Source organism: Amphiprion ocellaris, chromosome 16, assembly GCF_022539595.1.
Source record: "Amphiprion ocellaris isolate individual 3 ecotype Okinawa chromosome 16, ASM2253959v1, whole genome shotgun sequence".
In the NCBI taxonomy this organism is placed as follows: Eukaryota; Metazoa; Chordata; class Actinopteri; family Pomacentridae; genus Amphiprion; species Amphiprion ocellaris.
In genome coordinates, this window is record NC_072781.1 from 25,955,587 (window position 1) to 26,099,765 (window position 144,179).

Sequence of the window (144,179 nt, forward strand, 5' to 3'; positions counted from 1 at the left end):
TGACCAACGAGCAGGACAGGTTCAAACAGTCTATATAGCGGTGCCAATATATGGTGTGTAGCAGCGACCAGCTAGTCTGACAATTAGCCGCTAAAACCGCAAATTATCACTAAATACTCGATGAAAACCACCAGGCTAATTTAAAAGCCGACTATTTCCAATATGTGTATACATTCTCGCTGGACTGACCTGTTCTTGCAGCTTAACGGGACCGAAAAAAGCTCAGAGCTTTAATACCTGCGGAGACAGAGGAGTGAATGTAAGACGACGTGACAACAAACCTACAAATACACACTCTATACCAGTTCTATAGTCAATAAACACACACACACAGCAGCTGAAATGTTTGTTACTCACCGAAATATCAACCACAGCCGTAAAGTTCCAAACAAGCGGCACACCTCCGGGAAATCACAGCGACACCTTCAAAATAAAATGTGACCGCTGATGAACGGAACTAGATCACAGTGTAAGTTTTATTACCCTTACAGCTAAAACGAGCGAAAATTGACTATATTTGTAAATTACATCATTCTTGTTTTTTTTTTTTAATTCTACACATTTCCTTTGCTTTTACTATGAATAAATGTCAATGGTTTGTTGTACAAACAAAAAATTCAACAAAGAAATTAGTCAATAATATGCCTTACAGCAACATTTCAAGCACTGTTTACTCGGAGCAGAAGTTGTAGTACTAGTGAGCTTCCTGATTCCACTCAGACAGCACTGTTTTTTCTCCAACTAAATAGGATTATGTTTTATTATGAAATCAAATTTGGTTCATTCACTTTATATTTTAGGATACTTGATAAATACCGTGCTGACCTAATTCAATTTACCTAATGTACAGTTCATTGTAGTTCCCAGTTCTCCCATGGAGCTAAATTTTAGAGTCTGTGCCAATATTCACAATTGTCAAATGACACTAAACTTTGTGTTAACTTAACACAAAAATGTTTTTTGCCAGCTTGTCATTTTTAAATAATTTATTAAACACTGGTGAAAGCTAGATAGACTCAGGTGAGGTCCTGTGATACAGCTGATTTGTGTCAGGTGTTCTCTTTATGTTACTGCACTGGACCAAATTAAAAGTTGTGTGTACAAGTTTGTTCCAATCCGACTGTTAAGTTGCTGAGTGTTTTGGGATTCACAGTGAAAGGTAATCATTATGCAAGCAACCACGCTTAACTGGCATAACCCAGGAAACATGTTGGAAAGTGTCATTAACATTTCTATTTTCTTTTCATTTTCTGCCATTGTGGGAGCAAGTGCCTCCTTGAAAGGTGAGATATCTGAAAGAAAGTTACTGGAAAAGAGATAGTTGGGTGTGTAAACTATTTGAAATGGCTGCCTTGAACTGGTGCCAGACATACACAACCGTCTATGGCCCGAGCTCTGGAACAAGTCAGGCAAGTATGTGCACATAGCAATGCTGTGGGAATTGCTTTGGGTTAAGGCTGTGTCCTCTCTTGATGCCTGTTCTGTCAACATGCTGCTTCCAGACTTGCAGCAACTTGCGCTACTTTTTTTTTTTCCCCACATGGAAACATCGCTGCTGTTCAGTGAGCTGACCATGGTGCTGAAATACAAATCATAGCTGATTTTGGATTTCACTCTAAACTCACAGTGATACTGTTTGACATTAACTCAGATGGTTAACAACACACTATGTGGAGACCTAGAGGGGTCCAGAAAATGTCTCATAGTCTAATGTTAGTTCAAAATACTATTAGGTGTATATAAAGCTGCTCATTTATCATTTTGCACAACTGTGTTCATATTTTTTTTTCATATGTGTAAATATCTGTATATGTTTTTTGATTTTTTTTATTACAATTATAATTTTTCTTTATTTTTTCTTTTTTGTCTTCTTCCTTCTAGTTCTTTTATTATTCTCTTTCCTTATTCCTTGAGTGACACCAACAGCCAAAACCAAATTCCTTGTATGTTGTGTACTGGCCATTAAAGCTGATTCAGATTCTAATTTCTGACACAAGCAGTGGCTGGTGATCTTCGGTAGCAAAGAAATCAGTTTTTACCAAATCTGGATCGGTGGCTAAAAATATACCATTCAAGCAATTTTGTTTCTAAATTTAGACCACTTCAGTACATGATCTTGTCCTGTGCACTTTGAGTGATCTACGCTTCCCATCTGCGGCTGAACCTGCTGTATGTGAATGACAATGACGTTTGGGAATCCCTCTCCAGACCTCACAGCCTGTAATTAAAATGTTGCACACTGACATACTGTAAATGTCACCCCATAACCATACATGTGTATGACTGTGTGGTAGACCTCAGGCTCCCTTCAGATTGTTTTTCTGCATGAGGAGCTAGTGTGTGTGTCTGTGTGTGTGTGTATGCACTGCTGGAACGTTGGATAAGGAGAAAGGACAGAGGGAAGAAATGGAGGGAGAATGACAGAGGGGAAGAGAGAGAGGGGGAAGAAGGAAGGAGGGAGAAAAAGGGGGATGCACGTCATTCAAACACGCAATCATTGGTGGGAGGGAGGAGGAGAGTCCACACACTCTTACTGTAAAGGGTTTCACACAGTACTAGAAAATGATTCTTTAGACTTGCAATCATTCTTTCTCATAATAGGATTTTTGGGTTTAATCTGCTACATGAGCCAAATAGTCCTACATTTCCTATTCTGATCTGTTTTGAAAGCATTCTCATTCATTTGTTGTTGTCTCATCACTTTATCTTCTCAATTTACATTTTTTGTTGATTGCATAATATACACCTTTTGCTCTGTTACTCCTTGATACACATAAATAATGACTATTTGAGTTTTAAAACTCCAGACTATTGCTTGTTTTACTTCAGAGCCAGTCTAGTTACATTAAATCAGCAGTAGAAGTTGGATCCATAGTTTTAACTCTTTCAGCACATCATACTTCACATTAAGAAACCACACTCTTCTTCCTCCCTACAATTATTCTTAATTTCTGAATAGATAATAATGTAAATGACAATTGAAACTTACAAGTATTCATGTAAATAACGTCATGCATTAATGGGTAACTTTGTAACTTAAATCTGGATTGACTTTTTTCAATTGAAGTGATAATTGATGGCTATTTTTGTTGCTATTTAAAAGCCCCTAATACATTTAGACTAATTAATTTGTCCTTTAACACAGCTCATTTCGGGGGCAAAGCCCTGAAATTGCACCTTCACCGAGTACAGTAAAATGGATCTGATTATTTGGTAGATTTGACCTGACAAAAAACATCCCTTCATTTGTAACCTAAAGTTATAATTTTCATGTTTTACCCTTTAAAATTCTCATTCTGTCCACCCATCTATTACTTTTCCAAATAAGGTATCTTACAATATACCTCTGATACAAGCTAACACTGCCCACATTTGGAAGAATCCTGGCAATTAAACCATTCAAACGCATTAATAGAGTGTAATTATTATTATTATTATTATTATTATTATTATTATTATTATTATTATTATTATTATTATTATTATTAATAATAATAATAATAATAATAATAATAATAATAATAATAATAATAATAATAATAATTTCTCCATGTCTACATTTCATCTCTCCAAATTGGCGTTAGCAAAAAATTGTTTGTTTTGCTTTGTTTTGTTTTGTTTTGTTTGGTTTGGTTTAAACGAATCATAGCTAACTACAGGTTTCACGTTTGGAAGCGATTCCATGAGTTATTTTGGTCCCACAGTGCAAACCCCACAACGAACCCTTAAAGTACCCTTTATTCTCTATGTGTGCTATGGGCTGCCGAGAGCGCGCATCTTAACGGTGAGTGGAGCCCCCCATTCTCAAATGAGGGCTGCGCGCTCCCGCCGCAACAGAAGTGAACGCGCTTGAGGGGCTGCGGTCCCATTGACGGTCCTGTCTCCCTGACAGCAGCATCAGCATCAGCATCAGCGGCGGCGCTGGAAAACAAGAAGTCGCCGCCTCGCCCCGCAGCCAAACAGCCAGCCCACCAGACCGAGCCGAGACCCGAGCCGCCTTCAGGGACCCCCCCGCCCTCCCCCCTCTCTGCCCGGCCCTAAGGAAGGAAACGAGATCCCCCTCCCGTATGCCATCATCCCGACCGACCGCCGGTGATATGGGCTCCCCGTAAAAAGAGGTGGTGGAGGGGAGAGGCGGGCGGGCGGGCGGTGGGAGGGGGGTGGGGGGAGAAGACAGCGGAGCAGCAAGCGGGAGAAGGAGAGGCTGAAAACGGCAACCGGGAACCGAAGCACTACAGTCACAGTCACCGCTACAACTACCACAGCTAGCACCGACACTGCTGCTGCCGCCGCCGCCGCCGCCGCCGCCGCCGCCGCCCTGGGTGCCCCCCGCCACCGCCATGGGAACTCTGCATCAGTCGCTCCAACCTCCGTTTTGTCCGTGGGCCATGTCGTGATCCGTGGGCTCCGCCAGCGGGTTTTCTATCGGTGATCCCGACCGAGGCGAGGAGGACGAGGAGGAAGAGGAAGGGGAGGGAGGGAGGAAGGGAAGGTGGTGGTGGGGAAGATGTTCGCCTCGGTGGGCCCTCGGGGCGGCCCGCGCCCACCAGTCGCCCCGGCCATCCCGGAGCCGGACCTCAGCCATCTGACGGAGGATGAGAGGAAGATCATCATGGCTGTGCTGGCTCGGCAACGGGAGGAGGAGGCAAAGGAAGAGGCCATGTTAAAGTAAGGGAGGGAAAAGAGAAACATAGTGTGTGCGTGCGTGCGTGCGTGTGCGTGTGCGTGTGTGTGTGTGTGAGAAAGAGACTGGGCCTGGGCTATTTCCATTCTGAAAAAGTCCGTCCACCTCTGCTCTCTCTTATGGATGAAATGTTTCAGCATCTGGACCTCTGCTCTTCTCCACTGTATCTGACCATGCATGCATCCTGCAGGTCCCTCTACACACAACTCACTCACTCACTCACTCACTCACTCACTCACTCACTCACTCACTCACTCACTCACTCACTCACTCACTCACTCACTCAGTCCAAATAAGCTCCAGGTCTGTGCCACAGCAGACATGCACAGGCCAGTGTGGGCTTTAGGTTCACATCCAGTTCACAGATTCTCACTACTCCAATCAGAGGCCCAAAGAGTGTGCAGGATCAGGACTAACTTTCTCAGGGGGGAGGAAGGAGGGGATGGTTGGAGGATGAAGGGGTGTGTCACCATTCCCCATCATCATCATCATCATCAGCATCACACTCCACTCATGAAAAATACCAACTAATTCTCATCTGCACTAATATTATCACTATCACCCACACCAGCGCTTGAGTCCGGTGGAGAGTATTTGTGCTGTAGCTGAAATATATCATTGAGAGATGCAGTGGGAAATTGCAAAAGGCTCAGTGAAGCCTGGTATTGAGAATAGTAAAAGTAAAACCCTCCCTGTTGGATTTTATCTGTGCAGCATCCATCTCAACAGCTGCTGTTCTCAGCTCTGGGGTGCGGTTGAGCTTTTCCCAGCCTTATGCACTGTATGTAGGCCAGTGCTCTTGCAACAGACATCAGGCTGTTATAGAAACAGTAGGCCTGTAGCAGGGGAGGAAAAGGTGCCTGTGTAATCTTATTTTGAATCAAGAGTGACTTATATTCACTGTGTGCATCCACCTCCTCCTCCTCAATATCACCACCACATATGCATGGAGAAAAGTCTTATTTGTCGCTGCCATCAGTACAGAAATGAACCCACATCCACCTCCTTCTCCTCCAGGACCAGTAAAGGCATCAAGCTGAAACTATGCCTTTCTCATGTTTTCTGCATGGTCTGCATGGAAGCTGCATGCATAGTTGTGCAGATAGATAGATAGAACGACCCACCTAAGCGAGGCGCTCCTCAAGCTTTACGTCCCTGTTCTATTTTAAGCCCTCCGTGCGGACTGATGGCCCAGCACTGGAACGGAAGATCGATTCATTGCATCTAAAGAAGGAAATGTTCAATATATAGCTCTGGCTCTAAGTGGCTATGCATCATTTTCAGTAATGTATTAAAGAGCCGTGGATTCAGTCATGTCATAGTGTAACGGCTGCAAATAAGGCAAGCTATCAGCACATACATGTCATAACCTATACTGGCTTCAGCACCGTTTCATCTCACCACTGTTTGGAAGGAGATTGCCATAGAAAAGCTGTGTATGTTTGTGTGTGTATGAGTGTGTGTCCTTACAATTGGGTCTGCACTGAAAAGCTGCACTGGTTGACTAATACATGCATGGTGAGTGTACTAGGATAGGGTAGTGTGGGTTGTAATGCAGAGAGGCACTCCACTTCTGAGCTGTTTAAGGTACACACATCAGTTTTCTTGATATTAAAGCATATAGGATCACAGTATGTATGCCAGCCTTATTGTGGGTATAAAAACAGTGCTCCAGTGGTAAAAAAAAGAAAAAAGTACACATTTAAACACTTGCTACAGTCTTGTATACCTTCTTTTAATGCCCAAAACCCACATACAAAAAAGAAAAGCTAAAGCATGGGAACATAGCACAGCTATATACACATAATCAATTAGTAGTATTCAATTACTGCATTATAAACATAAATATTCACCTTAGCTACAAATAGTATAACTGTGCATTTTATCTTAGGTTTAGCAGGTAGACTAACCCTCCTCACTGAAGCAATGGAGGGATAAGTGTAGCCTTACTCTCTGGTAATAATGAACAGTGTGCATCCCTAAAACTAAACCCTTATTTCCATATCTCGGAAAGTTTGCATATGTTTCTACCCTCACATTCAATACAGAATACACACACATACACTGTATGTAAACCATAAAGCTCAAGAATGTTTTGCACTGTAAGTGTGTGTCGTGTGCTTTGCTGTTTCTTCTGTACTAGGATGCAAGATGAGCTATAATTCAGCTGCGCCATTTATGTCCTGTACAGTCTTTATAAAATGTGCCAGCTCTGCTGACATAGCCATGATGCACTGTATTTATATTGTTATCTGAATGAGCAGATACAGAGGACCAATCCAACACCAGTTCTGTGATTTTTTCCTGCAATTATATTGCCTTTTTTTTTTAATCTAGAACCAATGTTTATATAACATAAGGCCTTAACACAAAAAACTGCTTGTTGTGGAAGGATTAAGTGATAATCAACCGATCAATATTATCACTCTATCATTGGTGTCAGTGCTAAACCTTAGATCAGTTTGTACATATTTGTCAAGGATGATGCAACATTTACATCGCAAGAAACTATTTGGTAAACCACGCTGACAGATATTCATTGGTGTCCTTTCATTTTTAGACAGTATTAAAGTCTATTAGCTGACCAAACACTATGATTTTAAACCAGTACTATGCAGACTTTTCAAATCAATCTGCACCTCAACTTGTTGAAATAATTTTCATACCATACAGAGGTGGACAAAAATTGTATGTGTTATAGGAAATGTTGTAGGAAAACACATCCAGAAATGTAAACACTGGTAGCACTGGTGCGATAAAATGTGACGTATCATTAATTTAGCAGCTTAAGACTTGCAAACATACTTGTAGGTTAATCTTCAATTTAGAAGGAATGCTGTATCCGTTACCAAAGGAACCTACAGGTGTCAAATTTACCTCGATCACAATTGTATAATCACCTTCCAGCCAGAACAAGAGATATCCCCATTCCTGTTGTGCCAAAAGTGTCTTTTAATACACAAGCTGGGTGCCCACAGTATTGATGATAAAAAGACATGTCTTGTTTTCAGCAGTGTGGGTGTTGGCGGGGAATTCTCTCTTGAGTTCCCTATGTGATCAGACTGATCAGGGTCCACTGTTCATGTTTATGGATGAGATGGTTTTGAATCATGCTCTAAATGTATCAGGGGACATGCTGAAAACATGTCATTGTTGTCTAAGGCCTATCATGGATGCATCTGAGATGCTGCAATGTGAGATGAATGAATGAGGATTGTTTTAAGTTTGCAGGGCTCCAGACTAACTTTTTTTCCTAGGAGCACAGTGGCACCTAACTTAAAATTTTAGGAGCGCAAGCAGAAAAGTTAGGGGCGCACACCAAAATCGACTTGCAAAGTAAATATTCACATTTCCTCTCATTTTCATTGTATTACAGATAAATACTTGAACAATAAAGGCAGAAACTATAATGTTTTCTATTCACATTTTATTGTGCAGCAGTTTACACAACATAACAAGAAAAGCACTCAGAGAGCGCAGTACTCCACCAAGGCTGTTCAGTTGATGTAGCATTTCCAACGGATGAAATCTTTAATAAAAAATGACCTTACGCTGAGCACAGGCATGTGTTATGCATGTGCATGTTATGTATGGATACTGAATTGCATGTAAATTACTCTTATAAAGGTCTGTTGATCAGTTCATGAATTTTGGCAAGCCTTCGTTTTGCTAGTGTCAAAATAACCGTTCCCTCCAGGCTTTTATTTTGAAGGCGTATTTTTAATAGTACGGGCTTTTACTTTGTAACCATTCCAGCGGTACAGGAAGTGTTTATCTAAGAAGCGGTTTCTTGACGTGACGAAGACGCTGCCGAAAAGTCCGAAAATTCACATATAGATGAAAGAAAATGGTTCCATGCTGTTGCTGTCTAGCAAAGGATGTGTCTAAACTTAGAAGCTCCTAGCTGGAATGGAGACAAGCGCTTACGGTGTTCCTGAAGAAGGACAGAAAGGTGAATTTGTGTTCAAAATAAGGCTGACGGCTTTGTGAAACATCAGGAGCTTCACCACCATTCACCCCCCGCTGTCACACACATTGGCCCACCTTCTTCTTCTTTGGTGTTTGTCGCCTTTCTTCTTCTTCTGGAGTTCATGTCGGTTGGCAAACCAGCTCATTTGCGTGTTGCTGTCAACTACTGGGCTAAAGTGTGGAGCAGAAGTTTGTCAGCAACAACAACAAAAATTCAATAACAATTTTAAAAAATCGGCAAATTTACTGGTCGCACATTCGGGACTAGATGAAAAATTCACTCGCACTGTCTCAAATTTTAGTCGCAAAATGCAATCATTTAGTCGCAGTCTGGAGCCCTGGTTTGGTTTGCATTTCTAGCATTTGTGGCTTGAAGTCTCTTCCAAACACTCTTCTGTTACCACTCATGAAGAGTGAGAACATTATCTGAACCACTTTGAGTAAATATCATTTAAACGCAAGGTTTAACCCAGATAAGAATACAATGATTTGCAATCAGTTTAAGCTAGCAGTTTGTATGTAAGCCCAGTGTAAGATCAAACCAGGTTGGAGCTAATGCTTATATTTAGTTGTTCAACTTATATAAACACCAAAGAAGAAAAGTGAAGACATGTCTGTCAGAGTTTGTAAAAATTACAACAGCAGGACGAAGGTCTACAGGATCCTGAAGTGCATCCAAATTCTACCTAGTTATCTTTTGAGACCAACTGAATTATCTAAGCTTGATATTGTTGGTTGTATACTAAGTGATTGAAAGTACAAGGAAGCTATTAGAAACCAAACCAAAGTAACTGTAAAGTGTTGCACTAACTATTTTTCTAACGTTGTGTGTTTCAGAGAAGAGAAGCCCATCCAAGCAAGAACGGTGAACCTGGTTGGGCAGAAGAAGCCTCCACAGCAAAACGACGTCCGGTGAGTGGCAACAATTGTTGTCCAACTGCCAGCTCTATACCACCCACTTGATATGGAACGTAAAACTGGCACAAAGAGTTAAAAATGCAAACTAATAGTTGCCTTTGTGTCACATTAGCGTCATTTCAGTCGCACAAAACAACCTTCCATCAAGAGTCTGTTCGTATGCCTCATATTCATGCATTTGTAGTGAAATCCAGTTTACACCTCGGATGAGTCAACAGTATAAAAGATAAACCAGCGCCGTGGTGACTATTTTTTCCAAGTGTGACTCAAGCAATTATTATGCAATTTGGATGATACTCTAAGTGGAAAGGAATTGCACAAGCACCTTATTTAGACTTTTAAATTTATATTTAGGAAATATGCCTCAGTTGATGTCATTGAAACTGTATTTTAGCAAGCCACACTTACCTCCTGAGTTACTTTATTTCCTGTTAAACACACACAGCCTAGTAGCTGTCTGTCTGCCAGACAGCTACTGCATAGCTTCCGCTGTAAAGATGGACGTGACAGTCTGATAAGTCCAGTCCATTGCCGGTTGAGTCATTAGACTAGCTGATGTTGTCGTCCTCCATAGTTGCTGGCTTAAGACTGGATTCAGATGCTTCTCACGGTTTGCTTGGTTCTCCTGCCAAACTGCTTGTCTGGAGGACTGACTTCTGTCGTGTTTTTGTGTGTGAGACATGTTTCACTTTAAGTTCTTCTCACGTGCATCTGGAATTTCACATGGAAAACAGATGAACAATGCAGTATGATTTACTGCAAGGTGTCCATGTGTCTGGGTGTCATTTAGTCCTTAAAAATTACAATTAGGCTGAAATCCACAATTCTAAAGTCTGAAAATTGCAACAGAAATGGCAAATGATGTTTATGTTTAGTTGGTTTTTGTTTGAAAATCAAAGATGTTTCTATAATTGAAGATTTCTAGTTTCAGTATGATGTAATTGCAGTAATTCTTAAACAATGATTACTTTGTGAGCACAGAAGAAACAGCTTCCATGAAAGAAACTACAAGTGTGGCAGCAGGCAGAGTGCTTTGGTGTCATCTGAATCTGTAACACTCACCAACGCTTACCAACAAAGTTTGATTATTTTTTTCTGAATACTGCCATATGTACTGTTGAAAGGCTCTCTGGTAAAGCTGTATTTTCCATATATTTTCCATTTAAATTTCACTGAATAGATGGAGTTGAAAGAATTGATGGGTGGATTTATGCTTCTGTGATGATACCCAAAAATTGGGAGCTACTTCAATGTAACATGTGTATAAAAGAATCTGGAGTGTAACACCATTAGTGCATACTGATCTATGTGTTGCTTGAACTGATGAAGTAGTTTTAACTGTGGCTGGCATTCTGCAGTGGTGGTGGCTTACTAGCTAGCTAGCTAAAGCTTGCATGCTATCCATAGTCAGTTCCAGTTCTAAACTAGCTGCCTGCTAGTTAGATTACTAGTTGCAAAAGGAACAATGACGTTTACTCAAGAGATCTAGCTGTTGTACTATTGTCTCTAGTTTCATAAGCGATGTACTCTTACAGAGCTGGGTTGAATCATAAAAGGTGATGATGCCAAAAAGCCTTAATACCTTCTTCTGTTGTGCACAAAGTGATCCTTTACCTCAAAGATCCACATGGTGAAGCCATACAACTGACCAATAGCAAGAGTTCAACAAAGTTTAAGTGGAAACAAAAGCTTTGTGTACAATTTGTGGCAAGTTTTGCTGCTTAAATGCTGTTGTGACTGAGACTTTGTTCTTCCTTACTAACGCTTTCTGATTCCATATATGAACGACAGCAAACTGAAGCACTATCAGCAGAGATAGCGTACAAAGACGCTTGAGCCATAGAGGATCTTCAGCTAGCTAAGCTAAATGTTTCCATTGCACACCTCCAAAAATGCTCGCTATCTTTTCCCCACTTTGCACCAGATTAAAATAATAGGCTTTTTCAGCCAAATAGTGTTGAAAAGCTGTAGGGATTATGTTGGATACCAAGGGTTGTGAAAGTAAGACTTCATTGCACTTGAATAGGCATGAGTTCAATCACCAGTTACTGTACGAAATCTTTACTAGAGAGGTTAACAGTGATTCCCAAGCAGCATTGTGCAAAGAAATTTCTTATTACAGGGGTTAGAATGTGCTTTCTTGTCAGAGATCAGGACACTGAGGAATTGTGAACATACCTAAGCAATCTTGGGTGCTTTCAGGTAATTTGACAGAAGAAAACTCAGAAATAAAGTTGAAGCATCTCTTTGAAGTGACCACTAAAGCCAGCATTAAGTTCATGGAGACTTTATGTGATGACTGACAAAGAGGCTATTGCTCAAGTTAACTTTCAAATGTAAATATACCCTGGGAAATTTGCATTGGGCTTCAGTGGTGCCAACCTCTCTCTACTATATTCCACTAAACCTGTGAACTGAATGCTTCTCTTCATTTGCAAGCTTTCCAACTAGCATCATACTGAGAGTGCAGGTGGTTGGAGGTTAGCTTTCTCTGAAAAAACACTTCCCATCTCGTCTCCAATTAGTGGGGATTGGGTGCTTGATGGGTTGGTCAGGAGCAATCCTTTATAATGGAACCGCTCAGTGATCATCTTTCCTTCAGCACTGTGTGTGTGTGTGTGTGTGTGTGTGTGTGTGTGTGTGTGTGTGTGTGTGTGTATAAAGGCTGCTTATTTGATCAGTGGTTGTTAATACAGACTTCAATTGCCAACGTTCCTTGAAACAGACTCTGTCATTTTTGCTCTTTGATGTTATATGAGGACCTCCATCTCTGCTGGCCTATTTGCGCATTGAAACGCAAGTTTCCATGCATTTCTGTTCACTTCGACTCCTGCAGCCAGTAATGTCTTTTTTTGCCACACAATGATCAAAGGATAAAGCTTCTTTATGTTCCATTTGTGAGCACTATATATGTGTATTGGAGTGTGTGTTTGTGTGCGTGTGTGCATGTGTATGTGTGTGTACTGTTGGATCAGTGAGTGAGGTAGGATTACAGAGTAAGTCAGCTGGAGCACATCTGCTTCTCTGAGGAATCCCACAATATGGCCCCCATTTATAACATTATACAATCTGTGCTTTTCCGGTCAGTATTCCCCACATTATTCCTTTGAACACCAGACACTACAGTTAGTGTTCTTTCTGCCAGGGCCATTGAGCTGGGACAGAGATTATATCATGTCTATAAAGTGGTTGTAATATCAACCACAGCAAATCTGGAAAACTGTTGGGCTCCTTGCAATATCACAAATGTGTAATTTGTGATATTGAGCTGTTTTAATAAAATGGAAAAATAACTGCTACTAAGGCATTTTAGGGCAGGAAGGGATTTTTTTCATGAAAAAAAATCTTGTAAACAGAAAACAGAGCGGAGATTTTAAGGGTTCAATCAATGACCAGAGAGAGACTTAACAGTATCCAGCTGAAGTTTGGTCATTCAGGGAATCCCTTGATGGCATACATCCGCTGCTCATTGTGTATTTCTCGAGACATAGCGTTTATTCACAGAATTATTGTAACACCTGTAGGAAATAAAGTGGGCAGGAAAATCTGGCTGCTGATGGTCAGCTTTTGCCAACCGTTTGTCAGGTTGATCGGCTTCTGGTGAGCTGGTGATTGAGCTGCTGGCAATCAGAAAGCACTGTGGAGAGGCTGTGGCTTGTTTTAAACTTGACCCTTGTGTACTTTTTGCATTGGTCTCTTGGGGTTTTTAAACTTTTAATAAGACCAGGAGTTGTCAAAGTTTCTTAATCTGTAGGGGAACATGTAATCCTTCAGCTGTAGCTAATCGCTGTATGCAAGGCCTCCAAATGATTATATCACCGTGTCACAATGCGTGCTATTAATGACCTTGAGTGATTTTAAATATGCGTTTTTCCTGTTATTATATTGAAATTCATGCAGTATCCGAAGATTATTAGTTACAGTCATGAATTAAAGTTTTCATGACAATAAAGCAATATTTTACATATTGGTGTTTGCACTGAGTTTAATTTATTCCCATGATGTTGTTAGGTTTATGCATTTTTGGACAAGCTCCTGAAATAATTACATGTCATTTGAACAGCATATTGATGTGGTAGCATACTCTCCATAACACACTGTATCAGTGGTAGAGCCTTTCCAAGTTAAATATAGCAAATACTGATTAAACCAGTTAATTAATGCCTTTTTTGTGCTGTTCCAAACTGGTCATGTCTGTTCTCTGACATCTCTATGCCTGTTCCTTCCTAAACGTTTGTGTAAATGCAACATGGATGCAGTGCAGTGTCAGGATGTTTACGCCTCACATCAACAAATGTGATTGGCCAGGTGTCCCCTGATAGCAGGGTACCATGGCGATGGTCCAGCAGCCCCGTAGTAACCTCGGTGAGCCCTGGGATTGGCGAGGAGTCACTTCCTCGCTTCCTTCAGGGATTGGCTGTTATCCTGGTCGTCCCATGAGTCTCTGCTACAGTGGGGATCTGGAAGGGACTTGGCGCACTCACATTTCTGTATGTTTGAGAGGGTTCCGTCTTTACTGGCCACAACACACATTGAGCATCACGTAATTTTTGTTGTTTATGACTGGATTTTCTTATGAAGTAGTAAACAGAAAAGAATGGCAATTCTGTGATTTGATGGTGTAACCCAAATGTAGACTTACAAACATGAAACTTTATGTTACCCCATATCAACTCATGGACTCCTTTTTAGATATAATTTAGATCTTATTTTTGTGTAATTGGACTGCCTGAAGCATGGCTAAAAGTCCAGAAACATAAGGAAACACTTGCTCTTACAGCATTTAAACAACACCTCAGATTAGCAGGACTTGTTTGGTAGAAGAAAAATTGAACCATTAAATTATTTCTGACTCTCTCCACAGTAACTTGTCTATTTCTGCTTACTCCACACTTTGCCTGTTTAGACGTGGGTTTGTGGAGAGAGTGTTCATCATGAGTTTAATTTCTTCTAAATATTCTCACATGGATATTTTTTGGATGATCTTTTCATACTTTTAAAGGAGACTGAGCTTCAGCTGAAGGGATCCCATCAGCTCCTTAATGCAAAGAAAAAAAGTCTGAAAGAATGAACTCTTTGGATCTTTTGGAAGTTGAAGACATAAGCAACTTATTTGCTGATGTCTTTCTCATTTCTTAGAGCAGATAGCAGCTACCACCTACACTTAAAAACTCACTCCCATACACAGTCCTGTATAATCAACTACTGCAGACTGCAAAAAAAGCTGCGATTGTGAGCGCCACCTCTTGGTAATAAGGAAGCAGAGGTTGTATCGAGAAATGTGCTGAGGAAGCAACTAGAAACATCAAGGTGCAAATAAAAAGAAAGCTTAAGAGCGTATTAAGGATTCCAAATACACTGGCACGTACTTTTAAATCTGTGGTGTTAGTGTTTTTGACCACCACCTTTTTGCAGCAAAGGTATTGGACTCTTCTAAATCCATTGCAGTAATGTCAACAGATGCTCATTGAAATGCAGTCGCTTGAATATTTAAAGTTAGTACCTTGTGTTGGTGCATTTAAAACCATCGAAGAAGAAGAGGGTGCCAATATTGGAAAATGAAGTGCACAAAGTGATAAAAACAGAACATTTGTGTTAGTTTTGCTGAGCTGTTTTTATACAGGCGACTGGAAACAATTCTGATTTTACAAAGTGATCTCAGTCAGCTCAAATAATTGCAATCAGGTAATTTTGTAATAATTATGAGGAGCCTAAATATTTTAAGTAGGGCTTTACTGTTGTAGTGTTGCCACCTCCCCAGATCTCTGAGCTTTATTGTGTGTAATGTTATCATAAGCAATGGAAAACATGACCATAGACACCTACACAATTTGCTGAATGCAGCCTGGTGACTGGTGCACAGTGCTAGATTCTCACATACATCTTTTGTTTGGAACCCATCTATAGAGTGATCCAAGACAAAGGTGACCTTGTTTTCCACCCCAATGAGCAGCTTATGGACAGCCACAGTATTGGACAAACATACCAGTTGGGAGCAATGATTAAAAACATTGAACCGGTTCTTGGCATGTCTTCATTCCAAATCACACGAATAAAAAGTGTACATAATAAATCAGTGAACACAGCTGAAGGGAGTGTCACCGATCGTAAAAACTGTGCACAGACCATACAAGTGCTCCCCTTTATTGCTTGTGTTTGAAAATTTACGTGCAGCTTTTCGAGCTGCATGAATCGCTGCTGCAAACATGGCAAGCTAATACAAAATTTTCAGTATTTTTTTCCCCCAGCAAATTAGAGCCCTTAAATGGGATATCAGCATATCTAATGGAATGGTTTTGTGTTTTTTTTTTTGAAAGAGTGGAAGGAGTTGCAGGGATGTGCATTGCAAATGAACCTAGTCTCTAAATGTTGTGGTGTACTGCTGCAGTACAGGCTATATACTTGTCCCTATACAAATAAACTTTAAAAATCCCCCTTCAGACTTAGCTCTCTACATGTGTGGGTACATGGTAATTAATGTGTGAATATGCACTACGTGTGCGAACTGGATTGTTTGTGTGGAGGAGCATTTGGGTACGTGTGTGTGTACATGCCGTGTATATGTGTGTTTGTGCTGCCTGGCTGTGTATGGCATTGCCAGGCCATATGGAGCGCTGTCTGGGGAGCACACTACCCACTTAGCTCTGCTGTTGGCTCTGGTGCTCTCTCCATCTGTCCCTCCTCTCTCTCTCTGTGTCTCTCTCTATCTCACTCATCCCTCCCTCCATCCCACCCTCTCTCTCTTTTTCTCTTTATCTTTTGTTCTGTCTTTTTTCTTATTTCACTGCCTCCTTCACTCCTCTACACTCTGCGCTTTATCTCATATTAAACGGAATCCAAGAATAGTCATCCATGCCTATTTGTCTAATTATAAGCGTGTGTGTTTGTATATTAGCGAGCTCACTTAACTGATAGGGTTGTGTGTAAGAGACAAGTGCCTTCTCATCGCTCTTCTTTTCACACTTTTTATATATTTTTTTGCCATCTTTCCACTGCTACTGTGCTTTTGAACATCCCCTCAGCTGATGATGATGAGCTGCAGACCTCGATGAGCAGCCCTGAGCCACAGTACAGAACGCCCTCCTAACAGGTCCCAGACTGCTGCTGGCCCACTTGTCCAAAGGCCAGATTGGGTGTCTGCAGCCAATAATCGATTCAATGACCGGCAGGGGTTCTGTTGTTGTTAGCTCATTGATTTCCATTGGTAGCACAGTACATGTTTTGAGCCACTATGTTACTCCACCCTAAACCTCTCCCCACAGACCAGGTGACGTGCTGGGAGGCCACAAGTCCTGGAAGACTGCTGGAAGTCGTTGATTGTATAAAGCTGAAGTCATCTTAATTATAATTCAGGGATCGTTATTATTATTTGTAGTTGGACTTCATTTGAAGCAGTATTTAGCTGAATTGATGAACTATAAGGGAAATAGAGGTGCTGAGCATGTAAAGTATGAACTAGTGACAGAGAACCTCATGCTGTGGATCAAATATGAAGAAAACTATAAATTCTCCCCTAAGTAACAAAAAAATCACAAAAAAATCCAAAGATATGTCTGAAGCAGTTAGTTTGAAGAGCTCATTGTCAGCATCAGCCTTGCTCCAAAGAGACCACAACTGAAGGATTGTCAGTCGTACGTGTTAAAGAATATCACCCAATGCGTTGTCAGATTTCTAAAATTCACATAACGTACTGAGCTCAAAAATCCAGTTTTGGTTGGGGTCAGTCTATGTACTTTGTCCCTGAACGCAGTACCAAACTGTGAATATACAACACCGTCGCACATTCCTGTAAAATTAACTTCATTCTTAATTTTGTTAGGAAAGAAATGAAATTTAGTTTGGAAGCAAATGTATTTTCTCAGTGAAGGGTAAGACTGATGTAGTAGGAAAGGCTTCCAGTTTGAGAGAGCCATGATATCCTTGTCAGCAGGATGGAGGGGAGCAGTACAATAAATGGTAAGGTTATGTCAATTAGAAAAATATCTGTCATATGTCACAACAATTGTGCCATTATGTAACAATTGTAATTTGGGAGAAAGTGTTTCTCGTAAAATGTGTTTGAGAACGCGGTTTAGTTGTATAAGTACCTAATTTTGGAGAGACGCAAGTGGAATATGTCATATTGTTACTGTAGGTGTAAAAATATAAATGAGTTACACATGAATAATAACTAATCGTGTGCAGACCATCGTTGTTGTGGGAACCAAAATTCAAATACACCTACTAAATTCCATTTGTCTGTTTCTTTCTCTATGAAGGTGTGTTCAAAGGGAATTTTTGCATTGTGCTGCACCAGTTTAGAAATTAAAAAGCCAATGTAAGACACCAAGTACCGATGTATAACGAGCTAAAAATGTGTACACTGACGTGTTCATATGTTTTAGCTAAGTAGCCATAATGTGTGTAGATTCTGAAATCAGTCATCAATTTTCTCTTGTCTGTGTGTGCGCTAAGTCAAAATATGTTCGACGTATCTGTGCTGATTGAAATTCTATAAAGACAGCTTCAATTCTTTGCATGAATAAGACGAAATGAATATTACAACACTCCAGAAATGAGACGGCTTTATTTGATTAGCCCGGGGTGCCACTCCTTTCAGATATTCAGAGGAGAAAGGCTATTTAAATGCAGTGGAAATTTGTGTGTTAAAGCATGGGAGAACTGGATACTGGAATCAAAAGTGGTGCCTACTCGCTTGGCGCATGAGCAAGAAAACTTTTTAGCTATGCTTATCTGTGTTTCCCTGCTGCTGGTTCCAACATGCCCATACAGACTTTACATTGTGATCAAATAAATTAAATAAATAAAAGTATGGGGAGGTTTTACAAATGTAAACATCATAACAGAGAAGGAATAAAACCTGACCTTGTTTGCAGTTGGATATGTGCTGTAGTTGTGGTCTGAGGGGAAATGCCTTTTGGCTTCCAGGTGATTTTTTCACTGCAATACTACAAGTGACCACTGGGACAAATTGACTTCTCTGTATCCGGATAAATAGATCCATCCATGCTGGTAATACATCATGTACTTTTTCCATAGAGCTGCTTAGTGGTGACATGTCAATACTGTTTATATGTTTTTGACCCAATGCGACTTTACAAATTCCACATATACTATTAATGCCGTCTCAACAATCATTCTTTGCAGCAGCTCACTGAGGAGTAGTGGAACAACCAAATTTCAGGTTTGCTGATATGAAAGAATATTCTGTCTTTATAACTGTGACAGTGAAGAGTTTGTCAATGTGTTGGTGCTTTTGCTCACCCTGCTGGTGATGCGTTGGTATATCGGCTGTCAAATGGCTTTTTACAGTCATATTATTCATGTTTCCGCGTTACTAGCGTTTCAGTTTGCTTTTTTGCACCAGCTGCCACTGTTTGAGATTCAATGTTAGCTCACTTTGAATTTTCAAAGCCACGGCAACAAAGTAACTCGCATTAGCTGCTTCCCATTCCAGTGCCAGGAAATGCAGAAGGTGTGTGGTTATAATAAAGAAAGTTTTTGTCTTGAGCTCACAAGAGAAAAAAAACAAACCAAAACTGGTTGAAATCCAAAAGACAAAACAAGTTTTGGCTGATTTGTCCAGCCCTTGGTGAACATAGTTCATTGGCAGGAATACTGATGTGTACCAGGATAACTGTGAACCAAGGAGAGAACCTATTTACACTATAGCTGAAGGCTTTTCTTGATTGCTCCATGCTTTAGAGACAAAGAGAAATTAGAGGAGAATCACAATAAAACATTTAGAGAGACACTTTTCTTGATGGCAAGACGAGCATAATTTCAAAAAAAGAAGGCACCAGAGAATGATAGAAAGAGAGATGGAATGAGAAACAGAGAAAGAGCGAAGATGAGGAGTGAGTGGGTGGGAAGGCAGTCAGGGAAGTGTATCGAGAGAAAGAGGAGGAAGGGGGAGGTGAGAAGAGAAGAGGAGGAAATGAGGAGAAAAGAGAAAAGTGATGATTTAGTGAGCTGAGAATCACCACATACTGCACACTTAAACTGTTGTGTATTAAATTACAAATGTCAGTTTTAACATCACTTTGTGTCTCTGGTGGGGTTTCCCAAAACCCTAATCTGGTCTTCTTCAGCAGATATTATACCAAAACTTTCAATTCCAGTGCTTCAAAACTGTGATCTTGTCTCTGGTAAGTTGCAAATACTACCAGAAAGTGGAGGGAAATAGGAGAGAGCATGATATAAGGAAAGGATGGGCGGATAGACGGATGGATGGAGGGAGTGGGGGAGGTGAGAGTACACCCAGGCAGCTCAGCATGGCGAGTTCTCTGACGGAAGAGAGGCAGGGGAAGGGATGGAGGAGGAACAGCAGAGCTTGGCACAGAGAGAGAAAACTAGAGAGCGAGAGATTCTCCATGTCCCTTCAGCCATATGGTGAGCAGCCAGGCCATAGCACAGCACATACATGACCTAATGGAGAGGTAGGCACAGAGGAAGGACCGTGAGAGTCAAAAATATCCACCTTTGCATCAAAAGCTGCTTTAATTTCATAAACGTTCATCAATTAGGTAAAGGCACCAAGGGAAAAAAAAAGGCTGAATTGTATTTTGTCAGGCTGGGTAGGTCTTGCTTTCCTAAAGTGTCAGTTTTAGCAGAAACTACACCAGGCCATGTCCATGTCAGGAATTACGGACGTGAACAGTCAAGATTGAAATGTCAGTAAATTACAAAATAACTGTACATCATACTGGCTTCCATCATGCTTTTCTTGGTATAGCAGAAGCCGCTGATCAATAAATGTGTAACTACATGTGTTTGCACAGTGACATTTGATTTAGGATGAGATTTCCTTGGTTTGGTACTACTTATGATCCGAACAGTTACTATCAGGTCTATATCTATGTATATCTTTTTGATCTATGCAGTCACAACTGAGAAACGTGAACTGTTTTGGCAGTGCACCAGCTGTTGTCTATCAGCTATAGCATGCTACCTATTCTAGCCTTTACAGTGTAACACAGGCTGGATGATTTCTATTCACTTTGCTGCAGGTCATTTTGTCCATTGACAATTCCAATAAAATTTTCTCTCGCAAGACTGCTGAAACTGCACTGCTTGTTTATAGGTTAATATGAGTTCATAGTGAAGATGCTGCACTCATTTCAATGGACATTTAGATAGATTTTTCAAAGCAGATGACAAAAATGTTATTTTGTGAATTTATTTTGTTTGTGCATACTGAATTGTGCATTTTGTGTACTGTCAGCCTTAGTAAACACTGCAGAAGCCCCTACAACTCTCTGCCTTGGTTAAACTGACTCTCACCCCGATGTGCCTGTATCATGACTCTTTTAATTTGCATTTTGTATGGAAAAAACAGACTTGAAGCTGTCCTTGGAAAACTGAAAACGTGGAATACTCACTAGCAGGTACAATGCCTACGTACTGTATGTATACAATTCTTTCTCCATGATTGCATAGAAGCACTTCTAATACAAAGTAGCATTGATTAGATTATGCTTTTGCCATATTAGATAGAAATTAGAGAGAAGGGAACACGGGGAAACAGAGCAGAGGAATCACATGCAGTAAGGGGTCCAACCAGTTGTGCTCATGTAGAAAGCTACCAAACCACTTAACAGGTTGCAAAAGAGAAAATACTGTATTTGACACGCTGTGAAAATATTTTACGCATAATCACACAATACATTGGGGAAGGACTCAAATTCAAAATGAACCCAAATGCATTGCAACATTATGAACCCCAACTGTAGCAAAATGCGAGGAACAAACCATCAGCTACGTACTTTGAAAAACTGTGAGTTTTCAAATATTGAGTAGAGGGTTTGTCTGTTTATTGCTCTTTATATGAAGTGGAGTTACTTTTGAGAGCATCCTCACTTTTATTGTCATCTGTATTAATTGCTGTTTAATAGCAATATGATTCATCGTGTTTGTTGTTAAATAGTCAACATTTGGTTGTTAATCACACCACAACACAATTTTGAATCAGTTTGATTTCATTCAGTATTTCTTCTGTGCATGTATGAAGCATCCTCGCTGACCGTGTATTAAAACACTGTCTTTATGTGCGTTTCATGTCTATTTTATGCAGCCAAGCACTCTGCACTGTATGTGACCAGTTTCATAATCTGAATCATCAAAGATTTCTATCAGCCTGCAAAGGTGATAAACTATTTTCTGCAAATAGTAAAGTGTTAAAGTGAGTGTAGGAAGATTTCTTTTGCATGCAAACAAATACCTTTTCTGTATGCACACACACACAGAGTTGCTGCAAACCGGAAACCCATTTCTAATTCTGGCATGCATTTTACCTTCCATTCAATTTCACAAATAGCATGAGAAACTTTTTTTAATACTCGTCTATTATAGGACACTGAATGAGTTCCAATCAATCTTGTAAATGACTCTTCTACAGTGTGTGTGTGTGTGTGTGTGTGTGTGTGTGTGTGTGTGTGTGTGTGCGTGTGTGTGTGTGTGTGTGTGTGTGGTTGTGGGGAGGAAAAAAGGATGCTGACAGTGAGTCAAGTTTGAGAGTTGGAGAGACTGAAGCCTCTCATAACAGAACTGAATAACAAGAGACTAAAGTTACTGTAAAAATAAGCGTTGGAGAGCAAATGAGAAAGTTTGAGTGCTTAATTTCTAAATGGCTACGAGGTGATTTTCTCTGACACTGACTCATTGTTATTTGATTCATGTCTGCCTGCTTTTTTGAACATCGATCCCGGAACTGGAGGAGTGACTCATATTCAGCCATAGAGGCCTGAGTCACTACAGGAAAAGAGTCGGAGCTGGCTCTCAATCCCAATCTGATGCCACTGTACTTTATGAAAGCCCAGGACTGGGGAAGGCAGGGCCAACATTTGGCTTAGCAGCAGTAATGACGCTCAAGGACTGTAGGACTCAGCTATTTTATCTGCCTTATTTTTGGACACATCTACTGTATGTCAAGCAGGGGGTCTTGAACTTTTTGGAGTTGTTTAAGTGTAACTTGAGGCTTTGATGGAGGAGCCAGGCTCTGGCAGAGAGAGGCCCAAAACCATTTTGGGACACATTTGTGGAAACTGAAAGGCAGAAATAACCGGTCATTAACAATAACCATTAGCAAGAGGTGAGAATGAGTGATTTCGCAGTGAGAACTTTTGGTTCAAACTTAAGAATATCTTCATTATCTTCAACCTGTGTTCTTCTTAGTGTAGATGTAAGTGTGCACATGATAGCATTTTTTCTGTAAAAATTCTGCAAAGTGTGGTCTGTTGCTCAGAGGAGCATCCTCGCTGTTTAAAGACAAGGCTGGCATGAGTTAATAGTTTTCTTTCTTTCAGTGAATTCCATGAAAGATTAAAGTAATAATGGGTTATTCTACTTTCAAAGCTTTTTCTACCCATCTGTGGCACCCAGCTCCAAGTCCTTTGGTTCCAAGGGTAGATTTCCAGCCACAATATAATATGTTGTGGCTGGATATGCCTAATAGTATGTAGGTCCCCCTAGTGCCAAAAATGCTGCTCCGACCCATCAGGAGATTGACATGGGATCTCTGTGGGTGTCCTGTGATGTCTGGCACTGTGACGGTAGCAGAAAATTCTTTGGGTCCTGTCTGTTGTGGACTGGGCTTGTTCCAGTGCTTCCCACAGATGCTTGATCGGATAAGGATATGGTTAAGTCAAAAGGCCAATGCTTAGGGTTCTCTCTCTTGTTCTTTGAGTCATTCCTGAGCAGTTTCTGCAGTGTGGTGGGGTATATTGACCTGCTGGGGGAGGCCACTGGCAGTAGGGAGTGCTGTTGGCATGTTCAGCAGGCATACTTGGTCTGCAACAATGTTTAAGGGGGTAATGTGTGTCAAAGTAACATCCTAACATCCACATGAAGGTCTGGACAGAAAGTTTCCCAGCAGAACACAACATTGTAAGAAGATGATAAATGTTATGCACTTGTCAATGCTTTACATTTTTTAAAAACAAAAACTAAACTGTCTCCGCCCTGTTGTTTCAACAAATATTAGTTATTGGTGCATTTGTTGGGGTTATGTTTTAACAGTGGACAAATCCAGATTTGGTGAGGTGGTGATATGGCAATGTGGGCAACTTCACTGGGTCTTTAAAGCTCCAAATGCACTTTGGAGTAATTAGCTTGGATGATTTATGTTTAGTCTAATAAACTCAAGGACTCCATTTAAACTCTTTTTTTCAGTAGAAAAGTGGCAGTCCTCTTCTTTCTTGACTTTTGTTGACATAATGCAGCACCAGTCGATCAGTGGAGCAGAGTGAAAACGCTGGTGAAAATATACATGCACAGCCTCCTGCATGCATGACAACAAGTCATATGGAGACCCACTGTAAAGGCACTGCTCTATAGTGCTACTAGAACACATGTAATGACCCCTTATTTCATAGTCTCCACAAGAATAAAACTCCTACAGTCAACCAGTAACAGTATGACATCTTAGGCCAAAATGAACAGTTTGGTTTTATGGATCGAAGACACGGGGGGAATTCTGAAATCTAATTTGTCACCTTGTTTCCATCACCAGGTTAGACTGAAGTTTATCTTTAGCAGCAAACACTGCTATTTTCTGCCTCTATCTAATCAAAACTGTAAGTTAGTGTAAAAAAAAAAAAAAAAAAAAACAGTCTCATACCAATGATAGTGATATTGATAAGCTTTGGGTAGGGTAAGAATACTTGTTGATTTTGCTGTTCTCATAAGATTTGCTGAACGATAAAATATCACAAGACTTATCCTTGAACAGACTGTGAGTTTAGAGTGTGGTTGTGCATCTTTGTGCCTGTACAGTGCTTGACTGAGACCGTCCACGAAGGCACACAGGTTGATTAACTACAACACCTACAACACCAGACACTCTCAGTGTTGGACTGAGCCCATCTGGTGAGCAAGTGAAAAGGTCAGTGACCTACTTAACTGCTATTTCAAAATGACCATCAAACTGTGAACACCAGTGAAATAAAAACAAGAATTTATGTGCTGAAATCACATTCCACTTATTGATATTGCATTCTGTTGCCTCGTGGGGACATTTTTCTTGAGGATTATACCTGTATAATACAAAATGTTTAATCACACTTCTGGATGTCGAGCAAATTCAGAATTCACATTTTAAACGCTAAAGAGTAAAACAGCAACAAGGGACAGTCCTGCAAGATACATTGCAGGGTGTGCGTGTCCTCTCCGTTTGTCCTTGCCAGGTAAAGGCCCATACGCTGTCCAACTCTGAGTTACGATGCATCGTATCTGTCAGAGTGCTGTAAAGTTAGTCTGGAAGCTCCTCCCCCCTTCTGCTCCTCCATCCTTCTTCATCTTTTATCCATCCGTCTACTTTTCTCTTTCTGCCTTCAGACCTTCTTTGTATCTAAAGCCTGAGATATGTCAATCCTCTGGGCCACAGAGCTCCACTGTCATCCAGCAATTACAACATTAAAACACATCTATGACCCCCACTGTTCTACTGGATGACACATTCTTTCATTAACATGAACACACACGGTAGTTTATGTTGACTCAGTCCCACATACACCACCAGGCTGCTGGCAATACTCACTAGAAGAACAGATATGTGTTAATTCATATGAAAAAATAGTCCTTGACAAATGCAGCACTTCTTTTTGTTTGAGTCACACAGCAGTTTTATAAAATTACTAAGCCTTGTTAAAAAAAAATGGGACTGATTATGTGAGATTTTTTTTTCTTTTAAGATGTACTGAAGCAGAAACTAGTAGGCTTGTGCCTCTGAGTGGCATAATATTAGCTTTGGTCTTTGGTGTTAATATATAGCCTTAACCTTTAAGGTAGGAGGCATTTTGCAATGAAGTGTGATCATTTTGCTTGTTTCTAGAATCTTTACTCAACACAGCAAAATGTACTATAAAACTGATAGTTTATGATGTCAGTTGCATTACAAAAATGAAGTTATTTCTCTCTGGTGACACATTTAGTTACTTTAAATGTGACAAACGTAACATTTAAAATCTCCACAGCAGAATAAATTAGCTGGTGGGATGGATACTTTGCAGCTCTAATTTAATTGCATTTACATAGTCATAATTACAATGCTAAGTTTCTCACCAATTTACCTCCAAACTGCAAAAAAATCTCAGCTTGAGCAAACCTGTATTTGGACCATTTTTTCCCCTTTAAAAATTCATAAGAGAGTATTATATTTTTGCAAGAATGGTGACAGTTGCATTGAAAAAATCCTACTTACTGCTTGATTTACTTTGGAAACAAGTGCAATTATTGTCCAAAAAAACATGAATTTTACGGTTTAAATATGGGCTAAAAATGAAGGATTCTAGTTTTCTTTGCAATGTGTGTCTGTGGTATGTGATCCAATTTAATTTACATTCTCATTGACAAAACTTTGCCTTCTCTTTGTGTGTGGAGTCAGAGTGCAGAGCTTGTTAGTGCTGCACAGCTTAATTATGAGACACTTTATGTTAATTCTGTTTTCTGCTTTGAGTCATGGAGCCTTTGTTGAAAATATGCATCCAGCCACATAAACACACATAGCGAGTTTGTTGTTAAGTTGTCCAAGAGTGAAGGCACTGAGCGTTTTGATGGGAAAGCGGAAGGAGTGTGTTTGGAGTGTGTGTTTGCATAAGAAAGCGAATCCTCACATTGCTTTAACCTTGTGTTGCTAGATTTGAATATGGATATTTTCCTGCATTTTCTTAATGAGCTCGCTGTTTCTCCATCACACTGTACGTTTCTCTCTGATCTCTCGCTCCCTGTCTCTCTGGCTCTCTTTCCCTTCCCTCCACTCCATCCTCCTCTGTCTGTGCTCTCATTACAATCTGCCACCCCCCGCCCTCCGTCCATACATTTCCCGACACTGTTATTTGATGTGGTAAAGATTTTTTTTCTCACCTGTGACGGAGGATGTGATGACTTGTTGTGCTTGACTGATTTCCGGAGAGCTACTTGATGTATTTCCTGCTCCTGTTGTCAGATTTTGCCACTACAGTATTATGTCCTATTTTGCCACAATTGCAACAAAACACACACACACAAAACCACACTCAAACAAGTGTAGCACAGCACATTTATGTCAAACTGTGCAGTGGCTGCCTGGTTTCCGTTGACACAAGAGAATATAGACACCAAATAATACATGTATCCACAGCAGATTGTTGGCCCTGGCACACTGTCAAGTTATGTTGAGTGATGATAAGCATGAAAGTGAACTTTTATGCTGTGTTGATTGGTAGTGGGTGCCATGACTGTTAGACACTACGTTAAGTTGAAACATCTTGTTAAGGGAAATTTCATGCTAACATTAAAGAATATCAACTTCAGTGAGTGATAGTTATAGGCTAGTGACAGTTTAGCATAGGATTGAACTCTGGAAATAGAACTTGGCAAGCTGACAGTGAACATGTAAAATATAATTCTCTATTAATCTTGTTGAGTAGCAGTGTTAGCTATCAGTTCTGAATGTTAGCTGGTGTAATGCTGTTTAGCTGTGCTTGATTTTAATGCTAGGTTGAAGAATTGTAGGTTCCAAGCTATAAGTTCCATCTGTGTTAAAGAAAAATCCCACATAACTTAATTATATGCCAGTTATTTAACGAGTGAGCACACAAGCCCTAATTATAGTTGCTTACAGTCTTGCGTATGGACAAATGTGATCATGTGTGGGAGGGTTTACTTGTCTGAGACAGACTGGCGACCTGTTCAGGGTGTCCCCTGCCTTCACCCTAAATCAGCTGGGATAAACTCCAGCCCCCCCATGACCCTAATGAGGGATGGATGGGTCTACTAGTGCCCACCTGAGGTCCTATCTACATATTCCATGCATTCACACAGACACAAAGTGCAATGTAGATTTAAAGCTACATCACAAAGAATGGAGATTACACACACAGTGCGTTGAGGGATTTATTCTGTGGAACTGTTGTGTGAGGTTCTAGTTTAACTTATCAATGAATGCTTATACTGTGTACGTTGTTGAGTAAACATCACAATGCTAACAGTTTAAAATATGGTATGTTGAATTAAAAAAATCTAAAACTTAGGTTGAAGGATTGTAGGTGCTACATAGACCATGCTAAATGATAATGTATGCTAACCTAGCTCGTGAATGAACACATCTACTGTATATTTTGCTGATTTGCTGTAGCACCATGTTAGGTATTTAGGATATGCTAATGCGTATAAAAACTACAAAATATAGATTACCAAACTTCAGCTGAATATACATACATATGCTATGTTCAGTTAGAAGATAACAACATTTTATTGTATGCTAACTGTTAAACACCTTGATAAACGTATGCACTGTACACTTTGCAGCCATATACATTTTGAATTTAGGATATGCTATTTTGTATAAAAACTGTATGCTAAAGAATAGAGGGCCCCATTTAAGTTGTATAGCCTATGCTATGCCAAGTTAAAACTGAATGCTGTACAGTAATAGGCAAAGAGAACAGTGTTATTTGGGAACTGTTTAGAATTTGGCTCACCATGTACACAATGTTGAGTGACAGCATATGCTTAACTGCTGAGTACACACCATATATCCCATCTTTTATATACACCGATCAGGCATCACATTACGACCACCTGCCTAATACTGTGTTGGTCTCCTTTATACTGATAAAACTCCTCTGACCCAGTGGGGCATGGAACCAGGACCTCTGGGGATGTCCCGTGGCTCCGGGATGGTGGCAGTTAACTCTGTGGGTCCTGTGGGTTGCAGGGTGGGACCTACCTGGATCAGGCTTATCTTGGCATATCTCAGAGGTGCTCAATAAGATTTCAATCTGGGGAATGTAGAACCCGGGTGAACACCTTAGCTCTGTGGTGTTCACCTGGTCACTCCTGAGCAGTTTTTGCAGTGTGTCGGGGTCCATTGTCCTGCTGAGGGTGCAAACTGGCATCAAGGACTGCTGTTGCCATGGAGGGTGGGGGGTTGGAGGGGTTGCTTGACCTGAAATGTTTAGGTGGGTGGTACATCTCAAACATCCACATGAATGTCAGGACTCAAGGTTTCCTACTAGAACATTGCATTATAACAAGATGATCAATGTAATTCACTTCACCTGTCAGCAGTCATGATGTTGGGGCTGATCAATGTACATTATGTGTATACGACTTATCCTCCTCATTTGAAAAATAAAGACAAAACATTAGTGCCTTAATCCTGTATTCTTCCTGACACCCAGCTGGAGGCCACTCAAAAAGAAGTCTGATGGTGTAGAGGTCTATGAGAAAATGGCCCTACTTCTCACTTGACATGTTACACCAGTAAAACTTTTTTAATGAGTTTATCAACTCAATCACTAGTTTCAGGTCTCTTTCAGTGTAGCATGATGTTCATGTTATGAATTATGGTCCCATTTAGAGTCAAATAGATGATAAAGCAGGTTATCATGGATACTGCACAGCTTCCTTGTGTCTGGTTTTAAAAGAGCAAGATAGCGACAGGCAAATGCCAAACTTAAGGCTTTAAAACAGTAGTCCTCAAGCAGATGGATGATGCTACATCTATCTTTTATATACTGTCTACACCATACACTATGTTAAGTGGCAACTTACATACAAAAACCAGGGATTCACATCCAGAGGTCTGTTTATAGTCGAGCTTAGGCAGGAACGTTTAATTAAGTACAGGAAATGACTGTGGTTTTGATTAAATATAAATAATATGGTTGTGCCTGTAAACCCTGTGAACCATAGCAGACCCGCTCTTTTCCCATCCTTAAGTGCTGCCAGAATCTAAAGATACCCATAAAAAATTGGAATAGTTTGTTAATAATAACTGCAAGTTAATATCATGCTGCAAGACCCGGCATTTGGCAAAATAAATGATATTGCCAGTGAACGTATATCTGATACATTCACTATAAATGCATTTGTGACTTGTTAAATACATTAATCAACAACAATCCTCATTACAGTCGAAACAGAATTCATAGCTTACAAGATAACCTTAAATGATCACAATATCAAAAGGTACAAGAAGCTATTTCACCCAGTGTGTTGGTGATAATGAAAAGAGCTCCTGAAACATACTGATACAAGCATGTTTTATTGAAAATACATGAAAAACAAGGGTTACGATAGAATGGAAAAAATACAGACAAAGGCAATGGACAACCAAGCAGGATGGTAGAAGTAAAGGAAGGAAAGTGTTTTGGAAATTAAAGAACTCCATGAACCCAATAAGGGAATGATATTAATGACAGAGGCAAATGAAATATAGTAAGGATGAGCAAATGCACCGGGTGCTTCTATGCATTAAATAATCAGTGTAGTTACATCCAGCCAACATGGATTTATTAAACTTAATACCAATAGAAGCTATTTTGGATTAAAGCCACCTATCATCAACAAAAAATGCCTCTGAAATAACAAAAAAGGTGCCAATAATCATAATAAACCCAATCTCACCAACATCACAGATGCAGTTCTGTTTTAAGGTTTCACATGGGCAGCCAATGTAATATTGATCAATTTAACAATAAACATCTGATCAATCACTGTGGCGCCACATATCAAACCCATACTGTATACCGGTCTAAGTATTAGCAGGGAAACAGAGCCAGGGGTTGGGACAGACTTAGAGAGAGTCATGAATCAGGAAGTGATTCCTGCTGTGCTGCAGCAGCAGGTGACCTCTCTGTGACCTTTGGCTCCCAGGAAGTGTGTGTTTGCACGAGTGTGTGCTACATTGTGTGTGAATGCACGTGTGTGTGTGTATGTGTGTGTGTGTGTGTGCGTGCGTGCTTGCAGTCAGGTGTCTCTGAAGGGTGTATTTAGAGGAACAGTTTGTCCTGTTGCACACAGAGGAGCAATGTTGAAAACTCAAGCAAACAACTGGATGTTGGACTTCCTATTTTTATGGCCTGTACTGCTGCGATTTGTAGTTTTTAACAGCTAAGCTGATGGGGGAGGAGGCTGCACCACTGGCCCCCAGTCTGTAAGTACTGTACTGCAGTTAGGACTATACAGTGCTGCACAGATCATGTCACATTGGTACTTTTATAGGCACTTCTATGTTTATGTTGCATGCTCTGCATACTGTGTGCACTGTGTCCACACTCTTACTGTTTTGAACAATGGGAATCACTTTTGCCAGCTTTCATATTTCATTTTGTTCTGTTAGGTTGTTGGGGTGAGGGCAAAGATATTAAAGGAGCAGTTCATCTTTATGACATAATTGGTACAATTAAATATTTGCTGTCTTTCAGATACATCGCACTTTTACCTGGCTTCCTCTTTATCGTCTTTATCCTTTCCTTCCCTCTACTCTTTCTCTCCATACTCTCCTCTCCACCTCCCATCTTCTTCCCCTTTACTTTCTCCTCTCTTTTCCTCTTTCCCTCCTTTTCTTCACTCCTGTCTTTTAATCTGTACTCCCCTCTGCTTTTTCCCTCTATACTCTCCGCCTGTCCTCTTCTCCTTCTCTCTCCACTGTCTCTTCTTTTTCACTTCAATCTAATCTTTCACATCTTCACTTTCCCACTTCTCCTTTATTCTATCCTACCCTGTACTTTCCCTTCCCTCCTCTTTCCTCTCCTCTTTTCTTATTTCCCCTACTTTTCTCTCTCCCATCCTCATTTTTTCTACCCCCTCCTTCTCATCCTCCTATTCTTTTCCTCTTTTTTAACTCCTGTTCCTCCCTCATTTCCTCTTCTCTCTGCTCGTTCACATATTACTCTCTTCTATAGGAAAACCATTTTCCGTCCTCTTTTTCTATACTCCCCTCTGTCCCTCTATATTCTCTTTGCCTCCATTTCTTTCCTTCCTTCTCTTTCTTTTCTTCCTTCTTTCCTTTCTATTCTCATCTTTTCCTGTACCATTTTCTACTCTTCTTTCTTTCTGTTTCTTCTCTCCTCTAACATTGTTTTCTTCTTCCTCTGTTCCTTCTCCCCTTCTTATGTCTGTCCTCTCCTCTCACACCCTCACCTTTCATTCCTTCTCCTTTTTCCCTCTTCTCTATTCATTCATTCTCTCTTCTCCTCTTTTTAACCTAGTTTTCTTCCCTCCTCTTCTTTTTCTTCTCTCCTCTGCACTCTCTAACCCTCCCTTTCCTTTCTTATACTTTACCACCTCGTTTCTTAATCATTTCTCCTTTTTTAAATCTATCCTCCTAAATACCCTTTCATTTCTCTCTTCTCTTTACTTCCCTTTTTTCTTCTATCCTTCCCTCCACTTTTTCATTTTCTTCTCTATTCTCCTGTCTTTTTCTTTTCCACTCTTCCTTCCTTTTTCATCTCCTCTTTTGCTCTCTCTTGTGCACTCTCTTGGCATAAATGTTACTTTCACATCATCTCCAATGCATAATGACACATTATTGAATTATTACCCTGTATGCAGAAAGTGAATCACAATGCAATACTTCATATAGGCCACACTGACATGAAATACCTGAACGAATGATCACCAGAGACTTGCACAAAGCAGAATATAGGAGGTGTGGTAAGCAGAGACATACTTTGCTGCTTTGAGAGCTATTTTGCTGTTTTCCCCGCAGGGTGGAAGAAAGTTCACCCTCATTCGTGTGGTGGGAGATTTCTCTTGTCTCTTGGTAGCCAGTCTTGTCTTTGTCTACCTGAGGCTGTGCATCATCTGTTTTCTCCATTTTTTATCAGCTGCTACATTAAAAAATACATTCATATACACCTAAATTACATGCTCAATTAGGTTTTATAAGAAACACATTTCTACTGGTCAGGTAACAGTATGACATAGACAAACAGTTTCAACTTTCAAAGAGCTAAGAGGTTGGAGGAGTGCTGGTGTCATAAATCCAACAGGACTTCCACCCTGTAGATTAGTGGTTTGCATCCCTTGTGACGCCATTATTTCTAGACTTAAGTTTCATTTTCATTCCTCTTTACTTTTGTTCTACCTCACTGTTTGTTTACGCTCCCAAACTAATTTGTTTCTATCAAAAAATATCATGGCTTGAGTTCAAATACGATCCTCTCACAGGATAATAGCTGCATGTTATTGCTGAGTGTGCTGAAATGTTTTATAACAGTTGATATTGATAGTTAATAGTAACTTAGAATGATGTATTTTTAAAAAAAAAAGATCAGGCTTAATTGGAATTTAACCACCTTTGAATCTAACTGTTTCTAGTCTAATTATCAAAGTACACAGGATAAAGGAATATAACAGAATAGAATAGAATAGAATAGAATAGAATAGAATAGAATAGAATAGAATAGAATAGAATAGAATAGAATAGAATAGAATTACCTCACCTTAATACACTTTAAATAAAGAAGAAAGTAAAACCATATGGAGGGTGACCAGGGTGAAGCTTCTGATATATTAATTACTCAGAAACTTTTTTGTGATACATCCCAAACTATTGAAAATATGTTTAATTCAAGCAGTTCTTGAGAATGCAGTGCAGTGGCTTAGAAACATATTTTTAGGAGACAGAGCTCTGTACAGATCCTTTTTAAGGCTAAACTGAGTTTTGGCTGTGATTTTGGTCATTTCAGCCGAGCAGGTGAGGTCGTGTGTGATTTGTCCGGGTCCTCAGTCCTGATGCTCATCGGTGTTTGGTAGTGAAGTGTTTGAGGACCATTTCTTTTTTCCTTCTATTTCTTCTCTCTCTCTCGCCCTTTATTTCTATGACAGCAGGATTCTCTCACGTCCTCTTTTCTTTTCTCATTTTATCTCCTCTGTGTCCTCCTTCTAACTTCTCTTTGCTTTTACCTCTCCTCTTTCTTCTTCCCACTCTGCCCTTCTCCTTTGTCCTTTCCACTCCTCTATTCTCTGCTTCTTCCCTCTTCAGCTTTCCTCCCTCTTATTGCTGTCTGGACTAGTCTCCCTATTGTGCTATCCAGACGTACATATACTACCAGTCAAAAGTTGGGACACACCTTCTCCTTTAGTGTTTTTTCTTTATTTTCATGACTGTTTACATCGTTGATTCTCATTGAAGGCAGAACTATGAATGAACTCACATGGAATTATGTAGTAAACAATAAAGTGTGAAATAAGTCAAAACATGTTTTATATTTTAGATTACTCAAAATAGCCACTCTTTGCTTTGATTACTGTGTTGCACACTCTTGGCATTCTCTCCATGAGCTTCATGAGGTAGAAGGAGTTCCCAGAGATGCTGAGCACTTGTTGGCCTTTTTGTCTTCACTCTGTGGTCCATCTCATCCCAAACCATCTCAGCTGGGTATAGGTCAGGTGACTGTGGAGGCCAGGTCATCTGACGCAGCACTCCATCACTCTCCTTCTTGGTCAGATAGCCACAACTTACACAGCTATATACAAATATAAAACATGTTTTGACTTCACACTTTTTTTGTTTACTACATAATTCCATATGTGTTCATTCATAGTTCTGATGCCTTCAGTGAGAATCTACGATGTAAATAATCATGAAAATATGGACAAACCATTAAATGAGAAGGTGTGTCCAAACTTTTGACTGGTAGTGTATATGTCATCATGCAGAGTTTATATTGTGGGATGGCTTTTGTTTCCTCCCCAGTCATCTCTAAATAAGTATTTGTTTTGAGCTCATCTGCCGCCTCAAATGAAACAACCCCGACTGCATAAATAAAAAAAATGGATATACTCTATGTCCTCTCCTCTTTTGATTCTCAGCCCATCAGTTCTTCTCCTCTTTGGTCTGTTTCCCCTCTATTTGCTCTCTCCTCAATCTCCACAGTGTGAAATCCAATTAATCAGCATACTGTAACGTCTCAGATAAAGCCAATACTCTTCCACTCTCTTTCTCATATGGATTTGAAGAGTTTCTTGTCGGCAAAGCAGCCTGAAACAATAGCACATACAAAAGAAGTTGATTGCACCAAAACACACAAACAGTACAGAGAACAGCGATATTGAGTGGACTTAATGCAGCGATTGTCTCCTTCGCTCTCTGGTTTCAGTTCGCTTCTCCTCCCCTTTATTTATCATTTATCCAATACAGCAGTTGCTCTTTTCAGATTTTTTTTTTATTGTGTCTTATCGCTCTTTGACTTGTGTGATTTGCAGTCATCCCCAGTCTATGAAATTCCTGCAGAAGGCTGAAACTAACTGGATCAAAAGAGTAGTATGAGGTCATGCTTTTTCATCCCATTTCTTCACAACAGTTGAACTCATTCAGAAGCAGCAAGATGTTTATTTTATGTTTAATATGTTATCTACACTGCTCACAGGTGTGGCAGTGTTGATCAGTTGGTCTTCCACTGTGATCCAGACTACAATATCTCAATAATTACAGAATGGACTACCATGAAATGTACATGTGTGGTGACCAGACGGTAAATCCCCAAAAATTAGATGATTCTGTGATTTTTTCTGTATGCATGTGGATTTTTGAATTTGTATAGAACTTCATAACAACTGTTAGATAGGTGGTCGTATAATTTGGTATAGATATTCATGGTCTGCAGAGTTTAAACTGTAATACTGATGAACCACTATGCAGTGCTTTCTTGATCTCCTGACCTTTTTGTATTGAGCTTTCTCTTATGTTATGAACTGGATAGATAGATAAATATTGGTAAAAGCATTCATTCTCCCCTAAGGATGAACAATTGTAACCTCAGTGATCCTCTGACTTTTATTTAGTGTGGATTGCAATTAAATTTTTTACGGTTCTTAAGGTTTCCCTAAGAATAAATTCCAAAAACTTTTGTAATCATCCTGCACCATCATTGTAATTAGAGAAAAAATAAAAATGAATACTTTCCACATCTGCAAGTGTATGAGGGTCTGTTAGGGTCTGTGTAGTCTTGCATAACCAGACTGTTGTCAAGCACTGACACAGCACCATGTAGAATGGTCTGGCTGCACCTCATTATCTGCTATAGTGTAATAAAAGCTCTGGTGTGTTTGTATTTCTTTAAACCATGCTAACCTAAGGTGGTAAACCTGGTTAATGATAACAGTGTGTTAGCATGCTGACATTAGCATGTAGCTCAAAGCATTGTGTGCATGTACAGGCTCACAGACACACCAGCATGACTGCTGACTCTCAAGGAACAAATATAATCAGAATTAGCTAGTTTGTATGACATGTTATGCGACCACATCAGAAAGCAAAAGTGTCGATAACTTGGCACAGTGATAAGGTGACCATTGTAAATGAGAGACAAGACTTCATGTACTCTCTTGGACAATCCTTCCTCAAAGGCATCTGACTAGCGTAATAATTTGGAAATGAGAAAAGCTGGAGGAAGCGCTTGCTGTCTGACTCAACTGGTTCTGTACAGCTGGCTGTTTGTTGTGTGAAGTGGGAATTAATGTCATGTTGTTAACTTTCAGAAAGTCACAAAACTTGTCAGATGTAGCCTCTTGAGTTTCTACACTGGTGAATTGTAAGTGGAGGAGGTTTAAGGTGCTCTTTAAATACACACTTTGGCCAAAGCATACCTTGGCCTGTTGTCTTTGTCATGAATTTCTGCACAAAAATTCAATACTCCTCATGCTTCCACCCTATTTTGTTGTTTTTCCAGAGGTATCCAGCAGCAGTTGTCCAGCTACAGGGAGACGGTGATCAGGCAGGCCTCGGCGGCGGCGGGCTCAGCCGTTCACCGGGACGACGCACCAACCTGTGGCATCTGCCACAAGACCAAGTTTGCAGATGGCTGTGGGAATTTGTGTTCGTACTGCCAGACCAAGTTCTGTGCCCGCTGTGGGGGGCGAGTCTCCTTGCGATCTAACACGGTGAGGAAACCTTCCCTTCAGGCTCTTTACTCTGATTTGTATCCTGTGAAAACCACAATAATAACTCAAGTTTGCTTTTCATAACAAAACCACAGATTTCTATTTTTGTCAAAAACCACACAACAGTTTATATAATACATTATAAGTGAGCATTTAGCCAACTCTTACTGACACATATGGGGATGACAAAATACTGGAAACATTTGCTTAGTGTATAGCAGTGCATTGAAACAGCAGTACAGCTTCCATAATTACCATTAAGTTGATTTAACACCTTACTGTGGTAGCCAACTAGACGAGTAAAAACAAGATAATTATTTCACCAATGTCTAAACCAACTATTAGAAAATGACTTAACAAATATATTTTTTCAGGTTTTTGAGATAAATAATGGTATGCACAGATACAACATTATTTCAATTGCTTATTTTAACATGCAACTATCATATAAGGTTATATATATGTTATGTATATGACTTGGGTGGATTTATTCATCTATCTATCTATCTATCTGTCTGTCTGTCTGTCTGTCTGTCTGTCTGTCTGTCTGTCTGTCTGTCTGTCTGTCTGTCTGTCTGTCTGTCTGTCTGTCATTAATTTAATAGAATTAAATAACGCAGGTGGTTCCTATCCCATGTAAAGCACCAGTAGCAAGGCAAAAAGTAACACACTGACCACGTGAACACACAACCACTCTTACTTTCCACTGAAGTTAGTACCTCTGAAGTTACTAATAAATGGACACAAATAAATAAATGTAAAAATACAATAATAATAAATAAATAAATGCAATAGTAGAAAAACGGAATTATGTTTTTTATCATTTGTTTAATGATAAAATGATAAAATAAGCTTTATATTTGTTGCTTTCAAGACACAGATCTCTCTTTTTTTGATCTGAATCAATTAATCAATTTAGGTTTTTTCTATGGAGTCATCACAACAAATGTGTGCGCACACAAAAATTCTGTTTCCTACACTTAAAAATGTACATAGCCACAAGGTTCGTGCCATCATGGAGCCAAAAATCTGCTCTCAGTACACTTCTAACACATGCAGCTGTTCACAGAGGTATATACTGTATGTCATATCAAGCCTCAGGTGGTGGAACTCAGGTGGAGGTGATGAGCCATGGCACATATGTGTGTGTGTGTGTTTATGTGTATATATACACACACTCTGTATATATACATGCTCTGGAGGTGTGCTGATATGTTCTGTAGATGAGATCAGTGTGTGTCACTGTGTGACTGTGCTTATGCGTGCCTCCACCCATGTGTGTGAATGTGAGCTATGGCTGCATGTGTGTGTGACCCAGGCAAGGCCTGGTAAAGGTTAATTGGGCATTAGACTGAGCTGTGGACAGAGTGGGTGGTCTCCCACTCTGTCTCAGTCTCCCAGGGGTCCGGAGGTGCCCTATACACACTCAGTGGGGTATCCATGTAGGTGTGTGTGTGTGTGTGTGTGTGTTGGTGCTGCAAGACGAGTCTTCCTCTGAATTAAGTGATGTCCCGTCTCCCATCCCATTCCCCTCCCCTACATCGCCGGGGTGGCATTTAATGACCTCACACACACGCATGCACACACACGCATACGCACACACACACACACACACACACACACACACACACACACACACACACACACACACACACACACAAACACTCAAAAATACATCCTAATTAGTTAGTGGCTGACGTGGGGAGAGTTCAGCTGTGGGGCTCTGGCTGGTGTATTAAGAAGGGGGCAGCTGCATTCAGTGGAGAAGCTCTTTGAAAGGTAGATTTAGCACATGTACACACACAGGCAGGATATATTTCAATCAAACAAAGCCTTCACAGGGTACTACTTTGGACTTTATATTTTTTAATATCCTACTTTGATTATTGTCCAGTGGTGGCTGTGTAACTTGTGACAGCTGTTTGATACTGTTATTTATAGGGATGCAAATGTTAACCTAAGTAAACTGGCAGTGTTATTAATCAATAATCATTTTTTAATGAATGAAATACAGTGTACAGACATTCTTCTTAGGCTAATAAAAATGATTACTGCCAGTGGAGTTCACACCATTGTAGAAGACATTACAAATCTGAAGAAGAGATAAACACCTTGTATCATAAATTAAATAACACAAAGTATTAACTAAGAATAAACTTGCAGAGTTAATGCTTCTATCTGTTGCTGTACAATGCTGGGCCCAGACAACAGCTACACATAAATGAGATCAGACTCGATGTTTTGGATACATGCAGCAATTAAAACTATTTCTGACCCATTTTGCAGCTGGAAACAGCTGCTTAGTCTTAAGAAATGAGCACAAATACTGTTGCATCAACTTTATCAATCCAGGGATTTTGTTAGTATTCACTAGTACAACTAAAATACAGACAGGTTATATTAATCTTTTCATCGAATCCTTTGAAAGAATTTCTGTAAAAACAGTAAATTAAATCCAAAAACAAACAAAAATACTGTAAGGTAAAACTCATTCAACCATGTGTTGTCTTTGACTGTAGAGTTTACAATACAAAGCATGTGGGGGAAAATGTGATTCAGTTCTTTTACAAGCAAACATTCTGTTCAACAGCCTTTTAACCATAAAGCGTAAAAATTTTACTGAGGTGTCAAAAAGGCATCTCTATGGAGGCGTCAGGCCATGTAGTGACGTGCAGTCTTTAGCTGTTGACAATTGACTATTTATTGGAATAAAAACAGACATGTAAAAAAAAAATCTTTAGCATTTGCTTTTTTTTTGTTTGGTGAGAGTTCCACATGTTATTAGAAACAGAACTATCTGTGTATCAGTGTTTGCTACTGGCAGGGCTGTAAGATCATTGCCATGCTTTCAGATATCATCTTTGCTCACATTCTCTCTGTCTTTCCTTTCATTATACATGGATGGCTGGCTGGGCTGCAGGAGGAGAAAGTGGTGAGTGCTGTGTTCTTTTTCTTTTCTGGACTGCATAACTCTGCCTGCAACCTTTAAGACGATGCATCTTAATGGGTTCAGACAGTATGCATATATGTGTGTATGTACCTATTAGTCTTTCTGTCTGCCTGTGTGTCTGTTATTATTATTGCAAGCCGTGCGAGGTGTATCACTAGTAGCGGTAGCAGAAGTAGTGGAAGTAACCTTAATGTTATACACACAATATGTATTATCATTTAATTAATGGTATCATTGTACAGTGATCTTGCAGACTAAATTACATTCTCATTATCAACAAAACATTCATATATTTTCTAAATCTAATGGTATTCCTTTATCGTCACCCAGCAGGCCATTTATACAGATACACAGATTTGTTTTTCAGAGTGTGCTCTGTCTTCATTAGTATATAGCCTTTTAGCTTGACATGTCACCAGAAGCATATTTAGAAGTAAACAATACACTAACTGATCAGTGAACTTCATTCACTTACCACAGCCTCTCTGAAAACAAAACAAAAAACAACAACAAAAAAACACGAGTCAAATCCTGAATGCATGGAGCCCAAGAAGCACTGAATAGTAAATGGTCTGCACTTATATAAAGTTTTTTGACCTCAGTGAAACTCAGAGCGCTTTATCGTGTGTTTCACATTCCCTTGTATGAATGAAGGTAGACCTCCCATGCTAAGGTCCTCGCCTGCCCTTGAAGCAACTTTGGCTTCAATGTCTTGCTGAAGGATACTCTGGTATGTTAAGGGGCTGGGGAGTGAAGCACCAACACTGCATTTGGAGGACAGCCCACTCTACCATCTGAGCCCCATCCACCCTAACTAACCATTTGAAGTACATTTTTGACAATTATACTAAGTCCTAATTTAAACAAGACATGCTGTTTTAGATATGAATTGCTGGTGTGTCTGTTGCTGTTTGATTTATCCATGCTCATATGTCTCACGATTGTTATCGACAGTCACTTTTGTTGCTGCAAGCGTCAATCATGATCAGGATTTGTGATCTGTCCAAAATGCATGTGGGATGGACTCCATCCTTGAACACTCTCTTCATGAAATTTGTGACTGTGTCGCAATTTCCATGTAATGTTCTGAAACTGACGACTACATTCACACCAACCTCACACCGCAACTGGCTGGTTGTGCAGACATGAGACTGAAGGCAGGGATTGTACCTTTTTTTCTCACACTCTTTCCTCATTTGCCATTTAATTATTTGTGGCACTGCTCATGTTAACAACTCACTGCAACCCTATCAGTGTCTGTCTAAACAGATTATCTAAAAATGTGGGCTGTTATCCCTGTTGTTCTATATCATGTCTCTCCTCTTCCTCTGACATCTAGCTTTTCATACCACTTTCTTGCACAGCTGCACTTTTTAGAAACTGTGTCGCCCAGAGATTGCATGCACAATTTTAATGCAGCTTATATAGATTTAGAAAGTTGATTTCAATCTCTCAAGGAGAAAAACTTTAAGTTGTAGTTTGACTAAGGTAACCCTTTCAGTATAGCTGTATATGTACGAACATAAAGTTGTTGTCATCACAGTGAAGTCTCCAGACAACCAGCAGAGACGCTCTCACAGCTTTCCAAGCACCTAAACAAACCATAGCCATTTAGTCTATTTCACTGCCACAGTAGGATGCACAAACCTGAATGCTTGCAAGTTGCTTTATTTTCACAGTTGCAGGACATGCAGCGAACGATCAGATATTACAACATGGGGCTGAAAAACCTGACAGCCTATCTAATACTTTGGAGTTAGTAAGTGTTTGGTGTATTAGTTGCTTCCTGTTACTGTAAAGAAGACTTCCTCATGTGGCCTTGTTAAATAAAAGTTAAGCAGAATCATACGATATGATACTGTTGAAAAGCATACCTGGCGAACATGCCTTTAACACCTTCCTGTGCTTGTGTAGTTGTGTAAGGTTTAGAACCTTCCTTGGCCTTGGCAGCCTTCCTTCAGGGCAGCTGCCAAACTGGCACTTTGATGATACTTGGCTGGGCTTAAACGCCACGGCTGTCCAAGAGTGCTTTGGTGTGCTGTACATAGCAGGCTCCCACTTTTGCTAAAGCTCCGTACAACAATCACTGGCTCTAAAGAGGAAAGTTTTGGCAGAATGGAGGCCTTATGTAGCACTAGCTGTATAACTGGACAGCAGACTGGGTTTGAATTACTGTTTGACATGGATTCATTTAATTACTCGGGGATTGATTAATCATGCATAGTGGTCTAAAAGTGCAAAGTTACTCTGTCTGCTTTTTCCGCTCCACTCAAAGTTAAAATGTTGGCAAGGGTAATTCTGGCCCTGAATGATGTATGGTTTAACACCGTGTTGTATAGTGCAGATCTGTTTTATAATAAAGTACTATTTCCACTAGGTTTCTAGGGGTCTTTCAGGTCACGTCTTGGGAATATGTAGCTCACAAATTTATTAACTTCACTTGTGTAAGCCCCTTTAATTGACATTTAACAGCACAGTTTGTCAAATAATACTGTAAGTTGGGTCCTTATCTTAGTTATAAAAGGCTTAAAATGGTGTTTGTTCAAACTTACTTAAAGAATCAGAATTTTTTTTTAAACTCTGTGGATCATTTGCATTAAAATTCCTCTCTGGTTGAACTGGCTGAAGTTCTGCTAGCCCTTTGCACACATTTTTGTACTCGATCAATGTAATTTTAGTCTTTTGGCATGGCACGCTGACTCATGTAATAGCTGAGTTTGCCAAACCAGAATTAATTGTTGCCATATTTTTTTCATAAGCATCATCTTGTCTGTTTACTGGATTCAGCGTGTACTGAACTGGGATGAGTGAGCTGTCTTTTTCAAGAATCAGTTTGAAAGTGGATGGACAGAAACAGATAAATAAATAAATTACCAGACACAAGGACATGCAGTGTGTGGTTGCATGCGGCCTAGCACTAGCGTGTTGTGCTAATGATATTCAGGGCTCATTATCTGTAGTGATAGCTGAGCTCTAGTGGAGAGATGAGTGCATGTTGTTGTACTGAAGCCAAGTGTTTCTCACAGAAAGGTCCATTTTTGAAGTCTTGATTCCTCTTCTCATGGGAGACTAGTGTGTGTGTGTGTGTGTGTGTGTGTGTGTGTGCGTGTGTGTGTGTGTGTGTGTGTGTGTGTGTGTGTGTGTGTGTGTGTGTGTGTGTGTGTGTGTGTGTGTGACCGACACACACACACACACACACACACACACACACACACACACACACACACACACACACACACACACACACACCTTTTTCGCCTTTTCTCTCTCTAACTGTAATGTCCAGGGCTGTGTTTCTGTGGGGGGATCTGTGCTTTTATGTGACTATAACTCACACTGCTGGTAGATTGCTGTTTTTAGACCAGTTCTGATTCAGAATTACTGGTGTTTTCAGACCTCCGATGTTGTTAACCAGCACCGTAATGCTGCTTTTATAAATATACTCTATTTCAGAACAGGGCTTTTTCCTGTGCAGGAAGAGATGGAGAAGATGCCGGAAACTGTCTGACTGAAATGTTAGAAGTTCTAAAAGTAGATGGTCAGATTGCAGCTGTTTTGTATATTTTCTCCTAACTCCGTGGAACATTTAGTGCTTTAATAATTATTTTCATGATCAATATTTCCATCCATTTTTTATTTAATCTATTCTGTGTATAAAAACATAATATTAAACTGAAATGATACAGGGGAGAAATTGGGGGTGAACCTAAATTTAAATATACCATTTTTCACTGCAGACATTTGTACTTGTCAAACACAGGCATAGATGAAAACATTAATAATTGCTGTATTGGACTGCAACATTACAAGAATGAGGCCATTATCAATATTATTAGCCCTGCCTGTGCTTTTCCTGTTGTGACAAGCCCAAATGTCTGGTGTGAAAAATGATAAATGAGTGACAAGGAAGTTGGCAAAGCTATTAAGATTCAGACTGGTCTTTTTTTTTATTTTCAAAAAACAAAATGACAAGTGTAAGATGGACAGACCTTTAAGCTAAATGTATCCAAGTAAAGTTAGTCAAATGTAAAAATGACGATCACTAGTTGAGTTGGTATTTAACTTATTGTAGAGGAGGTGGATTTTATCTTGTAAAGAAAACTATGACAGAAGATGTTTGGGATTCACTGGACTTCAGATGTTTTTTATTTTATTTTTATAAATGTATGTGTTAGTTTAAAACATGGCAACGCAAATGCAAGATGTATTTCTGTTGACAGGCAGCAAATGATTCATGAAGGTCATTACGCTGGTGCAAGGTAGTGTTAGTAGCTGAGTAGTATTTTGTAGGAGTGTGTGGTAGCCCAGCAGTGGTAGTTTTGCTTAGTATATGCAGTACTCTTAAAAAGTATCTGCCCCCTTCCTGATATCTTATATTCTTGCATATTTCTGACACTAAAATAGTCCAGATCACCACACTAAAATTTGTGTATTGAATGTTAGATAGAGATAACACACACAAAACACAAAATGCAGTTTTTAAATAATGATTTATTGAAGATTTATTTAAAACCATAGAGGAATGGTGATCCACTCTGCTCTGCTCAATAGTTTTAATTCGGCCACAGTAGATGGTTTTAGATAATGAACTACCCTTTTATGGTCTGCCACAGCATCTCACTGAGATTTAAGTCTGTACCTTGATTCGATCACTTTAAAACCTTAATTTTGTTCTTTCAGAGCCAGTCAGGGGTGGACTTTGCTGTGTGCTTTGGGTCATTGTCTTGCTGCATGAACCATTTATGTTGAGTTTCAGGTCATGAACTGATGGTGGATATTCTCCAGGTGGATTTTCTGATAGAGAGCAGAATTCGTGGCTCCATCAGTGATGAGAAGTTGTCCAGGTCCTCAAACCATCACGCTACCACCACCATGTTTTACTGTAGGTATCATGTTCTTCTTGTGGAATGCAGTATTAGCTTCACTCCAGATGTAACGGGACCCATGTCTTCCAAAAAGTTCCACCTTTAACTCATCAGTCCACAGGATGTTATCCCAAAAGTCTTGGAGCTCATCCAGAGTTGTGGACAGAGCCTTTCATTCAGTTTTTTTTCCACTGTTTCCCCCTCTTGTCAGTCTTTTCAGTAAAGTAATGTCATCATGTCCTGACTTACAGCTTAATACCACTTTCATGTCATATCGATAGACTGTATAGAAAATGTGGAGGTTGAAGTAGTGAAGGCAACACCTGTTTAAGTGCCTTACATCTGTATTCTTTCTAACAGACAACAGGGGCAACTCCTCGGGTTTTCAAAGGAGTGTAACTGTACAGAAGTCTATGAGAAAATGACCCCACCTTATGATTGACGGGTTGCTATCATTATCACCATGCATGATTTCCTCGAGTTCAGATTCACCCATCGCTCTTTACATCCAGTTTCAAAAGTGAAACCAGAGTGCCTGACTCACTACTTCCGTCTTTCATATACAGTCTACTGTCACACCATAGTTACTCTAAAAAACAGTTTCCCACCGGAATGCATTGTATATGACACTATCCAAGTAAAATAATTACTGGTAAAGTTACATTTTCATCAGGCTACATTGTGTCTGAGTTGCCACTCAAAACAGCAGCATACGCAACCAAACATCAAAGTAGTCAGCCAAAGCACATTGTTAAAGGCCATTAGTTGAAATTTAATAGATATAGAAGTATATGGAACAAGTCATATTATTTTTAACTCTCACATGTCTAATTCTTCAGTAAAACATCACTCAGTGTTACTACACTTTGCTCGAGCTACACTCCTGCAGGCACTAATAGAGTTTTTAGCAGTATTTATTATTCAACATAGTCAGGATCTCCAGTAATGAGTGAAAAATATCAGCACGGAAAAACTGACAGCTACAGTCTTGAGCTGTCTAATGACGTGAACAATCATAAACATGGGAATGTTTCCCATCATTACCTTCCCTCCCACATGATGTGAATATGGCTAATGCACAGACATTAAAGTGATATCGGCCTTCTCATCTCACTCCTAGAAAGACATGCAACGGCGTGTTTCACAAACGTTGAGCTGTTGCGTTAAGTCGCCTGTTTTATACACGTAATAAACCTTTTATACAGCCACAACCTACTGTCAGTCGGCTGGACAGTTTGTAGAATTTGATGCAGCACTTACTCTCACTGCTTACTGCTCAAAGCTTTCTGTTGGCTTCTAGCTTTACTGCCAATATCAGTGCAGTTTCACAGCCTCCTCCAGTACTTGACCCTAAGGAATTTATTATAGGAGGCTCAGAATGCTCATTCATCACACGTGTCTATTTATCTTGCTATCATGTTAATATAATAGTTGTGAGCTACACCCTTTGCCCTGTGGGGTGGCATTTATGGCCTCAGACACATATCTGTGTCATGCTTGTGTAGATTTGTTCAAAATAGCACACTGTTGTTGGGTGAAGAAATGGCCAGCGTGTAAGCTGACAAAACTTCCATTTGTTGGCCACTGTGACAAAAAGTTTCTTTCATCATGAGAGGAATGAGCTATCAAGTGAAGGCAAAAATACCTAAAAAAAGTCTTACTACGTGCCTGATACTTGTGCAAATGTGTATCTATTGATCTAAGCCTGCAAGGAATTATGGCTTTGTGCTACTTTGTGTCGGTGTGCAGCGCAGTAGAAAAGCTTGAGCAATGTGTCATCTGCTGTTAACGCCACAGCGCCTCATGATTACTATTGATCCCCAGTCTCGCTAGCTGCGTCCATCTCCACGTCCGTCTCTCATTGACTGGTCTTAAGGGGGCCATCTCTCTCTCGGTTGTTGCTGTACACACCCTTATGAAAGCATCCTTACACACAAAAACATTCACTGTATGTTGTTTGCCTGCTCATACAACCACGAACCGTAGTGCAAACAAGGGACACACATTCACATGCTCATGTACAAATGCGCGTGCATACATGTACACAGAGAGTACCCAAGGCTGCTTTCATTTTCTATACCATTCATCAGTGTAATGAAGTTGCACACGCACGCACACACACACACACACACACACACACACACGCACACGCATACATACCCACAAAATAAATGCATCATATTATAAAAATTCAATAGGGTAGATGAATGATCTCACCTTAATTCACCCTACATAGTGAAAACTTGTAGAATCCATAGGTACAAGGAGAGCGACCAGACCAGTACGGAGGTTGGCATCCTGGTGGTTGACCTGGCCCACATGTCACCATGTGGGGACCCACACTGGCCTCTGTATGCTTGTTGAGCCAAGTCACCTATGCAAAGCTTGTGGGCCACACACTGTCATGGGTCATCTGGTTCTGCTGTCCAGGGACGATGAGAGGCTCAGGTAGCTGCAGACTAGTGTCCCTCTGGAGAGCTCAATGGAGGGTGGAACGGCTCCAGCATCAAAGCATATGATGGGTTGTTTCATGAGCCATGAAGCAGTATGCTTGGATTTGGTTCATACCACCGAACTTTGTTTTCTTTTTGTCCTTTCAGCAGTTTGCTTCTAATACATTTACGTGAAACTAACGAACATTCTTTCCAACTATTTTCTCTTCGCTATTGATGAAGTGTCTATTGTCAGTATGTATCACCACTGTTTTATTGCCCAGGTTACATTTTGATATCCTGTCATTCAGTCATCACTGTGCTTCCACACAGGAGATGTTTTAGACATGCTTTTCAGTCACGCATTCCATGTGTAGGAACCCACTGTGAACACAAACTGCATAAAGGATCAAGCATCACTTGTGATACATGTATCTAAGAGTATTTTTACACTTCAGTCTATTTTCCTTCCTATGCTAATGAGCTACTTTCACTCGGTGAGTCCCGTAGACATTATATTAATGTGGTCAGCTTTAGAAACACTGAATCTTACAGGAGCTGCACAGTGGCTTGGTGGTTAGCACTTTTGCCTTGCATCTAGAAGCTCCACGGTTCGCGCCCCGGCCTTCCCAGGATCTTTCTGCTTGGAGTTTGCATGTTCTCCCTGTGCATGCGTGGGTTTTCTCCAGGTTCTCCAGCTTCCTCCCACAGTCCAGAAACATACTCAGGTTAATTGGTGATTCTAAATTGTCCGTAGGTGTGAATGCGAGTGTGATTGTTTGTCTCTCTGTAACCCTGTGGTGACCTGTCCAGGTGTCCCTTGCCTTCACCCTCAGTCATCTGGGATGGACTCCAGCCCCCCTGCAACCCTAATGAGAAAGAATGGGATAGATAATGGATGGATAGATGAATCGTACAGTTACTGTAATGTAACTTTTTTGAGTGTTTTTGTTAAACTCACTCTGGTTAGACATCATTCAAACATCACAACCCCAGTTATGCAGGCTTTTTACCTCCAAACATAAGTCACTGTTTACCCAGTGAAGGGACTGCAGGAACACACTTGTGTTACTTATAGTACACTAGAACTATAAGTAACACGTGTGTTTCTTCATTCTGTTCGCGTTACCTAAATGTCAGTGAACACAGAAACATGTGACTCTCCTGGATAATGTAGTGACACTATATAGGGTATATGTTGTGGCCACCCATTTGTACTACTTCAACTATGTTTCATATATCATATTTTGTCCATCAGATAAGTACTCGAAGTACTACAATACCCATGAGCCTGGGGCACTGTTGCTATGGAGAAGAATCCAGTCAGAGGCACAAATCGAAACAGTCGGGAATTCATAATGCTTCATTGTGGCAGCTGTTAACAAATGGATTCAAAAGTGAGCTGATTTAAGCTGCAGCTTGTGTTCCCAGTTTTCTGAACAGTGTAATCTTCAGGCTCGTGTCACCCTTGGGCACTCACATGACAAAGTTTTCAGCTCATTCATTGGATGTTTCTAGCTGGATTGCACTGCAATAGTTGCTCTTAATTTGTCCCTCAAAAATTTTATTCATGCAAACTTGGACATTTAATTTTCTTGATTATTTGGGCTAGGAGAGTTTCATGCCAATCCAAGCCAAGGAAGAGCTCCCACAGTTAGTCATACAGCCTGTCTATGGGGCAAAAGAGTTTTTTGGGGTTTTTTTTTTGGAATAACTCCTCCTACCTTGCTACTCTATTTCTGTATCTTGATGTGTAAAATAGATGCAATGTCTGTTCAGAATAACGTTGTGTCACTCAGTACGACCTTTGTGTCAGTTAATGGAGCATAAGATAACTTCAGATGTGACCCTCTCCACAATGTAAAAAAAAATTAACGAACTCACTCACTCACTCACTCACTCACTCACTCACTCACTCACTCACTCACTCACTCACTCACTCGCTCACTCACTCAGACAAACCTATGCTATGTTTGCGAACTAGAGACATTTAGTGGTGAACAAAGGGAAGTGCAGCATCGTCCTGACCTTCAAGCCCACTTCTACAACTACTGGTGTGTGTGTGCAAAGTTTAGAGTAAGTGTGTGTGTGTGTGTGTGTGTGTGTGTGTGTGTGTGTGTGTGTGTGTGTGTGTGTGTGTGTGTGTGTGTGTGTGTGTGTGTGTGTGTGTGTGTGTGTGTGCGTGTGTTTGTGTGTGTGTGTGTGTGTGTGTGTATGTGTGTGTGTGTGTGCGTATTAGGTCAGGCCCTTTGACAGAGGCCCTCACATGGCCTTTCTATATTGAGTCGAAGTCAAATATTTACAGTATTGATCAACGATTTAACTGTACACCTGGGTCCTGTCTATATGTTGAATGCAGGTATGGCCCATGTGCATGCATGTCTACTGTATGTGTGTGCAGGTGAAGATGTGTGTAACCCATCATACATTGTGTTTGCTTGTAAGACTGGAGTTTCATGTGTGACTGTACAAATACAATGCACTTGAGTGCCCACAAATGCATTTATTTGTGTATGAGCTTTCCGTGCATGTCCATGTGTGTAATGTATATGTGTGTGTGTGTGTGTGTGTGTGTGTGTGTGTGTGTGTGTGTGTGTGTGTGTGTGTGTGTGTGTGTGTGTGTGTGTTTTGCTGCGGGTGCCGGGTTGTGCTGATATAGTACCTCATTAGCTGCTGTGGACACTAATCTCCTTTGTGGCAGTCTTTCATCCTTAGCACAGGATTTATAGACGCCCTCGGTTACGGCACACGCCTCGCATGCTGCCGGTGTCATACGTCAAGCTGTCATTGGCTGATGCTACTTCCTAGTCCCGCCCCTCCTCCCACTCCCCTCCACTCCCTTGGAGTAAATGTGGTATTTGTCTCACCTGTTCGGCGGCAAGCGTTCAGTGTGTTGAAGCTCGATTTGTGGCAAGTTAACATGACAATAGTTCATATTCAGTATAAACTGTGACACTCACAACTGGCTGGAGACACTGAAAGAGATTGTGATAGATGCTGATATGTGTTTGGCATTCATGTGAAACTGCCCAAACTAACTAATGATAGGAGGAGGAGGAAGGAGTTAAATAGAGGTGCTGCTAGGAAGAGTCTGTGGGACAGCTGATCACACAGTGTGTAACTTTTCAGGTATTGCCTCTTATGTAACTTAGAAAGTATAATGAGTTTCTCATTTGGCAATTGCTTCATGTCAGATATATAGTTTAACATTTTAGGAAATTCACAACTGTTATCTGGAATCAAGCAGTCATCTGAGGTGTGCATCCTACTTCATCAAATCTTTACAGATAATTTTAAGTAGAAACCCAAACTCTAAAATATTTTCCTTGTGCCAAATTTATGTTATTACACCACATTTTCAGCTGGATGACTACAGCATGTATCCCTGGATGCATATTCCTAAAATATTTAGCACCAGATGGATGACACCAATGTTTGCTCTCAATCAGACTCAAACAAAAGTTGAAAATGATAATGTTTCATTCAAGCTGCAGGGAGCTTGCACTTTTTGTAACGACATATGTTGTTTTGTGTGGATCTCTGCAACGGAGGTGCAACATTTACATGACCCATAAACCCACAATAGCTATGTTAACGGGAACGACGTAAGGTTTAAATAAAGCAGACATACTTGAACTGCACAGTCTCACAGCATTAGCCCCTGTGATGCTTTTCTGCCCGCAGATAAGTGTTTCCATGTACTCTCTAATCAAAACCAGTAAAAAATAATACAGCAGATTATAGTAATAATAAAAACATCAAAGTTACTGTCTCACTTGCACAGTCCAGAGGGATTATTTCAGTGTTTTGTAGGTTAATTTAGCTTATAAAAAGGTATATACTGTTATTGGCATCATATGTTTTCCCATATACACAGAGTCTTCTGGTTCATTTAAAGAGATAACTCTTTTGCCTCTCTACCCCCCACCACTGACGTTGACTTAATGCATTGCATTAACACATAGCTTTAAATAGAGTTATTATCCTTTTGCACATTTCAAATTGTTTACATTACATACTGTGTAATTTTGCACATTCTCAAGGGATTAATTTGCATAGTCTACACAGCTGTTACACTTAAATCACACTAAATATTTCTGTTACTTTTACAACACCTTGAATTGCTGCACTTGCTTTTTATTTGACTTTTAAGATTTATTGTTTACTTGACCTGTAACTTGTGCTCTCCTCAAGTCAAATTCATCACACGTGAAATACCTACTTGGCAATCAAAAGGATTCTGGTTCTGATTAAATTCACCAAAAGGACTAAGGTGTCATAAAAATGTTGCTTACCAACTAAAGTGCCAAGATTTTTTTAACTTCCCAGCCATGGACAAATTGTGTTAAATGTATTTGACCAATACATACAGATAAAGTATATATCAGTTATTTCATGTTCAGAGAAAAACTGATCTGAAAATGTGAATGTAGTCACCATTATAGTGCGTACACTGGGAATTAAACCTCCCACTATTTCACCCCTTGCATACTGTACAGTTTGTGGTTACCCATAAATGGCCTACTCTCTCCAGGAAACAAACTATCCATGCAAACTTCAAGATTTCATCACTGGATTATTCATTGTTACACTGTATCATGCAGACACAAGCACCCAAACGCACCGTATGCACATGAGCGATGATGCACACACGCGGCTGCACAGTCCTACTCCTCGACAGATCCGAACAGACACATATACGCAGATGGACACGCACAAACACACGCAGATGCAGCAGGGCGCAAAACAAACACACACAGGGGTTTGGTGTCCTAGTTTCCATCTGTGGAGAAGCTATTCTCTCTCTCTTGCTCACTCCTTCACTCACAAACTCATCTCAGGAGGGAGGGAGGATGGGAGGGAGGATGGGAGAGGGGGGAGGATGGGAGAGGGGGGAGGTGGTGGTCCTGCTGTGGTCATGTGACACATTGCTGCTGTTGCATTTGGTGTGTGGGGGGGGAAAAGCAGGCATTTGAATCTGCATATTTGCATCGTTGCTCATGTGCATGTGTTTGACTGGATGCGTGCCTTTTTGTGTGGATGTGCAAGCTGCCAATATCTATATCCATGTTTTGTGTATTTGCGTGTGTGTGTGTGTGTGAGAGAGAGAGAGAGAGAGAGCTGTCAGGCTGCTCTCTGCCTGCCTACGGTTCCTCCTCTCCGGCGCTTGTTTCACCATCAGAGTGTGATCTAATACAGGGATTACTATGGGATTAAGTGAGTCTCTTATAAAATAACAGCTCACCGCTCCATATCTCCACAACACTGGCCATTTGTTCTCTGGTATCAACACGCTCTAACAATGCCTCACAAGGGCGAAGCACAATAACTGCTCCAGAACGGAGTGAAATGCGCTTAGAGAGGAGAGCACCAACAGGAAAACTGACCAGTGAGATAATTTACCCAAATATGTTGTATTCTTGAAGTCAACCAGTACATTTCCCTTGCCAGTTTAATTTTTCAGAATCTGCATGCAGTGTATTCTTTAATTGATTGAATTTTTATTCTTTAATCTGGACTGGTCGGCGTATCAGCCTGAACCAGAATAAGTATACTTTGATGTTTGGTTTAAGTAGAATACATTTGAAGCTGAGAAAGCTGAATGACTATAGGATAACAAAATAACACACATCATGAGTTGATGTTTTTGGCAATCATTTTTATACGTGATTCTACTGTGCAAATATGCAGTTGCAGTCATGAATGCAAAAGGAAAAACAGACAAGCACAGAAAAGGAGATAACATTAAGGTAATGTTTAGTTTTTGCTCATTAAGCGTGATGCTTAACAAAAGTGTTGGTGTAATGCGAGAGGTCTTGCTTTCACTGCTGAACCCATAGAATAATATTACCTCGTACTCCAGTTTCCATCACTTCTATTGAGCTTTGTAGCACCTTTAGGCTCATTGTTTTCTTTGTATCGCCCACCTCTTTAATGTTTTCATTCACTGTCACCAGCCCTGTTTCACTGAAGAAGCTGTTCATCTCAAAAAAATGCTCAAATAAACCCGCTGTACACCTCCAGCCCAACTCAAAAACAACAGACAGAGCAAGAGAGCTGGTGAACACTGTGGACAATTCAGCAAACGCCAATCAACCAAAACATTAAAACCATCTAATGGATGCAACGAAAGAAGCCAGGTCCACAAAGGTCTTGCCACACAATGCACAGGACCCAAAGGATCTGCTGCATATGTCTTGGTGCCAGACAGCAAAGGACACCCCCAGAAGTCCTGTGTCCATGGCCTGACAGGTCTCAGCTGATATGATGGCACAAGGGGAACCTACACAATTTAGGCAGAATGAGATGTTTCCCTTTCAAGTTTGCAGAGATAAACATACAGTTACTGTTCCTTCGTTGTTGTTCTCTATCGGCATAACAGGGAAAAGCTTGCGGAACTTCACTGCGGATAATATGACATAGTTGTGTTGCTTCTGCTTCTGCTTAGGGACCAAAAAAAGCCTTTCAAGCAGTTTTGAAATCAAGCGACTTCTGTCAGAGTATACAACACAGAAAATATAGTGCTGTGCATTGTATGCTGAATATTTGTATTCACATCCCTTTCTTTTAAACAGTTACATCTGGCAAAAATATTTTTATACCCAAAAATAAGCTTGGTTTACAATTTGAACAAGTCAAACTAATTTGAGTTGTGTTGCGCCTACCGCCTTAACAGATTTTTTCTGTGATGAAAATTATGTTTGCGCTTATTCCTTATGATTAGTCGAACTAACTTTCTGTTAATGAAAAATCAGCTTTCAAAGGTAACGTCTCTTCAGATCGACATATGGAATTATTTTATTGTTAAATTGGAATAACCTCTATCTTTTGTGCATTTTATAACTGAAAGGTTAAACCGTTTTATGAATCCCAATAATAATGTTAATTAAACAATAGGAATAATATTTTGGTTCCACGTGGCATTCAAACACAGCGTGTAGTGTTAGCTGTTTTGACAAGAGTTATATTACAGCATTAAACAAATGTTAGGATTACGGTTTGGAAATATAAATATAAAACTAACACAACCAACAGCAGTGTCGCTGTCAGCAGTGGCACCTCCATGGAAGGCCTGCAAGTTCCAGTGAATGCAACTACAGTCTCAAAGTGCAAATGAAACCAGCATTAGATGATGTAACAGCTGTGTGTAGCAGCAGCAGTTATTGTGCGGCCCATCTAGAAAGATCTTAGAGTGTGGAAAAGACACAGTCTGCATGCCTTTAGTGGATGGAGACATACACAGATTTCTAAATGTTAACGGGCTGAAATATAGTTTGTTGCTTCCAGCGGTTTGCATGAGCCTTCCCTCTGAGTTTATTAAATACCTGCAGCATCAGACATCTGCTGTGTATGAAATATTGCACTGATGTTCAAGTTTTAATAAATCTTTTCAGAACAGGCTTTGATTTGTCATATTCGGAGAGGCACAGTGATTGTCCAACAGCATTTATACATGTGCTTCCAAAGAGATACAGTGTCGTGCATTTTCACTCAATACAATACGACATGCCGGTAACTTCAGTAGTAACTTAAAATCATAAATTATCCCCAACATCTTTTTGTAACAGTAAATTACACTGTGTACTTTTCTCCACTTCAGACAGGTGAGCATTCCCACACACAGTCACAGTTTATCAGCTGCAGTTCAATTGGTCCTGACTGCTGGAGCTGGATATGATTTTAACTTAAAAGTCTGATCGTAAAGTCAGAGTATTTTTCTGTCATATTAAGTTTTTTACGAGGGAATTTCTTCTGTTTCACTGCAGGATATTTGCAGCTGTGATATTGTGTGGCAACAGGCAGCCAAGTAACAATGAAAACACATAATATTGTATCATAAGTTGCTGTGATTGCATCAGTTATCTTTACACCTTGGAATCATATATCAAGTACAGATGTGCGGATTATGGGTAAACTTTTCTCCATAAAATAAAGCAGCATCACTTCCTCTGGACTGTTTTAACCAGTGGTCCCCTAATATCCAAAATGCTTAATGTACCTGTCTTAGTCAAGACACAGCAGATAATTAGTAAATAAATTAAATAACGGGCTCCTGTGGCCTCTGTTGCTCAGTCATGTTGATTCGCCCTGTACAACATCAGGAAGATCAGACCCTTCCTGTCTGAACATGCAGCACAACTCCTGGTACAGGCTCTCGTAATATCACACATCAACTACTGCAACTCCTTCCTGGCAGGGCTGCCCACATGCACGGTCAAACCTCTGCAAATGATCCAGAATTCAGCAGCACGTCTGGTTTTCAACCAGCCAAAAACAGCACGTCACCGCACTGTTCAGATCGCTTCACTGGCTTCCAGTTGCTGGCCACATAAAATTCAAAACTCTGACACAAGCATACAAAACTACAATGAAAACAGCTCCCTCCTACCTGAACTCTCTCATTTAGGTCTACACTCCCTCCTGCTCACTACGCTTGGCCAACAAAAGGCACCTGATACAACCACAACAGGGCCGGTCCATAGCTGGACTCTTCTCCTCTGTGGTTGTCCAGTGGTGGAACGAGTTACCAGACGCTATTCAACCTGCAGAGTCTCTCTCAATCTTTAAGAAAAGACTAAAAACCCAGCTCTTCATTGAACACCTTTGCTATTGACAGACTGCAAATAAAATAAACACATTAAAAAAAATTCCTCTTACCTGCTGCACTGCCTGAAGGCCTCACGTTCCTGTTATCACACTTGAACTTGTTTTATGGCTCTAATCCAGGTTGTTTTCTCCTGACTAGATCCTTGCTTGTGTTGTACCTACTCTCGGATGTATGTCGCTTTGGATAAAAGTGTCTGCTAAATGAAATTCTGAAACTGTAAATTAGATATCATAGTATGCACTACAGATGGGATTTATGGCTCTTTGAAGGGAGCCGGAACTTGAGGAGCCGTTCCTTTCAAAGAGCTGTTCAATAGACTGGTTCGTTGTTATATTCCTTTATTTTTTAGAAGTCAACCAGGGGCAACTCATTTTTATCAATTAAACAATCACTGGTAGCAGTTATAAGATACGATATGGATCAGAATAATTCAAACTTCCACATCCCACCAATATATACTCTGAGTTTCATAGATATTTTTTATACACAGATATACATTTTATTCTTATTTACAATTTTTATATTTTTTGTATAGTTAAAATGTTCTTGTGTGGTTTACATTATTTTTGTTATTGTTTTTATATATATATATATATATATATATATATATATATATATATATATATATATATATATATATATATATATATATATATATATATATATATATATATATATATATATATATATATATATATGTGTGTGTGTGTATATATATATATATATGACAATGTAAGTTGTCTGTTGACCCGGACTTGAAAGAGATGTTTTCTGACAAATATTGTATTGTGCTCTACCTTGCATGTCATCCCCAGAATGTTTCCTTTGACTCTGGCACATTTAATGTATTTTTTTGTTCTGTCGTCAATATCTCCTCCTCCTCCCTGATAAAACAGTAAATGTGACTCCGCTCCAGCCTCCAGTCAGTCAGACTCAGGCGACTCACACTGCTCCTCTAGGTTAGCTGCATATAAAGCTGTGTTCACGTGAATGGAGTGCTGTGGACAACTCAAATTTGGAGATGTTATTAGTCGTTCATGTGAAGACAGCATGGACAACCCAGACTCATGGGGCACACAGGTGACACGTGAAGAAAGTGTGGGCAACATAGTTGCCAAGTCCGCTTATTATAAGCGACTTTGGGCTTGTTTTTCTGTAAAGTCGCTTGCAAATCTCATCAGTCTCGGGTTACGGGTTTTTGGGCTTGTTTTCTAAAGTGTAGTCGCTTATTTGGGCTTGCTTTTCTGTCTGTATAAACCCCTCCTGATTCTCTCAAAGTTCTCCACAATAAAGCGAAACATGTTAGTTCGTCCTTTTGCAGGACCTGTCCACTCCCATTTCTTGGTTACTGCCCCAACCGACACTCACAAACGTGCACAGACAGTCTGTGAGAGAGACAGTGACAATGAGTGGGAAAAAGTGGGGGAAATATGGCAAAATATAGTAAAGAGTGGAAGAAAGAGACTGGATCCGACCTCAAGTGGGAGATAACTCGAAGGCATTCTGTTGATTTGGAAAAGGGAGATACATGCAAGCCACACAGGTTTAATACAGCATGCTGGGACTGAAAAGCACACAAAAACCCTCTGCACCCCTGAAGCTCAACAGGTTGAGCTGGCGACCCATAAGCAGTGGCCATGGGTTTGAATACAGCCTTTGTTGCAGGTCCTCTCCCCTCTCTTATCTGTCTCTCTTTCTCTCTGTCAAGAAAGCCAAACAAGGCCAAACAGCCACTAAAAAAGTCCATGAGGCTTACAGACATTGGTTTCACCACTACGAAACAAATGAGCTAAAGATAGCCACTTACATAGCCTTTCACACATAAGTTATTTAAAGTTTTTATGTTTACTGTTTACTGTCAGTTTACTGTTGTGTATGTATAATCCATGTCTTTCATTTTAATCAGTTTAAAATTGTAAGTTATTCAAAGTTTTTATATTTTTCTGTCAATTTACTGCAAAAAAATGAAATAAATGTATATATTTATACTGTAGTCAAGAGGCCTCACATTTACAGAATGTGGCAGGTATGCTGTTGGGCTTTTTTGCACTCGTTTCCATAGAGCTGGTTGCTTGTTTCTATCGTGAGATCTGGCAACACCAACAATTTTCTCACATTATTCGTTTAACGTTATAAACATTTGTATTTATGCATGTCAGGGAGTCATAGCGCTAATTTACCTTTGTGTGTTTGTGTATTTAACTTTTATTTTTATTTCACGTTATTGTATAAAATAAATATAAATATGTATGTCTCCATAGTTGTCCGTATGTAATGCCTCTTTCCAAGCCTTCAGATTGGGCTGTTTGAGATCTTGACACCACAAAAGCCATTACAGATGATTCCATTATTATTCTTTTTTGTCCCAATGCAAATTGTTAAGGAATTAATTCCAGGCTTCTTCATGGAACAAGGTATTCGGAACTTCATCAACACGGACCGTGTATCGGTGCACACCTCCTTCAGAATAAAAGAATGGCTCGAAACACAATGAGTAAAGGCGAACAAATTTCATGTTGCTTAACAAGTCTTAGTGCTGTTTGGGTGAATTAAGCCTTTAAAATCTTAGGTAGGGTATGAAGTAGTACTTTGTGTGGAATACTCGATGTGGTCCTGAAAGTGCAGCCTCTGGCTCTGTAGAAAAACTTACAGGGGCCAAGATGAAAGTAGGAAACTCCTTGAAAAAAAACTTTTAAATTCTAAGTCTATTTTGAGTGAAATCATCCTGTAAAGCTGCAAGTTCTGCATTTAAGCCGTAACTTGTGCACTTTAGTGATCATCTATTGTGGTAACTTATAAAAAATGCGCTAAATGCGCGACCGGAAGTGTGCAGCCCTCTCGGTGCAACCTCCGGCTTTGCAGACGTACCGTTCTCATGAATCTAGCGGCTGATAGGCATCATCGGGTCATAGGTCAGGCTTCATGTCATTGTGCGTCAGGTGAAGTGTAGGTTCGACTGAAACTAGCGCCGACGAAAATGTCATGTAGACAGGTGACCGTTTTTCAGGTGGATGTGGATGAAATGTATGAAAGTCCCACATGGGATGCTTGCTACGCTGTCCGCTCCACAGAGACACCGTTCTCCGTGGACATCGACCTGCCTCCACCAGCCACGGAATCCGCGGGGGGATCCGAGTAAGTGCGCCACACACCAACACTTCTCTTTCTACCCGGTGATAATATGGGTTTTCATCGTGAAAAGCGAGCAGACGCGGGGTACGGCTTCATACAACACTATACGGCATTATATATTACACTGCTTCATTGCGCCCTTGCTTTGTAGAATGTGTTTGCTAACATGTCACGTTTAAACGACATCGCCCTCACTTTGTTCTCCGCTTTAGTTAGCGTTAGCCAGTTGTAGAAGCTGTAGCTAGCTTAGTAGCCACTCTGCGTCATGTGTGAGAAAATACACGCTACAGGCTCATAGCTTCTAATGTCAGTGTGTGGTTTTAGTTTGTCTCCTTCTGCTTATCTAGCTAATAATTAAACACACCAGCAAATTTAGTGCTAACCAAACATTGTCTGTTAGAGATATAAGCTAATTATAGTAATACCTAACGAATGTTAGCCACTGTAAACAGAGCTACATATTGCGCATGCACAAGCAGCAATCTCTGTATTATAATAATAATTTTATTATATAATAGAAATATTAATTATGCTGCATTATTATAATAGAAATGTTGATGGCAGATTTTGACTAGTCCTAGTAAGAAAGGCACAACAATGGTCCACTTCCACTAAGTCAGGGCTCCAGTCTTGGCTTTTCCACTGGTAGCTCTGGGCCTGGATGGCCCGCAGGGCAGCCTTAGTACTGCCATGGTGATTGAATGTAGTTCTTTTCTTTTACATGTCATCATCTGGTGTTCTAAGTCAGGACCTCTCCCTCACCTCCATCCTCCCCGTCTAGCTCCTCATTTTGTTTTTTTTTTAAATAAGTAGCTATACATGCTTAATTGTTGGAACATGATAATATAATAAATGAGTCAGTGAAGTAGAAAAAGAAATAATTCCAACCACAGTAGCTAGCACAGTACCCATCTGTGTTTTCTGGTGGGGCACTAACATTAAATTTAGTTAAAATGCATATGCAGCTGATCTGATTGCAGTCTCGAGCCCTGCAAGTGTCTCCTTAAACCAATGCAGAAATTACCACATACTGTGGAACTTGTTGACCTAAATGGAATGCAGTTGTGTTTAATATTTTTGCAGGGGTTTTTCTTACTATGACTTGCCGGATTATCTGCTGCGTGTGATAGTTCTCAGAGTATCCTTCTTTACCTTATTGGTACAGTTTGTTAGTTCAGTTTGAATTTTCTGAAAGAGAAAAAAAGACATATTTTGTCACTGAGAAACAGACACGGCTTGGAAAGAAACAAAAAAGCCATAGAAAAGTACCTGCAAATTGTTACTGCCCGCAGAACTCCCTTAATGTTTAGTTTTGAGGTTTTCACTGGGTACATGTCTAACCCATGTAAAAGAAAGAATACATATGGTATCTAACAAATAACTGTTGATATATATTCATTAATATATATAAAAAAGAAGCTTGAAAGTAGAATTGAGAGTTGCCCTAGGAATTATTCAGCCCCACTGATTAAACTTGTTCCATATAACTGATAGGGTGGTTATTGTAAGCTACCTAAACACTAAACATGAACAAGAACTGCTGAAGACTGTACTGTAAAACAATGTGTATCCACTTTGTTTCATCTAGGTAAATGTTTTATCAGTAACAGTTTTCAGTCAAGCACTGGAAAGTTCTGACTCGCTTCAAGACCTATTTTGTTTTAATCTTTCTGTTTGAAAGACTAAAAAGACTGCAGCTGTGCAACCAGCATATACATGGACTGTTACAATTTGGCTTTAACAGCATTAATCGAAACGCTGCCTGTCTGTGTGAATAGTTTGATTCCAGAGGATCCTGTAGATGCTGAGGATAAGGAAGACAGGCTTTCTACTCCTTCCCCTGTGGATCAGGGATCCCATGCAGCATCCTGGTCATCATCTCAAATATCTGGGAGGACAAGATCTGTCACCCCTACCCACCTGCGAGCCCGAAGAGCTAGGAGAGCTGCTGCATCACAGCCCAACAGAGGTCAAGGCTACAATCGATCAAGAGCACCTGTTTCTACGGGACACGGGTGTGTCTGCTGCTGCTGCAGCCAAAGAAGATACAGTCAAGGACGATCTGTGACAAGGAGATACAGGTCAAGAAGATATGTGTCAAGTAGTTGCATGCCAAGTGCAGCATTATGGGAGCACCTACCTGTAGTCATCCAGCCTACCAGGTGGTACCAGGTTGTTGGGAGGATGCCATGTGGCTACTGCAAATCCCAGGGCAGGCACAAGATGACGTCTTGGATATGCCAGAGATGTGAGGTGCCCCTGTGTCTGATGCCATACAGAAACTGCTACACCAAGTGGCATGCCCAGATATGTTGAGTTCAGCAGGCTGAAGTCACCTTTCAGCATAGAGGTAGTTCTCCCATAATGTTCTAGAGTAGAGTTCCTGTGTTACCACAACGTTTGTTAGTCCAGTTTTTTCCTGTTTATCCTTATAATCAGATTCTCAAAGCTGAATAATGTAATGCAGAATATTATTTTGGTAGGTACACCAGTGTGGTGAATATGGTTAAATGTGAAAAAATAATCTGAAACTATTTTTTTTTAATTTCCTTTTATAATATATTCCAATTGTTGTAACTATTTGTTCTAAATTTTCAGTAAAATGTTCCTGCTTACAGTAACAATTCTTTTATTTATTCAAACCTATTTGTAACCTATTTCACAAAAAATCTATTTCCCTACAAAAATTGACAATGTGGTACATGATACAGAGAGCAGAAAGCTCACTATGCCTACAAACATCAGTGCAGTTCACATTTAATGCAACTGTGGGTTTTTAATTAATACACTTGGATGAAGAAATCAGATCCTTTAGAAGAAAAATTGAAAAAACTTTGTAAAATCAGACAAACAAGCATGATATTCTTGGAGTTTGTCAGCCACCGCATACTGTATACAGAGATTTAGGTGCCTACTTAAAGGAACATCACCAGTGCCAAAATGGTAAAAATTAAGAATTAGAATTCTTAAAAATTTAAAATTGTTCTTTAAATTGTGGTTTTATTTACTCATAATAGTCCTGTTTGTTCATCAAGTGGTCCGAAATGACTGGTAAAACATAGATTCATTGTCTTTACTGCACATGGACCGCCATGCTTACTGTCATGCATAATAAACCCTCAAAGGCGCATTAGGCGGTAAAAATGCCCTGATAATTATTTTTTTTAAACACTGAGGCATTAATCAACAAGCAGCATTTGAGTTTTATAACTGGCCTAAATGAGTGCAACATCAAAGTACTATAGAAGTACTTTATTTTATACTGACATGCACTACCAGTCAAAAATTTGGATACACCTTCTCATTTAATGTTTTTTCTTTAGTTTAATGACTATTTACATTATAGATTCTCGCTGAAGGCATCAAAACTATGAATGAACACATATGGAATTGTGTACTAAACAAAAAAGTCAAATAAGTCGAAACATGTTTTAAATTTTAGATTCTTCAAATTAGCCACCCTTTACTTTGAACTGAACTGGGGTCTTTCAGTCCAGGAGGAAAGTAACCCCTTTAAAAAGTGCGTACTGTTGGACTGTACTAACTCATAGTAATATTGCACCCTGAGCTTTGACCATCTTGCTCATACTTTTGTTGCAGTGTGAAGTGAGTTGTCATTTGTCTGTCTACTCTCGGAAGCTTTTTCATCCACACACAAGGCATTGCAATGTATGTGATATAACTGCGCAGAGGATTGTCGATCAGAAAACCTGCCAGGCTTGCAGACTGCAAAATGCTACCGGGGGTCGTAGGTCATCCAGGTATTTTGATATAATGAATATTAGGACATATTAAATGATTTTCTGGCATACCACTAAATACTCCAGTTAGATACATGTCCTATTTTCTAAGGAAAGAAAACCTGCTAGAATCGGTGAGATCACTTTTTTAAGTGTTGGGTAATACATATTCAAATTTAGAACTAAAGAAACCCTTCATCATGTGTCCCATAAGTCATGACTGTGTGACAGTGAGCCAGCATGAACAGTACGAGGACCTAGAAGCTGAAGGAGCTAATGGTTTCAGACATTGTTCATTTTATTCTTTATATATGTGTGTGTGTTTAAATGCAATAATTTACATTTATAGCTCAAATATTTATTCAGTTAGTGCATTTACAGAAAACAAATCAAGGCTATTTTGATACTTGTCTCATTGCTTAGGCCAAATATCAGTGATTAATCAATGTAGAAAGTAATTACTTCATAAACAATACACATAATAACATCAGAAAAGGCTAGATGAGATGAAGTATTTAATGTAAAAGAATATTGCTAAATTACATTCCTATGCGACCACATAGCATGTCCGCCTGCCTGTGAATGTATGTACAAGTAGACCAGCACTGCAGTGTGGATCTGGCAGCCGTCCACTTTGTCGGTCTGGCTGCAGAAAATCACAGATTGGTGGATGTTTTCACCAAAGCTATAATGTCCCACATGAGGCACTGTTTTGCTTTCTTTGCTGTGTATGTGTGTTAGTGTGCGCACACGTTTTCCCTCTCTCCCTGGTGGTGCTGGGGTGTTTGGCAGGATAAATATAGCTGCGTTGGTGTAAAGCTGTTTTCTCCTCGGCTTTTGTAGCTTTAATCAAAAGCAATCTGGAGGAGGGAGAAATGGAAGGGAAAGTGGGGGTGAGAGAGAAAGGAGAGCGGGAGGAGGAAGAAGAGGGTGAGAGTTGGTAAGAGGAAGAGAATGGGGGGGAGGAGTGGGGATGGCTGATGCCAGAGTGTTTTATTTTAGCTCTCTTTAAAGAGTCATTGGGGAGTGTTCAGGAGTAATGAGAACCCTGGTGGCTGGAGGAGTGGGACTGACTCTAACCTCCCCTCGTTCTCCTCCTCCATCCTCTCACTGTCTCTTTATTTCCCGCCCAACCTCACTTCCTCTGTCATCCCCCCCTCCTCTTTCTGACTCTGATGTCAACACAAGACTATGGCTATGGCTACATTCACACTGCAGGCCTTCGTTCTTCTCCATCTTTCTATTCTAAGATGCAACCCTACATCAATTACTGAATGTTTGAGGCATGTGAAGTTGATTTTTAGTAGTGCAGCACATCTTCAGAAAATGCAAGAGGCGTAAAGATGAGAGTATTTGTCTCAAACAGATCATTTCACCCTGAAATCCTAATAATGAATGACAGTCAGTGGACATTTTTTTTTGTGCTACTCACAGTCTCTGAACAGAAATGTAAGTGCCGACCTTAACGTCTTTGCGTTACACCAGGTGTCTATCGGCTATAGCATACCAACAGGGTCAGCATTTAAAGGAGGACAGACACTGGGATTTCTGTTCATTTAGTGCCTTGTGTTAACTAACTCTTCATGTTTTAATCAGCACTTAGATAAGTACAACTACACCTGTATTTTAAATGGTAAGTAGGTGGAACTAGACCATTCTCCAGCGCTGACAGTGCTGTGGTGATAAATCTGGATATATGGGACTAACTGACAGTCCACCATGTGGAGTTCATATAGAATGAAGCTAGCCCCTGCTGTACTGAAAAAGTACTGAATCATCACACCCCAAACTGAGGTGCACATCAAACGGTTCATTTCGTGTAATCTTCCACCCCATAAGAAATATTGGTGTATTGTAACTGGATATTTGGCTGATTTTCCAGTATTGCGTCTTTTCATCTGTCACAGAATAAAACAAGTTGCTGAAAGAAAAGGTTTAAAATTGAAATTCTCAGAAATCTTTCAATTACAGGTTTCATTTTTACTAATATTATAAGTTACGTAAAGCCATAGTAAGAGGAAATTTTGTACTACAACTCGAGCCTTCACAAAGTATATTCAACCACTGAGGTCTGTGCAGTATGTATGTGCAAATGAACCTCCAAACACCGACACTGATGTTTCTGCCAGGAGGCACTGTCGCCTCACAGCTAGAAGGTTCTGGGTTTGAATCTCGGCCTGGGGGTCTTTCTGTGTGGAGTTTGCATGTTCTCCTTGTGCCTGCCTGTGTTTTACTGGGTGCTCTAGCTTCCTCTCAAAATCCAGAGACGTGCTGAGGATAACTGGTGATTCTAAATTTTCCACAGGTGTGAATATGAGTGTGCTTGGTTGTACCAGCTAGTGTAGACTCCAGCGCCCCTGTGACCCTACAAAGGATAAAGCAGTGTATAGATAATGGGTGAATGAAATTTACACTGAATGATATAACTTTTCGATTATGACTGTAAAGTGTTCATAACATTGACTATCTGAAACTGTACAGTAGAGAGAGTTAACATCAATTGCTTTTACTGCTGGATTATTTGATCGTAACGGATTTTGAATGTGGTTTCCAAGGGGCACACATGATACAAAATATGTTAGAAGCTAAAATTGAATTTGTTTTCACTACGAAAATGTAATGTGATATCAGATATATGTTAATCCAGATTTTTTTTATGTAATTCATACAACTGTACATCTGAAGTGTGTCATGAATTGTGAAAAATCTGAATTTGGACTCTCAGCTGTAGTGTGTGAACACAGCCAATGTATAATCAGCGTGCATATGTGTGATGGGACAAATAGAAAGAAGACGGAAGACATTATTCTGGCAGGGAGTTGAGTATCCTTTCATTATCCAGTTGGCTTTGTGTTCCTCATTTGGAGGCCAAAAGCAGCCCACAGTGGAAGCCAAGCTGCTCCCTGGTATAACTGCCATGATGTTGATCTTAAAAAGCTTCCATAAAAGCCTTTTTCTGGACAACTCATTGGCACCAGCGCAGCTCTTTAGGAAGTGCATTGTTCTGTTTCCTGTTTGACAGGCACAGCGATTGAAGCTGGGCCTCGGATTAGTGGTTGGCAGAGTAGTTGGCTGGGATGGTTTTCACTGGCTGCAGTCAAGAATAGTTCTTCCTGTTGGACACCTTATTGTGATACGAATGTCAGTAGCCTTCAGCTCGTCATCTCCAGTTTTCACTGAGGTTATGTAAATGCAAGTCATTTATTATCTGATCTGATAGTACAGAAACTTTATGATGACAACTGGTTGCCAAATCAGCTAATAAAGGTATAATATTGAATGTCCAGACCTTTCATATGCCTGCAATTGTAATCTCTACCCATGCTCCTTCTCTCCTAGGTGATCTGGGTGTGCAATAACTGCCGGAAGCAGCAGGAGCTCCTGACCAAGCCAGGTGAGTGGTTCACTGGTCCTCCAGGGAAGAATGCCAGCCTCGGTTCAGCCGTCAGCGAGCCGTCTGTGTGCCAAACAGCCGGGGATAAGAAGCTCCGATCTCGCTCCCAAGCACCCCCGGGCTCCAGCACTGCGATCCAAGACCCCAACCGACTGAGCACAGGCGGGACTCTACCTGGCACAGATGCTCGGTCACTTAGCGAACCACCACGAGACACGTAAGATGAAACAATATTGTAGAATTTCTGCTGGAGGAAGAAGTGACACGAAAGACAGATTTTTAAAAAAAAATTCAAAATCTTATTACACCTCATATGTTCACCAGTTTTGCTGTTGCCCTTTTCACCAACATTGCTGAAATCCTTTTTGATCTTCCAGATTGATGACAAATTAAAGCAAAAATAGAATGTCTCTGGATCTTTGCAGGAGGCAGAAACAGTTCTTCCAAAGCATTCCCTCCTTAGGTATTCTGATGATGGTGCTGAAGTGCACAGCCTGAAACCTTTGCAGATGTGCAGTGCAAAACATGGCTTTATTCATCTGTTGGACTTAGTTCATGTCATTCAACAACCGTCATAGGTGTCCATTATGATTTTATTCAGAGATTAAATATGGTAGAAATTTAATAATATAAAGGAAGAAAAGTATGTTTTATGATGGACTTCAAAAGTAATTTTGCTAAAGGAGCATAAATTAAAAACAATGAATGACTGAGGGACTCTCACTCCATCTCACAGTGAAACATTTAATTAATTGTATCACGAGTTTCATCATATTACATTTTGCTGCCTAATGTCCAACAGTGCACAGGCATAGAAAAGATGTTCAGCTGAAACTCCAGTTTAATCTGACTGATCTGAGTCTGAGCTGACGTTGAAACGTCATGGTTTGTTACACTGATTGCATAAGTGATAATAATGAATGATCTTAGATGTGCATTTAATCTCCATCTATGCATGTTCACCCTGTGGCCTATGGTAATCTGACAGCATGCAGTTATAGAGACCAACATTTACACTTGCATTTATAGGTGCATGTCTGTGAAATGGTCAGCACTTCAAAATCTTCCATCCAGTAGATGATCAACTAGTTTAAGGTCTGGTGACTGAATACTGTAGCTTATGAGTTACCATTAACTTACCACCCTCTGAATCTTTTACTCAGAATACCTCAAGAAAAATAAATCCAATAGTTAGAAAGGGCTGCCTGCTTGCTAGGGGAAATTGAAATAGACAGATTAAAAAATAAATAAATAAATGAAAATGGCATGGGCAGCTATCCTGATATTTAGTATGCATCAAGCTCTAAAAACTTGGGACCTAAAATTCCTACCATGCATTTTATTACTGCCTTCTTTAGGCTCTTCACTGTGTAGTTTCCAAACTACATTTCTCTAGTTTATAACACAGACATTTTCTACATGCTGGTATTCTCCAAATCCAGGGTTCTCCAGGAATATTAAAGCTCATCCTGAGCCACAAAAAATAGTATCCACAGATAGAGGGAGAGTAACCATGACAAGTGATCTGAATGTGTGAGTGAGTGCCCCTTTTAACCCATATCATCTCAGCCTCCAGAAAGGAAGCAGAAGTCCTTGTAAAATATGTTAGTACTTGTATTATTGATTATCTGCAATTCTTAATTGCTTTCTTTATACAATAGTATAAAATATTTTTAGGCATCGTTTCTTATGCCATTCAGAGTGAAAAGGAAGCATGCACTCAGTTCCAACACACTAACTAGTCACACTACTACTACTAGTAGTAGTTTTATTATTTTTCACTTATTACTTTTTATCAGTGAACACTAATATTACATACCCTCTCCTGTGAAAATCTACTCTTTTGTCTTGTTAAAATGTCCATATGGTGTTTTTGTATGCAAGAAGATGTATCATGAGCGTAGTGAGAGCATTTCCACCTTGAAGCTGCAGTGTAATGATGACGGTCTCAAAACCACAGATTCATTCATCTAGGGTTTCCTTACATAACAGACATAGGAAAATAATCCTATCAACTTGCAGTGCAAGACTTTCTGTATCATTCTTCTTCTTCTTCTTTCCATTTGGAATATATCTGGCTAAATTTTCCAATATTACAATATTACCATTCTGTAGCATAGAGTAGTTTTACAGGGTTCGAGGTAGGGACTTCATAGAGAGAGGTCTATGAAGACCAACTTTGATAATGAACTGGTAACTGATGCAAAATCACACCAGTGTCATTTGTTCTATGTGCATAAGCAGTTATTGTAGGCATAGTAAAAAGCTATCACACACATCATGTATTAACCACATTTTGTTGTCGTTACTTCCTTAATATAAATAATGCTGAAACAATTACTCCATTTATCATTTAGTTGATATAACATTAATCTACTCACTACACGCTAAACCTTTTTAAAGCACAAAATGTGATATTTTCTGCCTGTAGACCATTGTAAAGAGAATAGGTTTGGATTTTAGGCTCTGTCAGACAAAACAAGCTTTTTAGAGGTGTCATCTTAGGGTTTGGCAACTTTTCATGACCATTTTTTCACACTGTGCTTTGGGCTAGATTGAAATGTTTCAGAAACCTTTTAATTAACTTTTCATGGTGACCAGAACATTGAAATTTGGTGATCCTCTGAACTTTCCTCCAGTACCTCAATGAGGTTGACTTTTGACCGTCTGACAAAAAAAGAAAAGAAAATATGGTATTTCAGTTACCCATTTCTTTGATATGCTATATATGACTCAAAACACGCACACCATTAGTAAACATCAGCATGCTAACATATCAGAAATTAAGTGGTTCATGTCACTGTGACCTGTATAACATGGGAGTCACAGAGGCTGACATTGTGAAGCTTCTTACTGAACAGTTTTCCAGGCCTGTCAGTGCATATCTGCAAATCTCGCTTGTATTCTTTACTTTCCTTCTTCATCTCCATATTGATTTTCTCCTCAGGAGAAATGGACGGGGTGGTGCAGGAGCTGGTCGGGGGGAGCGGCGGCAGGGCCAGCCCAGACTGCAGACCCAGGTGTCCATGGACCGGGACCTCCGGGGGGAGCCCAGGGAGCGCAGGGACAACTGGCGGCTGACAAAGGGACGCTCTTTGGAGCATGATCCTGTGGGTGGAGGTGGAGGTGGAGGAGTGAGGCGGACAGAAGAGGGGGGTTACCACCACATGGACCACAGCGGTGGCCCCCCTCGACAAGCAGGACAGGCCCCTCCTGGAGGCAGGGGCCACCCCGTGTCCGGGCAGGGTCGTGGTATGGGCATAGGGGAGGTCGGGGACGGCACGCGACCTGGACAGAGGACGGTGGGTGGGGTAGGTGGGCCGCATGAACACACTCTTTCCCAGCAAGGCCCCCCTGAACTCCGAGAGCCTTCTGGTTCAGGCCCCGGCTCAGTCCCCGGCCAGGGACCTGTAGTGAGACGGACCAAACGGGAGAAGGCTGAGAGCATGCTGCGCAATGATTCCCTAAGCTCTGACCAATCAGAATCTCTGCGTCCACCGCCACCGCGTCCCCACAAGTCAAAACGAGCCCTGGGGGCCGGAGGGAAGAGACAAGCCAGCGTCAGCAGTTCAGAGGAGGAAGGAGGGACCACGCCTGAGTACAGCAGCTGTGAGGATGCTGAGATCGAAAGTGTCAGCGAAAGAGGTGAGAAAATATCAATCATCACCTTCTGTTCATGAAGAAACCGTTGTTGATTTCAGCGAGAGAGTATGAAAAGTATTGACGTGTCTGTTCATTCATCAGTGTAGTCATCCATTACATGACACATCTCAAGCAGTTTTATTTTCAAAAAATGTGAGGAAATGATCCGTCTTACCACTGCTGTATGGCACTTCCTTACACTGCTTAGGCCAAGGAAGTACTTTTAGGGTCAACATTAAAAATCTTAACAGCCACTTCTGTCTCTAAACACGCGTATTCAAATGACATTACTTTTGATGAATGCTTTAAAAAAATAATTAGTGTTATCATATTTGTACAAAATCTGTATTTTGAGGTGTCTAAAAAATGCTTTCAGTTTCCTTCCTGCTTGTGAGCGACCAAACAGCCATCACTAACCAGGCTGAATATCAGCAACTCAAGCCGTGAACATAACACACAGTCTAGGATTCTTATTTCTACAAGCAAACAGTAACAGCACTAAGCTAACGAAAATCAGTAACTTTATTTGTCAGGTCAACTTCTCAAACATAAAACTTTTTCAAACTATGCTTCATTTTCTTTAGTGGAATTCATTGTGGAACACCAATTTATGTCTTGAAAATCAAGTGTTGTTTTTTTTTTTCAGTTAGTGTACACAGTTGAAAACCTGTTAAGAATTAGTCCATACGGTATGCAGTGTTTAAGTGGGACACAGCTATAAATTGTTGTCATAGAATAGACGTTGCCATATATCTTAAGCAACATGCTTCTTTCATAGTGGACACAGAGAAAAAAATAAATAAACCATAAAGAGATATGTTGGCTTCATGTGGAGGGACTGTACATGCTTTAGGGGACCATGCACTCCCTTAATGATGAGCCACTAAATACTTAACAAAAGCCTTATTGCTGTAGTTGCCTGCTGATCAGTTTATATGCACACCAAAGCTAGTAAAAGACTAAAAGACTACAGGTGTCAGTTTAGGTAAGAACTGGCATAAGATGCACTAGTTATGATAATACAACAAACTGATGTAAAAAAAAAAAAAAAAAGAACAGAAAAAATACTTTTAAACCAATCAACAAGCAAAGGGCACCTAAACAATTAACAAGGCTCTTATTAGAATTACTTGAAACTAACACGTGAATCAAAGAGTGATCCTGGAGGACATCATGTTATTTAATTCTGGCAATTTTTATTTTATTGCATTTTCACAAGATAGCCAGGAGTATGATGTCTCCTACAGCTACAGTTCACTGCGTGAATCATCCTGATTAAGTCATTAACACTTTCAAAACACCTTGCTAACATAGAATATACAGCTGTTGATCCTTTCCTCACCTTTTCAGCCAGTATTCAGTGCCACAGTAGTTATACTTTAAAAACTAATGTTTGGAAGCCATTCATTTCTCGTGCTTAATGCTGTATGTGTGTTTATAAGGACTGAAGCATTGCATTTTCAGCCTGTGTGTGTGATTGAACGCTCCCACCTGAACACTGTATCATCGGAGGTGAATGTAAGAAGCAGAGAGAACTGTTTAGTCTCAGTCCACTGTCCTTACTTACAGTCTGTGAGTTTGGAGACATCTCTCTACTTTAACTGTGTGCGTTCAATGATTACAACAGGTAAGGCTGGTCTGATGTAACTCAGTACTTTGGGTAAACACTGCAGGTTCATGCTATATACACTCCTGATCAAAATTTTAAGACCAGTTGAAAAATTGCTAGAAATTGCATTTTGCACTGGTGGATCTTAAGAAGGTTCTCAGTCAGCTTCAAAATGCAAAAAGAATAAATGGGAGCCAGAGGGGGGAAGCAAATCTGCACAAACGTTTGGATTCTATGTCATTTCCTGTCAGGTATTCACACTGTCATGACCTCCTGGGAGGCAAAGCCAAAAAAGCTTTCTGTCTTTGAACGTGATAGGATTATAAAGCTGCATAAGCAAGGCCTCTCGAAATTCGCCATCACTGCTGAGGTTGGACACAGTAAGACAGTCATTTTGAATTTCACAAAAGATCCTGAAGGTTATGGAACAAAAAAGACGGCATCTGCAAGGAAACGTCTTCAACGTCCACATCTCCTTCAATGCCACAAAATTGCCCATTAGGACTTTGCAAGGAGCACCAAACATGGGATATTGAAAGATGGAAGAAAGTTTTATTCTCTGACCAGAAAAAAATTAACCTTGACGGTCCTGATGGCTTCCAACTTTACTGGCATGACAAAGAGAACCCACTGGAGATGTTTTCTACGCGGCACAATGGAGGGGGCACCATCACAATCTGGGGTGCTTTTTCCTTCAGTGGAGCAACGGAGCTTCAGGTTGTGCAGGGCGCCATAGCGGCTGGCTATGTGGAGATGTTGCAGTGGGCATCCCCCATGGCTGAGGGCCTCATCTGTCCAGTAATGACTTTCAACAGGACAACGCTGCAGTTCACAATGCCGGCCTTCTTCCAGGAGAATAACATCACTCTTTTGGACCATCTCTGTGTTCCTCTGATCTGAATCCAATTGAGAAGATTTGGAGATGGATGGCAAGGGAAGTCTACAAAAATGGACATCAGTTCCAGACAGTGGATGCCCTTCGTGAGTCCATCTTCACCACATGGAGCAACGTTCCCACCAGCCTCCTGGAAACACTTGCATCAAACATGCCTAAACAAATTTTTAAAATGATCCACAAGAATGGTGGAGCTACTCATTACTGAGCTCTTTTTTGATACGTGTTTCTGTTTTGAGGGGGGTTTTCTAGGTTTTTTGAGTGTTGGTCTTAGGTTTTGATCAGCTGATGAACAGCCTATTTCAGTTTAATTGTTGTTTTCAATAAATTGCTCACTCAGTTTTTTTTCTCTTGCTCCCATTTCTTCTTTCTGCATTTTGAAGCTCTGCTTAGAACCTTCTTAAGATCCAACAGTGCAAAATGCAATTTCTTGCAATTTTTTAACTGGTCTTAAGATTTTGATCGGGAGTATATTTACATACCGATCACCGCTTCTGTAAGAAGCGCTAAAATTTGAAGTGGTATACAAACTACTTGATAGCATTCTTAGTTTTCTAAGCTCAGCATTTGAAATGTGTTACCTGGTTATATTTGCTGAAACACTGCAACTCCTGCAATCATCTCTTATGTTTGTGTACAGAGATTGCAGCAGGCAGCAGCTGGCAGTTATAATGTCAAAGTGAACAGCTTTGCAGTAAACATATTAACAAGTCTGCAAACCAATGTGTGCGTATCTGAATGTTTTCGTGTGTGCCATATCATATTGTTTTCAGCTTTGCCCCAAGGGGCGACAATCCCACACTGAGCGTACATGCATGTGTGTGCTAGTGTGTCTTCGATGGGGCGACTTGACCCCAGTTAATCCCAGGGTTGACTTTGTGCGGCCTCACATAGCCAACTATGTCCCCCAGCCTGAGAACATACAACTGTTTACACTCTAACCTTGTCATGTCCAAGCTGGGTTCTGTCACTTCACTGCTAACCATTCCAAGGCATTCAGCTTGCTCCTATGTGTCCAACTGTGTTACAGAATAATGCAGACTATTAATGAATAGCTAGAGGTAAAGCAATATTTCACAGTTTAATTCTTCCTTGTAACCACCAGCCCAGTCCTGTTACAGGTTTGCTGCAATGCTAAACGCTAAGAAACAGTTTCACTGAATGAGGCTTGTGGTTACAGCTGGGCAATATTTCAGAGACAAGATAAAGTATCTGTGATTTTGATGTCTGTAATGTTAGATTTAAAAAAAAAAAAAAAAAAAACTGTGCCATTCTCTAGTGAGAGTACAAAAACACATTTTTATGGAATTTTTAACAATGTATTGTACTTTTATCATCACTTGAAAATGGCCCTCAGCGATCATCATGTCATGTTAGGATTTCAGCATTTTATCAGTTTAAAAGAACCTGCATATGTGATCAATTCAGAATTCATATGGAGTCAAAATTATTTCTTAGATCTTGAGACACTGTTCTGAAATAATCCCAGCTAACAGTTATAGCTGTACAACAGTTTATGACTTACTGTTGCTGCAGATACTCTTGTTGGTGGAACAGTGATTTACACTTTTTTGAACACTGAAGATCCTCTGAGTTTACATTTTGTAATATTTAAGTCCGCATACCTGCAAAGCTAATTATGCCTTCTTCAACTTAAACTGTGAATTGTATTTCCAAATGATAGCATGCTAACATGCTAGGATGACAAGGTACACATCATAAACCTACAAAAGATTAGGTCGTAAGATTGATGTTGTGCTCATGGTAGGATGCAGAGTAGCTAGCATAACTATACACTTTATCTTGTTGGTTTACACTTACCAAGAAAATTTGTCATCTAAAACGATTTCTAAACCCTGATGATGCATTTTGTTCATTAAACATATTGGTGGATTTTTTTTATATATACATTAAATGATTATACTGTTGAGCAAAGTAAAGAAGGTTCTGTTGTAAACCTAAAAGTAAAGTTTATTGCCTTTTAATGTTCACAGATACAGAGTCATAGTTGACTCTTGTTATTTTCCATTAAATGATAGTTCATGTTGTTTTAATCACTACCTCATAACCTTGACAGTACAAAGCAAACACACTGTATCTCACTGTACACCATACTCATGCTACATTGAACTTTCATTCACTTTCACCGGAAGCTGACAACGATGAAGTGTGGTGCATTCTTTGGAGCAGAGGGTGCAGCAGCACCAGCCTGGACCCAGACCAGAAGCTGTGACATCCATCAAGTGGAGGTTTAGGATCAGAGTGTTCTGTCAGGCCAGGTTTTAAACACATCGCTGTGGCAGCGAGACGCTGCTTCCTTTTTTAGCTTGAGACTGAGACCGGGTCAGCCCTGAGATGTGGTTGCTGGCAGCTGAGAGGCTTCCAGGCATGTAAATCATTGTAAGATCAGTGCAGGAAAATACACACACACACACACGCACGCACACACACACAGTTAGTGCATTGTATCCTCCTACATACAAACACATAGCACTAACTCATCCTTGATAGGAAGGAAAAGCACATACACTGTACATGTGAATGCTGATTCACAACTTTCACCTTGTAACTCATCCCAGATGTTTTTAACCTTATCTTTTTGTGAACCTTTTGATTGATTAACTTAATTTAATCTGAAAATTTTCAGCAACTTGGTAATATGCAGAACTTTTTATCTACCATGCAGTCGGGTCCATAGATATTTGGACAGTGACAGTTTTTGCTATTTTGCCGGTGTATACTACCACAAGTCTTTTGCAATTAATTGCTACCTGAAGTATGGAAGCCATGGACATCACCAAATACTGAGTTTCTTCCATTGAGATTCTTTTTCAGCTGTTTACTGCAGTTACCTGCAGTTAGTGTTAGTGGCTGTTTCTGACCTCGGTTTTGTCGTCATTCAGTAAAAAAATTAATTCTATTATTTAATGTTGATATTTTATTTCTTATTGCTTGTTGTTGAGCACCATCCAGCGGAAGCTATTTATATTTTCATCATGCCATGTACGATGACAATAAAACCTTTCTACTTCTAATAATTCTAACTCTAAAAGCAGCTCAGTTTGGTTGAGGTCAGGTGACTGACTTGGCCTTTTACCTCCATTCCATTTATTAGCATTAAGAAGCACTTGAGTTGCCTTTGCAGTTTGTTTCGGGTCAGTGTCCACCTGTATTTTAAGGTGACATCCTGTCCAGTCTTTGACTGCATCAGAGCAGAACAAAAAGTGTAAACTTCAGAGTTTATCCTGCCACGTCAATCAGCTGTTACATCATTAATAAACAGCAGTGACCCAGTTCCATTGACAGCCATACATGCATATGCCATAACACTGCTTCCACCATGTTTGACTGATGATGTGGTGCTTTAGATCATGAACCTTTCCTATTTTGCTTTATATGCTGCTCTCCCCATTACTCTGATACAAGTATGTCTTCATTTCATCTTTCCAAAGGATCTTGTTCTTGAACTGGGCAGCTTTTTTTTTTTTTAGATGCTTTTTAACAAAGTCTAATCAGGTTTATGAGTTTGTAAATATTACCAGTGGTTTCCATCTTAAGGTGAAATCCTTAAATAGCTTTCTTTGTTCAGACCAAGAGTTCAAAACCTAAAGATGTGTGATTTTATATAAAAAATGAACTGTCAGAATGTATCTTTGTTCTTTTGAAGACCAGCTTAATCTTTTCCTCAGTTAAATGATCGATATGTTCTGCTTTTAATACTTTTACCACTGAGTTCCCACCATGACCACTGCACTGGGGACTATAACCCCTGTTGATGGGTCGCCCACTCAACCTGTTGAGCTACCGGAGTGCCCAAGTCCTTCCTTTTGAGAAGTTTCAGCCTAAGAACGATATCCTCTCCATAGCTTAGCTTAAACTCTGATAGCATCCAGGCCTAGTTTACCATACCCTGTTAGATGACGCACAGCGTCTAGAAAATTAAAATTTTTAATTATCTTAACAGACATTGGCTAATGATCAACATTGTGTCTGCTTGGTTTTGCCAGCTTTTCTGTATTACATTATGTCAAGTCAAAAATAGTTTGGAACAGAACAATTTCCAGCAGTGATAACAACTGGGATGTTGTCATGAATACTTTTGCAAGTAGTAGACTGGCAAACGCGCTAACTTGGACATCACAAAAATGTGGTATAATGCTGTCTTGTTACTGTGGGTAGTGAGCTAGTTACCTGAACATACTTACATACATGCAGTTTAATCCATTCATTTAGAGGGCCTGTAAAAAGAAAAAGCCAAAGCTATTATTAGAGTGTTACTTTTCTGAGGAGGGAACCATCTGTTGACTTTAAATTGACATTACCAGTCAAAGTGCAGGGACTCCATTTTAAATAATAGCTTTGGTTTGGGTCCATAGGCTGTATGTAGAAGACAGAAGTAGACTAAGGTGTTCTAGGTCTGAGAATTGAGGACAACAATGAAGGACTTTACAGCTGTATTCTTTGTAACATTCAGGAGGCGACTCTTCTGGTTTCGGAAATAATTCAGACTGCATAAAATTCTGTGAGAAAATTACCCTACATCTTACTAAATCTGGTACCTCACTAAGTATTTTCCCAACAGGTTTATGGGCTTTGTAGGATCCATATTTCATTTTGTTTTTGTAATTTCTCACGCAAGACCCCAGGGGGCTGTATTTCTTTACCTGAGGCTGACGGCCTGGGCTCAAGGAAGGTATTAAAGTGATTGTATGATTTGGTTCAGGTGTTGTTGGACAGAAACACAGAGGTACACAGTTTTCGACTGTGCTCAACTTATTGCGTTTTATTATTTTGTTTATGAACAAGTTTTAGTTACGGGTAAAGATCGATAATAAATGATTGGGATTATTTCGACTCTTAAGAATCCGTTTGTTTATTTAAGGTTGAGTACACGTCAAAACTCTCGAACAGCTATCCACAACCATGTAGGGCTAAGCAGAGGACATAGCCACTACAGGCTTAATTGTGAGTTGAAAGACTTTTTATACCGCATGGTGGACTTTTTTAAAATTATGGTCCAATTTAGTATCTTTCAGTCTGATCCACTTATTGCTACTTGCGTCCAGATTCAAAATATTAAGATGGTGACTCTTGCATCAAACATTTATCTGGGTGTTAACTTTCAAAGTCTGATAGCACCCAGTGTTCATACCCAGTGATGGCATGTGGTTTCCTGACCCCATGGTGACTCTGATCGCTTCTTCTTTTTCTTTCAAATCTTTTCTTTTCAAGTCTGTGTAGAAACACAAGAAAACACACTCACCCATGCGGCCCACCCACTGCAATTACATTCATGCTCGAGTTATGAAACTGAGAACTGGGGTTGTCTATCGCCAGAGCGTTTGCTTTAAGATTACATAATGTCACTATAAGTTGTCACAACTCATTAACCTCATAGCCTCCTGGCTCCTAGGAACGCTTGGCTCTGTTTTACTCCGTGTCATAACAGTGTCGTTGAGGTCCTGCACACATTGCAGCACCGCCCGCCGGCCCATGTGCACAGTGGAGGCTGTTGGATTTGGATGAAAGCACGAGAGCTGAACCACAGGCTGAAAATATTCAGCGAAAGAGATCATTCAACAAAATTCTCACTGGAATGTCTTGGTATACATATAGTATATTGTCGCGTTGTAGACCTGAACTGAAACTATGCTACTTCCCAAATTATAGTATCTTACAAACATGGAATTAAAAGCAATCCACACTCAAGATCCCCTCCTTAGCTTCCGGACCTTTCATCAGTATTGCACTGTCTTCCTCTTCAGATGGAGTTGCTCATTTGCCATGAGGAGCTCAGAGGCTGCACAGCACTTTGAGGGTTTCAGCAGTCGAGCATGAGTTGATAATGTTTACTCAAACTGCTCTTTCCAAGGTCCTCAATGAACTTTTATGCATATATAGAAAACAGTCTATTTATTGGTCAGATGGGGTAAATTTCTAGCAGGGTAGGCTCTATAGATTTGGGCCCCCCAACACTGAGTGGTTCAGTGCAAACTGCATAAATGAGCAGCAAGTCCGCGGTAGGATTCTCAGCCAGCCAAACTATTTGCTCTGTATCATTCCCCTTTTCTTTTTCCTTGTATATCTCTTTTCTTTCCAGTGTATTTTTTGAATTTTGGTAAAATGGGGAAAAAAAATATTTAAGAATGTAAAGATTTAGTTAAATTATAGAGCAAAGGCTTAAAACATATACTTACCTAGCTTAATTAAAAATAACACAATTCCATTTTTAAAAATTCTGTTAGTAATGAAAAATTTAAAGAGAGAAAAATAAAACCAAATAATGAACTTGTCTTTTTAATAATTTAACATGCAAATATTTTTTTTATTTTCACTTTGATTCCTATTTATTTTTATTGTATTTCTTCCCTGCATTTTATTTATTTTTCCACAATAATATTATATCTGGAAAGCACCGTAAATCAATGACAGGCATCATTGTTATGGGAAATGTAGTAATATTCTCTGGTTTGTAATATTTTGACCTCTTTTTAACCTAATAATTAACAATAAACATTCAAATCATTAAAATTAAGTTCAATAGCGGCTTTAAAAGTGACTAGCCCATGAGCTGATTTTACTTTTACACATACACACATATATAATTGTTGCTCTCTAGTGAGTAAACAATGTGAAAAATGTTGTGTTATTTAAGGCTTCTCTGCCATATTAATAGATTGTACGTTGCTTCACAGTGCTGATCTTGTGAGGTCATGTGTGACCAAAGTTTTTATTTAGCCTCACATCGCTGGATTACCCCCCAGAGTAAATCCACGACATCTAATCTGTAAAGTATCTGTGAGGGATTTAAGGCATTTTAAAAAGCTTAGCTATTCTCTGGTATCATCTCTGTCTCAGCGGACTACTTTTCAGGCTGAGTGCTGCCGCTGCGGTGATACATTTCTAATTCCAGCCCATGCTTAAATATTCAATAAACTTAACCCTCTCCACTATAAACAAATGCCCTCTAAAGAGCCCCCAAATTTGGCTGAGCTGTGTCTGAGAGGACGCAGGCCGGTATGTGCAGTGTATACAGTGTCTGCTGTATGTGTGTGTGTGTGTGTGTGTGTGTGTGTGTTGTGAAGGAGGTTGTCATTTCTGCCTGCTACGTCTACAGTGTCTGAGCCAGTCTCTTTTCTCTTGCAGGCGACTGGGAGTGCTTCCCACATGACCCCAATGTTTTTCATGTAAGTCACTGGTTTTTATTTCTATTTTTTTTTGTTTTTCATATTCTGCACACAAGTTTTTAAATCACCTTGAAGGAGCTCAATTTATTTATTTATTTTTTATTTCAAAGGGAGTAATAGGTGTGCCAACATTGATGTGCATATACAGTATGTGTTATTACCGTGGCTGCTGTCAGGTACTCATCATGTCAGTCCATCTGCTGCTTTGCTTCCATCATTCGCTATCTTTCTGCTACACATACCTAGCTTAGCTACCCATTTATTCCAAAGAATCCAGTACTGCGAAACTCATGACTTCTTGTGCAGCATGTTCCCAAGAATGAACTACTAGATCTTTGATGTTTATAGCTGCAGCAAGCATAAAAACTAGTTTACTGATGTATTATGTCAATTGATGATTATGGATAGAAAACTTATTTTAAAATCATTGTATGAGTTTTAAAATTATTTACTTACTAGCACATTTATTTCTAGGAATTTGCAGTCCAGTGTAAATCTACTGTAATCAGATGAAGGGAAACATTAAGTTATCCCTAATTCATGCCAGTTGTTGTTAGCTGATGAATCAGATAGGTCAAATCACAGTTTTTTTTTTTGATCACGCACTCTTATGATTTGCTTATGTAGGCAGGGCTGCCTTGGAGAAGTACCTGAGAACTTATACACAGTATAATAAACTTTTTCTTATATAACCCTCAACTGTTTAAAATCTGTTTAAAATCTTAATTGTTGTTAAAGCTCACAAGATGCTTACAATGTCTATTACAAAAGATAAGTACATGTAAAACTGGAATGTAAATGTTCTGCTCAGGACACCACCTAGTTGACTCATCGTGCTGTGTCCATCCAGCATTTAGTTTCTTTCTTTTGGCTGTAGGTTCTGGCTCATTCTTACATTATTCAGCAATTTGTGCCACTTGTTTCCAGAGTTCTTTAAAGTAGGTCTTGTCCCTTTTTGTTTGTACTAGATACAATAAAATACAGTAAAATGCATCTGTACAGGGAACGGTCATAGAGAAATGGTTATGCAAGACAAGTCTGTTGGCATAATAGTAATTAGTGGATGTAATTCCACTTCTATGAGTACATGTGTAGTCCTCTAACGTGCTTAACTTCTTGGTCTAAACTTTCAGTTTGCAGGTGAGAACTGTCCTGTTATGATGGATAAAGTCTTTTCCCTGTCTTAGCTGTCATGCATTTTCAGTAAACGTCGGCAAAATCTGAAAGGACCTCATGAAAGGACCAGTATAACATATTACCTTAAGACAACCAATCAGGATTCTTCAATTGATTTTTGATGCTATATTCTCAGTACACACGAGAAATTTAGCTTCCAAACACTCAGATCATGAAGACCACATAAAGTCATCTGCTCTTCATTAATACCATTGTTACCCCAACACAAGGACCTGAGCTAGCAAGGACATCCCAATTCTTAAGTGAGCACAGAGTGACTTCTGCCTTTTCATTAAATTAAGTTTTATATATGGTTATGTGCAATATGGTGTGTATGTAATTGCTAAGCCTTGAATATTTTTAACTTTCCTAATGTAGCTTTAACAGTTTGTGTTTGTGATTTTTTTTATCACACTGCAAACTATTCCTGACACGATCAGACATGCATTTAGCCACATTATTCATAAATCCATGTGAATGTGTAATGACTATATTAAATAGGAAACTTTTTGCAAGACAAGAGACAAGTGACACTAAGGCTTAAAAGGCTTGTAGAATTCTAACAAGCTCATATTTCTTTAGTAGTACCACATTTTTGTATTCTTTTTGTGCTTGTGGTTTATGCGTACATGCATTTGAAGTTTTGTATACATGCTCTGAGTGTCGCTAAGTCCATCTTTGCATCTACCTCCTGTTTCCTGCTTCAGCATCCTGTAACCTGGCAGCCGTCAAAAGAGGGAGACCATCTGATTGGACGAATCACCCTCAGCAAGAGGAGCGCCACTATGCCTAAAGAAGCTGGAGCTTTGCTGGGGTTAAAGGTCAGAGGACACAGACATGCAAAAAGTTACCCATGTATACTTGTGATTTTGTCTATTTGCTACAAAGGACTCCACCTCCCTTCCTCTCTCTGTCTGTTTCCTTTTAGGTAGTGGGAGGCAGAGTAACAGAGTCAGGGAGATTAGGTGCCTTCATCACCAAAGTCAAGAAGGGAAGCCTGGCTGACGTGGTGGGACATCTCAGAGCAGGTACAGACTAAACCATCACAGCAGTCAAAGCTACTTGCAAAGTGCTCACACGAGGAAATGTCTTCATTAGCATTTCCTGAAAACTCTGGTTGTATTGTGTTTTCTCTCCTAAAATGTCTGAAATAAATGCATTTTATGGTGCTTTTTTCCAGCTTTATAGTTTTGACTTAAAAAGCACAGGGCAGGCAGTGTTGTATGTTTTTGTAAATGTCTACCAATCTCATAAATGATTCAAGATCACTAATTAACTGATCATACTATAACTTCTTCCTCTGTGCCAAATAGTCCCTTGTCTACCTGTAGCGTGCTAAAAACTACAGTGATGAGCTTTTTCAGATAATTACTAACTTTTTTAAACAATCAAACTATATACTTTATATATAAACTACCATTCAAAAGTTTGGGGTCATCCACATAATTTCATGTTCTCCATGAAAACTCACACTTTCATTCATGTGCTAACATAACTGCACAAGGGTTTTCTAGTCATCAGCTAGCCTTTCAACACCATTAGCTAACACAATGTAGCATTATAACACAGGAGTGATGGTTGCTGGAAATGTTCCTCTGTACCTCTATGGAGATATTCCATGAAAAACCATCTGTTTCCAGCTAGAATAGTCATTTACCACATTAACAATGTCTAGACTATATTTATGAGTCATTTAATGTTAACTTCATTGAAAAACATACTTTTCTTTAATAAATAAGGAGATTTCTAAGTGACCCCAAAGTTTTTGACCAGTAGTGTATATTCGTGATCTGTCTGTCATATTCAGTTGGGATTTTAAACCAAGTGAGGAAGTCTTTTTGTGGGATTTGGTAGCATTTTGATTCCTGCTGATAACCCTGACATATATGCAGCCCTCATGCTGAACTAGAGGTAAAATATGTTTGTTGTTCATGTAAAATCTCAGTAGTAAACAGCTGCACATGTTCTGAACGTCTGATTTCAGGGGATGAGGTTTTGCAGTGGAACGGGAAGCTGTTACCGGGAGCAACCATGAAGGAAGTTTACAACATCATCCTGGAGTCTCAAGCTGAGCCTCAAGTGGAGCTAGTGGTATCCAGGCCTATTGGGTAAGTAAGAATGAAACACATTAAACACACTGCCAGCGCCATATTTGGCATAAATGAGAAAAATGCAACCCTCTAGTCTCATTAGTCACCAGTCTATGTTTTGCTTTGAGTTTAACCCTTCTTTTACTAGGCAGCGTTGACTGAAGCTCTGACTCAGAGTTGGCTGACCTCAGATAAGACAGGAGACTGGGACACGTATTTGTATTCTGACAGTGACTGTGCAGCTGCATTCAAAATATTAAAAACAGTCAGCCATTACTGGCTGCTGGTGTGTGCCAAGTTTCAGAATGCGAGATTTCCATTTTGTCTCATGTGTCCCCTTTAAAAAGGCACTTGCGTTTATTTGTAGGATGGTATAAGGTGAATTATTATCAACCAAATAAAATCAGATGCAAGCACCATAAAAGACAAGCAGTGGCTGCAGACAGTATGTTTGGTTGATGTCTTGTAAAAACCCAACCATGCTGGTCATGAGCAGTTTTTCAGGGTAGCATAAATGGCCCGCTGTTTGCAAATGACAGACTCGATTTTATTTTTATTATGATTGTGCACTTTAGAGTCTTAAGTGTGATTATAGAAGTCAAATAATACTTTATATGTTCTCTATTATGATGCTAGTCTATAAAGGTAAATTCTCTATGCTGATTGAGGTTATACTGACTGCTGCTTTTCAGAATGTTGTGGATGTCTTTACTCTCATATCAAGGAGCTTTCATTATTCCATCCTAAATCAAACATTTTTGCACATAGTTGAAATACACATGCAAGTTGGTTACGGTTACTCTTTAGAAGATCTGGACTTATCTGGAAAATGTCTTGTTTTCACACTTAGATTACAACCCACTAAAAATATCACACTGTCCTTCAAAAACAGATATCATATATCCTTAGAATATGTTTTCTAGGTTTATATATATATATTCTAAATAATATCCTAATAACTTCTTGGAAGTTTTCATGAAAGAACCATGTCACCTAACCCAAATTACATGGGAAAAATCCTTGATAGAACTGCTCTATTTAAAATGAAGCATATATTTGTTCATTACTCTCTCTATATATTTAGTTAGGTACTTTCTGATGGACACTTTTTACATGTTTTGCTGGCCCGCTGTTCACTGACTTTCTGTAGACTTTCTAGCTAACATTAGCAATGCACTGGAATTCATTATTTCAAAATGCTGAAACTGAAAACTGCCTCCATTCCCCTGTAGTTAATAACAAATTCTATCGTTCTTTCCTGGAAACTTTTTTATTAGAATTAGAAAATTAGGTAACGGTTTATTTTAAGTGCCTTGTATTTTCCAGCTGTCTTGATTATTTCCTCAAAAGTAACCTATAATGTAGCTGTCAATTACTAAAATAGTCCCAAACAAAGTCCACAGAATTTGGTAGTAATTATAAGGGTATTGGAGTAAATGTGCTTGTTACATTTGAGTTGTTAAAAATACCAAAAATCATGCATTTGATAAGTGAAAAATAGTCCATTTTCTTTCATGTTTTTTTCTTAGTTTTTTTTTTTTTTTTTAGAAAAACTGACAATCGTAAAACACTGAGCCATTTTATTTTCTGGTTTCTGAAAGTTAAGTAGAAAAAAGTTTGCAAGTATACCTGTAGAATTTTATTGACACTTTTTCCATTTCCTTCATAGTTGATTGCAACTTGTGTAGTACTTTTTGGAAATATTCTTGTAATTTACAGCGGAAAACCTGCTATTTTTATACAAATTATAAGAAACGTTACTATAAAATGAACTGGAAGGTAACTCTGAACTGAAAGTTCTTTGAAAAGGACAGACACATGAAATACAGCACTACGGTGGCATTTTACACATTTGAATCAAACATTTCATAGCATATGATCAAGGATTAGATGTATGATGTGAATTCTGTTGTACACGTTCTCATATTTTAAATATTAACCTCATTTGCTCTTTAACGGAAAACAAAGTTGAATGTATTAATTTCTCCCCAAACACTCACGAAGGGTGTATAGAAAATATCAGTAAGTAATCTGCACATTTTATTAGGACTCCTTTAATCTTCTCACGCTTATTGAAACACCTCTAGTTTTGCTTGGGCGATTTTGCATCTCAAAATGAACGTCCTTGAATCCTATTTATTAGGGATGCCAACTGATGGAAGCTCAGATTTTTGTGAAAATATTTGTGTTTTATTCTTGCCATCTAAATTAAACTGGAGTTCAATGATGGGATGCAAAATGGCCAATGGGAAACACCCATGACTGTAGCAATGCTTTTGCAAGCTTTGAAACCTTCTGCGCAACATCTGCAATTCCTCTTTTTCATTTCTGGTGAAGCCTGAGGATCCAAAAGTAAAATCCTGCACATACAGTATACCTGTTACTTTCGTTCTTAGGTATTCAAGTTGGGACATTGGGATTCATAAAGCAAGCTATATTTATTTTATTTCATTTACATGTTTACAATTTTTGAGTTTGGAATGGGCTACAAAGCAACCTATGTTCTATGGAACACTTATCTGTGTAATATTTGAATTTTAAAACAGAAATTGAAATATAAAAACTTTCTTTCTCTACAAGACTTAAATAAGAAGATGGTTTCACTCTCATGGTTGTACATTCAGTACAGAGCAGGAGCTGGGTTGTGATTAGCCTAGCTGTTTAAGTCTTTATGCTAAATTGAGCTAGCCAAGCTAACTGTCTAGATTCCAGCTCTACACTTATTACACAGACATGTGAGTGGTATGATCTTCACCTATAACTCTCAGATACAGAGTGAATAATTTTAAGGAGAATTTTGTTGAATATCAGTTTGTTCCCCCATCGGTGATGTTAGATTTTTTAACACTGCTTCCTTTTGTACTACACTCTAACACAAACCTTCATGTATCAGTGGTGGCACTGAAATTTTAACATGTTAAAGACTTTCCCTTTTTAAAAATTTAATTTAAAACAAGAAATTACCCCGATAAGTGTTGCACAGATCATCATGCTTACTTTGTATTACATCGAGCTGGAGCAGTGGATTCTGGTGTTTCCCATGGGTGGTGGTTGATAAGAAAAGATGGTGGTGTGGTCAGAATATAGCTATTGGTTTCCGGCCATTATTATTTTAACTCATGATTGGGCCATCACAAATGTTTGAAAGAGTCTGGGAAACACTGCAGTCTCGAGAAGAGCTACTCACATCTCCCCTTTTTCTTTGCCATGTTCTTTAACCACATAACCTGAACATCCAGATACCTTTCAATTACAGCGCTACTGTCACCCTGCGTAAGAACTACTCTGTCTATGCATGTGTGCCTGTATGCCGCTTTTACTTTTAATGTTATTTAATCCAATGTAGATGCCAGTATGAGAGTGTCTGATGTGTTGTTGCTGTTTCTCTTTCAGTGATATCCCAAGAATCCCCGACACGCCCCACCCTCCATTAGAATCTAGTAGGTATCTCCTCTGAGATGTTGGGATGTCTCTGTATTTGTATATCTGTATGTTGGCCTGGCTAATTAACTGTCTTACACTGATGATTAATTTTTTTGATGTATGAGTTAGAGTTAGAAATTCAACATTGCATTCCTGCTGTTTTTAGTGTGAACTGGTTGCTGGAACTACAGCAATGGCCTTATACTAAAACTAGCAGCTGTATCTGACATACACCAATCAGGAATAACATTATGACCGCCTGCCCAATATTGTGTTGGTGCCTCTTTTGCTGCCAAAATAGCCCTGACCCACGTCCCACAGATGCTCGGATTGAGATCTGGGAAATTTGGAAGTCAAGTCAACACCCTCAATCGTTGTTGTGCTCCTTTAACCATTCCTGAACCATTTTTGCTTTGTGGCATGGCGTATTATCCTGCTGAAGGAGGCCACAGCCATCAGGGAATTCTGTTTCCATGAAAGGGTGTACATGATGTGCAACAATGCTTAGGTGGGTGGTACGTGTCAAAGTAACATCCACATGGATGGCAGCACCAAAGGTTTCCCAGCAGAACATCGTCCAAAGCATCACGCTGCCTCTGCCAGCTTGCTTTCTTCCCATAGTGCATCCTGGTGCCATGTGTTCCCCAGATAAGCGATGCACCTGGCTATCCATGTGATGTACAAGAAAACATGATTCATCAGACCAGGTCACCTTCCATTGCTCCGTGGTCCAGTTCTGATGCTCACATGTGTCCATTGTTGGTGCTTTCTGCAGTGCACAGGGGTCAGCATGGACACCCTGACTGGTCTGTGGTTATGCAGCTCCATACACAACAAACTGTGATGCACTGTGTATTCTGACACCTTTCTATCAGAACCAGCATTAACTTCTTCAACAGTTTGAGCAACAGTAGCTCGTCTGTTGGATCGGAATACACAGGCCAACCTTCCCTCCTCGTGACCCTGTCGCTGGTTCACCACTGTTCCTTCCTCGGACCACTTTTGATAGATACTGACCACTGCAGACCAGGAACACCCCACAAGAGCTGCAGTTTGACCCTTGTCAAACTCACTCAAATCCTTACACTTGCCCATTTTTCCTGCTTCTGACACATCAACTTTGAGGACAAAATGTTTACTTGCTGCCTAATATATCCATCCCACTAACAGGTGTCATGATGAAGAGATCATCAGTGTTATTCACTTCACCTGTCAGTGGTCAGAATGTTATGCCTGATTGGTGTATGTGCTGTGTAGCCAGAGACAGATGGATTCACTTTTGATTTGTAATTTGTGAGATTCAGAGGTGATTGTTGGTTATGTTTTCCTGTTAAGCTAAGCTAATTTCCCAATGGTATCGATATTTTAATGTAATTCCCAGAGAGAAAGAGAAATGTCATATCCCTAACAATGGTGACTTTTTTTCCTTTTAGTTTGACCCTTCTAAGCTTTCGGTTGGCAATGGTTTTAAATATGTCAGGGACGCCTGTGATGCAACTGTATTTTATGTCAAGAATATATGTCAAAATAAGGAAATGAGTTTGCATGTGAGCAGTTACTTTATGACATTTGATCATAAAACTAGTTGCAAAGTGTATGAGGCAACAGTATTACTAAATAAAAGCCTCTTGGACTCAAAGTAGGACAGACTGTTAGTAATTTGTCATCCTGACAGGTTAGCAGAGGAATGATCTGTTCTCCTTTTATGTTAAGTTTTCAAAGAGAAGGAACTCTTGAAACGAGAAGCTACATAGATATGAACACACTTTTGGATTTGCACTTGTACTAGATAATTTTTCTACTCTGACTCATGGTCAGACTCGACTGTTTTTGTCCCCTGTGAAATACTGCTGACATTTCCTTTTTGGTGTTTCTTTTTTTTTTTTTTTCCTTTTGTCTTCATAGCAGGTTCCAGTTCTTTTGAGTCCCAGAAGATGGAGAGACCGTCCTTAAATGTCCTATCTCCCTCCAGTCCCGGGATGCTCCAAGATGCTCCACAGTTAATGCCAGGGCAACTCTCAGTGAGTGTGTCCACTTTGACTATAATGGGCTCTGTTGATTTGTGGAGTTGAAGAGAAGATGTTGTATCAGATTTGTTTGTGTGTGCGTTTCCCGCCCAGGTGAAGCTGTGGTACGACAAAGTGGGTCACCAGCTAATAGTCAACGTGCTGCAAGCTGTGGATCTTCCTCTTCGGCCTGACGGGCGGCCCAGGAGTCCCTACATCAAAATGTACTTCCTCCCCGACCGCAGGTACGACAGCCACGTCTTCACAGGGAGTGCTACTCACAATAAATACACTAAGTTCTAAAATGAAGACTGCGTGTGAACGTTGCGTCAAAACAGAATCTATGTGGTCAGACTGGAAGTGAAAAAGAGTTCAGATGAGCCAAAAAATAACCAAATAACCGTGAAATGTCAAGTCGTTACATTTCTAGTCCACAGAGTGTAAGGACTACTCTAGTGCACCATCTTTATCTACCAGGTTCCTGAAGTATGAATTTAATATTTCCTGCCAGTTTTTTCAGTTGTTTGGGAATACAGAATCTATGTTTGTGCAAAGGAAGAAACTGTCTGTGATAATGACAGTCTTTCTCTAGCCATATCATCTCCTTAATAAAAGGATACTTTGCACACTTGCCATCTCCAATTAATTTAACAAATGAGCCTCTGACAAGTTGTTTAAAACATTCAAAGGGCTTCCTTTTTGAAACGGATACGGTACTTAGAGAGCTTATTTCTAACAAGCATCGAGTATCCATTTGAGGAAATGCAGGTTAAAGCAACTTAAACAAAAAAAGTCACCTGTAAATGCATTCCAAAACGAAGTACGTTTAGATGAATTAGGCACAAGCAGGTTTGTGATTTTACTTTTAGGAAGTTTTGGTTTTATTCTTTTCTCAACAAAAAGACCTATTAGAAAGGCAGGTGCTACTGAAAAGGAAATTATACTGACTGAATATCTGTATTTTTTTAACAGTGACAAGAGCAAACGGAGGACAAAAGCAGTGAAGAAGACCTGTGAGCCCAAGTGGAACCAGACATTCGTCTACACTCACGTCCATCGCAGGGATTTCCGTAACCACATGCTGGAGCTGACTGTATGGGACCAACCCAGGTCACCAGAGGAGGACAGCACCTTTATGGGAGAGGTACCACACAGTACATGTCGATGTTGAGGAGGCAACTGGAATTCTGCCAGTATCAGAGAGCTGTTTTACACTAAAAAGCCTTCTGTATGCTACATATCCAGAGCCATGGCAGACGGACAGTTAGTGATTAGCTGGTGAACATACAGTGGTACTGTTTGCTGTGTTGATATCAAAATAGTTATTGTCTAACTGCCCCTCAAAAATCATGTAATGCAGCCCATTCCTCTGTAATAAAAAAGTATTACTTTGACACATAACATAAATTGTGTGATTTCTTCTGAATACTGACGAGGAGATGTTTGAACAGCAAATATAAACACTTTCCTCTTATATTTACACGCCACCTTCAACTGTCAATCAATTTAATGAACAGCAACAAGGTCTTTATTTACTGCTTGCGTTTTGACTTGTACAGATCCTGATAGAGCTGGAGACGGCCTTACTGGACGACAAGCCTCACTGGTATCCACTCCAAACACATGATGTCTCATCCATACCGTTGCCTCAACCCTCCCCCTACCTGCCCAGACGACACACAGATGCCCCTGGCAAGAAACTGCAGCGTGAGTCTGAGTCTGTGAACGCCTTTAATTTTGTGTATTGATCTGTAAGTTCTTTCGTATCCTCTGTATGTGAAAGTACGTTCATCACTGTAAAAGAGAAATAGGTTATGAATAGGCTACCGTCAATAGAATAACATGTATGTTAATGTCTGTCATCACTACCCTTCCTTAATACTGCATCTGGATGTGTGCGTGTTTATATGTGTGTGTATATACGCATCTACGTGTGTGTGTGTGTGTGTGTGTCTGTGACTGTTTAGGTTCTCAACGGGTAACAGAGGCTGAATTTGATGAGGGTACAGCAGTAGTGTCTAAAGGTGGGTGGGGACTTGTTCCTAGTATTACATGCAGTGTTTCCTAAAGCTTGTATTTTTATTTGTGGTGGTGTTTTGGGGGTTTCTTGTCACCCAAAAAAGTTTGATCTTCCTTCCTTTTTGCTTAAATGTCTTCCATAAGTCTTACTGCATTGAGATGACGCTAGAAACTCTTATCAGTGCCGACTTCAAAAACTTTTTTTGTAAATATGAACTGATCAAAAAGCTCTTCATGTGACCCCAGCTCTTAAATCTGTTTTCAGTATTTTTTCAACTGAACTGAATTGAAATGCAAAACAAAACTGAGCGTCCAAAGAGTAGATATGACTGACTGACTGGTCACCACAAATATATCAATGCATGGGGATCACTGTCATGTTGTAGGCTATGTGTTGGCATGGGGGAGAAACAGTCGGCCTCCTACGCACCAATCAGGTGTTTTTCTGCTTTGGAAATGAGTTGGATCTAAAAAAAACAACACTTTGATGGTATACATTTCCTTCAGCAGCAGAGTTAGTGAGTTTAACATTACCAAGCAGAGAATCTACCATGTATGTTGAAACATAGATTTTTATGTTTCTGTGTGCATTAGTGTACCACTGTATCGTGTAAATGTATGTGTCTGTATTTAGGGTTAGACTGATATATAGATGAGTTTTTGTGTAAGCTGAAAATTTATTTTAATTAACTAATGTGGTCATTTTCCACATCCAAATATGGATGAAAAAAATTCTTTCTTTTGAATAATTGCTTCTAATTTCCAATTTTTGAACAGAAAGTGTAGGCAATAGTATTTCGTGGTCTTAGTTTAAGTACAATTCCGTGTGTAAAATCTCATGTCAATGCAAAAAAAATAAAAATCCTAATTTCATTGTCAAATTTCAGTGCTGAAAGAAACTCCTCAAATTCAGCTCACGGTATCTCCTATAATCACAGAATAGCTGCTATATCAGTCGAACACCATTGTGTATCTGTGTTTTTTTTTTGTTAATGAGTGCCAAAGTTAAAAAAAAAACCTGGAGGATTGGATAAATGGATCTCATTAGTTTGACCAACTTTTTGTTTTATTTCCATGCATGGTAGGAATGAAAGAAAAACCTTGGTAGCTCTTTCCAAAGTAAAACTAACAGCCCACTGTGAGCTTTGAGATGCTTTTCTTTTGAAATTGAAGCCAGTGACCTTGGGACCACTACAAAGCCTGACACAGCCGCACAGATCGCTTCAAGGATGATCAGTCTTTCTGTTTTCTATTTTTACCTTCAGTTCTGCTACCACCAAAGAAATATGATTTTTTTTTTCAGCTACATTTTAAAAATACAGTGCACAGTAATGAAAAATAGTCAGCTGCAGTTCTATTATTAGTGTAATCTTTAAATAGTTTGTATCCGGGACACAGTTTGTCATCTTGTCGTCTTACAATATCTAGTGGTATCAGTCTCCATACTAACTTGTTAGCATGTACATGATTTTAAGGTGAACTCTTCACTAGCACTTTTGGAAACTATAGTAAAGTGAGGCAGGTTAACATGAATTTAAATGTACATATTGTGAGGTACCAGGGTATTAGCATGGTTTTAAAAACACATGAGGCAGCAGGGTGTTAACATGACATTAATCATAAATGTTTACTGAACTTCCCCTTTGGGATTAATAAAGTACTTCTATTCTATGTTGAGAGGTAGCAGACACTTAACATAGTTTTAAAATGGTTAGCTAGGGGAATTCCAGGGCCTGTGGTGGTGTGGTGTAAACAACTGGCAAATATAGACAAAATGATGCTGCAGAATGATAAACTTTACTGTTACAGCTCTTCCTCCACCAACAACTTTTCACTATGTCCAGGCCCACACATCTTCCCAGTTCAGAACATGGTAATTGTCCTGTATTTTTCAACACAGTTTAGGGACTACAAAGCCGCTAAGCTCTGGACAAAGTGGTCTGCCCTCTGTCATTAACATACTTTCACCATGTTTGTAAAATAATAATTCATACTCTTACATGACATGGTACAGTGGAGATTTTTTTTTTTTCCAGTCATAGTCTTTTTTCTGTCGCGGTTAAATATACAGATTTACACCTGTGTATTTTGTCGTGTTTGATACTAATATGTTGGTGCACTCATCCACGTTGTGTTTGTGCATGTGTGTTGCAATTTGTACCCAGCAGCAGATGGGCGTGGCAGGGAGAGGCAGCGGGAGTCCACATCTACCCTGGAGGTGCCTGAAAAGCAGAGGACACCCGCCCATCACATACGTTCCCGCTCTGTCTCCCCGCACCGTGAGGAGCAGGGGCGCATCCGGTCGCGGCCGCCCAACGTTCCCACCCAGAGGTAAGGGTTGAATAACATAATACACTTCTTTGTGTAAGGGCCGACTGCTTTTCTGCAAATATGAGGGGCATGGTTTGATGTCGGATGGTGATTGCTAATAAAACACCAATATCAGCCTGGTGAGAGGATACTGGTTACTTTTAAGAGTACAGCTGCAGAGAGATAGAGAAGAAATGAGGATGGTTTGCTGGAAGCCAGCAAACTGAGTCCATCTACTAATGAAATGTCTGTCTAATGCAGAACACACAGTGCTGCCAGCTCTGCTTTTACTCGCTGAGCCAAATGAGTCTGCCCACCAAGTCTGCCGCAATATTGCCTGACTACTAACCCAACAGTCTTTCTTTCTTTCATCTTTTTGTCTCTTTTACTCCTTCTTTCAGGAGTCTGGATGACGAGCTTCCTCACACTCGTCGTTCTCGTTCACCAACACGCCACTACGACCCTGCCAGAGGAGGTCGCCATCAGGGAGAAGACTACCTGGATGACAGGTTCGTGCCTGTCTGTGGCCACAACTGCACCACTTGTTACGTAATTAAACTAAATGTTAGCAGAAGTGCTTCCACTGTTTGCCCACAGAAAATATTCTATGAATCTTTGCTCGTTGTGGTATGAGGCTGTTGATCACTGTGAAAAATCTGCATCTACTGCAGCAGTGTGTGGTGTGAATGCCTGTTGTCAGTACTGCTAAACATTATTTTATCGAACAACCATTCACATTATCTTCTCTTTCATATTTCTAGGTTTTTCCCTGCTTTTATTTTAGCAAATCTCCTTTTTTTTTGTTTCTGTTTTCTTTGTATCTTGGCAAGTGTTCTGTGCTGTTGCTATCTGGAGATTGTCATATTACATAAAGTGACCTTAGAGCTGTGTTTAGAAGAAAAGTCCGAGGTTGCAAAAATCTGTGGCATTTCTAAATGTGTGTGTGTGTGTGTGTGTGTGTGTGTGTGTGTGTGTGTGTGTGTGTGTGTGTGTGTGTGAGAGAGTGTGTAAGTGTGAGTGTGTGTGTGGTGTGCATAGAGAACAGCGACAGTTGCTCTTTCCTATTCACCCTCTTCTCCCTCTGCTCTTCTGGTTTTTTGACTGTTGTTGATTTCCTCATGTGTCATCCATCCCCATGGTAACCACAGTGAGGTCATCATGATCCACCAATCAATGCGAGGCAAAAGTGCTGAGTGCCTGCATACCAGGTAAACTGGCCAATCACGACATGCTGTTTACATTTTGGTTTTGTATTTGGGCTCTGGATGAGGCATAGCCTAATGTGCATAGTGTTCCTGTCAGATTGCCTTTCACTGCAGTTTTATTAAAAATTCTGAAAATAGTACTTATAATAGATTACTTTAGGAGGAACTTTTACTTTGCTGTGAAAGTTTGTAAGTAGGTGATTTAAATATTATATTGTGTGTCATCTAAACTGCATAGAGAATATACATGAAAACACACTTGAGGCTGCAGACAGGGCTGGAAAAACTGATTTTTGTTGTCAACAAATCCCATGAAAATTTTAACTTCCTTATGCTATCTGTAGCTCTTAGCCCCAAGCCCACTCATTTCTGTGACAAAGAGAAATACAGTATATTAGGCTTTGGATGCACATACAAAGCTTGTTATCAGCATACCTTTGTAGCTGGTTTGGGTCTATTTATTGGAGTTGCTAGTAAGAAAGATGTAGAGTTTAAAGAAACAAAAAAATGCCACGATGTTATTTGCTCTTTAAATACAAGCTGGAAAGTCATCTTTAAGTTATATTTATAAAAAAGAGGCCAAGCAGCTTATAAGAGGAAATACTGTAGTAGTACAGTTGTACTACTGCCTCAGATCCACAAGAGGACACTACAGCACCATGCTTCTATGTGTTTTGATGCTTTTTCTACAACCAGGCCAACAGTATGTCTTGCTAGAATCAACACAAGTTGTTTGCTCAGTATTTGCCCTCCTGTAGAAATCAAGACAGGAATTATGCACAGTCTTTGACTATAATGATTCAGAGATCCGGTCTCTGCACACTGTTACTTTTATATAGTTTGAGATATCAAGACCTACTGCTGTGTAGTAGTTGTGTGTCACATGTGCTGTAGTCATATCCACATGGGTCTTAGATTGCTATTTCAGCTCACAGCCAAAGAGGTAAGTTATGCTCTTGAGAATACATCTGTGTGTCTCATTAGAGGTAGATGAAAGTTTTCCCTATACAACCTGGACTCTGATAGGCCTATAATAAGCTGGCAACTCTTTGGTTGTACTTTCCATACACATGGATGTGTTTGACAGAGGAGGGCGTTTTTAAGTGTGTCTGTAGAGACGAGAGTTGGCTTTTGATGCTTGTATGCTTGTCATGCAGTGCTTTAGTTCTACTTGCTTACACTGCAAAAGCTTACCAGTGATTTTAGCAAGGAATGCACTATCCAGAAAAATGTTAGACTGTATGACTTGTGAAGACAGTCTTAAAGCATGAAATCTTTCTCGCTTTAAAACAGATTAAAGCACCCAGCAGGTTGTCTTTGAACAAGCTCAACATAGTTTCAGATGCGCTAAATAGTAGTACATAGCAAATAAAATCACTGGATAAGTTGCCACTTTTTTTCGTCTGTTGTCCAAGCACTCTCATGCACTTGTTTTTTCTGCTCTTACACCCATTTTCCTTCCATTTCCTACTTGTGTTTGCTGCATGCATGCTCACATCAGGAGATCTACTAGGCACAATAACACACTGCCCCCTAAGATGCCACTTTTGTTCAACGGTATCCACAAACAGGCAAACAGGTAAGTCTTAAGTTATGGGCTCAGTATGCTTCAAATGAACAAGGGTTTAAATCTGGAAAGGTTTTCCACATTTTGTTTTCCTGCTTCAGTTATTTTTCCTGCAACAATATCCTCATTGTTACTGCAGATATAAATATAAAACTCTACAGATTATGTCTTACAGTTCATGATTTGTTCATCATTATGGGACAATATATGGGTGTAAATACTACATTATCCATGAGCCCCAGCTCCCACTGCTATGGCGTAAGAGGGATGAATCAGAGATGTAGATGCAAAGTAGTTCACTGCAGCTTTGCACACAGATTTGAGCTATAGTTGCTGAATTCATGCACGACTCACCCAGACGGTGAAAGTGAATCAATTTAAGTTCTAGTCTGCATAGCCAGTTTTCTCCACGGTGTCATTTTTGGCTTCTTCCTGCTGTTAGTGGTTTACGCAACAAAACTGTAAACTTACCTTCCTCCTGGAACTGTTTTTGTCCACACACCTTGTACCTTTAATGTTTTATTAAATTTTTTAGACCCAGATACTGTCTTACACAGTTGTTCTTTTCGGAGTGATTATTCAACCACAAGAATTTCTTATCCATACATGTCATGCTAGTATCCCCAACTCCAAAACAGCATGCAACTTGTCCTGTACCAGCTGAAAAATACAGATTTTTTTTTTTTTTTTTTGGTGACTGCCAAAGTGTTGTTTGTTTGTTCTTTGTTCGTTTGTTCTTTTTCATGGTTTTTATAGCAGTTAGCCTATACTGCCACCTTCTGACAGCACTATGTAGCATTGCGTATTTACTTGAAAACAGTTAAAAGCAACAGCCTAATTCTCCCTCTTTTTTCATTTAAGAAAAAGCTGTTGACAATTGTATGGAAACACAACTTATGAAGTAAAATAAACAGAACTTTTACTTCTTCACTTGAAGCATACTGAGACCTTTAGACATTCTGATGGACCACTTTTTCTCAACCTGTGTAGAGGTAGTTACCCATTAATGAGTAAGGACATGCGCAAAATTGTGCATCCTAATGGTAGAATGAGACACACAAGCTTGCAATCTTCATAAGACTGTGAACTCCTTTTATATGACTACGTTCTACGGCAGCAAGAGCTTTGTAAATTAGTTTCCAATCTCACTTTTTTCTTTTATTTAGTTTCATTTTTGAATGCTTGCTTCTTCTTTTTTGTTTTTTTCCCCAATTTTTATCTTGTAACTAGTTCCACGCTGCCTGCATGCCAAAAGATAAGCTCTATCAGGGGATTGGAAAAAGTCATGGCACCACGCCACTCCTTCACACACCGTGTTGTAATGTCCACCGATGAGGGGACACTTGGGTAAGACACAAACTCACACATACAGACGATCATTCATGGTTAAGCTTAAGCCTTCCGGGTTTTGAGGAAAATGCGCAGATCATTCCATCCATAGCCATAACAGCTGAGAGACCTGTTTTCCACCATACTCCATCTCCATGACAGCCATGACAGCTTAGACTCTCCCATCCTGATGCCAGTCCATCAGTTATGGTTTTGTTCTTTAACTAGCATTATCATTTTGGGAATCTAACCGGACTTTCTTTTGAAATACTTATTCTGTTTGTCCATTGTTTTTCTCTTTGTGTTTCTGTCCTTTCCTCCTGTCTCCTCTTCCCCTCCTCCTCCTCTTCCTCCATTGGATGGCATGTTGTGCTGTGGTGCATCTAGTGATCTGCAGCCTTCTCTGGACAGGGTTAGGAGCGCTAGTGCCAACTGTCTGACTCCAGACAATCATGCCCCCTCACCAAAGACTGACAGGTACCAGCCTCTGTACCCACCCCCTTCCTGTAGTCTTCCTGTAGTTTCCTGTCTTCAGTTTGTCCTGGTCTTTGTAGTTTCTTCCCCTCTGAATGACCCTGCAGTAGGCAAATAATAAACCCCCTCCCCTCTCTTCACCCACACCACCACTGTGCACCACTCTACTTCTCCTACTGTTCCACCCAGCAACTCCCGTACTTTGCCTTGATCCTCAAAGTTGTGTGTGAAGGTGCAGCGATTTTCACAAAATATAACATCAGCAGGTTAGTCTACATTTTGTATATGCAAAATTTTAGATTGACTACTTTTTAGTAAAATGTGTTCAGCAAATTGTTTTGTGCCTAAACAGCTTCAGTGAAGTATGAGCTATTGTGCAGCTGGTGTAATTGGTCCTCTGACCACAGAATCGGTGCACCTCTTGTTACGAAACACACCAATTACTATAGCTAATAATGAAACTTCATCACCAAATCTACTTGTTCTTGTTTAGCACCACACAATCCAGTCTTCTGCACAACCAGTTGACTTGTGAACCGCTCATTTGTCAGTAATATCAGCATAACCATTCCCAGCATCATCAAGATCTGTTCGATCAGTTGTGAGATCATCGGTTTGGATTTATTCCACATACAACGTGACATATGTTCATTGAAAAGCTTGTGATTCACTGCATCACACATCCTGTCCATGCTGGTGTGAAAGTGATTCCATCTATAGTGTGACCATACCGTAAACAATTCCATTCAGTGGATGCCTTTTTTCTAAAAGTCACATGTAAGTTTATTGTTAATGTTTGTTGAAGCAACAAATCTACATACAATTGACATTTTTCTTTCATCTTAACAATGAAACACAGGAACATAAAAAAAATCTAGTTTCAAGATAACATTGGAAGTTATAAACTTTAAAATTGGTATAATGTGCACTCTCCTTCTGTTCTTAGTTACAACCTGTGCTGCTGAGTTTTTAAGTAGCTCAACTGGAAGTATTGTTTTCATAGAGAGACCATAACTGCACATATCTGCATCATTTCATATAGTCAAAACTGTAAATCAAGACATCTGTACTTTCATCTTGACTTGACAGAATTCCACTTTACGATGTCTGCAGCATCATTCTGACTAGTCATAAATCCAGTCCAAGATTTCGAGTGCACCGCACATTTCTTTAGGAACTCTTAAGCAAAAATTCAATTACATTTTCTTAATGATTCATTTGGAGTCACAAGTTTGGAACTGGTTCTAAGCTGGAACTGGTTCCTGATGCCCAACCAACTGTATGAAGTCATAGTATGCCAGTATTGTATTTATGGCTTGTTCTGTTTCCTCAGACTTGTCTAAATATACCAGTAGCCATGGCAGGCACAAACAGATAATTTTTCACTATGTGCATACCCATTAATGGAGTTAGTCTGCTCTCTGGTTTAGTGATTTTTTGCTGATATGGTCATATGGGTGATGTATTTTGTATGTGTACACATAGAAAATCTTTGTCCCATTCCCTGCCCCGAAGACGTCCAGCAAGTCCCAGGATTCTTATCCAACATGCTTCCCCTGAAGACGACAGGTACCCTTTTGTGGACCCCCCAACCGCTTCTTCTTGGAGCTTGACTTGTGCCTTAAAATCTGATACCATTATGACCCAGACCGTAAAGTTTTCTGATGAATCACAGAATAACAAGACAGGAGAAAAGCTTTCTTATGAGGCAAATGATCACCCAATATCTCACTTTTTGCCAAGCTTGTTTTTTGTTTTTGTTTTTTTTATTTTTTAATACTCCTAATAACTTACTGATTTTTAAACCTTGGAAATCTTTCTGCTTCGGTTGGGTCTTACTGGGTTCAGGCAAATGTCAAGCTCTGCTTCATATTTGCACTAATCTCTTTGCTGACATTTGATATTTCTGTGACTAGCTGGTAGTGAATTTAAACTTTTCCAGGTCTCCCTATTCTGATGAAGTGTAGTGAGTGACATTATCTTGTATCACGTGTAACTTGTTTTCACCAAACATCTTTCAGCAAGAAGGTGGGTGATTTTTTTAAAAACATCTTTTAAAGAAATACGTGGACATTTTGGGAAATATATTATTCATGTCACCTAAATTTTGGCAGGTCAATATATAGCCAAGCATAATGAATTAAGATGGGGGCAATCAGCTAGCCTGGTGTTGTCCAGATGTACAGATTAAAATGCGAGAAAGTCTTTGTTAACTAATGAGCTTTGAAGGTGCTGATGGGTAGATTTTGTCAGCTTAACCTTACTGCAAGTGTGTATGCTAAACTATGTTAACATGCTCTGGCAATAGCTGCACATTTAGCAGGCAGATTGTCATATCATCAATGTTGTCATTTAAGTCTCAACAGGAAAGTGAACAAGCATTCTTCCTAAAATGTCAAAGTGTTTCTTTAAACTTGTTTGTAACTGAATTTATTATTTTTTAGAAACCAATTATGTATTTTTTTTAAACAAATACAAGATAAAATCACAAGCTATTCTTGTCACTTTTTGCCATTTAGCTCCTTATTTTAAACTGTGGTGATAGATGAACTGAACACAGTGAGAGTGAACGTGATATACAATGTAGAACTTGTCATAATGAAAGTCACAAAGTCCCCTAGGCATCGACAAGTTCTATTTTGTTTTATAATTTGTCACTCACATTGTGTAAAGGGTTGCTTGTTTGGTTTTTAATATGTAGGTTGTGTCCTTCTGGTTTGTAGTTTGAGTCGTAGAAACATCTTTGGTTGTGATGTTGAAGTAGTTTTGTTCTGTTGACTTTCTATCCTTCCTGCACAACTTTTAGTGTCAGGCTTGAGCGCTTTTTATCTTAAGGTAGCTTCTACTGGCTATGGTGTGAAATCCTGCCCTGTTACGTTTGCTACTTGCAGTCTACTCTTTTTGTTGTGGGAATTTGCATCTGTAGCTTCTTTGTGCTTGCCTACCCCTTCTTAGTCTTTGAGAAGTTTCTCTCTTCAAGGCTTAGCGTTCGACAATGACTTCATGATATCCGTAATTCATATCATAAGTGTGACTGTGTTTTGTGTGTGTGTGTGTGTGTGTGTGTGTGTGTGTGTGTGTGTGTGTGTGTGTGTGTGTGTGTGTGTGTGTGTGTGTGTGTGTGTGTGTGTGTGTGTGTGTGTGTGTGTGTGTGTGTGTGTGTGGTGCATGTATCATCCTTGTCATCTTCATGTCCATGAATGGAGAATATGGATGCTACTTCCATCTCAAGAGACTTTAATTCACTTCAGTACAAAGAAGAGGTACACACACTTACGTGCACACAAACACACACACATGCAGGCACAGTTACAAATGAAGCATGGTTGTGTGACACCCCCTATTCCTATCACCATCATACCATCCATCACAGCATGCCTTCTATTTCCTGTTTTCCAGATCATAAACTTGTAAGGCCAATGACGGCCGCTGACAGACTCAGGCTCTTCTAAATCTAAATGATTTATCCACCATCATGCTTCCTTCCATCCTCTCATTCATCCATCCATCCATCTTTTTTTCTGCTTTGTGTTGTTCCCTTTGCTCATCCACCATTTTCCAGGCAGCCTCGGACCCTGGAAGCGCCTGAGTGTCAGACTCTTGGCAGGAAGCTCTCTGAGAGTGGCAGGTAAGACATGTACTGTAAACTCAGCACATGTCAAATGTGGTTATTTACAGGCAGAGCTTGGAGCTTCTCCACTTCACTGACCAGTTTGGAAGAAGCCATTTTTTGGTTAGTGTTTAGTCCTAACTGGCAATTTGTAACTAAACACTAACCAGGTTTATGTATTCTTTGAGGCCTTTAGTGCTTACCTAGAGTTGGGTCCAGCTTTCATTGGATATCTCTCCCTCTTCAGGGTCAGAGACCCCATAAATACACATTGATTTGCGTAGAGATATGCTGGTTGTATTCACTGACCTACAATGACAATATAGTACATCATCTTACAACAGATTGACAGGGAGATACGTGCATAGTATGTTAATATGTTCTGTCTAAAGGCCCCATGTGGCCTTGCAAACATAAACATATTCTGTAAATCAATGCCATGTGTCAACTCTGTCTCCTAAAAATTAGCTTTTTATACAGCGATATATATATAACAATAAAAAGATGAACTATACTTAAATCATCATTAAAACTCATCTGACGTTGCAAGCAAATAGTATATAAATATAATGTTAGGAGACATGGTTTGATGTGTCGACATTGGTCCTTTAGCATAAACCATTTTTGCACCTTTTAGGCGGTTTGGACTTTATGGTTAAAATTGTTGAACAAATTAAGGTTAATGGTACATACAAAATACAGTTTTGCCAATTGTTCATTTAATATAATTTCAATTTTCTGTTTTTATTCATTTTCTTCTTTTTTCTTTTTTTTTTCCATTTTTCCTCAAACCCATGTTTTCAACCCCATCTCCCTTCCTGCATGCCGCTGCTTGCACACTGTATTGCGGGTCTTTGGGTTTGTATGGCACTTGTGTGATTGTACGCACTTGTGTGTATGTGCACCAGAATCAAGCCCACCTCCATCTTAAGGGGCTCCAGAGGAAAGAAGGCCCCACTGCGGCCCCCTGGTAAGGGGATTCCTGTTGAATCACCTCCCCTCTAACCCGCTGGCACAGATGCAGATCTTCTCTCATTTGCTCTAGAGATTGTGGTAGAGGAGAACAAGATAGAGCTGCTCTCTCACGCCTACATAGTTTTGGTTTTTTTTTGTGTATGTGTGTGTTTTTTGTGAAACGTCAATGCCATGTGACAGCGCTGGATGCTGCTGCTGTATGGTGTTTGTGTATTTATTGTATTGTAGGTGTTCTTTGTGGACATGTGAATGTGTGAGTTGTTGGTACATGATGAATTGTCTGTTTTGCATATTGTGGTCTGTTTGAACAATACTCAGCACATTTCTTTATAACGGGGTAATTTGTAAAACAACATTAAAGGGACAATAATTTAATAAATGATGGATACATTTTACAGCAGTCATTAGATTCGTTTGCCTGAGATGGAGGATAAATGCAACGGTGGTCAGTAAAGAGGCAATTTGAAGTAAATTGTCTACTACAACTGAGCTAGTGATTTATTCATGTGCGAAAAAAGATATTTGCATTTACAAGCATTTCATTTTTATTGAACTAAGAAAAATTCTAGGAGATTAGCTGTTTTTCTGTTACTGTTTTTTAAAAACATGCATGTAATCTGATTGGAGCAACGCAGCAAAAACATGGAAATGACAAACTAAGTTAGGTTTATTCACAGTTAACAGAAAACACAGGTTTTATGAATAACCCCTGTTCTTGGATCTTTTGTGAGAATGGATCAGAATGAATGAATGTCTTCAGACACGGTGGAATAATTTGCGCTTGAAGGCTTTCACCTTCTCTATGTGTTGTTTCACTGTCTGAATCTTATTTTGCTGCAGGATCCCTCACTATCAACCCCTCAACAAGCTTCACTTTGCTTCACTTTGTGAATATGATGTGGCCACTGATGTTGTTGCTGTTCTCTCATATCCAAAACTGATGCTTTTCCTGTAGATACATTCTGCCCAGTTTGTTTGTTTTTTTTTGTTTGCAACTTTGTCTTTATTGTTACTCATCTCAAGTGAACAAATGTGAACTCACATCAAGTTTATGTGAGATTGGCTGTTTTTCTGCTCTTTTTTTGTGTAACTTCATGTGAATTTGAATATAGTCTTTACTTTTAATGTGTAAATAATACTTTTTGAATAGGATGAACTCGAGGAATGTGATGTTCGACCAGCAAAGAGCCAATACTGCAGTGGCCTGGACCACAAATACCAGGACTTAAACATAATGTTCTCTCCTTTTTATTCCCACTCTTTTCATCTTTGCTTCTATTCACTCTTCTCTCCCTCATGTCACTCTCCCCCCTGTCTGTTTTCTTCTCCATCTGTTTTACTCTTTTTATTCTGTGTTAGGGGCCACCTCCAAGGTGGTGCGTCTCTTTCCTCCTCAGTGACGTCCTCCTCAGCCCGCAGAGTGAGACAGCTCCCACAGCTTCCCCCCAAGAGCAACACCGCAGAACAAGGTATGTGGAGGATATGTTGGCATTGGTTAGCATGAAGAAATTCTGAATGATGTATAATTAATACATCTGGTATCTATCCACCTGGAGGAGATTAAGATGCTGAACCCCTAGACTAGACGCATCCATGAGACCACTACTACCAGGGTGCTTCCCTGTTCTCTGTGGACTTGTGTATTGCATTTCAGGGAGACATTTTTATTGCAGTCAAATAATCATGCCCTCATCTCTAGAATATACATGCTTTGACATATAAAGAAAAAAATACACAAAAACATGATATAAAAGTTCCTAATCCATGGGCAAAAACTTCATTATTTCTGTCATTCTCTGGTATATATTTACGTGGTTAGAAAAACAAATGGATGACCAGTCATGATCGACAGTCTAATGGTAGACTCCCTTTAGATTTGAATGAATTACTTTAGCCTTGAAAATTTGAAAGTGAATATCGATCTTTTTGACTGGGATGCATCAGCTGTGTTTAAAATCTGTCTTTAAGTTTATGTCTTTAGTAACCACTAGCTAGTTTCAAGCTAGCGAGTTTTTAGGTTATGATATAAACAAAGTAAACCACAACATCACATTTCAGCATCATATCCTGTTTAATTTAGTCTGACAAGTGTTTACAATTGTTACCTGCGGAGCCATTATCCTGCTCATGGCTGATCCCAAATGGTCAGAAATACCCACATCATTGTGAGCATGAAGTTGCTGTAATTTGTCACGTTTCCCCTTGATGGGAAATATTCTGTCTGTTTTTAGTCTGTCTTTCAATGGGCCATGTGATGCATCTTTAGAACTGGTGTCAATGACAAGAAATTGAAGGAGTTTCTATAAACTTGCTACTATCATCCATTTGGACTAGATGATGGACTGATCAGATTTTGGTGGTCAAAGGTCACTATAACTTTACAAAACACATTTTTGGCCATACCTGAAGAATGTATATGCTAATTATGTCAAAATTTCATACAAACATCTAATGGGATAAAATGGTTAGGTGGATAAAAACATGAAGTTCTGCAAAAACACTGTTCTGGTGTTTCTGTTTTCCAGTTTTCTCACCAGCCGCCATATCTAACACCATTGTCCTTGCTGTAGATAGGGAAAATTTCTGGTGCAGTGTCTGATTAAGTGGGAGCTTAACACATTTCTTGTATGTTGTGTTTGTTCAGCCCTGGTAGCAGAGGAGCGTGTTCGTCAGCTCCAAATGAGGGTTCATTCCAACCGGGTGTCAGCTGCTACCACCTCCAGCCAACAGGACCTGGACCGAACCCTCAAGAACAAACGGGAGGTGGGCCACATTTTTTTTTGCAGTTATTTTGGGGCTTCATCTAGCCTGATGGTTTACTTTTAAACAAATTCATCAGAAGAGTGGACATGGACAGTAAAGGTACCAGCCGGACAGCATGAGCCATAATGGTGCTGAAGCACAGCAGCAGTCTGAGAAAGTAATAAATTATCTTACAGTAATGGTGAAAAGCACTCAATAAATGAACTGGTTCCAACTGGGCAGTCACTCAGGAATTCACCTAACAGATCAAATACAGAAATGTATTATCCATACTGGCTGGTTTTCCTGTCCCTAACTTACAGAAGACAGTTTAATGGGAATATCAGGACTTTCGCAAATGTGAGCATGCCATAATTAAAGTGCTTTTGTTTGAGTGATGCAGTGCGTTGTCCTGCATTTGACAAAATATAAAATGATATATATCTGAGGGTATAGCTCATCAGCACAAACTCTAAAAAATAGTTCACAAGTACCAGTTCATGCTGTGGCAGGGATAAAAATGTGCATAAAGTAACAGCAGGCAAAAAGTCGCAAATTTTTGTTGGAAGGTGAATAAGGTTTGAACTGAAGGAAGACTCCAAAAACCACATATATTTCACTATGAAACCAAAATCATAAATGTCTGCAGAAAAGGGAAGATTTGTGTGGTACAGTAGTAATTTTGAAATGGGCAACAGCTTAAACTTTGTGGTGATTCTCTGAATATTTGACATCTCTCTGGCTGTATTTTTCATTAGCTGGACCTGTTAAGGACGTTAAGGGTCCCATTGTTTCATGGAGTGATGTCCCATAATTCCCAGTATAGCTCCACTCAACAAAAAAAACACATTTTGTGTGTTAGAATTGCAATTTAAGGATGTGACAGTGTTTGACTACTTAATGAAATTACTGTTCAGTCTGCAGGCAGGTCACTTTCTCAGTAGATGAAGCCTGTGACTCGCTCCTTAACCCCTTGATGCCTGAATTTATCTACAATTAAATAAAAAACATTTTTTGTGTGTTTTTGCTTTCCAGTTGATGCTAAAATAAGTGGAGATTGTAAATTTCAAGTCCAGTATTCACTTTACTTAGTTGTGTTTTCTTTCTCAGCCAGACAGCTGCCTGTGTGTTTTTTGTACTAGAATCTGCTTATAACATTTAATATGTGGCTCCTGCAGATCTATAGGGACCAGAGGAGGAGTAGTGAAAATGTTTCCCATAAGTCCTCAGACAGTGATGTCAGCGACGTGTCAGCCATCTCTCGAACCAGCAGTGCCTCTCGCATCAGTAGCACCAGCTACATGTCCATCCAGTCAGAGAGACCCCGGGGACGCTTCAGGTACACACACACACACACACACACACACACACACACACACACACACACACACACACACACACACACACACACACACACACACACACACACACACACACACAGACACGCTGACTGTGTGTGTGTGTGTAGACTAGATGAATCAATGAACAATGTTAATGTAATAAACTTAGCTTTGGGTGACTTTATTTGCTTGCTATTGTAAAACGTGACGATCAGCCGAGCCATGCGTGCATCGGGTCGCCACATGATGAAGAGCACCAGCGTGAGTGGTGAGATCTACGGCATGGAGCACGCTGATGGCAGTCAATCAGACACGGCGCTCGGGAGCCTGGGGAGTGGAATCAAGAAGCGACGCTCGAGCCTCAGCCAACGTGTTGTCGCCATCCTACCGTCCAGACGGAGTCGGAGTACCTCTCAACTTAGCCAGACAGGTCAGAGAACAGACTGACTGACAGAGCAATCATCACGCAGCCCCACAGAGGCAGGAAGAAACACAAACAGAAGGATCAGAGACACAAAAAATTCTGGGAGAAGAAAAACTGTTGATTGATATTTCTTGCTCTCATCATCTAGTCAAACATCACAAATATGATGTCACCTATCATGTCTCCAAGATTAAACTAATTTATCAGCAGTTGTATACAACATCAAAATGTAGTATGCTTACAGAATCATCTTAGCAGGTCCATTTATCCAGCAGATCCTACACTACATGGCAATGCCAATCACAAAACCCTCAGCAAAAGTCTTTAAAGTTGCTGTGTGTATCCATTCATCAAAGAGCCACCAGCACAATCATTAGTGTAATTACAGTAAATAAATACCACTGCCAAGAAGATTGGCAGCCTCTAATGGCATCTAGTCTGTTTTATATTGTGTGGTAAATCAGTCTTTCCTTTTGGCAGATGATGGACAAAGTAAAAGAGTTAATATAAAATATTTATCAGTGAAACTGAAATGGCAAGCTTTGCTTGAAAGGCATTTTTAAAAAGGAGGGAGTGGCATCAAGTATATCTGAATTACCAGACTGATAAGGCAGTGTTTCACTGCCCCCTCTGGTTAGAAGATATAAATGTTTTCATTACTAGTTCTATGAAGCCTGAGGTGCACTTCTACATCACTGCAACAACGTACGACGTTACAACTACTAGAGTTCAGCAATAGTAAGATTTTCAGCTGGTATTATATTAAAACCAGCTGTTAGAGGCTGACAGCAAGATATTGCAGATGGTGTGGCATCATTATTACAAATGAATAACATAAATTGTATAACAAAATTCAAAGCATAATCATTTATTTAGCATTTTCCCAAAGATGCATTTAATTAGCAAATGCACTACAGTTAATCTGAATGAAAATATATGATTTTAGTTTATTTAAATGCTAAATGTTGACTGAAACTCTTTTTTTTTGTTGTTTTTTGTCAGAGACTGTGCTGAATCTCGTAAATTGAATCTTTGGGAGACAGTGCAGTTATATGATGTCAGTATGCTCACATGCACTTAGACTGGATTGGAAAAACTGTTATTGAATGCATTGTGGGGGCATTTATTTGATGAATCCTTATTTGTAAAAAAAGAAGTGGGCTGATTATTAGGACTAATTCTAGAGGGATTCAAAACAATGCAGACACAGAGTACTGAAAATACGACTACTGCAAACAGACAACAGTCAGTGAGTCCTGAAGAATGATTCAGAAAAATGAAAGAGATTATCAGTGTATCTAGTGTGCTGATGATGTTGTTGTTGTTGTTGTTTATTGGCTTTGTTGTTGTTGTATGTGTTATTTCAGAGGCGGCGGGTAAGGCGGCGGACAGACAGAAAGGTAAAGCAAAAGGCAGGAAGTCAGACACTACAGGACACTATAGGGAGAAAATTAACCTGTGACAAGTAGCACGTTAAAAGAGGTGATGCTTGTAAGGATTTATATTTGCCACATACAGTATAGTATAATACATAGTGAGTGTATGATCATCTTTCAAAGAGTGTGATACCATATTGTACTAGAAAGTACATTTAGAATGTAGTGTAGCAACAGTTAGATGCAATTTTTCTGATGTTTCTCTAATTATTTTGACAATCTTCAGTTTGCTCGTAGCTTTACAAGTAATTTTTAAAGCATCACTGTACACTTTTTACAGACACAGACAAAACAGACCAAACTCAGGCAAACAGGGAGCTACAGAAAAAACGAGCACATAGAAAAGTTGAAGAGTAGTTTTGTTAGAAACATAAATGTTCCCAGCACTCCGTAAGCCCTTCCTGAACTCTGTCTCTGGCACGCTTCCTTACTCCACCCTCCTCTTTTACTATTATCTTTAAAGGCTGGTTCAGTTTCTGAAGATGCCTGGCTGAGTCAATTAAAAATATCCTTAGTAGTTTGATTGCTGCAGCACACAGGGCATATTTGCTTTTTAATTATGAATACAGATACAAAATGAAGCTGAATCCTAAAGAGCGTTGTGTTAATGATAAAAACAGCCAGCATTTATGAGCTGAACTCTTCCTTTATGGTTTAATGTACTCTATGTGATTTCTTCAGCCCTTACTTTTGCATCCCTGCTAAACATCCAAGGTATGAGAGGACTGACCGAGACAGTTTTTTTGTTTGTTTTTTGTTAATTTCTTTAAAAATTCAGGTCTTCCTGCAGTGACCTCATCATCTTAAAGAACAATAAAAACTTCAGCCAATTTCAACAAATCCAGTGATTATATTTCTTTTTTCATGTTCAAATATTTTTGAGATGTGGTTGAGGTCACTGTAGGATAATGTTTTGCATGGGTTGACCTGCATAGAGATTAATCTCAACCCATAGTTATCAGGCCAAAGTTGACAATTTGGAGCTGTACATTAACAAAAAGACTCAATTCAACCCCTAAAACTTGTAATCTATATATCTGTTGTACAAATAAAGATCCAATTTGAGTTTGGGATCTATATGTCAAGAGATGCCTGATAACTAATTAGACCCTTGGTTAAATCTGCACATGCAAGGACAAGTAGCTAAACTTTATTCTTTCTTTCTTTGCTACAGAGGCATCAACAGGTAAGAAAGTGGGTAAAGCAGGCAGCAGCAGCATCCAGAGGAGCGTGGAGACGGGCATGGCAGTGGAGTATCCACGAGGAGGATCAGCCATGAACCGACAGGCCAGCAGAGAGTCGACTGATGGCAGCATGAACAGCTACAGCTCTGAGGGAAAGTATGTACTCACGAAAGAATAGTGCCGGTATACAGCAAAAGACCTACACTCAGGAGCCAAAACATTCTGAGCACTTACAGATTAAGTGAATAGCACTGCTTACCTCATAACAACGCTGCATGTCAGGGTTTGGGATGTATTTGATGATAAGCGAAGAGTTAGTTGTTAACCCTATAATACAACCAAGACTTTTTGGTAGAACCTTCCTGCCGGTGAAATAAAAACACTATGGAAAACATGAAAATTTAGCCAACTCCATCTGCTGAGGAAGATCATGTGCAGTGATCGAAAGCTTCAGAATAGCTACTAAAGGCCAGTGAGATGAGAATTTTTACCATCTTTTAGGGTCAGCAATAATAAGGAACTTTGAAGCTCAATCCACGACGCAGTGTGAGTCACAGACTTTCTGTTACAACTTTGTAGTCTTCAAGCCTAAGCCCAGATAAGCCTCATGATATAATGTAGGCTATTTTTTCAGAATTGAGAAAATTCCTCCAAGGTCACAGAAGATCTAGAAGTGTTTTCACAGGCCGACTAGGACTTGCAAAAGAAAAAATGAGTAGAGTTGCGCTGCTGCACAATACTGGTGTAAAAAGTTCACAATGATACTGCGGTGTCTTATAACGACTATTGGCATAGTGTGAAGAGGACAGTGAATCATTTATGCTTGTGTGTGTCAGTTTGATCTTCTCAGGGATGAGGTTGGGTGCCGACAGTCAGTTCAGTGACTTCCTGGATGGATTAGGTCCCGGTCAACTGGTGGGCCGGCAAACTTTGGCAACACCTGCCATGGGTGAGTGACAGCTCCATCAGGTCTGCTATACATTTTAGACACAGCGTGTGTATATTTATATTCCAGAAAGGACAGTACATTTGTCAGGTTTTATTGTCCTCATTAAACTTGAAGATAGAAGAAAAATAGTATTTCAACAGCTGTTGTTTATCTACAGATACACTCTATATGTCCTGCTTTGTTCAAGAAGTACACTGATATTTTTTACATAATTGTCTGAAAGTTTCCATAGTCAGTTTTTAAATTAATGTTGTCACTCCTCTCTGCACAGGTGATGTTCAGATTGGTTTGATGGATAAGAAAGGCCAACTGGAGGTGGAGGTGATCAGGGCACGAGGCCTTACCCCCAAACCAGGCTCCAAATCCCTCCCAGGTAACAGTCACATTCAATCTGGAAACAACGCTTTTACCCAAACACTGACGGTGAAATTCAGATTGATGCAGCCTAAAGCCATGAGATCTAGTCACATGCACAGCCTCCCTACCTCTTCTTCCTCCCTACTCCCTCTGCTCATATCAAATGTCTACTTTCTTTTCTTTTTTCTCCTTCTCCTGTCTTCCTACTTTCTGTCTATCCTCCCTTTTAACCCCTTTCCCAGCTCCGTATGTCAAGGTATACCTGCTGGATAATGGAACATGTAAAGCCAAAAAGAAAACAAAGATTGCACGAAAGACCCTGGAGCCGCTCTACCAGCAGCACCTGCTCTTTGATGAGAGCCCCCAGGGCAAGGTGCTTCAGGTAAAGACCGAGCGCTTTTCTTTACTCACTTTATCATGAGAAGACTCTTTAAATAAATTAAGATTAAATCATAGATTCTTTTTGCAGTAGAGAAATGTTTTAAGGTCATAGTAAAAATGATCTTGCTATACTGTGATTGTCAGTGTGTTAAAAATTGACTGTATATCAGAACTGTAGAGTCAAGACTTGGACTTCATACTGACTTAGGTCACTGGGCTGCCAGCTGATTTGACGTGAGACCTAAAAAGCAAAAAAAGTGAAAATTTGACATGACAGAAGTCTGAAACATTGAAATTACTTGATCATTGTAATATAAAGACACTCAGCAGAACTCTGAAACATAAAAGCAGTCTCAGGATACAACATCGTGAAAAGGCATTCAACTCGCTTTTCTGTTTGTCTCTTACTAAATTGTATCAGATCTTTAAAAGAAAATCTAACATAAAGTTAAGGCTATCTGACACAAGACAAAATATGCATTTTTAATAATGACTGTATTTATTGAAATAAGAAGCTTGTTGAATACCTAAATAACCAATGTGAAAGAGAGAGTATTTTCCAGCATGAACTGCTGTTTTTTAAAGTCCCACCACAGGATGTCAGTGGAGTTCCGGTCCAGACTTTGACTAGATCTTTCCAAAACTTGATTCCTTTGAAGTCGTTTACAGGTACACTTACTCCTCTGCTTAGGATCAGTGTCTTGCTGCATAATCCAGTTGCCCTTGAGATTCGAGCCCAAGACTGACGCCTCAGGATTTTCTGTCAGAGAGCAGAGTTCGTGTTTCCCTCAATTATGGAAAGTAGCCCTGTATGTTGTGGAGATACACCAAAACATCCCCACTTCATTACTCTACCACCTCCATGATTGACCACAGGTCTAATGTTCTTTTTGTGGAATTCCGGTTTTTGCCAGATATAACTGGACTCCTGTCTTCCCAGATATTTCAGCTTTCAACTCCTCAGTTCATGGAACATTTTCCCAAAAGCTCTGAGGGTTGTCAAGTTGTGTAGTTGCAAAATTCAGACAAGCCTTGATGTTCTTCTGGATTAGGAGTGCTTTTCACTTTGCCACTCTCCCATGGATGCCATTTTTCCTGTTTGTTTTTTTTGGATAGTGGAGACATAAACACTGACCTTCACTGAGGTGAGAGAGGCTTCATGTTTCATGGATGTTTTCCTGGGATCTGTTGTGACTTCCTGGATGAGTCGATGTCATGTTTTGGAAGTAATGTTTGAAAGTTAGCCACTTTGGGGAAAGTTCACTTTTTTTTTCAAGTTTGCTTCATTTGTTTTGCTTAATAATGTCTCTCACTGTAGGTCTGTGGAGTGCCAGAGCCTTAGAAACAGCTTTGTAACGCTTCCTAGACTGATGCATTTTAGTCACATTAATTTCGGCATAGTGTGCAACTGGTGAGACCTTTCAGCCCCTGTCATGCCTCTGAAAATAGTCTTTTGAAGTGATGATATGATTGAACATAGCTGGTAGTAATCAGGCCTATGTGTGTCTAGTCCAGCTGCAACCAATTATCATTGCAATTCGGTAGTTTTTTGGATTTAGTATCTATATACAGGCACAGTAGCTATTTGATAATCTTTTTGCTTAAAACTTGTATTTTGTGTTCGCTTGGGTTACCGCTGTTTTGAGGATCTGACATAGTTTAGCATGAGATGCACACAAAAGTAGAAAAAATCAGGAGATGTTGAATATTTTTTCACAGCCCTGTGTTTGTCAGGATTTAAAAATCTGAAAGACCTGTAAATGAGTTTGTATTTGCTTATAAAGACTTTGAGTATTGACCTTTTTTAAATGACAAAGGACTTGGACTTTTCTTAAATAATTTGATAATTTTTACTAAACTAAACGAAACTATTAAGACTTGTCCCGATTTCTTGAGACTTGTCTTGAAAACACTGGTCTAAAACTTGTTTTAGTGTACTTGACTCTAGACCTGGACTTGTTTTGAATGACTTAATGACTTGTCATTTTGCTCTAGTGTTTCTTTAAACATTTGTGTAGTTACTTGAGATTGACTGGCTCTCTTAAATGGCTTGAAACTTAATGTGGACAACCCTTAGAAACAACTCTGCAGTGCTGACTTGTCCATTTGTCTAGTCTAAAAGCATTAAGTTTTGCTTTGAAGTCTTGAATCTGAAGTGTCTGTCTTTTTCCCCAGCTCAACATTTAGTCATTTGAATCATTCTCTCCTTTAGGTGATCGTATGGGGCGACTATGGACGATTGGACCATAAATGTTTCATGGGTGTAGCACAGATCCTATTGGAGGACCTGGACCTCTCAAGCACGGTGATTGGCTGGTACAAACTGTTTCCACCATCTTCATTGGTGGACCCTACATTAGCTCCGCTCACGCGGCTGGCATCTCAGACGTCACTGGACAGCTCAGGACCGCCGCCAGGTGTTCGGTCCTAGTGACCGGATGGCGGCTGCCTACCCCCCAATACCCCTTAAATGACAAAATAATGGACCACAGCTACTGGACCACAACTGAGCAGAGGGCGAGAAGACGCCCCGAGGACGACAACAAGAAGCCCTCAGTCAACCAATGAAAAGCCAGACGGAGAGACAGGGAATGAGAGAGAGAAAGAGAGAGGGAGAGACAGAACTAGCCAATCAAAGCTTAGCTGGAGTCTGACAATCACGTCTCACACCTTCCCTCTTCTTCCTCCTTACACCATTATGTTTTCAAAGCTTTTCTTTTTTGTTTTCTCCCCTGAGCTGCAGCAGTGGAGGTTTCTCTCCAACATTGTTCACTTCTCTCTACTGTTTCTTTTATTTCTCTTTACTTTGTTGTGCAGCCCCTATCAGAGCACTCGATCAAAGTGGAGTCCTCCGCCTAGTAGCCCTCCAGCCAATCAGAGTAGAGCTTACTGCTAGGCCACAGGGACAAGTGGTGTAAACGATGTGTGGGAGATAGTAAGTAGCAAACTGTTGCAGCTTCATGCAACTATTGTCTAGAGGTTGGCTGTTGTCTCTACAGGTGTTACCATGGTAACAGTGTCGTAGATGAGGGGCAGTAGTTTGGCTCAGTCTGGTAACCTTTAAGGAAAGGGAACCTGCACATGCACGTGCACATTCTTTCGTGCACAGCCTTGCTGTGAGATATGAAAGGAAGCACAAGAAAAGCTTGACTCCTTCATTCAGATAGAGGCTAACAAAAACTTTTCTCTGTGTTTAAACAAAGAGGAAAGAAAACAGAGGCCAAATCAATGACTAGCTTATTATTTTTCTTTTGGAATATTTTTTTCTGTCTTTGTTTTGCCTAGAGTTCAGAATGGTACCACAAGGTGCAGACTCCCTCTGTGTACGTGTATGTTTGGTTTTCGAGTGGTGGTGAGCCGACGATCAAGGTCAGGCCACATATGCTCGAACACCCTTCGCCCAAACCTCACCACCCGTCTCCTCAACTTCCTCACCCCTCAAACTCCCCCAGTAGGAGGGAGCAGCATGACTCGGGGACGCCCCGCCCCAGCCCCAAGCAGCATGCACGTTTCTTTTGTTCTGTTTGTTTCATTTTTGTTCCGTTCTCTACTTTTTTGTAAAATCGAAAGACGAGACAAATTAACAAACAATTCTCAAAAAAACAAAAACAGAAAAAAAGACTAGACTATGTGTGTTAGTTCCACATACTTTTAGGCCAGCTTGTATGTTGCATGTTCTTGTACAGTTTGCTCGTACTGAATATGAATACAAACCGAGAAAAGCCAAGCCATCCCGGCCCCCTGACAGGAGCGGACCAATAGGGGGAATCAACTCCACCCAGGCCACGCCCACCACTCTGGGTCTAAATATCCATATTAGGAAGTCTCCAAAAATATTGTCTTTGTTTCAGTTTTTTCTTTGAACCCTTTGAACAACAGTGCTGTTCTGTAGTACTGAGCATACTCGAGCCCCTGGCATATCTGAGGATGTAGGTGTCTAAACTGTAGTTTAAGACAGTCGGGGCTAGAGGCAGAGATAGAGAATGTGTGTATAACAGCTAAATGTATATGAAGTATCATTATGAGTTTGACAGAAATTATAAAGATATAGATATATGAATATAAAAAGAGTGTATCTGACTGTACACCCATCACCAAGACACACACGCACACCTTGTACATACAAATCAGGATGAGCGGCTTGAACTTAAGTTATGAACAAACAAAAGATCGCTGACACACAAACATTCCTGGTCTTGTTGAGGGGAACTTGCGTCCGGTGCTTGAGCCACGGAGGACGCTAATAAGGCCTTTATTTTTCTTCCAGTTGCAGAAAAATAAGCAGAACCAATTGGAACTACGTTTACTTTCTTCTCCTTCAGCCCCCCCCCATTCCCTGTTTATTGCTATTGGTTTGGACTGGACTTCTAAAGACAATGAGAAATCTGGTTTTGCAGACATATTTTGCAGATGTTTTTGTTGAAACCCTTGGCGGTATGGCCGACTGCCCTTTCCTTTGTCAGTATTACTCCAGGAATACTGATTGTTTACAGCCCATGGCTCCCCACTCCCAAACCACGATTCTAGACGAAAGACGAAGTATTCACTGCAACAGTTCTTGTTTGTATAACAGATGTGGCTCTACTGATGTGTATGTTTTATATTCAAGAGTTCATTTTTATTATTTACAAATAAAAGACTGTGTGGAAGAAGATTATGGCTTTTTTGAACCGAGTGGTCTCAAGTTATTGAGGTTTCACGCATTGTTAATGATTTTGATAGACTTTTAAAATCACTACAAATATGCATACAAGGCAAACCTTTTGCATGATATGCAAAATGCACTTGTCATGTTTTAGGTGGATCACCCATTTCATGGTTGAAGGTAAGAGAAGAGCTGCAGAGGAAACAGGTTTGTACAACTCAAGTTTTATTTAATTTGTTGCCACTGTTGCTATTTATTGTTGCTATTTATTTGCTCTATGGGAGTTCTGACTAAATTCAAATTGGTTTAAGTCAAAAGTTTTCAGTGCGTACTGACAAAGGCAGTAATACATGTAAGTGAAAGTGAAGATGTATGATATATCAAGTTAAATCTTTTTAATCTGACCTTACATCAAGGTAAATGATACTGCGAACATATGATGAAAGAATGTTATACTTGTTAGAAAATAACAGTATTAATAGCACGATAGAGAGTGATTAGTAATAATAATAAATTTAATTTAACTTTGAATTTGGGCTGAGTTTTGCAGTCCCAAACCCAGGCTGCTACTGCCACCTTGCGGTGTGTCCAGGGATCACCATCATCAGTCCGGTGCTAAGATTTTTTTTTTCAAACTAAGAAATGCACATTTTACACATAGTCCCTCCGTTTCTGATGTGTGCTGCTCCTTTCAGAACACATCAGTATGTGTGATATTATCAGCCTCCAAATCCTAGTCTGTTGGCTCACTTTTGTGTTATATTTCTGTCATATAACAGATAAATTTTATAGGACGCAAGTTTTAACAGCACTAACTTGCTACATTGCACCTCAAAGGCACATGATTAGTAAAGTTATTAAATATGTGGGCATTTTACACCTTTCATCAAACTGCTGCGTAACAGGATCTGAGGCAGTGAAAAGGCTGATTTTCTTGCAAAACATCATTGACAATATCCTTCATTTTGGGTTGGATAGGTGTTAAAATGTAACAGCACAGCTTCAGAATTATTTTCATATATAGTTGCACAGTTTGGATGCCGAGAAGCTCAGGACATCAAAATGCCATTCAGAAAGTCAGGAAGCTGAGTTTCTTCCAATCTGTCTTCCAAAGTGAAGATGGGTTAGTTTTGTAGTGTTCTGTGATTGTAAACACAACATTTTTAATTTATGGCTGTTGCTCAGATAAAGTGTTAGGCCGTCTAGTTGTGTTTGTATGTTGTGTATCAGAATTTTCTGACTTTTTGTACACTGAACAGCCAATTAGTAATGAAGGAAGTTGCTGATTGTAGCTTTACAGTTGTCCCACTCTGCAATAATATGGCTTGTTCAAGGCTTCCTGTGTGTTAACAACTTGACACAAGAAGTGAAAGCAGTTTAATGAACTACAGCATAACTAGTGATGGTCCTCTGATACCCGAGGCTTCGACACATGCGCTGTAGCTCATGAAGCAAACGTATCGAGCCACTGTGCCGAGGCGTGGTTTGGTCACGTGACTCGTGACGTTTAAATCACTTCAGTGACGTTTGAAGCACGCAACTGCTTCGAATCACCTGATTGGTTCGGTTTGTTATGTGAATCACTCAGCGGGATCGAGTGTTCCGGGATAGGAGATCCCTATTTAGTGTTGTTCATTTGAATTGTTTTTTGCAGAATAGATTGTTTTTTTTGCTGTTGTTTTTGCTTTGAGAGTTAGTAGTATGTCAGATTTCGTATTTTGTAGAGAATAGATAGATAGATAGATAGATAGATTTTTATTTTTATTTTTATATATATATATATATATATATATATATATATATATATATATATATATATATATATATATAAAAACTATTATATTATATATATATATATATATATATATATATATATATATATATATATTCCCAACTCACCACCCCCATGCCACAACACCTGGCACAGAACCTTGTCAGGTGCTTAGCTGACAGACTACAAACCAAAGAAAAGAACAGTTCACTGACTGTTGCTACACTTGTGGCTCTGCAGTTCAAAACTTTTGGATTCACCAATCAGAGTGGCAGCCAGTGTGAAAGAACGTTTAATAACAGAATGCACAACAATTAACATAAAGAATACCAAGCAGCAGTCATCTACGTCACAAGCACCACCACAGCCTCGTCCTCCACCACCAGCAGCACCTTCCACAGATATTTTTTTTCTCTTCTGAATAGGGAATGACTGACATTTCTGGTGATGATGATGATGATCTTCAATATTTTTCAGTTCAACTGTGGAGCCTATTAGACGAAGACGCAAGTAGAGCCTGGCAAATGCAAAGCGCCACAGCGAATGCAATTGTAGAAAGAACGGCAGACCCACTGGCTTACTGGGAAACCCACAAAACCGTTTACCCAAACTTGTACAATGGAGCCAAACATTTCCTGGGTACCTCAACCTCATCTGTGCCATGTGAACAGGTTTTTTTTTCTAAGGCTGGGGAGATAGTGAGTAAAAGAAGGAACTGCTTGAGTCCCAAACAATGTTCCCTGTAATTTTTCCTGAGTGTGAGCAAACACACAAACTCCCTGAGCGTTCCTTGGACCACTGTGAGCAACATCAGACGTGTGCACTGTGGTCACACCAGCATCACATCCATTCAAGTTACATGGTTCATTAAAAGAATCAAATTACAGCATTTACATTTCTGTTAAAACACTTTGTCAACAGGAGCCAGTTGAAGGCTGCAGTGATTTTAGTGACACTACAATGTATAAGAGTGAAGTTATTGAATATTTGTCTCTCTTTACTGTTGCAGCGGTTTTGCAAATTGCAGACGGACCCTGTTCACTCCATAGACACCAATGTTATTCCTGTAGCTTGAAAGACAGCTACTTTTGATAAAACTGGGCTTGTAGCACATTGTCTGCCTTGCAACAATGGGAAAGAGGCACCGTTTATGTTTTGACAACCTATATCTAATGAGTTATTGATGCTGGAAGTCTGAATCTGTGAATATCTTTCCAACTTTACTGAACTTGGGGCCACTACCACCTAAGGAGTGATATATTTAATTTTGAAAAAAGCATTTAGCCATACTTAAAGCTTTAAGTGCTTTATTAACACGGAACTAAAAAAATTGTATTGTTTTATTATCACAGGTTCTGTCTGAAAAGAGGTGGAATCATTTTAAACAGTGAAATCAAACTAACAAAATGTAATGACCAACCAGTGAGCAATACTGGATTCTGCAAAAACATAAACAACTTTTTTTTTTAAAATCTAAATCTTAACACAGTTAATGTATTAACTTATTTTTGTGTGTATGCATGTATTTATTGATTTATTTAGTACTGTTAACATATCAGAGTTCTGAGTGAGTTTTTCTTAAGATAGACAAAGGCCATTTATTGATTACATATAGGCTCTTAAATGTTTATTAAAAACTGAAAAGCATTTAAAAAAAAAAAACAACTTAGGCATTTATTGAGTCACTAAAATACTGTAGAGTACAGACCACATCAGCATGATTATAAGCATCCTCTGGTAAATTAACAACCAGATACTGATGTCTCTCACCATATGGACTTCAGGAGATGACTGGGGGATGATAAACTGTGACCTACTGGTTGGGTTCTCTCTGTTCTCATGTTTCTTACATGTTTGTCCCCTGACAGCCGGGTCCTAATGTTTTTTGAGCAACACACAATACTATGATGTTTTTACAATGATGGTTCTACTATGGAACCAGTTTGACATGTTCAGGTGTTCTTTGTGTGAAAACTCAGAGATTTCAGGGATCAGAAGGTGGTTTTCAACTTTCTTTGTTAACTTTCTGCTTCAACTTTAAATTAAATTTCCTTCACTAGCCCAGCCCTCTGGACTTCCAGTAAGCTGTGTTCCTATTGGCTGTCCAGGTGGCTGCTTGGTGTTATCAGGAACACCTGAGCAGCTTGGTGTTATCAGGAACACCTGAGCAGCTCAGTGTCTTCCTGCTTTGTTTAGTTGCAGTCAAACATTTCCTCTGCTTCTCTTCACCAGTGAACTGGGTTTGGCTCCATTGCTGTAGTTTGTTCTTTAGGTGTTGGCTTCCAGCTTCCAGCAGTAAAATCGTCTTTAATGTGTTTCTTGGTGTGTTTTAGGGCTTTGTACTGGATAGTTGTCTTGGTAAAGGTGGTTCTTTAGCCACAGTTAGCACATGGTGCTAATGTGTGCAGTGATTAGTGGATTTGGTGCAGCTGAGTTGTGTCTTTATCTTGGCTGTAGTGAGTCTTCAGAGGTTTTTGGTCAGACACATTCTGTGTTCTTGTTTGTGAACCGATGTTGATTGTCCAGAAGGTAAGAGTTCCTGTCCTGATTCTCTGTTCTCAGAGGTTCTCTGGTAGGCTGCAGGAGACTTTAGCGTTTGGGTTGTGCTAGTTTGGTTTTTGTATGGTTTCATTTGGATGACTATCTTGAGGCCCCTCCATGTGGTTTAGTGAGGTTTTCTGCAACAGTTCTACAAAGCAACCTGCAGCAGAAGAGACTTTGAGAGTTTTTAGGAAGTTCTGGAGACCAGACTTTAGAGCAGCAGAAACATTTGTCAGCAGTTTGAGCAGGAGAAGGTGAGCTTCAGAGTAGAAATGAGAAGGAAACCTTCTTGACCCGTGTGGTGAGGTCCTGTACCAAGAGTTTGAGCAGGTTGTGAAGAGTCTGTAGTTCTTTGGTCTGAAAGCACAAGAAAAGTCGACTCATTAAATGAGAAAACAGGAGATATTGTTGCTTCTTCTGTCACTCTGCAGTTTCCAGTTTCCTTAGACTGAATATCAAGTTTATATTTTAAATGATTTCCCATGTGAGCACAAGAAGACTTCAATAAACTCCCTCCATCCCCTGGACACAACATATTTTATTACCATGTTAAATGTTTTTTTTTTTTTTTTTTTTTTTATTAAATGTTTTTGAGTTTTAATCATAGTTTTTTCTCTTTGCTTGTTTAGTTTTGTCATCTGTGTAAAAGGTGTTAAACAAATAAAGTTGAATTGATAAACTGAATAATTGAATAACTCATGATTGTGACAACAGAAGTATTTTAATTGTGATTTAAGGGTTTATTTCATTTTTAAGGTTGGGGTTAAAATCTTGACAGAAAAAGAAGATTAAAGAAATAAACTACATAACAAAAAGCAATTAAATCAAACAAAAAAAATTAATACAATAAAACTTTTAAAAAGTTTTATTGTTAAAAAGATGTAAGAAATTTAAGATGTAATTTTCTAATTAAACATTTAATTTTTTAATTAAATGTTTTGTCTTTTTAAAGGTTTAATAATCTAATTAAATGTTTTGCATTTTTTTAAATGTTTAATATTCTTGTTTAATTTTATTTTTTAAATGTTTAATGATGGAAAATACTTTATCTGTAATTTCTAATATTTGTATTTAAAAAATTTTGTTTAATTTCATAATGACTTATTGTATGTTGTTGAATTATCTAATTCAATATTTTGTCTGTTTAATAGAGTTAAACATTAAATACAACTAAATTATATATACATATACCACCTTTTAATGTTTAGTTTTCTTTTTAAATGCTTCATTGTATTTTCTGTTTAATTCCTATTTGAAGTTTTATTGTCTTTATGATGTAATTTTCTAATTAAACATTTAATTTTTTAATTAAATGTTTTGTGTTTTTAAGGGTTTAATAATCCGATTAAATGTTTTGCATTTTTAAAAATGTTTAACATTCTTCTTGTTTAATTGTATTTTTTAAATGTTTAATGATGGAAAATACTTTATCTGTAATTTCTAATATTTGTATTTAAAAAATTTTGTTTAATTTCATAATGACTTATTGTATGTTGTTGAATTATCTCATTCAATATTTTGTCTGTTTAATAGAGTTAAACATTAAATACAACTAAATTATATATACATATACCACCTTTTAATGTTTAATTTTCTTTTTAAATGCTTCATTGTATTTTCTGTTTAATTCCTATTTGAAGTTTAATTGTCTTTAAGATGTAATTTTCTAATTAAACATTAAATTTTTTAATGAAATGTTTTGTTTTTTTCAAAGGTTTAATCATCCAATTAAGTGTTTTGCGTTTTTTTAAAATGTGTGACATTCTTCTTGTTGAATTGTATTCTTTAAAGGTTTAATACTGGAAAATATTTTATCTGTAATTTTGAATATTTGTATTTTAAAAATTGTGTATAATTTCATAATGACCTGTATTGTATGTTGTTGAATGATCTCATTCAATATTTTTGTCTGTTTAATAGTGTTAAACATTAAATTACATTACATTCTATTAAACAGACAAAATATTGAATGAGATCATTCAACAACATACAATACAGGTCATTATGAAATTATACACAATTTTTAAAATACAAATATTCAAAATTACAGATAAAATATTTTCCAGTATTAAACCTTTAAAGAATACAATTCAACAAGAAGAATGTCACACATTTTAAAAAAACGCAAAACACTTAATTGGATGATTAAACCTTTGAAAAAGACAAAACACAAGTGCCCATATAGCTCAGCTGGTTAAGCGGGTGACCCATGTGCAGGGGCTGGTGCCTGATGCAGCGTCCCGGGTTCGATTCCCGCATGCGGCCCTTTGCTGCATGTCTTTCCCCTGTTTCCTGTCTGTCTCTCACTACACCTATCCAATAAAAAGACAAAACATTTAATTAAAAAATTAAATGTTTAATTAGAAAATTATATCTTAAAGACAATAAAACTTCAAATAGGAATTACACTGAAAATACAATGAAGGATTTAAAAAGAAATTTAAACATTAAAAGGTGGTAAAACATTTAAAAAGAAAAACCTTAAAGATTTAATCGAAACATTAACAGACTGTCTGAAGGTTCAAACTAACAGAGAACTACTCAAGAACTTTTAAGATTTCAGTCCTCAGACTGTGTGAAGGTTCAAACTAACAGAGAAGTACTGAGGAACTGAGAAGATTTCAGTCCTTGGACTGTCTGGAAGTTCAATCTAACAGAGAACTACTGTGGGACTTAGAAAATTTCAGCCCTCAGACTGTGTGAAAGCTCAGGTCCTGAGGACTCGGGAGGTCTGGAGGCTTTGAAAGTCTTGGAACTGAGGGTTCAACCCTCCAGCACAAAGGCTAAAGTCCAACCTCCTGAGAAAAACGATCAAGTCGAGACTCAAGTTAAAAAAAACTCGAAAATGGCAAAAAATAGATGATAAATGCGCAAAAAAAAAATTTTAAAAAAAGTATCGCGCGCAGCTTAGAGGGAACAGTGGTCCCAAAACTGTTGATAAATTATTTCTCAATAAAACCTCATAACCAGTTACATAAGCACACCCTCTTTACTGACCTCTTTACCAATAAACCCCAAGACATACTTTGCCAAAATCCATAATAATCCATAAAATCTTTATTTGCACCAGCCCCATGTGAAAATGACATCAGTCTGTATTTGTAGAGCATCTCATGAATGTAGCAGCACCGTTTAAATGTTTCATAACACAGAATATAAGTGAAGAGTATATAGGGATACAGACAAACATGGGAAATAAGAAACGTGCTCTTCAATAGTTATTGTCATTATTATTACTAGTAATATTATTTTTGTGTCCACTACAACCCATACAATCATCTAGTGTAGTCAAACAGGAATGTGTGCATGGCGAATCAAATCCAAAACAATCCATGAACCGAACACGTCTTGATTGCACTTCATATTATTGACCACTAGATGTCCTACTCGAGCACTGTGTGTCATTGAGGCCTCGAGTAATGAACCATGTTTTGAATTAAGTGTCGAAGCGTCAACAAAGCCTCGATCAGCCATCACTAAGCATAACAACAGGGTTGCGCAGTGGTGTAGTTAGTTCATAGCACCTTCACCTCACAGCTAGAAAGTCCTGGGTTTGATTCCTAGCCTGGGGTCTTTCTATGTGGAGTTTGCAGGTGTTCCGGTTTCCTCCCAAGACATGCATGACTGGTTATTAAGTTTTTCTAAAAACTGACTGTATGTGTGAATGTAAACATGCCATGTCCAGGCTGTACCCCACCCAATATCAGTTGAAGTAAACTCCACCTCTCACAAAACTAAACTAATGGATGGATGGACAACTTTACAACAACTAAGCTCAATGTCAACTAAAACAATTCAGCTCCTACAGGTACATTTTATATAAACAGACTTTAAAAATGTGAATCTGTCCTTTAATGTTACCTATTACCTATTTTGTATATACAATCACCGGCCACTTTAATAAGGACACCTGTTCAATTGCTTGTTAACACAAATAGAATCAGCCAATCACATGGCTGCAACTCAATGCATCCACACATGCAGATGTGGTCAAGACAACCTGCTGAAGTTCAAACCGAATATCAGAATGAGGAGGAAAGGGGATTTAAGTGACTGGTTGTTGGTGCCAGATAGGGTGGTTTAAGTATTTCAGAAACTGCTGATCTACTCGGTTTTTCACACACAACCACCTCTAGGGTTTATAGAGAATGGTCTGAAAAAGAGAAAATTGCCAGTGAGCAGCAGTTGTGTGGATAAAAATGCCTTGTTGGTGTGAAATGTCAGAGGAGAATGAGCAGGCTGGTTGGAGACGATAGAAAGGCAACAGTAACTCAAATAAACACTGGTTACAACCAAGGAATACAGAATACCATCCCTGAATGCACATGTCCAACCTTGAAGAAGATGGCCTACATCAGCAGAAGATGACACCATCCTTCTCTCCTCACTTTCCTAAATCTACAAACTATCTCTCTCTCTAAACTCTCCAAACTATATCCAAACTATATAAACACTATCCAAACTCTAGTATTCAAGCTATCCAAAGTCTCAACTGACCGCAACTCTCTATCAAAAACCCACATTTTGAACAGAGCCTGAGGGGTTTACGTTGCTGTCAAACCTCACGGCAAAATCTGAACCGCTTCCTGAAGTAGTCACGTGGTTTATAGCCAGGCATCGAGGCTTCGGACGTCATCATTTTTGGCTCCTCCCCTAAATGAAGCAAGCCTCGATGCGCGCTTCGTGGAAACGCCCCTTCCATTACTCGACACACGCTTCGAAGCCTCGGCACGTCTGCTAACATCACTACCACAAACATTTTATCTGTAAATCGACTGCAAAAAGAAAACACAGCGCTATATGCAAATTCTGCAACGCAGCACTCACTGAGGCTGCTGGGAGCACATCAAACTTTTATCGACACTTGGAGAGGAAGTATAAAGTAAGGTAAGCTAAGTCTACATGGCGCTAGCGAAGTGAGCAAGATAAATTTAATAAGCTGTAGTTCTTAAAAAAATATATGTATATGGGGAAAAGGCATGTGGTAGTGTTTTAGGTTGGGCTTGCGCTTCTCATAAACGATAATGGGACTGGCCACATGAAGCGTTGTTTGTGACAGATGAGTATCCAACTCAAATTATGCACCCCGTCTATGAAAAAGTTACATGTCACGTATGCAACTTGGCCTGGCAATTACACACTTAATTTTAGTGCCTTTTTTTTAGAATGAAAACACACAATTGCAGAATAAATGTGTAACTTTAATATAAATGTAAATAAATATATGTATAACACAATTTTAGCATTGTGAGTTCCCTCTTCTATGGTTTGGTTAATCACAATCTTTCCTACACTGGGTGAAGTAAAAAGAAAAAAAAAAAATACACACCTGTCCCCTTTCTGAAAATGATTGTAATCCCAGTGTTAAAGTAGGAAAATGAACTGGTGTGGTCATTTAATATCATATCTTTGTGTAACTATTTGAAAAACTTGAGTTGCCATAGTGCTCCTATTGTGCATGCATTGTGCTGATTCACCCCTTTGTGTTTTTAATATATGTAGATGTTTCATAAATTAATAAAGCTTTCTTTTCTGTTCATCTTACACTGTAAATACGATTCTTTTTTGATATAATTCCTTGTTATATAACCAGATGTCTTTATGATTTACAGATTCTTGGAGTACAAGGCGGGGCTCGAGAAAGATATCAAACAGCCAACTTTGCAACCCTTTACACAGAAAGTTCAGGTCTACAGTCTACATTCACCCAGGCAGCAAGCCATCACTGAAGCCACTGTCAAAGCTTTATTTGTTGGATGTAGTCTGCCACTTTCTTTTGTGGAAAATGGACATTTTAAACACTTTCTTGAGGTTATGGATTGCAAATATACACCAGTCTCCAGAAGGACAGTTTGTGAGAAGTGGATACCAGTGTTGGTAAAAGAAGTCAAGGAAACTGTTTTGGAGAAGCTGGCTACACAGTCGTCTGTGTCATTAGCAACTGATCTCTGGTCTGATCGCAGGCTACGCTCCTTCCTTGGAGTGACCGCTAATGTGTCCTGCAAAACAAAAGACTCCTATGCGCTTGAATCCTACCTGCTGGACTATATGCGTCTTACAGGCAGACATAGTGGAGAACGGATCGCTTCTGCTTTTGAGGAGATCACTGAGGAATATGGCATCCGTCAGAAGATAAGTTCTATAATTATGGACAATGCTGCCAATATTAAATGTGCTTTTAAAGTTCACATGCCACAACAGCAGTCTGATGACAGTGAGAGTGAAGAGGAGAATCTAGATGATGAGCACTTGTGGGAAGATGTAACTTCAGTGGAAGACACAGAATTACCCTGGTCATCAGGTGAACATCTTTTCTGCTTTGCCCACTCGCTACAGTTAGTTGTGAATGATGGAAAGAAGGAAGTTAGGGCTGTCTCTCGCACCATAGCCAAAACATCGCGATTCACTACTCTGTTTCATAGCAGCTCACAGTTCAAAGACAAGTTTGAGGCTATGTTTGACACTAGTAAGACTGTTCCAGCAGCAAATAACACTCGCTGGAACAGCACTTTCAAACAAATACAGTCCCTCACACCTCTGGACCACAAAACCCTGACTGAAATGTGCAGCAAAGACTATGAGGATGTGACGTTTAGTCCCCGTGAGTGGAACCAACAGTTCTTGTACCATTCTCCGAGGCAACAGATCTAACCGAGGGAGAGAAATCTGTTGCGATAAGCATGGTGGTTCCAACTGTTTTGGATTTAAATACACACCTTCTCAAGATGGAGGAAACCCGAATGCAGGAAACCCGAATACAGTGCCGGCCTTTAGTCAAGGCCCTCTGGCAGTCTCTGATGAAAAGATTCTCTGGAATCTTTACAAAAACAAACATGGCGAAAGGCGAAAGGAAGTGAAAGAGAGGAACCTTTTGACCATAAAGTGTACTTTTTGGCTACCATGTTGGATCCACAGTTTGGACTAAGTTGAGTGGATCTGGATGTTACTGTTGGAGGAAATGCAACATCGGTGAAGAAGACAAGATGAACTGAAGAAGTCACTGACAGGTTAGTATACATTTTTATACTGTTGAAAAATATCTTTCCATTTAAAAACCCTAAAATAGTCTTAAAGTGAAATTCATGGTGTTTTCACTCATTTTTGTCATAAAAACATTCTAAAAATGTTGATCACCTGAATCTGACATGGTCTTTGTATTTAACCTACAATACCTTCATATTTTTGTGTGTATTTGTTTATGTTTTTCAGACACTTTGACCACAGAAGTGGACAACATAATGAACAGTGAAGAAGATGCAACAGAATGAGGAACCGTGAATGTTCATCCACCCAGTGATTCGCCACCAGCCAATGCCTTCTGTCCCGCTACAAGGCTCACATGAAACGCAACTCGACCCAGGATTCAGGTATTGTAACACAGATTGGAAAATACTTTGAAGCCATCCAAGACTCTGACACTGACAATGCATTTGTCTTTTGGGCAAAAAACAGAGACAGGTTTCCTCAGCTACGCAAACTGGCACTGAAGGTGCTGACAGTCCCTGCCACTTTGGCACCAGTGGAGAGGGTTTTTAGCAGAGGGGGCGTTATAATGAGACCCCATCGCACACGTTTAGGTTAGGTCACAAAATGTTGCAGTCTCTCATGCTTCTAAAATGCAACCAAACACTACTTTAAACTCAATTCCCATCATGTAATTTTTAGGGGCCATGCTGTTTGTAGTGTTTAGAAATGACCTTTTCATGTGTCTGTCCTTAGTGGTGAGCTTTGAATAGCAAAGTATTTTACCTCAGCAGTTTCTCAGGGAAACATCTGTAGTTTGGCCTTTCAGTGCTTGAAGATACATTGACATGTTATTTTTCTTGCGTTTTAGATGCTGATATTTGCATTGCATTGCATTATTTTTTCTTTCTATTTTATACAGTAGTGGATCTCAGGTTTTTTCTTTTACAGTAATACACCTTGTTTAAAAAAAAATAATTCACCCAAGTTCAGCTTTATCCAATTTATTAAACAAATATTTGTGGTGTGATAGAAATAAAGAGAAACGCTGTTGTAGATTTGGCTATATTATAGCAAATTGTACATTTTTGTACATGGCTTGCTCTTGGTTTAAACTTTAAAAAAAAACTCCAATACAATGTTGTTTCGAAAACAAGGCAAAAATGAAGATGCAAGTATTAAATATTTGTTTGATACGTTCCATATTGAATGGTTGTTTGTAGTTGCAGACAAGAGTATTACATTAACCTTACACTTGCCTAAAAACTACATTGAATAAGTGTTGAATAAAATGGTCTCGCTTTGTCATGGTCTCGGTCTTGACTCGGTCTCGCTTTATCTTGGTCTCGGCCTTGACTCGGTCTCGACCCCTCAAAGTCTTGGCCTTGTCTCGGTCTCGATACACTGTGGTCTCGGCCTTGTCTTAGTCTCGGTTTAGGTGGTCTCGACTACAACACGAATGTCAAGTGTCTAATACAAACCCAGCAAACAAGCTCAAATAAAACCAGTGAAAGGAGCTCTTCCAACTTCAGGTGAAATATTTAAGCTCTTTAATGCCATCTTGTGGCGAACTGAGAGAAAAGAGTTTGTAAAACCAGTTGAGACAGAATTTCCTTGTCATTCCTCCACTCAGGTTTAGTTTCCTCCATCAATATGATAAGTGCATGCAGTGATGTGTTGGGAAAGGATTGAGAGAAGAAGACATGTAAATAAAAGACAGAATAAAAAAAACAAGGCTAAAAACTGAATAATAAATAATGTCTCTTCACAGTGCATATAGTGTGTTATGTATGTACAGCATTGTATATTATGCTTGTATAAATATACCTTTGTGATAGTTGCCTTGTATTCTCCTTCAGTATAAAAGCAGGCACCTGCATGTAAACAAATCGGGGGAATATGAGCCTGCTGTTAGTTGTAGAGTAAAGGGATCATTCGTGATTTTTATTTAGCATTGCTTCAAATGAAGTATGAAGTGTTCATTTTTATTGGATTCGTCCTCAGCTTAACCAGATGGATCAACATTCAAAATATAAAAAAAATACACTTTAAAAAATAATAATCTAAATGACATGTACCACTAAGGGATGTCATGAAATTGTTGGGAACTGTGGAACCTGCAGACCTTCCCACCTTTACCTGGAGTAGGTGGTCCTCATAAGCCATTTTCAATTAAAACATCCTCATATGATCTATATCAGATTAAAGGTCGTGTCTCTCTCTCATGTTTTCACTCCTCCTGTATCCTTCGGACAGTAATACTTAAACTCTTTTCAACTGGAGTCATTTTGTGTGGCTGACAAACTTGTCAGTGCCAGGCTGTGATTTTCAAAAATGCAATAAATGCACCAAGAAGCAGCTGAGGTGTAGCATCCAAACCAGTGTGGAAACTCTGACATGAGAATGAATTAGATGACTTCCAGTGGAGAGATTTATTGTCCCAAAGAATGATTGCTGTCCCTGGTGAATAAAATCATCAACAGTCACATTTAATGTTTTTATCATTGCCTCTGTCCTTCAAAATAAAACTGTCACCTGATAAAAGTATGTCACGAAGAATTAAGGCAGTTCTGAAGGCAAAAGAATCCCCAGACATTTCCAGAAACTTTCCCAAACTACTAAATCACTCCAAAATCTGTCATTTGATAAGCGTTTACCTCCCGGAACCTCAGCATGTTTGTCCTTATGCTGAGTAGCTGTCAGCTCCATGTTGCAGAGTTACCACACCTTAGAGCAGAACAGATGCCTTTCTGCTCATGTCTATCCAAAAATAATAATTACCCAATCTTCCTGAGCAACTTTGAGAAAACAAACGCCATGGAATGGCTTCTGGGTTTTCATAGAGTAATGAGCTTTTTTCAAACTTCTCGGTTCGTTATTACCAGAATCACCAAAAATATTCAGTAAAAAGAGCCTTGCGTCTCTCTTTACAGGCCTGAGTGCAGAATCCATGCAGTCACATCTTCAGCTTGTACAAAAAGCTGCACACTGCAAACAAGAGGGATCACACAGCTCCCATTTTGGTTTCCAGCGGAGATTTGAAACTGATTTCAAGGTTTTACTCGCTGTCTTAAATGTGGCACCAGCATGAATTTGTGCTCATTCCTGCCTGCTCAGGCTTAGATCCTGCAGTCCGCCAGGCTCTTAAAATTCTTCTCTCTGCACCTCTGAGACATCCTCACTGAAAACTTGTCTTTACGCACCTGCACTCACCTTTTTGTCCCAATTATTTCCACTATTTTATTGTTTTTGCATGATTTTATTTGAACAGTGCTGCTCCATAACTGGCTCCTGTTCTTTGCTCAGGTGAGACATAATTATTACACATTTTCCTGTAATCATTTGCTAATCTAAAGTGTAGCCCAAGTCAATGTGGTAACCTGCTATAGTGTGTGATGTGTGTTTTATAGGAAAAATAACAGTGAGGCGTTGTTTTCGGGGGAGAGCTCAGGAGCGAGTGTCTCTGGTGGTGTATAATGTGACAGTATAATGTGTAATTGAGCACTTATGATAATAATATGTTGTCAGAAACAGAAACAAGTTTTGCAGTCAGCTGATATCAGACTTGAGGCTTTCTGGTTAACGGCACACTGAAACAGAAGGGTGTCATGTCAGATTAGATTTGTTATGCGCCCCCCCCCCCCTTAATGGTTTGGTGTGTGTGTGTGTGTGTGTGTGTGCGTGCGTGCGTGCGTGCGTGCGTGCGGCAGCGCTTCAGAGCCCATTAGAAACCGTGCGCGGTGATAGCAGTCATTACCGCAGTATTCCCCGTCCGTCCGCCCGCAGCCCGCCCGGCCCGCACCGCCGCTTAATCTAATTAGATAGCCGGGCTCCTGCAATGCTTTCCCCCCTTCTTCTCCTTTTTTTAACCATTTTTTTCGTCTATTGATATTCATTAAAAAGACATGATTTATCACTAAGCTCTCGGAGGAGCTCCCCGCTCAAATTTCCCTCCGAAGGTAGAAACAGCAGCTGAGCGAAGATTTACTAGATCCAACTTCATTTACTGACTCTGTTCACTGCGGGATTAATAATCCTCACAGCCAATCAGGCCCGCTGTCTTTAGCAGCCTGTTACACTCACATGGACTCTGATGGACACAGTCGGACCACACTGGAATAATAATAATAATAATAATAATAATAATAATAATAATAATAATAATAATAATAATAATAATAATAATAATACTATAGCAACAACGAATAAATTGTTGCAACTTATATAGATATGTTTTGTTACAGATTTTCAACACAATGAAAAATAGAAAACATACATAAATTTTAAAAGCAAATAATTTACCTTAAATAGTCTGAGAGACGCACTTTTTTCTTAGTCTTGCCATAAACTTCTTTTTTTTTTTAAAAAATGTTGCAGGCTGGATCCAACATTTCAACATGTAATTTTATTCTATAAACATTAACGCTTCAGATCAAATGTGAACGGGAGGACAGGTGATATTTTGCTGAAGGATTTTACGGCTTATTGAGGATTTCATGGGTTTTGGTTTCATTTTGAAACACCAAACAATTCCCGAATCAAAAAGGAAAAAACAAGAAAAAAAAGAAAACAAAAGAGTGACAATTATTGTTATCTTAAGCAACAATCCCAACTATCAGTTCTGACAAATCTATCAGATCTGTATCCAGTAATGGCTTTTGTTGAGCTTGTTCTCAAATCCCTTCCAGTGCCAGATCATACTCTTGTTTCATTTTAGATAAAAACGCATCTTATGCTAAATTAACCATTTAAATGTGTACATTTCAAAATGATGTCATTTCTAGACCGTCCGGGAGTCCGGTGCTGTTCGGGCCCTGCGGAGGCTGCGCTCTTCAACGGGGCCCCGCGTTCCACCTCCCTGCGCTCTCACACTGTCTGTATGTGGACACTAGGGGGCGCTGGAGTCCGTGTTTGGACACGAACACACACAGTCTCCTCATACGGAAGCAGTGGACCTTTTAGATTCACTGGTGCTCAGTATATGTTATGTTAAATGTGATGGGGCTAATTAGATGACTTCATTCACTCCAGAGTGCGTCAGCTGGTGCTGCCCATGTTCCCTTTAGCAAGACAAGGTGAGCATCAGAGAGACTTCTGTGCACTTTCGAGCTCCTCAGACTGCACTCAACCTGCATCCTGGTTTGCATTTATCTAATTATATTTCGAGTTTAATCGAGTTTACGTTTTGCGTTTTGTCCAAAAACCACTTAAAACTTTTCTTCCAACCTGAAAGAAAAAAACCTGCTCGAAGTGATCTTAGAGAATGTGTCAGCTCTCAGCAGTCTGACCATGATGTGTTCAAGTAGCCTACATCTTTACAGCACAAATAGGCCCCTCCGGACTGTTCCTTGACATCTCCTCCCTTCACGCATCCCTGTAGCTGCACAGCAATCCTCTCAGAACAGAAAAATGCCCGGTGTCCCAAGAGTATCATCCCCTTCCTGCCATTCATCTCCATAACAACCCGTTTAGTGTAAAATTAACAACGACTTAACTACGGCGGCCATAAACACGCCTGTACATTACAGGCAGGAGGAGGGATGGATGGATATGGATTGTGGTGGCGGAGTGTTGGAGAGCGGATCTATGGCTCTCTGTATAGACACCAGACACCGAGCAGTGTGCAGATGAGGGGTTTGTGGTCTGGGGTCCTTTTAGAGGTTTCCAAATGGTCCCAGTGTTGCAAAATGAGGGATTCACTTAATGTAAAGATCCTCTCGCTCCATTGCGATCCATACATCACCACATATATGAGCTATGTGGCCGTGCAAAGTTTGGGTGCCCCTCGTTTCTACTTTAAACTCAGCCGTCACATCAGGGGCACACATCAGACAGAGGAAGAGGGGGGGACTGGGAGGTGGAGGGTGTGAGGGGGGGGGATCTGATAATTTGCTCTATAGCCGTGTAATCCCGCCTGATTTCATCTAATACCACCGGCCCGACGCAACGGCGTGCGCGCACATCCCCAGATGTGATAATGGCGCGTTGTGAAAAAACATCCACCCCGCTCCCGTTATTGTAAAGCTTTTCGGATGGAATAGTGGAGCGAGTGAGTGTGTGTTCGTGTGACGACTACCAGAGCCTGAAATTCCTCCGCAAAATAGCCAGGGAATAGATTTAACAGGGATTTGGAGCTAATTCCCTTCGGAAATAAACACACGAAAAACCGAAAACTGAGATGGGATTTCTTTTTACCCGATCTTATGTTTCCCCTTGGTTTAATTGTTAAAGAATTATTATTTTTGTTATTTAGCAACCAAAAATGAACCACCTGGGCATTTTAAAATGACTACAGCTGAACAACAGGACAAACAGGTGCAAACAAGAGAACTTGAAAGCCGAACAATTAATTGTACATTTACGGGGGCCACACTGAATGTCTCTGACAACTAAATTGCGGAAACTAATATGTTTGGTTCACCAGCTTCAGCGGTGTTAAGATTTTTAAACGTTGCTTTTTATGCCTCTAAATAAAACCCTCTCCTATGTAAATTCAATAGTCAGATGTCCGAGTATACACTATTTTGGATTGCCTGATTTTAGTCAGTGAATGTTTTACTTATGTTGATTACAGAGTGGAGATCAGATCCTTTAATTTGCAAAAACATGGCTGTTAGGCCGCATCCACCGCATGTTGAACACATTTGATGCAGCCTTTTAATTCTGACTTTGTGTAAATCGCCGGTAATGTCAGTTTACACCGCACGTTTTTACGCACGGGTTTGCATGGGGAATTATGACAAAAGCAACAAAAGCAGCGGCTGGAAAGACACACAGAGAGATGGAGAGGGGAAAAATGAAGGTATGAAGAGGAGCGTGGAGAAGGAGGGGGGTGCTGTGCGGGAGGTGGGTGGGTGGGGGAGCAGGGGTGTGCGGAGCTGATTTATCTCAGGAGCCCCCCGGTCATTTCCATATATTGAAATGCGCCCCCAGTCCCTCAATTTACCCGGAGCTGTCGTGCGTGCAGGGGAAGGCGCGCATGTGACCACCGCCAGTCTGATGCCCTGTAGTCTCTACGCTCTTTCACGCTCCTTACAAAGCCTAAATTCCCCCCTTCACCGTTTTATGAACCATCATCAAAGTACTCCGCTGTCCATTCACCCAGCGTCTGTACGCACCGAATATATAGGCTGGTGGAAGTTGTAGCCGCCTTAACAAGCGAATAAAAGTGCTGAATACGAGGAATAAAGTTAAAGATGGCAGAGTGTGGCCTACATATGGAGCAGAAAATACACTGCAATATCATTTTTTATCTGTGCACACACACCTGAGCGCGGCCTGTGGCTCCGAGACTTATTCCTGGCGATCTTTTCTAATTCCTCCCTCTATAATTTTAAGATCAAGATAAAGTAAAATAGCAAATATGCCATATATATCCGTGAACACGCAAACATGGACCCAGGCTTCTTTCATACATGCAGAATGCTGCTGCTGCACCTCCACAGCATTAAGCACGCAGCCTGACTGATTTATGACGGAACCAGGCGACGAGCTGCCATTTACATATAGAGATTCCCCTGCGCGCTCTCCGAGTCCGAGCAGCTCTGCGGGCTTTGATCAATGTCCCGCCTCGGCTTGGAGTGTGTGCGGGTATGTGTGTGAGAGGAAGGTGGAGGACGGAGAGAGGGGAGGAGGAGATGGGAAGAAGAGAAAAGGGGGAAAAAATCTTTGTTGACGACAGATGGAGAGGGGTGTAGCGAGAGGTCAAGGTTAGTGCTCTCGGATGTGCGTGTAGGTTTTAAAAACGAGGGGCCCTTTAGGTGTGGGGACGGACTGGGGCGTGTCACGGACCCTTCAAACCAGCGGAGCAAGTTTTCCTCATATTCTGTCTTCCTTCACACCCTTTACAGTCAGTTGTTGCTCCATTCTGTGCGTAAAAGCCGGTGCGGACGTGAAGGTCTGGGAGTTTGATTCAAAAATGATGCCATTTTTTTTTTTAACATCCAGTCACTTGCTGATAAACCGTCAAATCAGTTAATAAACACCAATCACATGATAAAGTCTCAGCTTCCTTCTAGATGTTTTTTTACGCGGGTGCACCTCCGAACACTCCACCGTGTCACCCAGGCTTCTAGTGTTACTGGATCAGGTTTACTGGATGCGGTGGCCGCCTGTCGCCATCCACACAGTAGCAGGCCACCCAGGACACCCGATATCCGGAAAAGAAAGCTGAAATGCCCCCGTTTATCCCCAGTCACGCTCTTTAAAACGGACGCGTCTTTACTATGTCGTTTATAGGGATCTTTACATCCTTATACGTGGGTTATTTTAAAGGAGTGTGTCTCCATCACTCACATGCCATTTAGTTCTTTACGCAGTTTTGGTAAATTAAAACTGAGGCGTTAGTTACATTCACCTGAACAAAACAACTGCAGATCCCTGAAATCAGCACAAACATGATCTTTCATTGCGCGCTCTCCAAAGTGCAAAAAAACAGGGTAAGAAAATCTACCCTTAATTTCCATATAACGTTCAATATATGTGCTTTTTGACCGATTTAGGTGCTGAGACTGAAAAAACTCACATCTCTCTATAATCTTACACCCTGCCTTAAATGGATTCCTGATTGCTTGTCATCGGCTGCCTGCAAAGAAAGCAAATTATGTCTCAATAATAATAACAACAACAATATTGTTAATAATAATACTTTCATAGTCCCCTTACAGATAATAATTTAAATTGGCAGGTTAGAAAAAAATGTTCTCAAATCTACTAACATTTTAATCTTGACTTTTAGCTTTTCTGATTACAAATGCCGCCAGTGAATAAAGAACTGAAATCCTCTTGTTTGTGGTTCATAAGTCGGAGTCCACTTTGAGTTATCATATTATAAACTTTAAATCAAATACACATGAGCTTTAAACCTGTCTGGACTTGGACACACAAACGGGATAATCACTCTACGTGGGATCATCCTCACGCACGCGCACCACATTTGCGCGCGCACGCATACACCGATCCGTCTAATAAGCCATGCAGCGAGTTGCAACCTGCAAAATATTTCACTCACTGGTCATGCATTTTTCCCCCTTGACGTTGAACTTCCTCCTCCTCCACTCCTCCGGCTTCTCTCTCTCTCCTCTTTCTCTCTGTCTCTCTCCCATCGCTCCCCCCTCTCCTCCTCCTCCTCATCCTCCTCCTCTGTCTTGCCTCCCTCCACCACCCCCACCCCTTCTGTATTAAGTGCGCGTCCTCTTCGGTCAGTGCGCGTAACTCCAGGTCTCCGAGGCACCCACTCTGGAGTCGCCGTCGCAGCCGTCGAAGCAGCGGCTGCCGTCGCTGTTGCTCCTCCGCTGGGCTCCTGCTCCGGAGCCGCTGCCGGAGCCGCTTCCCGGGCGACTCTCTCCGTCTCCCGCTCCCGTATCGTCCCTTCATTCTCCCTTCAGTTCCAACACCAGCGGCTCTCTCTTCCTCCCAATTTGCGCCGTGTGTCCTCACTTGGTAACTGCGTTCTTAAAGCCCCGCATTCGCGTCGGGCTGCGCTGCGCCTTCGCCGTTTTAAGCCCCGCGTCTTATATTACCAAACCCCCTTTATTACAAGAGTATTTACAATCTCTTCCCCCTCCTCTTCTTCTTCGTCTTCCTCCTCCTTCTCCTCCTCTGCACCCCCCCACCGCTACCACCAACACACCCTCCCCTGTACCGTATGCAGCTCGAACCTGAGGCACATCTGAAAGTTATTACACGGGGCGCTTATGGGCCCGCTCGCACTCCCACGGTCTGTACGGGGCTGCAGTTTGGATTTCAGAAAGATAGACAGACAGACACCTCCACACACTCTCAGAGGAAAGATCTGGACCCTATAGTGCCCCATCTAAATTGCACTGCACCTCCTCTCCCACCCCCTACCGCCTCCAAATACACACCTCCACTGGTAAAGACAGTATGTGGAACTCATGTAGGTAAAAGTGACCCAGACTTTAAGATCAGACATGAATTCACTCCAAAAGTTTCTTAAAATAGAGTAAAAAAAAAAAAAAAAAAAAAAAGAACCTGTGAACCTTTTCCTGTAAGTTAAGCACGTCTTTCCAATAGAATGTGGTGGTCTGGTTTATCTGACACACTTCTAACCATTTTTGTTCTAAGTTTAAGTTACCATAATAAAGATAATTACGCAGCAGCGTGTTGTATAGTGTAACTCATCATCAAAGCCAATAAATCCTAATGAATACGTACAGGAAACTATAATTAGAAAACTTAAGAAAAAGACATTTAAATAAAACATTTTCAGACGTTCAGTGTAAAATAATATTTTTCATTTCTTTTGATTATTTATTATTATTATTATTATTATTATTATTATTTGTGAGCAGAGCAGAGCACTTTGTGTGCTTTATGGAAAGCATATGTGAAGCCACCCAGGTTACAGCCGGTGTCTATATTTCTGCTGCTTGTTCAACCTGTCTGTCCTGTTCGCTGCAACCGGATAGTTGCTCCTTGTCATTTTAACATCTCTCTCTCTCTCATATCCATTTATGTGCACACGTTTTAAGGGTGCACGCACACCCGTGCGCGTCCAGGTGAGCTTGTGGCCAGCTCTGTGCGCTTTTCTCGGACCGGAGCAGCGGCCACCACATGCGACAGACTTTGTCCACACACTCACGCTGCTCCGCTCTCTAGTATATATGCAGCAGTATTATATCCGCCCCCTCCAGTGAGCTCCTGTCCGCGGCTTCCCCTGTTTAGCGTCCACCTCTCTCTCTCTCTCTCTCTCTCTCTCTCTCTCTCTCTCTGCATATTGCTTTCATTAGACATCTCTGCCTCTCTCTCTCTTTCTCACACACACACTCCTCCCTCCCTCCAAGTGCCTCTTGTCCGGCCCCCCTGATCTCTGTGTCCATTGGCTTCCACCGGGTCTATTTCTCATGTCCAGCCCCCCCTTCCTCCTCCCTCCCTCTCTCTCTCTCTCTCTCTCTCTCTCTCTCTTTCTCTCTCTAATGACCGTCCATTGGTGTTGTTATTGCGCGTCCCGTCCGTCCCTCCTCCCACTCCCACTCCCACTCGGGTGCCTCGGCCCTGCCCATGTTTTTGTATGTCGGGTGTCCGTCCATCGCCTGACGTTCAAGTTCGCCGGGAACGTCACGTCCGTGCACTTGAACTTGCACAGCTCAGAGGGGGGGGTGAGGGAGGGGGGGTGAGGGGAGGGGAGGGGTGGCGGGGGGGGGAAGAGGGGGGGGGCTTTTGCCATTTTTTCCATCTCTCTCCCCTTCTCTCTCTCCATCCACCTCTCTCTCACTCTCTCTCTCTTTTTTCTCTGCTCTCCTTTCTCAAAAAAGCCATGACGGCGATCCCGCGATCCATCTTCGCCTCCGCGCCATCTTTATATTATTTCTAATTTATTTTATTTTTTTCTTCTTGTGGATGTCAAAGGCGTTGGATGAAGATATTTTTTGCCCCACCGGAGTCTCCTCTCTAACCCCGGCTCTCCCCGATGTGATCCGCGCTGAACGCCGCCGCCGCCAGCCACCATGTCTCGCCGCAAGCAAGGCAAACCCCAGCACTTAAGCAAACGGGATTTTTCGCGTAAGTAGAGACGAAAAAAGAAAGAAAAATGTCATTCAGGGCTGCCTCTCAATTCATTCAGCAAAAAGGGGACAGGGCAGCAAAGCAGGAGCTTGTGGACACCGGACGCACCGCTCGGACCCGCGGTCAACTGGACTTAACAGCGTGGCGAGAAAGTGCGACACCTCCGTGCGTAAAAGCCGCTCGGAGATTCACCCAAAGCCCGAAAGAGATTAAAAAAAAAAAAAAAAAAAGTTTGTGTGTGGGTATAGAACCGTTACAGCTTCTGTTAGACGGCGAGAATGTGCATTCATTGGCTGTGAAATGCACTCACTGTGGCTCCGGTGCCCCCACGGTCGCTCCGGTCAGTGGAAACGCGCAGGGCTCCCGGTCGTAGAGCGCGTCCTCTCCGCGAAGCTTAGTGGAGAAATCACCCACCGGAATATCGCTACCTGATAGTTCTGCAGGCAGCTTTTTCATCTGCTCTCTTGTTCTATTTTTGGATTATTTTCAGAAAAAAAAACAAAAAAAACTTGGAGGTGGATTTTTGGATCGAGGGGGAAAAATCTCGTGTCCGACTGTTTACAACTGCCTCCCTCTAACAGCAACTCAGCAATAGAGACAACACAAATCGATTTACTGCTACACGTTTTAAAATCCTAGTGCCTCTTATGTAAAGGCTGTTTACTGGTGTTTAGTTTAGACGAGGTTTCTTCCTGAAACAGTCAGCACATTCTCTGCAGTTGAGTTAGAGACATGAAACACAGCAACAGGACAGCAGCATATTTAGTCCAGTCTTTATATTTTTCCCCACAAATGCGGACCAAAAACAACTTACGATTCCAAAGCTTCATGTACAGTTAAGGTAAGAAATGGATATCAGCTTATTGGTGTGTTGCAGCTGCAGTGTGTGAGAAGCGACAAGATTCCAAAAAAATGTTGAGTCGAAAGAATCCGTCTTTACGCACGGCGTTTATTTATCACCAAATCTGTATTTACTTCAGGTTAATTGGATTTATTTACACGCACAAGTCTGATATGTGACGAGAGAGCAGATGAGTGTGTTTGGAAACTGCGGGGCAATTGGCAAAGTGGCGTTTATCACCGCACCATGTGCCGTACTGTGCGCCACCTCGCAGCGTTTCAGTGTCTCTCCGAGTGTTCGCAAACATAAAACAAGAAGATATTTGGGCATCTTTACGCATCAGTGCTTAATTATGTTTCGGTATGTTGACTGGCTGTCGCCTGTGTTTGGTTTGGAGTGAGAGACAACGTGTGTATGTGTTTGTGTGTGTCCACTTGGGTGACAGCGCAGTCACCATGGCCATGTGCCGTCGCTAGGAGGCAGAGCGCGATCAGAAAATCCGACTCTGAAATTGAACCTGACGAGTTTCACCGCCACCCCTATCTACACGGGCTACTATTTGGCGATCTCTTTAGAATAAAGAGAGAGTGTACAAGACATGAGGAAGGGACGGGGGGAGAAAAGAAGAGAGGGAGGGAGGAGAACCTCCGTCCCCATCTACAGTTCCTCTTCATCACCTCAAACCCACTTTCTCTCCCTGTAGCTCCTCTTTGTGGATCACATTTTTACATATATGCAGGCTGCAGTCAGGAGCTCTGCTCTAATATGCGGGCACACTTCACTTTTTACCCCCTGGAACCCCACAACACATACATTTCTCTTTGCACTCACAGTCAAATTTGGCAGTGATGGAGCTCAGATTTCGGCCTGTCGCTCTAAAGCAAACATTAATCCCTGATTAGTTCTTGTATTCAGCACCAGTAATTTTACTTATTTTTCTCACAATTCTGTATTATAGCAGATATTTTAAAGTATACAGCATTTGTGGTGCTCGCTTTTTAACAGTGCTATCAGGGTGAATTTAGGTAGCAAAATGTAAGAAAGCCCAACAGTGTATTTTTCTGCTTGACATTTTCATCTCCAGATTTAATTTCATTATCAGTAATTTACAATTTTTTTCAAGATGGAAATAATTTTTATGTGTTTATTTTGGGGGCAGAGAGCCTTGTCCTAGCAGTTAAGTTTTCAAATCTTTTAACTGTTTAAAATTTACTCGACATGTGGAGCTTTAAAGATGCAGTTTTCTGAAATGATTTCTAGTTGATAGAACATTTACACCTTCATTTTAGTGTAGTGTTTCCTCCTTTAGGAAATGTGATTGCATTGTTCTGCATGTTTTGAGATATGATTTTTGTGTACAGACACATAATCCTTCTCTTGCTGTTTGTTTCAACCAGCAGATCTGCTCTAAAAATAGACACAAAGGAGTAATTTCTACACATTCTGCCTTATTGAAATTGAACTCTGCATGAAGACCTGCTTTGTAATTTTTATTATGAAAAAAAATCCTTATTTAGGTCTCCTTGCTCATGCTCCATACTATCCAACAAAGTGTTTTTCATACCCCAGATATCCACTCTTGACTTCAACTTGTGAGGGGCTTACGCAGCTTTCATTAGATTTTTTTTTTCGTTGTCGTTTGTTTTATCTGGTGAATTTAATGTCCCCCAACACCCCCACCTCCCACCTCCCCTCCTCCTCCTGAGAGTTGTTGTGTAACTTGCGTGGCGTTGTGTTGACGTGAAGTTAAATCAAAGGGGTGGGGGGGTATGAGGAGGAGGGGGTCCGTTGATGGGGTAGTGGTTGGTGCAAGCCGGGAATTTATCATGTTATCTTCATGTCCCAGTTTGTGCACAGATGTCACGCAGGATTGCGGCATTCAGATGATAGTTCCTTGAGGAGATGTAGTTCACATTCAGCCCCCCCCCCCCCGCTCTCTTTCTCCCCCCTCTCTCTCTCACAAACACTTGCATGCATTCCCACACACACACTCAGCTACATGCACGGGAGCCCTATGCTATCCCTGTTATCAGACAAAATCTGTACCAATCACCCAGACAGTGAAAATTAAAATCTATTTTTTGATTCTCAGTGGTCTTAAGTTCATTAAAATGTGAAATTGGCGGCTGAGTAAAGAAGGTCAACATGCATTAGGCGGCTAGCACAGAGTCAGACTCTTCACCTTGGACTGGAAGATTTTCTTTAAAAGAGGGACAGTAAATTATGTTCTCCCGTTTCGCTTCCCTAATTCAGCCGACCGCTCTGTTCGCTCTCCTCTCCCTCCACTGCAGGACGAGTCTGGGCCCTACAAAAGGCTTCTTAAAAAAAGTAGTCAGGAGTTAATCCGGCCTCGGAGGGGTGAGGAATCGGGTTGAACGGCTCATTTTGGGGCGATTTCCCGCTGTACAAGAGGCTGGTATCTAAAAACTATAAGTCAGGCACATGTAATTGAGGCAGAGGGAGAGTTTTTCCTCCCCCAGACACACACTCTGTCTGTGCCGCCTGTGTTCTCTTCCCCTTCCACATATGTTGGACATGTTTGTGACGGTTTTCCCTTCTGCTGATTATAGGATGAGACCCTGTACAAACAAGGCTGGGCAAGTCAAACTCATCCACATATTAAGTTTTTTGATGAATGCTGTGTTTAACCATCATTTGCCTCTGCCTCTGTCATTGGCTACCAAATTGTTATCTTTGAGCCATCTGATTGGAGCTTTGCAGCTATTTAGGATATTATTTCCTGCCATTTATTCGTATGATGTGTGATCCAGATCACCTTGCACTGTAATTATTTTCCTTGCATTACATGCATTTCTATCATTACAAGGCACATTTTTCTCATCCCCTTTTTGTGTGTACTGCATGCCATTATTTAGCTTTGTCTCTCTAACTCCGGTCCTCTATGTGACACAAGGAAAAAGGTTTTATGGACTGTTCCTTGTCATCAGTTCCCACAAATAGTTGTATCAATAAGTTCAAATTACAGGAGAGAAAAGGAAAAACATAAACATGTGGTTGGTTCTTTTCTGCTCACAGTAAGCATCACCTTCTAATTTCTTCTGTTTTTGCTCCCTCTTTCCTCCCACCCCTCTCTTCTTCTCCCCCTTCCTCCCTGCTTGTTCCCCCCGTGCCTCACCAGCAGCCGAGCCCCTCTCCACGGCCGTCGTCTCGTCGGAGGAGCTGTCGGAGCGTTGCTCGGAGCACTCGGAGGAGAGCGGCAGCCTCAACGGGCACCACCCAGGCTCGACTGTGGGCCGGCTGGCCCGGCTGGGTCACGACGCTCACCCTTCTCTAGAGCAGGACCTGCTGACCTGCGGCCAGTGCCAGGCCACCTTCCCCCTGGCGGACATCTTACTCTTCATTGAGCACAAGAGGAAGCGATGCCACGGGCCGCCCTGCCTGGCCGTGGGCAGGGGGCTGGACAAGCCCCCCTCACCCTCTCCTGGCTTGGCCCTCACCCCTTCACCTGCACTGGGCTCCCTGCGCAGCCGGAGGCCGGTGGAAGTGGGCGTCCAGGCCACGCTGGCAGACGAAGACGATGACCGGTTCTCATCGCACCGGGGGATCTGCCCCAAACAGGAGCCCCTCCCAGGTAACCAACACACATCACCTTTGTCTAGATCTGAACACAGCTGCTCTGATCTAAAACAAAGAGGCAACAGCTTTACTGAGGCAGGGATGTCTGTGTATCGGCTTGAAAAAGCAGGCAAATTTGAAGCAAAATCAGAAAGAATACAGAAAATAAACAATATGTAGTTCAGTCTTTCTCTTAAACATTTTCAGTAATGTAACTGATCGAGGCATAAAAGAGCTCCTACAGCTTGGAGGTCGCTTCCAGTATCCAGATTGTCCCTGTCTGAAGATTCTGGGCTTGCTTATTGCCCTGGATGGGTGTGCATCTGTGGATGTGTGTTTTTTCTGCAACATCAGGTTTTGTTCTCTTATCACTGATGCATTGTGCCTGTGTTGTGGTCTGAGAAGCCAGCAGAGTCTGCAGTTTAGCCTACGTGTTGCCTATGAGTGCTCCACCAAACCCCCAAACCTTTAAAGGAGTTGTAGTTGTGCAAATCAGAGTTTTTTGGATGGCACGTGCATGTGCCAGGCATGAAATCTAACTGGATGAGATGTGTTTGGGGGTTTGTCAGGTAAAAGACAGACAGAAGGACGTCACAGGGGGGGAGGAAACCTAAGAGAATATGCCTCTGTTCTGACATGCACTCTGGTTTGCTTTAGGATGGCTTTCTCTTCATCCATCTGTGTGGAATAATTGTCTGTTTTTATAAACTATTGTAAAGAGGTGTGTGTGTGTGTGTGTGTGTGTGTGTGTGTGTGTGTGAAATCTATCTCACTATCAACCCTTAACTGACCAGTTGTCCTTCCACTGATCCACATAACTCAGTGCTGAAAATTGTGCCAGTAAATGTGTGTGTTTTCCCAGTTTGTCCAGTTTGGCCACACTGACCAAATCCCACAGGCCAGTGGCAAGGAGATGTGGGTGACCTTGACTTTGTGGTACCACTGGTCAGTGTTGGTGTGTGTGCAGATGGAATCACTGGCTGAATTGTGTGTTTTAGAGCGACTCTCAGTCTGGGGAGTAACTACAGCCTCTTTCTTGGATTGGGTGCACAGAATGTGTGTTCTTGCATAACGTGTGTGTGAGATTTTTGTGTGTGTGCGTTTCCCTCTCATGTGGCCCTTAGCAGATGTGTCCTGCTCTCAGTGTGGTTTCCCCCTCTTCCACTGCCACATCTTACCCGACTAAATGCAGCCCAGCTCTCGATCGCTTTCGTTCTTTCTCTCTCTTTGTCCTCCGTACCAGACTAGGTAAAATTTACAGTTTTGCTCCAGTTTTATCGCCTTTTCTTTTCTGAGCGCAAGAATCAGATGAGAAGCGAGCAGAGAGAAGGAAAAGATAGTTTAAGTTTTACTCATAGAGGGAAAGTCGTTTATTTAAAGCGTCTTAACACCACTAATTATTTGTTGCAGCGCCATTTATTTTCTTCCTTGTGCATTTTAATTAGCAGTAGTTTTTAGTGGCGGGCTGCCTGTACTAAATTAGCCGTTACAGAGAGAGAGAGATGAAATAGAGTAGCGGAAACACACAAGCAAAATACAGGCTTCATCATTTTGCGCCTTGAACGCAGCTCAGGAATCCTAAATGTTGCAGTTTGTCTCCCGTTTTGGCATTTGAGGAAATAAGCACAATAAGCTTGTCATTTCTTGCAATGTGATCTGACTTGCCACGATTAAAACACGCTCTTACAGAAAGTGGAGATGAGGAAAATTGTTGCCAATTTAAGATGTGTTTGACCCTTGGCCTTTGCCTCTGGGGCACTGGAATCACAAGTGAGTGTGTGTGTTTCTTTTTTTTAGATAGTGTTTCTGTCTATATGTTTCATCACCCACTCCCCGCACACACACACACACACACACACACACACACACACACACACACACACACACACACACACACACACTCAGACACTCACCAGCTAAACTGGGTTATTAGAGCGATTTACATCATAATACAGGCGTCTGGTTGCTTCAATAGCGTTGTGTGTGGGAACGTCTTGGTAGGAACAGCTGTACACTCAGACAGGAGAAGAAAACAGGACAGCAGCGTTATATATCTTGTCTGATGTTAACGTCAAGCTGAACAGCAGACAGACCGAGCATTATTAAATATCTGCCGTTTGGAATTTAAGATTGAAAAGGAAAACTCCAGCCTTTAAACTGTCCATCTGTTTTATTTGCATCTATTCTCTTGAATCGAAGCTTTTCAAAAAAATTTTATGGAGGCTTTCTCAGCTGCTGGACACACACCAGCACAAACACCACCTCACATGCAGAATTTTGCAACACGTCTATTCCGATCGCTGGTAATTAAAGCCAGTGTAGTCGTCCTCCCCTCCAGCCCCTCGACCCCGGCTTTCATCCTAATTGACCCCAAACTGTCACGGTGAAGTAAATATACCCAAAAATAATAATAATTCGCTGGAATTTCAGCTGTGATTGTAGCTATCCAAAAGCATTCCTCATGACAAAAAAAGAAGGCGTTTGAGGAATGCATGTGTGTTTCTTATTTGTGAATGCTGGCTTGGTTTCTTACAGTACATAGGGCCTTTACTCACAAAATGAGTACCAGTGTAGCAGCAATTAATTACATATTCAGAAGGACTAAACATCTGCCAATTTGAAATTTCTCACATTTTCTATTG

General features: G+C 40.1%; 4 protein-coding genes across 39 annotated transcripts in view; 3 read left to right on the forward strand and 1 right to left on the reverse strand.

Moving 5' to 3' along the window:
* The window catches only part of asrgl1 (asparaginase and isoaspartyl peptidase 1), an 11,435-nt gene extending 10,992 nt beyond the window's left edge, over nucleotides 1-443 (reverse strand). Inside the window, exons 1-2 of the mRNA XM_023273317.3 lie at nucleotides 358-443; nucleotides 190-237 (exon numbers count right to left, since the gene is read on the reverse strand). The gene's annotated coding sequence lies outside the window, so the exon portion shown is untranslated. The remainder of the gene's footprint in view (nucleotides 1-189; nucleotides 238-357) is intronic.
* Nucleotides 444-4,507: 4,064 nt separating this feature from the next.
* Nucleotides 4,508-114,328, forward strand: LOC111570507 (regulating synaptic membrane exocytosis protein 1-like). 36 transcript variants are annotated; one of them, XM_055018442.1, is made up of 36 exons: nucleotides 4,508-4,668; nucleotides 9,491-9,565; nucleotides 36,013-36,223; nucleotides 39,144-39,155; nucleotides 65,290-65,561; nucleotides 68,292-68,989; nucleotides 78,637-78,677; nucleotides 80,561-80,674; nucleotides 80,782-80,881; nucleotides 81,838-81,961; nucleotides 83,948-83,965; nucleotides 85,337-85,383; nucleotides 87,272-87,387; nucleotides 87,487-87,617; nucleotides 88,345-88,516; nucleotides 88,932-89,079; nucleotides 89,340-89,396; nucleotides 91,557-91,722; nucleotides 92,103-92,210; nucleotides 92,850-92,909; nucleotides 94,408-94,485; nucleotides 95,704-95,820; nucleotides 96,190-96,279; nucleotides 97,762-97,845; nucleotides 99,483-99,539; nucleotides 99,839-99,904; nucleotides 102,221-102,330; nucleotides 103,506-103,624; nucleotides 104,782-104,942; nucleotides 105,159-105,373; nucleotides 106,735-106,767; nucleotides 107,978-108,143; nucleotides 108,824-108,936; nucleotides 109,208-109,309; nucleotides 109,536-109,675; nucleotides 111,887-114,328. In XM_055018442.1, the coding sequence occupies exons 1-36, from the start codon at nucleotides 4,508-4,510 to the stop codon at nucleotides 112,103-112,105; spliced, it is 4,701 nt and encodes a 1,566-aa protein (XP_054874417.1). In that variant the 3' UTR covers nucleotides 112,106-114,328. The 36 variants fall into 36 exon arrangements, with proteins under 36 accessions (XP_054874417.1, XP_035805444.2, XP_054874418.1 ...); XM_035949551.2 differs by having other exon boundaries at nucleotides 91,560-91,722; XM_055018443.1 differs by having other exon boundaries at nucleotides 87,275-87,387.
* Nucleotides 57,588-61,718, forward strand: LOC129350812 (uncharacterized). The gene is made up of 2 exons (XM_055018465.1): nucleotides 57,588-58,213; nucleotides 59,989-61,718. Exons 1-2 carry the CDS (start codon nucleotides 58,056-58,058, stop codon nucleotides 60,524-60,526), a joined length of 696 nt encoding a protein of 231 aa, XP_054874440.1. The 5' UTR covers nucleotides 57,588-58,055; the 3' UTR covers nucleotides 60,527-61,718.
* A 22,435-nt stretch (nucleotides 114,329-136,763) lies between the features above and the next one.
* bcl11aa (BCL11 transcription factor A a) overlaps nucleotides 136,764-144,179 on the forward strand; it is a 55,172-nt gene continuing 47,756 nt past the window's right edge. Inside the window, exons 1-2 of the mRNA XM_055018506.1 lie at nucleotides 136,764-137,117; nucleotides 141,101-141,553. Coding sequence (XP_054874481.1) covers nucleotides 137,063-137,117; nucleotides 141,101-141,553 — 508 coding nt within the window. The 5' untranslated portion in view covers nucleotides 136,764-137,062. The remainder of the gene's footprint in view (nucleotides 137,118-141,100; nucleotides 141,554-144,179) is intronic.

Bases quoted from the DNA above. Each gene is read 5' to 3' on its own strand.
- LOC111570507 (XM_055018442.1), top strand. From the start codon at position 4,508: ATGTTCGCCTCGGTGGGCCCTCGGGGCGGCCCGCGCCCACCAGTCGCC. The intron at 97,846-99,482 runs GTACCCTTTTGT...CCATGAATGGAG, and splicing joins GCTTCCCCTGAAGACGACAG to AATATGGATGCTACTTCCAT. The intron at 102,331-103,505 runs GTATGTGGAGGA...GTGTTTGTTCAG, and splicing joins GAGCAACACCGCAGAACAAG to CCCTGGTAGCAGAGGAGCGT.
- LOC129350812 (XM_055018465.1), top strand. From the start codon at position 58,056: ATGTCATGTAGACAGGTGACCGTTTTTCAGGTGGATGTGGATGAAATG. The intron at 58,214-59,988 runs GTAAGTGCGCCA...CTGTGTGAATAG, and splicing joins GAATCCGCGGGGGGATCCGA to TTTGATTCCAGAGGATCCTG.